Source organism: Pelodiscus sinensis, chromosome 1, assembly GCF_052426305.1.
Source record: "Pelodiscus sinensis isolate ZL-2025 chromosome 1, ASM5242630v1, whole genome shotgun sequence".
In the NCBI taxonomy this organism is placed as follows: domain Eukaryota; kingdom Metazoa; phylum Chordata; order Testudines; family Trionychidae; genus Pelodiscus; species Pelodiscus sinensis.
Window position 1 is genome coordinate 160,822,844 of NC_143052.1, and position 144,179 is coordinate 160,967,022.

Genomic DNA, 144,179 nt, shown 5'->3' on the forward strand with positions numbered 1-144,179 from the left:
TGCCACATTAGTGGTGGTGGTGGCAGCAGCTGGGAGCCCCGAGCCCCTTAGAATCACCAGGCCCCAAGGAAACCAAGGAAATTGCCCCCTTCGCCCCCTCTCTGTCAGCAGGCCTGTTGGGGGCCATGAATCAGAATTCACATCATAGTCCCAGTCAATGCCTGGCCTGAGCCATGGAAGCTAATGATCCAACCGAGGAACAAATTTGGTGCTGAATTCTAGTCACGTGCCCTGAGTCACATTGCACTTACACTAAGAAGAAGAAGTAGTTAGTAAATAAGGGCATGTGTACACAGCAGGGCTAATGTCGAATTAAGCTACTCAACTTGAGCTACGTCGATTGCGTAGCTGAAGTCGAAATAGCTTAATTTGGCTTTTGGCGCTGTCTGCACAGCAGGAAGTCGAAGGAAGAACACTCTTCCTTCAACTTCCCTTAGTCCTTGTAAAATGAAGGTAACAGGAGTTGGAGTAAGAAATCCTCCAGCTCAACATTATTTTAAAACAAGGTCTTGCTGTATAAACACGCTCTTTCTTATTTCATAATGACATCAGTTATTCCAAAATAACACGACTGTGTAGACATAGCCTAAATGTGTAGAGGAAAACATCATAAATAAAATTAATATTTGACAGTATTAGTGAAACCAAAGTAACTGATTCTCATCTCACACAAGGTTTACACTGTGGCAACTTAATTGACTTACACTGCAGTGGCTGAAAATGAGTAAGACCACATGATTCACAAAGGGTGTGTCTAGACTACAGGGTTTTTTTGAAAAAAGTAGTCTTTTTTCAGAAAAACTTTACCAGCATCTAGCCTACCGCCGTGTTCTGCCGACAGTAAATCAAAAGAACGCGGCAGTTTTGTCGATGGCGGTAAACCTCGTTCTACGAGGAATAATGCCATTTTTCAAGTCATCTTTTGAAAAAAGGCGCTATTACATGAAAACAGGACTTTTTCGAAAGAGAGCGTCAAGGCGATCTTTCAAAAAAGCAAGCAGCTTTTTCAAAAAATCTTCTTGTCTAGATGCTCTTTTTCAAAAGAGGCTTTTTCGAACAATACTTTAGAAAAAGCCTCTTTCGAAAGAGGCTTGTAGTCTAGATGTACCCAAAGCAAATATTCAGAACCCTAATTCAGGCACTAAGTATTGAAATTAGTGGTTTGAATATTACTTATTATTATTGAATATTACTGAATAGTGACCATACCCAGTTCTTCTATTTCCAAGAAGACAAGAGAATACACTGTAAAAAGAAAAGCAACCCATTTTATGTACTTCCCTTACTTATATTTGGCGCTTCAGTTCTGCTTTGTTTCTGTTTTAAATTGAACACCTTAAATGTCATTGATCTTAATAAAGATAAAGCTGCATGTGAAAAAACAGTCCCCATGGCTTGTGAGCCAAATGCAATTTTGTCTTATGAATTCAGTTCCTCTGTTCATTTCATCTCAGAGCTTCTATTTGTGAGGTGTACTTTTAAAGAGGACTGCCAATTCCTTTTTTTTTCAATCAGACATCACAAAGAAGCTCCTGCCATCTGTTAAAATGGAGTTAAGATTTACAAATCTACAATAACATTAGCATCAAATTCTTAAACAGGCAACACTACTGAGACAATAAAACTTGATTTCTCAGTATACAGCAAAACCAATAACAGTAGTGTTTATCAGAGCATTAATTAGGGAAGTTAAATTTAGTTTAATTGGCTAATCGAATAGTTGATGAAATTTGTGTTGACTATTCGATTACTTGATAAGGGCGCCTTTGCCTTTGAAGTGTAGCAACAGCCCCAGGGCTGGTCCCGGGCTCCATGCAATGCTGATGCTTTGAAGCACCCCCTTTTCTTTTCCCCCTCCCCTGCTGCCTCTTTCTAATAGAGGCAGCAGGAGAGGTAGGGGGACACAACTAGTCAACTAGTGTGTCGACTTGTTGTTCACATCCTTAGCACTAATGTGGTCTGAATGATTAATGCAGCACTATGTAAAAGGTCCCAAAATACAAACTATATCCTGTTTTCCATTGCTATATCTTAGACACAAAAAGACATTCATAGATTACTTAGACTCTGGATAGAAACTGTTTCGGAATCTCTTCAGATTCTTGTGGTGTTTGACTTAAATCCCTGGTTCTTTACCCACTCTTAACTCTTTGGTTCTAGATTGGCTCCAAAACCAGAAGGGTTCTGATTTTGGCTTAGTTGTAGCAAAAGTATTGTGAGAACAGCCATTCTTAAAAGTGTGAAACCTCAAATGTAAGAAAAAAAGTTTTATTAAGTGAATGTTTGAAACAAATTGGAAGCAAAGACAAATTTAACAAATTAAGATATAATGAATCCGGGGGGTAATAGTGGGTTACATAGAAAACAAGGAAGCAACCACAGTTTAAAAGGCTCTAGATATGAGGGCATTTAACAGCTTAGACTATAATTATCCTTGGGGGCACCACCCACAAAGTAAGACAAAGTTTTTGTCTCTGGTATAGTTCATAAATCCATAGGTGGAGGGGACCCTGTGGTGTGGTCCTGTCTTGTGTCATCTTCTTACTTGTGCTCTACCTAAGACAACAACAGCATAAAATCAACCCATCCTAAGCTTTTCACTAATTGAGAATATCATCCATTTCTAATCCCTTCAGTTCATTTCAAGCTTTCATGGCCACATTATGGAAGTTTTCCATTTCCTAATAGCTTTGAATGACTCAATTTCTGACTCTTTCTGTTGCCACTGGGTTTCTAGCGAGTCACCAATGCTGTCTCTGGAATAACAGATTTCAATACCACAGAATTGATATTCTTTTTAGCATATGCACATAGTGCCTCAGCTCACCAAATTTCAAGCACAAGAGCCAGCTCAGTAGCTGAAAAAGTAGTTATCTGCAACTTGATTTCATTTCAAACAGGATTTTTCACTCTAAGCCCATGATTTGACAGCTAGTTCTTTCAGAGTCAGAGAGTGTAAGGCAAAGTATGGATTAAGCCTTCAAAGAGCACTCACTTTTGCACCAAGATGGGACATGTGTGCGCACAGAGGAAAGAAGAGCATAAATATAGCTGTATGACCTCTCTTTTTATCCACTTAATCAAAAGTGTGTTTAAAGATTATTCACTTGTATATAGAGGCATTCCAAAATATCATGTGGTGCTGGAGGTCTAGTACCTAGATTTGATTGTATTTTAGTCTTTGTATGCACTAGTACACCCATGTTTTTAAGAATCCAACTTTCCCTTTTCCTATGGTCAACTAGAAACGAACATTGTAACAACAATCCTCCAGTGGAGAGGATTCAGAATAATCATTGGAGGACAAGTCCTAATGGTGTGTATGTGTGTGCATGTGTGTGTGAGAGTGACTGTCAGTTACTTCAAAATGTAAACAAATCAACCATCCTTGCAATTTGAACACGGTAGTCTCTGGCAGAAACCTGCAGTACTGCTAGACTCAAACAGATATTATGAGCAACATATTTATTAATTACTTTGAAAAAAAGTTTGGAATGAAGAGATACTTTTTATAGCATGGGTTTTCATAATAGTGCCTATCAAGCATAAAACATTTGCATGCTGATGACAGTTCAATATATGTTAGTAAAGCTGCTGAGTGAACAATACATGTGACAATTACAAATTACACTTGTAAGTGACAAGAGTCCTGCAAAATCTCAGACTAAATGGAGTCTTTTGCAGACTCTCTCACTCACCCTACAGTAATTCAAACTTCATTTCTGATTTCTCTGTTTGAAACGGGCAGGAGTCTGCTAGGTTCTAGTGTGGCAAAACTAAAACCATAGACGTTCAGATGAGGTATCTTTTTCCTTATATTGAAAGTTTTGAGAATTCCAGATAAAAGGTTTTGTTTGTTTCCCATCTCTGCTATTACCAACAGGAAGTAGCTTCGCTTTTGCAGTTCTGGGTTGTGGGGGGAGGTGTTTGTTTTTTACTAGGGCAGTGTTTATCACAATCTTAGAATGTATTTGAAACATTGGTATTTTAAACTCTGTCATTCCTGAAATGTCCATGAGGATTCTAAGTTCATTGCTATGACTGTCTTTAAACCAGCAATTTGTCTCCCTTTTCACAATATTTATAAGGAATTTTTTTACACTTCCTGGCTGGTATAGCAAAGATTTGTCTGATTACTTTCATTTCTAAGAATGCGGAACAACCAAGTTACCCTCTAAAAGGAGAGAAAGTATTTATTACCTGCAAAGAAAGTTATATTGCAGTAGTTCCTGCAAGAAACACTCAAGACATAGTTCTCAGAAATGATTTAAAAGAGGCTGTGAGCTGACAAGTCCTGCCCTGCCTCCCAAATTGTTACTTCAGAAATAAAGATGAGAAGTTGTTTTAGGACCTGATCTTACTCTGAGTCCAATAGAAATGGAGGTGCCTTTGGGTGAGTAGTGTAACATCCTGGCACCCTAATATTTACCACTGTCATGTAATTAAGATATATTTTGTATGAACTATGCCTAGTGAGATGATATTCTGAAAGAGTTGATTTGCTAAACATTAATATCTTGTTGGATTGTATGAGTTATCATTGTATGTGAAGTTATGAAGTTTGGCTCTTTATGTGCTACCGAAGCATGTTGTGAAGTTCAAAGCACCCACAAGCAGCCTTTCAGGTACAACGGTAAAAAGGCCAAACAGTATCAATGGCTTATTGAGGAAATGTACACAAACACAAAGATTACCCCAGGAACTGTGGGCAATAGAAACCTCTTAGAGACAGCACTCCACAGTGGGAACCACTTGACCCAGATCACAGCAGAAGAGCTTTCCAGCAAGTGGACAGAAGATATGAAAAAGAGGAAATCACATCATCAGGGTTCCTCACTCTCTCTACAACAACACACCTGGAAACATCTGGAGGAACAAAAGATTGAACTGTGGGAAGTGCTGGTCCCAGAGTAAAAGGATTTTTAGCCTGTGTATGAAAACCTGGGAAAGCCAAAGCAAAGTGTGCCCTGAGAATCTGCCAGCCTGTTTATCACCCAGAGAATTACTAAATGACATTTTACCTATCTAGTGTGTTAAGCTCAGTTTGCATTTTTTGTTTATTTACTACAGTATTCTGCTTGCATGTATTTACCAATCCCTTATAATCACTTACAATTTATGTTTTGTAGTTAATGCAATTATTTCTTGTGTATAACAGAACCCAGTGTATGTTATTTCTAACTGGGGGAGACGGTAGGAAGTTGTTTGTACTTTCCTCCCCATTGAGGGAGGAGGTGTATTTCATATAATTTTGGAGTTGAACTCCAAGGGAAGTGGACACTTGGATGCTGAGGCAAGTTCCTTAAGATGAGCTTTCCCAGAGCTGATTTCAGTGTCTGTATCATTCTGTAGATGGGCATGGCCTTATTTGTGTGTGTACTAAAGGAGGCTTGAGAGCCTAGCTCAGCAAGACAAAGTAAAAGGGTGCCTGGGCTGGCAGAAAAGGTGGTCTCAGTGATATCTTCAGCATCAGCTGGCATCCCAGGAGGTCCATCTCATCACAGATATTTTTGTCTTATTCAGGGCCAGCCACATCACTTAACAACTTGTTTGGAGCCGTATTAAAGCTGAATTTAGAAACCAGCTGATGCTTCAAATAAAAAAAAATCCACCATTGCCACTTACAGCTGCTTAAAATCTATGTCTCTGCTACTCCACATCCCACCTTTCCCTCATTTCTCAGTGCTGTTGAATAAAACTGTCTAACAAGGACCAAGGTGAAAATTGCTATGTGGTTCTTAATTCATGTTTTGACCTCACCTATGTCCTAAGCAGATGAGGAAGTCTCAAGAGAGAGATGGTATTCCACTCAAGCCTCTGAGTTTGCTCACTCATTCTATTTTAGGATACCTGATTTTTAAGCATCTAATTTTTCAGGTTAAGTTTAAATTAAATTATCTTTCATTTTACTAACTTAATCTTCCCTTGGCACGACCTTTCAGTTTCCGTCATCCATAGGGCTGAAATTCGCAGAATAAATACTGAGTGACAACAAAAATCAGACATTTTTCCTGGAACCCAGATCTTAGATCTAAAGACTTTTTTTCCCCTTTTTTGGGAGTTTAATTTAGATCCAAACTAACCATGTGGCAGCTGGAAGGTGTAATCCACCACTTGAGTAGACAGATGCACACTAGCTGTGCTTGAGCCAGTGTGCTAAAGCTACCAGTCTGATTGTAATGCCAATGGTGGTAGCTTAGGCTCATGCATATATGCCTATACCTGCTGGCAGCCACTCATACTAACTGATGTACAGCATGCCTTAAATCAAGAGCCAAGACTGAAGGAGTATTCATCTTTTTAGTGGACCTATATTACGTGTCACCAAACCAAGCCCGTCACTATGATTTTCTCCCATCATATTCTTGTTAATTGAGAGAACTATTCTGTGTTACGTGTTGGCAGACACTCTTCCGTAGCTAACAGAAGACAGACTTGGCAAATAAAAGCAACATATTTTAAGTATTTTAAGTAAAATTTGCGACACCTTTTAGCATTTTAAGTAAAATTCCCAACAAGCCATCTGTGAGAGACAGAGTGAGAGTTCTTCTTATAATGCATAAGAACAAAGTGGGTACACAATGGTTGGAGCCATTTCAAATAACTGGTGCCTCGGCATGGGAAAGAAAGATATTTTTTGCCAAATGTTTCCAGGTACCTAAGAAACAGATTGAAAGTACCGTTCCTTTCTTTCCTGTGCAGACTGTCTAGAATTACAGCAGTAGGGTTCTTCATTGTCATAATTACTCCAGTTATTCCCCTATTTTGCAGGCAGTTCTCTTATAGCTACAGCCTTATGGACTGCATCAGCAAAGCATGGAGAACATGACGTGGGCGGAGTCACCCATACAAAAAAAACCTTCCCAATGTTGATGGCAGATGGTTTTAGTTTGGTGTGAAAAGTATTCGACTTTGCAAATGCATTTAATTCTGACTTAAGATAAGTAATTTTCACAGTTGCAATCTGTTCCTTCATATGTATAATGTGTATTCCCTGGAACCTCTGAAAACAGTTATGCACAGAGGTGGCCATGTACATGTTTCTGGACATACACAAAGTCTTCTGGAGCCATCCTACATGGGGTAGAGAATGGTTCATCTCTTTATACATCCTATCTTTGTTACTCTGTCTGTTCCTTCATTCCCTTGGCCCACAAACACACATCTTAGCAAGCAAAAGAGTTGTCTTGGGTTACATAGGTCCCTCCCTAGATTTAATTTTTTAAACGGCTGTGAAGGTATCAGTCTTCATATGACTGGAGTCTCTGATTGAATCTGGATCATTCTGTTATCATCCAGTCAAAAAAATAATCTGCATGTAAAGAAAGGATTCTAATGCAGACCAAGGATAGAAAGCTAATGATTCAAGTACTTTTCATTTTTTTCTGGAATTGTTATTCTAGACATGGTTTCAACTGAATGCCAGTAAATATATAGATCAGTGAAAGGAATGGGTTGTAAGACAGAAGCTAGAGCCTTTGAAAAGGAATTCACTCTCTCACTGTAGATTCAACAAAATACAGGACTATGTAGCACTTTAAAGACTAACAAGATGGTTTATTAGATGATGAGCTTTCGTGGGCCAGACCCACTTCCTCAGATCAAATAGTGGAAGAAAATAGTCACAACCATATATACCAAAGGATACAATTAAAAAAATGAACACATATGAAAAGGACAAATCAAATTTCAGAACAGAAGGGGGATGTGGCGGGTGAGGGGGAAGGTAAATGTCTGTGAGCTAATGATATTAGAGGTGATAATTGGGGAAGCTATCTTTGTAATGGGTAAGATAACTAGAGTCTTTGTTAAGTGTCGAATTTTAGCATGAATAACAGTTCAGAGGATTCTCTTTCAAGTGCAGTTTTAAAAGGCTTTCAAAGCAGGATGCAGGTAATTAAGTCGTTGAGACAATGTCCTTTCTGGTTAAAATGGCAAGAAACTGTTTTTTCTTTGTGATCCTGTCTAATATCTGTTTTGTGGGCATTGATCCTTTGGCGAAGTGTCTGAGATGTTTGTCCAATGTCCATAGCAGACGGACACTTTCAGCACATGATAGCATAAATTATATTTCTGGATGCGCAGGAATATGTGTACTTGATCTTATAACTCACTTGGTTAGGTCCAATAATGGTATCAGCAGAGTGAATATGTGGACAAAGCTGGCAACGAGGTTTGTTGCAAGGGAAGGTAACAGGGTTGGTATTAGTGTGGTATGTCCTGTGGTTGTTGGTAAGAATCATCTTGAGGTTAGGTGGTTGAGACAACTCTCCAACACGACATTTTACAAACCTCTCTCCTCTGATCCCACCTCGGAATACCAAAAGAAACTACACTGTCTCCTTAAAAGCCTCTCTACAGCTACTCGGGAACAAATCCACACAGAAACACCTTCTGACCCCCAATCAGGATTGTTCTATCTGCTTCCCAAGATCCATAAACCTGGACACCCCGGACGTCTCATCATCTCTGGTATTGGCACGCTCACTACTGGTCTATCCAGCTATGTAGACTCTATTCTCAAACCCTACGCAACTAACACCCCCAGCTATCTCCAAGACACTACTGACTTCCTAAGGAAACTACAAAACATCGATAACCTCCCCAATAACACCATCCTTGCCACGATAGATGTAGAAGCTCTATACACCAACATCCCACATGAAGACGGATTACAAGCAATTAGAAACACTATCCCAGAGGACACCACTGCCAACCTGATAGCAGACCTATGTAACTTTGTTCTCACCCACAATTATTTCCAGTTTGAGAACAACTTATACCTCCAGATCAGCGGCACAGCCATGGGTACACGCATGGCCCCACAGTATGCTAATATCTTTATGGCTGACCTAGAACAACGTTTCCTGAACTCCCGTCCCCTTTTACCCCTTCTCTACTTACGCTACATCGATGACATTTTTATGATCTGGACGCATGGCCAAGAAACACTGAAGACATTCCACAGAGATTTCAACAACCTACACCCCACCATCAACCTCAGCCTGGACCATTCTACACGAGAGATCCATTTCCTGGACACCACAGTACAAATCAGCAATGGAAAATTAGACACCATCCTCTACAGAAAACCCACTGACTCATACAGTTACCTACATGCTTCCAGCTCCCATCCAGAACACACCATACGATCCATCATCTATAGCCAAGCCCTTCAATACAACCGCATCTGCTCTAATCCCACTGACAGAGACAAGAAACTTCAGGATCTCTATCAAGCATTTATAAACCTCAACTACCCACCCGGAGAAATAAAAAAGCAAATTGAAAGAGCCAGACGAATACCTAGAAACCATCTACTTCAAGACAGACCCAAGAAAACCAACAATAGAACACCAATTGTCGTCACCTACAGCCCCCAACTTAAACCTGTCCAACACATTATCAATAAACTACAGCCTATACTGGAACAGGATACTAAACTCCAAGAGGCTCTGGGAGACAGACCCATAGTCTCCTATAGACATCATCTCATCATCTAATAGAAAAGCTCATCATCTAATAAACCATCTTGTTAGTCTTTAAAGTGCTACATAGTCCTGTGTTTTGTTTCAGCTACCCTAGACTAACACGGCTACATTTCTATCAGTGTAGATTCAGTTATCTTTATTCTCACCTTTCCTTCCTGGTATTGTTTTATGCTAAAGGGCAAAGGTCTACCCTCATTTGCACCAATAATATGAGTGGTGATAATCCAACTGCTCATATCAAAATTTGGCCTGAAGTTGTATGGTTAGACCTCAAATGGGGCTTTAATGAACCACTGCTGACATAGATTACAGAAAGGGTGGTGGCTTCCCTGCAGCTTTATTCATGTTACATATAGCAGTGACTTCCCCAAAGTGAACCTTCCTTGGGCAGCAGTCAGCTAATCTTGTTGCTAATAATAATCTGAAACAGCATCCCTGATTATTTGAATCTGCAGCTGACAGGATCTGTACCATGCAGCTCCAGATTAAATAACATGTTCTGACAACGAAGAGTGTAATTGACTAGCAGAGTCAGGAAAAAGTTGGAATGAAATCTGAAACTTCAAATATTGAAGAGAAGGGCTGGTGTTGAACTTGATGCATGAATAGTTAAGCTTGCATTAGCAGCTGCGGGTAAAGTGCAATAATAGGGAAGCTGATGAAAAGCTCATGAGAAGAAGAAAACTCCTGAATTACAATATTGTTCTATGTTAAGGGAATGACTCAAGGCAAGACAGGGGTTATATAAAGTCACTTTGCCCAAGAAACATCCTGAAATTCTGAGGCTGCTGTGTAGTGATAGATGGAATGTATATCCCTCTCTTGGCACCAGACCCCTTGCCAAAGAGCACATAAACCACAGGAGGTACTTCTTGATGGTGTTGCAGATGCCAGTGGATCATAAGAGCCATTTCACCAACATCCAAGTGGGAGGGTCAGGAAAGGCGCACGATGTGTGCATCTTTAGGAACTCCAGTCTCTTCAGAAAGCTGCAAGAGGCAACTTTCTTCCCAGACTGGAAGATTACTGTTGGGGATGTTGACATGCCAATAGTTATCCTTGGAGACCTCAGCCTACTTCTTGTTCCCATGTCTCATGAAGCCGTACACAGATAGCCTGGACATTCCCTTGTTGTGGCTGCTTGCTGTGTGCTCCATAATATTTGTGAAAGTAAAAGGGCTGGAGGGGTGGGAGGTTGAGGCAGATTGACTACTCACTCATTATGAGCAGCCAAACACCAGGGCAATAAGGAGAACACTGCAAATCAGAGAGACTTTGAAAACCAGTTTTGTGAATCCCCAGACAGTGATGTGACAGTTATGTATGTTACTCTTAAGAAGGAGCCACCTGCAGTATGTGTACTGGTCTGTACAAGCTTCAGGATCTGATCCTGCATCTTTCACTTGCATTCCCACATGCTCTCCTCTCATGTTCCACATTTTCCTCCATGCATTCAGTTGTGTTCTGTCGTAGTGGGCTGATTGCATTTGCTCATTAAACATGTCATCTCTTGTACTTTTTTTTTAACCTTCTGATCTGTGAAAGCAGAAGTGCTGAAGAACCGAGGGAATAACAGACTTACTGTTGTGGCTGCATTGGGGGAAAATATCAAGGGTAGCCTTCAGAGAAGATACATTCTAAGACACAGAAGGTTAATTTTTTTTACCACGAATGAAGCACTGTGCTGCACAAAAGGCTTGTGTTATGTATGAGGCCAAAGTTACCATTTTAAGCACCTACCAGGCAGGTGCAATATGCTTCACAGCAGGGACTCAGGGTATGTCTACACTACCCTCCTAGTTCGAACTAGGAGGGTAATGTAGGCATACCGCACTTGCAAATGAAGCCCGGGATTTGAATTTCCCGGGCTTCATTTGCATAAGCGGGGAGCCGCCATTTTTAAAATCCCGCTGGTTCGAACCCCATGCAGCGCGGCTACACGGGGCTCGAATTAGATAGTTCGGACTAGGCTTCCTATTCCAAACTACCGGTACACCTCGTGGAACTAGCCTAGTCCAAACTACCTAGTTTGAGCCCCGTGTAGCTGCGCTGCACGGGGTTCGAACCAGCGGGGTTTTAAAAATGGCGGCTCCCCGCTTATGCAAATGAAGCCCGGGAAATTCAAATCCCGGGCTTCATTTGCAAGTGCGGTATGCCTACATTACCCCGCTAGTTCGAACTAGCGGGGTAGTGTAGACATACCCTCAGTTTGGTGGTAAGCATGGTAAGCAACAGGTTGGGATTCTTGAAAGAATGTGCTTGCAAAGTATGGCCTTCATGGCTACCTAGGCCTCTGTGTATACAAATGGAAGCCACGTTCATGAAGGGCCCTGCAAGGGGGCACCTGGGTGGGGTTTTAGGTGCTCATGCAGTCAGCTCATGCCTGTAGAGTGCAATTCTCCCTTTCCACAGTGACTTGTGAGGGAAGAGTAGGAATCAAGTGAGTTTGTAGGAGCTCATGCAGTCAGCAAGTGTTCATCATCTCCCGTATGCCTCTTCCCACAGTGACCTTCAAGGGGTGGGGAAGAGCTGAGCAAGTTTGGAACAGCTCACGTTGTCAGGGAATCTGTTCCAGGAAGCCCCTGCTATGTAGGCCCAGTGGCCGCTACAGCTGTGGTCAGAGCTGTCCACATCGCCAACCCCTGGCCACAACCCCTCCCCCACCCTCTGGTCCTTGGCCACAGCACTGGATAGAGGGAGAGAGTCCCACTGAACTCCAGACAAACCGCTGTGGCTGTTGTGGCCCCCTCAGAACCATCCCTGGCGCAGGCAGCACAGACCTATCCCCTCACCATGAGGAGATACTGGAGGGGGGGTAACCCAGACCCACATCTCCCCCCTTGACAGCAAGCAGGCTGGGCAGCACAGTCCCCTGGGAGGAGTCACTGGTGCCCCCCCCATGAGGAATCAGTGGCAAGGGCTGAGCAGCCTAGCCTCATCCCCCTCCTTACAAAGAATGTGCACCGCCAGCTGAAGGAGTTGGGCAGTGCAGCCTTAGCCCCCCAGGTGGAACCACTGGCCATCTCCCCTGTCCCTCCAGGAGAAACCGCCATGGAAGCACAACTTCGGCCCCCCCAGGAGGAGCTGCTCCACAAGGACCACCCTGGAAAGACACACCAACATCCCAGCTCCCCTGCTTTCATCCCCTGGCTGGAGCCCACCCTGCACTGAATCCTGCATACCTCACTCCTCTCAGCACCCCCATCCCCAACCCTGGGTCCTGCAACTGCCATCCTCTACCCTGACTGCTGCACATACACACCCACCATCTAAGCCGAGCCCCCCCAAGAACCTGGCCAACACCGAATAAATCCTCTACTTTTTTATAAAATTGACCTAATGCGGCTAAATTCAACCCAACCTCCTAATGTGGACTGGGTCTTAGATCAAGAAAAGAGCGAGGATATGTCTATACTAGCTCGTTAATTCGAGGTAGGTAGGCAAATGAGGGCAACCGGAGTTGCAAATGAAGCCCGGGATTTAAATATCCCGGGCTTCATTTGCATGTTCCCGGGTCCTGCCATTTTTAAATCTCCCTTAGTCCGAACTAACTGCCCACGGCTAGATGTTAAACATTAATTCGAACTAACTCTTTAGTTTGAATTAACTGTTACTCATTCAGAGTTAGTTCGAATTAACGTTTAACTGTTGCGTCTAGCCGCAGAACTAACGAGCTAGTGTAGACATACCCTGAGCTACCACAAGCAAAAGGCTTAACATATAATAGTACCTATGAATCTCTTGGGAGTACAGATCACACAGAAAAGAAAATTACAAGCATGATGGTAACTTAACCTATGAAATAATAACCCATTCCATTAGTTGGGAGACACATACTTAACAGCTTGATAAACTACTGCATCAACTACATATTGTGTACATAAAGCTCAATGCTGCATAATAAGAGTACTCTAACAAAGTATTTACTCGTATTTAAATTTAAACACACACTGAAGTACACTTAGCATCTTGCAGAGTGAAGCCTACAGCTATTAGTTTCATCCAGCAATGACCTGCCCTTCAGTAAGATATATTACCACAGGCCGGCACACAGTAAAATAACTATTTTTGTAACACTGCAGGATATTTCACACATATAGTAATTGAAGACTAATGGTGTACATGTTTGAGATCAGCTGTTGTATGTCTAAATTAAGTAATTGCTATTACCGGGTGTTTAGGGAATAGCACCTTTTATTAAATAACAACAATTCAAATTTTAGTTATTTTTCCTGTTGCCCATTTCAAGCTCTAAGCATTTCATTTTAATTAAAAACATTTTTTATACAAAGCTTGCAAGCCTATCATGTAATGATCTACCCATTCAATTAGCGATACAATTGTTTCCCTCCATAAAAACCTGTCAGACACAGCGTGGCAGGCCAATCAGAGCTTGGAGCGGGGGAGCTCAAAGTGCTCTGTGCTCCTGGCAGGGTTGAGGAAACTCGTGCACTTCCTCCACCCCCAGGTCCTAATTGGCCTGGGGGTGGGTGATCGTGCGAAGCCTCTTCCCACCGTGCTAGGGGCATATGTGTTTAGTGGAGGAGGGGCAAAGGGGCTCCCTCCATCCCCAGATCAATCATAGTCTGTGGGTGGGTAAGTGGAAGTTCCTGGCCCTACCCCTTCTGTTTTAGGCCCCGCCACTTCTGGGGTGGCCCCCAGCCAAAAATGATTGCCCACCCCTGGTGTATAGGTGGACCCAGGCTGGTGGATCACATGGGCTCAGTGGTTACTCCAGTTCCAGGTGGCATTCCAGGGAGCGGAACCTGTCATATTCATGTTTGGAAAAACAGGAAATACTGAATGAATACTACAGATTAGTGAATTTTAGAATTGGAAAATATTGAGCATTAGGGAAAGCTAATATAGAACTCACAGAGTTGTCCTGAAAAACTGGAGGAGATAAGAACAGCAGAATGTCCGTACTGGGTCTGATGAATGATAGATCTAGCCCAGTATCTTGTCTTCTGGTAGTGACTAGTGACCAATGTTTCATAAGAAATGAGCAGAACAAGACAATATTGAGTTCTCCATCTGGCGTTATGCAGTTCCACCTTCTGATAGTCAGAGGTTTAGAGACATCAACAACATAGTGTTGCATCTTTGACCATCTTGCCTAGTGGCTAGATTTTAGTGAAAAACATTGTTAAACCATCAAAACGTAGGTTTGCTTTCTTAAGATAATAGCAGCTTTTGAAGCTTGCATATGCTCGGTCTTCTGTATTTGGGAAACAAGCTACTCACATATTACTGCTTCAAACTCTCATCAAATGCTCGGTGCTGTATTTAAAGGGATGGCTCCCACAAACCAAATTGCTAATACTAAAACAAATATAAAATGAACTTTCGTGAGCTGAGCTATACAAACCCCACACTGTGGGACAAGGGTTTAAAGAACTACTCTGAGTCCCGCCGGCCCCATGCTGCCCCACCTGTAGCAAGTGTGCCAACTGGAGATGGAATTAAAGGGCTGGGGAACAGACCATGGAGGACAGCAGTCCTTCAGCTCTCGGAGCGTCTGAGAGAGAAACTCTTTGTCTCTCTCGCATACAAACTCTGGACTTGGTTAATTCCCTTTATTTTTGTTTGGAGTACAGCAAGGGAAAGCTCTAGGCCAGGCCAGGACGGTAGACCATTTCCACAGTCTTAATCTGGATGGTGGCCTAGGGACAATCATGGGGAAGGGGCGGAGAAGGTTCAGAAAGTGGCCTAGGGAGGGCAGCCTGAAGCATCCCCGGCTGTCAGATCACCGATAGCACTCAAAGGGCCCTGAGTTGGATCCTGGTGGAGTGGGAGAGCCTGGGCTTCCCTACCAACAACCCTCTGAAATTCACAGGCCTCTTGGCAGTGCTCCCTCACCTACTGTGTACTCTCATGATCCCAGTCGACCAGTTCTAAAGGCAATTGTTGCCAAACACATTTTTATGTCAAAGTACTCTCAATAAAGTTTTTAGGTTATTTTAAAAAATCCTAAAGGATTTTCTCAGAGACTCAACCATACCGTGAGATTCTTAGTATCAGATCTCTTAGCCACTAGTTTTCTCTTCCCATCCAGGCAACACAGGTCATTCCAAAGTACAGCAAAATAAAGTGTGACTTCTTCACATTACCAGAACAAACAGACCCTATGTCTAGTGTTGCTTACTCCCTTTCTATTACTAATTCCAGACACTCTGAAGAAAGGAGGTATGTGTGTACAAGAGAAGTTTTACAGTACATATTAATAGGGAGAACATAGATAAGGTATTCTGGTAAAAAAATAATTGAAGACAAATAAGGCTTGTGTGCTGGGATTTTCAAATTTAATACTTGCTATTTCCATCAACCATTCATATGATTAATTGACAAATGTGTATAGTCATAAAAGGGGGTCTGTTAAGCAAACAAGTGAATGTGAGCCAAATAAATTAATTCTCAAACATGAAAAATTACATGGAGTCTGTGCTGTTGTATCATATACAAGGGGTGCACAAATAATGCAGATGCAGTAGTTATCCATAAATATTCAGAAATTTAAAAGAATCCATTTCAGATGCTCCATAGCCCTTCTGTTTTCATAAAGCAAGCTTTCAAGTGATCAAGTCTTCCTGGGAAGGTGATTAATAGAAATGTATCTGAGTCACATGTGCAAGTGCTTGTGGAAACCATATTTTGAAAGTAACACATAGGTTTTCATGGTGCAAAATGTAGTCATCCAAGGAATAGAAACAAGACCATTTCTAACTTGCCACAAGTAAAAAAAGGTTTAAATTCAGATTAATAATTGATCCATGCAGTTCATTATTCAAGGTTTGTCCATTAAATTCCCAAAACTGGTAAGAATACAAGTTTTTTGTGTGTGTATTTTCTTTTATCAGAAGGGAACCAATAAAAAAATAACAACTTAGCTCTATTACATACTGAAATGTAAGACAACTATGCACATGGCTGACAGAACTAATATTCAGATCTTTATCCTTCTACTAAGAGTAGCATAGATCAATACCATGGGATTTAAAAGTAGGATAGCGTTTTTTGGAATTATGGAGATCTAAAAAAATCAAGATGGTAACATTTGGTGTTAGAAGAGGCTTGATATGAAAAGATGCATGTGAAGAGTTAGCTTCATATTGCCACGAACATTTCCTAATGTGCAGTTTTGAAGAGTTGAAGAGGCAAAAGAGAACCCCCAAACTAAAACCTACATACCATTAATTGTATTATAGCATAAAAGAAGTCAAAAGGAGAAAAATGGGAAAAAAACCTAACGTTTTTAAAGTTTTGAAAGTACAAGGATAAAGTGAATGGAAACCTAGTGTCAGTCATTTTTTGATATATGATTGCACTAGGTTTGCACACTGTTGAGATTAGTGTGGGCAATCTTTTTTTATGTTTGGTGGATGAACAGAGAACTTGATCCTGCCATGAGCAGATATTAATTCACATAACACCACCCCTCCACTCAAAGAATCTCCAATCGTAGGCTGAATTGAAGTAATAACACTTTTCATGCAATTTCTAAAAAAAGAGTAATTTCCAAGTATGAACACTAACTTACAGCCCTGCTTCAGAAAATCTTAAAATTCTGTTCTAGGTCTGTGCTTTGTATTCGGTTACATAAAGGCTAATTTCATCTTTGGTGTGATTCAGAAAATGCTGGTGACTCATCAAGTTACAGCAACAAAAATCAAATAATTCACCAGTACCAAAAATAACCATGCTATTGTGTCTGCTATATAGTTCTCTTTCAATCTGTAATTGATGATTTGCTCAAGAAGTTTACTTAACTACATTCTCCTGCTTCCTTTAAACTTTGAAGCCATTTCTAAACTTAGCTGTTTTCAGCTATTGAAACTCTTTTCCCTTTCAGGAGCCACTCAGATGGCTCATCAGGTTGATAAGTGACAGCACTGTAGAGCAATTTCTGAATCGTGACTACAAACACTGATACACACACACAATGTGAGGTCTAAGGATTCTTCCCACTGGTAAGTCAATATATATGATACGAAGGTATAGAAGAAAAGTGAATGATACTGCATTCTGGAGCTTTGATATCTATTTGTCGGTAGCTCTCTGTCAACAGGGGGCAATATCTTGCCATTTGAATGCAGTAGTACCTAGAGAGCCCAGCCAAGATCTCCATTATGCTAGGCAGCATGCACAAGTAAGAGAGTCCCTGCCCCAAAAACCTTACAATTCTGGACAAGACAGCAAGTGCTATCCCCTGTATATGGATAAGCAACAGATAAAGCAGAACCAGATTCATGGAGAGACCATCTACTTGGTGGCTAGACTAACCAAGCCTCTGTTATGTATATTACTGTAGTGTGACTCATTATAATCTCTAGACAGCAGTTCTATGAGAAGCAAAACACAGCCACCCCCGGCTGAGCCACTGGATCAATACTAACTTTGTCTCACTATGAAGTTTCTTTTGACATGTCTTATGCATAAGGGAAAAGTACATAACATACTTAGTGATAGAAATGTAGCCGTGTTAGTCTGGGGTAGCTGAAGCAAAATGCAGGACAATGTAGCACTTTAAAGACTAACAAGATGGTTTATTAGATGATGAGCTTTCGTGGGCCAGACCCACTTCCTCAGATCAAAAAAAGATTTTTTTGATCTGAGGAAGTGGGTCTGGCCCACGAAAGCTCATCATCTAATAAACCATCTTGTTAGTCTTTAAAGTGCTATATTGTCCTGCATTTTGCTTTAACATACTTAATACTCCCAGGAAAAAGATTTTTGCTTATTATGTTATGTTTTGCCATGAGTGGCCATTTAGCGGCAAAACTAGCCTTGCACTATATGACTGGAAGCATGACTACTGGATGCTAAATAACTTAGGGATGTTGCTGAGCATTAGCTAGGCCACCTTTACTATTCCTCCCTCATGTATGTGGGAATTCACACCTTGGGTGTCCTTGAGAACAGTTAGGGAGGTTGCTTTTGATATGCAACAGAGGACACAATACGTGCTGGTCACTGTTTCTTGTTACTTGGCAACAGTCTTTTTTCTCTTAGCAACAGAATGGAATAGCTTTGGAAGAGCGAAAAAAAGACAGAACATGAAAAGTGAAACCTTCATTTCATTGTGGACATGATCTTGAAGCCAAAATTGGTTTAATTTTTAGGTTTGAAGGAAAAGGATGTGTATAAACTAAACTTATAAAACCAGGCAAACTTTTAGACGATAGGCTTTTTGGGGGCTGCGGCTGTCAGTTTATGTTGTGACTCTAGATACAAACAAGTTAAAAAGCATTAACTACATGATTCTTTAATTTCACATGTGAATTCCTTTGTCATGAACATCTATTTATGAAATTTACAGGGCATCAGAATATATAAATACATTTCATTTATGAATTATGTTTTGTCTCCTCACCATCTGTATCATGAAATAATCTAGCTGTTGTCTGCAAATTCAGCGGTTGCTCACAAACAAAAACAAAACACCCGCTCCCCAAAAGAAACCCAAGCAAATGACTAGGGTTATTTATTTCAGGACAGAACACAGCCTTATACCTATTCCTGGCCTATTAAGATGTTTCTCGTTCATCAGAGCTAGGTTCTGGTTTTGTCCTGGGCTGTTCATCTCCTGTCTTCTCTGTTTCTGGTTTGGAACTCATTTTCCTATAACATCTTAATGTTATCTTACTGTTGCTGCTTCATTTAGGTGATTTGAACCAGGCTCACCACTGCAGCTGGTGGAATGCTCGTTTGTACAATTGTCCTTCTCACCCTGTTCTGGAGCTCATTCCAGCTTCTCCTGGGAGCAGACACAGAGATAAGGTTTTTGACAGACCCTGACAAAGAAGCAGTACAAAGAATTCAAGAAATGTCTGTGGCTGATGGATTTGGCTGAAGCAAAGCAAGTAAGAAATATCAATGAGCCACTGATTTAGTTACTTCCTCAAACATCTAAATCAGTAAGGGTCAGCAATGATAATCAACAAATATCCAAATATTTTAGCAATATTTTATGGAAAAGACTCTTTCTCCCCCAAATGCCTTGTAAAAGTAAACTGCAAAATTAAGGTTAGAGCTCAGGATGAACTACATATGAAGGTTAGGCAAAGGAGATATTTTATTTTTAGAGTAAAGGACAAAAAAACTTCTGTACACGAGGAAGCAGAGACTGGTATTCAGGCATGTTCCAATCCATTCCAAGCTATGCCACCTTTGCAAGTGGGAATGGGATACATGGCACAGCTATTTCCTATGGCTTTGTTCCTCTCTGCCCAGGAAATCAAGGTGTAAGTCCACATTAATAGAATAAATGGAATCGTCAGCTGGAAACTGACTGGGAACTTGTTTTCCTATGCAGAGAACTAGAAACTCACTCATGTAAGGTGGCTCAAGTTTTTACATGACATTTTAACACTCTACCATCTCTTTTCAAATTTATTTTTATTATCTGTTTTGCCATTGGAGCACTTTCCCACTCAAGAAGCATTTATATTTGAGAGTAAAATACATCTTTTCTTCATCCCAGTTGCATGCCCTATAAATCACAACTGCTGATTTAACCAAACAGAGCTTTCATCTTTAAGATCAAAACACCCAAATAGAGTCATCTTCCTCATAGATATCCAGTCTTAGAGGTATGGCCATGTTAGTTTGTAACTGAAAAAACTTAAAAAACAAAGAATGGTCCTGCAGCACCTTAAAAACTAACAAAACATGTAGATGGTATAATGTGTTTTTGTGAGCACAACCCACTTCTTCAGATGAATGGAGCAAGGGGTCCAGAGTCACAAATAAATAGCAAAGAAAGAGGGGATGGGGAGAGAAAGAGAAGAGCAATAAAGAAGAGAAAAGCAATGAAGCATGTGTGTAGGACAATGTAGCTGGAGAGTAGATAAATAGTGTCACTTACCTTACTATGCCATTTTTAGCACCTCCAGAACCCATGGTAGCAGATAGCCAGAAGATGCCCTGCTGTGACACAAGTAACAAGACGGAAGTTACTGGTGTATAGAATACAGAAAGTAATCAAGTCCCTTTAAAACAAAATTAAACTGTTTAAAAAACTCCTATTTTCTATGTTGCAAGCAGTGGTTAGAGATTAAATAATCATAATACTGTTTTTCAAAATCTGATACTGGAACAAAGATTATGGATAACATTATCAATTTTTCTCTAACAAGTTAGGAATTATCTTTCTCTGTTAGGCAAAGTCAAAGGGGCAAAAAAGGCAAATTAAAAATAAGATATACAACAGAAAACAGACAAATACAAATTTGTATCTTAATGGTTTTGTGATAGGTAGCTCAAGGTTACTATTTGCATTATTTATTCGGTGTATCTTTGTTTAATGTCCCTTAGTCACTTATATAAAGTATATTCTGTGATCTGAAAGATATGATTGTGAGAATGATTTTTCTTTAGAACCTGAAATTCAGCTGAAAGTATGTGAAAACTTGTCATAGAATCATAGAACACTAGAACTGGAAGGGACCTCGAGAGGTCCAGTCCCCTGCCCTCGTGGCAGGACCCATCTAGACTATCCCTGATAGATGTCTATCTAACCTGCTCTTAGGGTACGTCTAGCCCTGGGATGAGGCATACCTGGGAGGTTGACAAATGCCTTTGATGTCGAACGCGGAACGTCAAGACTACTGCGCTGAGCCAACAAACAGCTGATCAGCTCAGCGCGGCAGCCATGTAAATTTAAACGAAGCGGTGATTATTTAAATCTCCGCTTCACTTTCCTATGCTGGGTAGTCTAATCTACATGCCTCTGTCGCCAGAGGCATGTAGTCTAGATGTACCCTTAAATATCTCCAGAGATGGAAATTCCATAACCTCCCTAGACAACTTATTCCAGTATTTAACCACCCTGATAGTTAGGAAGTTTTTTCTAATGTCCAACCTAAACTTCCCTTGCTTCAGTTTAAGCCCATTGCTTCTTGTCCTATCCTCAGAGGCTAAGGAGAACAATTTTTCTCCCTCCTTCTTGTGACACCCTTTTAGATACCTGAAAACCGCTATCATGTCACCTCTTAGTCTTCTCTTTTTCAAACTAAACAAGCCCAATTCTTTCAGTCTTCCTTCATAGGTCATGTTCTCTAGACCTTTAATCATTCTTGTTACTCTTCTCTGGACTTTCTCCAATTTCTCCACATCTTTCTTGAAATGTGGTACCCAGAACCACTTTATGCGGTTATAAAGTTTTTAGTTTAATTCACCAATGGTGGCATTGTACTGATGCTGGACATAGGTTTTCAATTGCACCACATAGCAAAAAGCCACTGAGACCTTTGGTTTGTATATGCAGATAGTAGTTCAAAGGTTGTTTTTCTCTAGACACCTTTGGTGAGATTATGTGCAGTCTACTATGCCCATTTTTCAGCACCTCAATATTGAAAAAATAAGGCTAGACTAATTCATTCAAGCACAAATAAAATTACCCAAGGGCTATGCTAGAGAGCAGTAGATTTTAGAATGAAATTTGATTAACCCGTGGGCCTAGTGGGTTAACTTAAATGCATTTAAGAATGTGAATGTTAAGCCATAGCAAGAAGAATTATTTAGGACCATGCAAGATATAAACTATGGCCTGAATTTTCTGCTTGCTGCTGTAGAGATGATAGTCAATTTAGCAGATAAAATGATTGTGTGTGGAAGGGCTATTTTTCCTATTTTTTCCTTCACAGAGAAAATTTCGCTTTTCAAATAGTTGCATTTCATCATTTGCATGATGAAAAGGTGTGTAGATTATTGAAAATTATATATATTTGCTCCCAAAGAGATCCATGGACATGATGGGTGACCTTGTGCAAGCAACCTCATGCTGTGTCTCAATCATTCCATCAGCAAAATGAGGAGAATGATACTTACCTTCTTTGCAGAGCACCAAGATAAATGTGTGAAGAGCAATTTAAGAAGTGGGCATTCGTATGGCTATGTTAATCTCAGTTTTTGCATGTAAATATTCACAAAAGGTGAAGAGTTTAAGAGGCTAGAAGAGCTATTCAGAAGTCATCTCTGAGTTCTGTTTTTACTTAGCTGCTGGACTGAAAAACAGACTCATATGCAGATGTTATCTGCTGTCATTCTGTTGCCTTTCATCAAATGAGCTGCTAAATCTGTCTCTGTTTCCTTTATCTGGTCTAGGAACCACATGACATTTTCAATCTTAACTGTTGTGATAAAGGAAGATTAAAGGCCAATATCAACTAGATTTGGCTTAAAATTGGGGATGTTATACCTAAAGTTGTAGGACTCTAGTGGAAACTTTTTCACATTACAAAGAGCTAAACTACATATTTTATATATGCACATTACACATCATGCATATTTCAATACATATCATATTATGGCTGAGATTTCTCTGGTATATTTCTCCCATTAACATGATCAGTGAAAATCCCCCAAATATCACTCATTTTAATGTATCACTCACATCCATACTCTTTGTTATAAAAGCTGTACTTTGAAATTTTAACCGATCAACATACTATGCTCAAATCAGTAGGTATTTGTGTCATGAATTGTAAGTTATTTTTGTTGCATTTCTAATGTATGGGTGGCCAAGAAATTGTGACAGCAATTTTAAACAAGTAAAAAAGTATCACTCTTAGCACTTGCTACTTAACTATTTTTTCTTGTAGACTGAAAGCGTCGAAATTGTTTACCTGCCTTATAAGATCATAACAATATTCAGAGGAATACCTCCTTATTATGAAAAGCTAGGGGATAGTCAAAGTTTATCCTAAAATGGAACTTTCTAGTCCCAAATCAAAACTAGACTAGAACTAGAAAACTATAATCAACACTACCATTATATTTTTATATGCAACATACGGAAAGCGTTGGCAATATTTACATAAGCCATGTCTGGCAAATTAATAACAGAACTGAAAGAAATATGTATTTCCCCTAAGCTGCTACTGCCAACAGCAGAGAATAAGAACAAAAATGAGAGCTCAGTTTAAAAAACAAAAAGTTCTGATCTTATTCTTGGCACTAATCCTTTGAAATTTTATCAAATTACTTAATATTTTCTTACAGTGCATTTCCCTGTTTATACCCATTGCATGGAGAATAAAAATATATTCCATCTGTTTTACTATGTACCATTATGAAAAGTGGGAATAAAGTAGATGGAAGCTGATATTTAAGTGCAAATTTCTTATTAATACTAGAAGCTTTTATCAGTCTAGTAACAAATATTCTTGCAATTTACCACCCAGAGGGAAGAGCAAGAAGTAGTCAGGAATTCAAGAGATGCTGTCTGTTGCCACTATTTTAAAAAAGGGGGTTGCATTTACCTAAAATCTTTTATATAGGGGAACTATAAAAACTTTATGGCAATTCATCAGTTAGCTTTATAAAATCAGTCAGATAGTTATCCTCTTTATGCAAATAAGACCACAGTGAAGAGGTTAAGATCATTTCAAAGAATGACTATTAATTTGGGATGCACAATGAGAAGCACCAATGTAGCTTAATTTTTGAAACTATTGTCTTCTTACAGTCCCTATAAGAATGAGTTCTGGGAGCCTGTCACTTTTATAAATCAGGCTCAAGTTTCTCAACCAAAAGTAGAAGCACCTAAAATCAGTGCCAATATTCCCCACAGTGGAACAGTAAGTCAATATTCAAGGAGCAGTACCCTGAAATGCAGATACTCTTGAAAAATAAGTTAAAATTTGAGGACCCCTGATCTGTTTATAAAATAAAATAAAATAAAATAAAATAAAATAAAATAAAATAAAATAAAAAGATCTGAAAAGCATTTGATTAGGATTTAAAGCTATATGGCAATTTATCTTCTTCAGGATTAGCAAACCAGTACGTCATTGACACTGCAGGGCTTCCAGCAACAAAAAGTTTTACTAATTCTTATACTGTACTGAAGACACTACCCATTTTCCATACTGAATAAAAGAAAGGAACTAAAGTGGTTATATTATACAAAATAGAAACCTGAAAGGTATTTTAGTGTATTTTGGTGAGAGTCTGGAGATTACAAAGCAGGCAGAGTCTACAGGTGACTGGAGCAGGAACTTGGAAAATCATGAAAAGAAGAGTTAAAATTCCAGCAAGGGATGCTTGGGTTGGACATTTGGAAAAAAACTAACCTTTCTAACTGCCAAGGGTAAATGAATTACCTTGGGAGGTTGTGAAATCTCCACCACTGGAGATTTGTAAAAGTAGATTAGACAAAAACCTGTCAGGGATGATTTAGACAAGGGGTGGGTAAATACTGGCTTGCAATCTGAATCCAGTCCACCGGGGTTAGCCCTTGGTGGGCCCCCACTCCACTGTATTTACCTGCATCTCCAAAGTTACAGAGGATCACAGATAACCATTCCCAGCCAATGGGAGCTGTGATCACCCATACGTGCAGAGGTGCAGGTAAATATAGTGGCAGCAGCCAACCAGGGGCTAACCTGGTGAACTGCCACTGTTTTATTGCCCACACAAGGTCGAGATGGTACTTGGTCTTTCCAGGAGTGCAGGAGACTGGTCTCTATGACCTCACCAAGCTCCTTCCAGTTCTTTGACTCTATGAAAACAGAGAAAGCTGGCAACCATGAAAGTGGCTGTGGCAGTCAAGCCGACATCCATATTTTAATTGTTCAAGTTAATTTAGGTTTTAAATGCACCAAGAAGACTAATACAAGTAAGAATGAAAAACATACAGCAAAATTTAAGATGAAGTGGCACATGTGTCACACAGCCTTAACAAAACTGAGAAAAGTTTCATCTACTTAAGTCTCCACACTAATGCAGAAATAGTCCCTTATGTATAATTCATTGTCAGTGGAAAGATATTCCAAAAGGGAAACAAAAACAAGGATTGAATTTCTGAGGTTTGTGGTCAAAGGAGCGTGAGTTGTTGTTGATAAAAATAAGAAGGGTTTTTGCTATAACTTAATACAAACATTGCTAGTAGAGATTAGCAAATAACTAGCAACAAATACACCTAGTTTCCCTATTTAAGTGTGAGGACAGCCCAAACATATTTCACAGGCCCGCCAATGGGGGGAGAGGTGCAAATGGACAACTGTCCTTGGCCACAACTGTGGCCGTAGCCCCAGACCCTTTAAATAGCTGCTGGAGCACTGAATCAGTGCTCTGAAGGTTTTTGGGGCTGCTGTGGTCTGTGCAGTGCTGAGGGTTGGCTGACCCCAGCCCTGTCTCTTCTGCCCAAGGCATCATCCTTCCTGGAGGCCTGGAGCCAGTCTCTCTTCACTCCCCCAGACCTTACCCAGGGATCCAGACATTATTGGTTCACCTGGTCTTTCATCATCCATGTCACTGTAAATAATTCCCTAATTTGTTTAGTAAATAATTCTTAGTCTCCAGCTACAGGGGGCAAATGGTTCGTTCTAAAAATTTGCAATACACACCAGTCACATAAAAATGTTTCTGTTCCCTGATATGGTGACTTCTTGAACTATCACAGTGTTGTAAATACTAACTTCTAAGAAATTCTCTATGGTAAATTCACTTGAGTGATGAAACCACATAAAGGTGTATCCACTTTTTAAAAATCTCAAAAAATTAAGTGGGTTGCAAGTAATGCATAGGCCTAGACTAGGCACTATGTTGCAGGGACTATTTCCCACTTGACAAATTTTCCAATGTAAAGCCATGTTCCATGAGTCTGATTGTTAGTAAAAAGTTTATACATTTGACTCTTCAATGAAAGGAACAATGGAGTTACAAATGTTGTAAAAATCAAAAATTCCAATTCAAATGTATTTTTTGCAGAAAAGGATTTCACTAGTTTCTCAGCAAAAGATATACTCAGGAGGAACTGGAAATTTTATGGTTAGCAGAACAAAAATCCTTAGCCAGGTTAAAACAAAGATCACCCTTTCACAAAGCTCGAGCTGATATGCTAACTATAGCATTCAGTCCTACAAACAGATGCCTCTGTTTTTGCAAGATTCAAATAGGTTTGCCAGGTGTCCGGTCTTGGACCGGACAGTCCGGTATTCACAGCTTCTGTCTGGTAAAAAAAAACCAGAAATTACTGGACATATAAAATGTCTGGTATTTTCTGTTTTTTGTTGGATGGAAAGCTGCTTGGGACATTCTTCCCCTGCCATGTCTGGAGCGGGTGGTGGGAGTGGGGGCATGTAAAGGCACCATGACTTTTTTTTTTTTGGTGCAGGGTTTTTTTGGGGGGGCTCAACAACTTTGGTCCCCGGTTTTTTTTTATGTGAAACTATCTGGCAACCCTAGATGCAAAATATCCTTAGTCCTCACTGACTAAGAGTTAGGGGCTGTTGATTTTTGTCAGTGCCAATATCTAGACTATTATATAAAGCACCAATTATTTAACTTAGGATCTTATGAAATAGTATCTTTTTGCTATAAGCTCAAAGACCTTAGCTAACATAATTAGCAAGAGGATTTTAACAGCTATGTATTTATACCTCTGAACTTGCACCAGCATCATTGACGAAATCCTCAAAAGTAAATCAAATATTGTGGACTTGTGTACACGGTGCATTCGTCTGACCTACAAAGGTGTACATTAAGGGTGAGGAATCTTTCTCATGCCAGCCACATGCGGTTCATCCAGGTTAGCTCCTAACAGGCCAAGAGATAGTTTGTTTTCCTGAGCGTCTGCAGGTACAGACCCCTGCATCTCCCAGTGATGACAGTTCACCATTCCCAGCCAATGGGAGCTGTGGAAAGTGGCGTAGGAATGTAGAGAAACATTATATCTTACAATCATTTTGATGGGTCACTGGTAGATTTTCCACTTCCCTAACAGCTCCTTAAATCCAAAATACAGCTCCGTTTTTTGTTAGTCTTGACTGATATATGCAGAAGTGATAAATTAACAATAATAAGGCCAACATTTTCAGATCTGAGTACCGAAAGCTAACAGTTGAAACAAATTGGTGTCACTGTCTAAAAAGCTGACCACCCATAGTTCAGCAATAGCAATAGTTGTTGTGGAAACTGAAAAGTTAGGCCATATCTATTTAGGTGCTTAACACTGGGTCGTAAAATTATAACTTAGTGACATTTGAAGATAGCATCTTGATCTATGAATAGGAATATATATATATCAAGACATTCAATGCCATTTTTTATAAATCAGTGTCACTGAGTTTCAGAGCAATAGCCATGTTAGTCTGTAACTTTAAAAACAGCGAGTAGTCCTGTGGCACCTTAGAGACGTGTTATCTACCATATAATCAATCATAAAGCTATTAATACAGAGGAGAAACAACTGGATAAAACTTATTTAAGGATTACAACCTAGAATGAATGCCATGAATAGTTCTATCATTAGGGTACTCACTTTGTGCATTGTGTTAATGGTGACTGAAATTATAAGATATTGTTTCTGATTCCTGAAAGGATGATTTCCAAACTCTCAGTATTTCCAGAATAGCCAGGCAGAATCCTCTGGTTTGAAATGTGATGCTCATGTGGTTGCATGAATATTCACTGTGTACCTCTTCTTTGTATGATACACTTTCCAATGAAATCTCATACACATCTTCTGAGTTGCAGATACAATTAAGTGAATCTGTGGTACATTCTTCTAGTGAGCATTCACAACTTATATTGTGTAGCATTCACTTAGCTCTAAATCACAGTAACTGAGTAGTGATAAATTCAGTATTTCAAGCCAATTCCAAGAGAACTCTAAGCACAATTAGAACGACAACATCCAAGAGTGCCCAAATGTTGGCAGTATGTCTTATTGGGTTCCTGTAAGTAAACCTAAAGCCACTTTCTGGAGGCTGACATTTTAAAAGGCAATTATTGAAGTAATTACTTGGGTTTTTTTTAAGTGCAGACAGTGGTTTTTCTGTTACTGAAATGAGCAACTGTGTTTGTCAATGTTATTTGCCACAGCACTGAATGACTTTCAAGTCCAATTAAAGGCCACATTATTGATGATCTATGACTCAAAGCTCCCTTTGAGACAAAATTATTAAGTGATCAACACCTAATTCCAGAAATTGTTTGCTAGGAATTAACTTCTATATGTTCTCTCCTGCTTGTGTTCTAAATAGAAAATATGGAATGGAATATGTGATGGATAATTAACTGTGGTACATGCAATCATGGTTCTTAAGCAGTAAAATGTCGTCATTAAGGAAATTACAATTACAGATGCTAAATGGCTTCCCACTAGCTCCAATTACAGCCATTGAATTGAAAAGTCTTCCTTGATGATTAAATTCTGTGTGAAGTTCTGTTCAACAAACATACACATCTAGTTTCTCAATAATACACTGTGGCTACGTCTAGACTGGCCCCTTCTCCGGAACAGTCATGCAAAGCAGGTAAGTCAGAATAGGGAAATCCACGGGGGATTTAAATATCCCCCGCGGGATTTAAATAAAGATGTCTGCCGCTTTTTTTCCGGCTTGGGGAAAAGCCGGAAAAAAGCGTCTAGACTGGCGCGATCCTCCGGAATAAAGCCCTTTTCCGGAGGATCTCTTATTCCTTCTCTTATTCCTACTTTAAAGTAGGAATAAGAGATCCTCCGGAAAAGGGCTTTATTCCGGAGGATCACGCCAGTCTAGACGCTTTTTTCCGGCTTTTCCCCAAGCCGGAAAAAAAGCGGCGGCCATGTTTATTTAAATCCCACGGGGGATATTTAAATCCCCCGCGGATTTCCCTATTCTGACTTGCCTACTTTGCATGACTGTTCCGGAGAAGGGGCCAGTCTAATCGTAGCCTGTAAGTGTGCATACCGAAGAAAAATATTTACTCTCTGTCAGATGAGCTCAGAAACTTAACCACTACTATTTGGCTTTGACCCATTCCTCTTAGAAATTCCTGCAGGCATCAAACCAGAGTAAGTACTATATTTCCAATGCATAGAAACTTTTTTTTTAATTAAACCCAATTGTCAGTTTGGAATGAACACTGCTTTCTGTAGGAAAGAGAATGTACTCAAGTATATACTCCACAAAGTGGTTGAAGTGGACTATTTCTGACTGTTCCTTCAATTCCTCTCAGGTTGTTTTGACTACCTTGTCAACACAAACACTATGCAAACATTAGCTTATTCCTTGTAAGAGCTCAGGGTATTGGGCTCTTGATCCTTCCGCAAAGGAACAAAGAACTGGGATAGATCAGACACAAAAGGTCATTCCTTTGATATGCAATACCACTGGATTTAGTGGAGTCTGCTAATTAGCATGCTAAAAGCTCTCTGGAAGCAACATGGATCCCTGCAGTAGAACTTCAAAGTCATTTGACTTGTAGATGAATATTACAGAGGAAATTGTGGTTTTATAAATCAAGTTGTCTTTTTTTTTTCTATTTTATCATTCTGACAGTGCGCTTCTCAAACTCCATTGCTTCATTAGTGTATTTTGATTTTCCTCAGTACTACTCCCATCCTGTTCACTCTAATTTTACTGTTACTCATTGTTTTGAATCATGTCTGTCTAGCCAGTGTTTTACATTTTTAGTAACATAGTCATAGGCCCTTACTATTCTCAAGGAATCAAGGAAGAACATTACTATTTAGGGCAACTACGTCTGTATTTCCCCCTGGTCATCCTGCAGGGGCACTCATACTAAGCTCCAAGCTCCTTGGATGTCACTGCTTTTTGGGTGAGGACCAGATTTTTTTCAGGCTGTGCAGTTCCCTGCCCACACTGTGAATTCTCCAGCAAGGCAGACTACCTAGCCACACCTTCATTGGTGCTGTGCTTCTCCTCAAAGGCTATGAAAAGTTTAATTTCCACAGTTATGTTATCACACTGCCCAACACATTTAATCTTAAAATGAAAATATGACAGAGAAAACATAGTAAGACTCTCACCTAGGACAATGAGTGTAGAGATCAGCCTACCTGCAACAAAGGCGCTGATAGGAGATCAGTCCGTAAAGTCCAACCAATGGGCTTTTCTGTGGCTGTAAATACATTATCGAATTTTAATCAGAAGAAGCATCGATATCTATAGGATAGTCTTTCCTTCATACAGGTTGGTTCACAGACTAAGAATATGTACTCAGTCGTACAATGATTCTCTCTTTACGGCATAGCTTCAAAAGGCTGGATTCAGAGGTGGGAATTTGCACTCACTTCTGTGGGGTTATTTCTGAGGAAACCCACTTAAGTTGGTCTGTCATGACAGTACATTCTTGCCTGACAGACTGTTTAAAACAATCTTTTCATGCTCAGAAACTTTCCAGGGTTTGCATGGGCCATCTTTTCATCTACCTGAAAAATCATATACAATTCCACACTAATATGTGAACTTTACATTTATCTCCATTGCAAAGTGTTTGTCACAGATCAATTCAGATTACTATGCTATGAAGCATATTTGATTAAAAAAGACTTCACATTTTCTAATCTTTTGCCCATATCCAGAATCATCTCCATTGAATAGTATCAGAAGGGGTAGCCATGTCAGCGTGAATCTGAATGAACAACAAGAAGTCCTGTGGCACCTTATAGACTAACAGATTTATTGGAGCATAAGCTTTCATGGGCAAAGATACATCTGACAATGTGGGTCTTTACCCACAAAAGCTTATGCTCCAATAAATCTGTTAGTCTATGAGGGTATGTCTACACTACCACCCTAGTTCGAACTAGGGTGGTTAATGTAGGCAACCGAAGTTGCAAATGAAGCCCGGGATTTAAATATCCCGGGCTTCATTTGCATTTTACCGGGCGCCGCCATTTTTAAAGCCCCGGTAGTTCGGACTCCGGCACAGAGTAGGTAGTTCGGATTAGGCTCTCTAATCCGAACTACCGATACACCTCGGTTCCATGAGTAGTAAAGAAAGTTTGCCTTGGACTGTCTTGTTTCTTGTTCCATGAGGTGTACCGGTAGTTCGGATTAGAAAGCCTAATCTGAACTACCTACTCCGTGCCGCGTGTAGCCGCGGGCACGGAGTCCGAACTACCGGGACTTTAAAAATGGCGGCTCCTGGTAAGATGCAAATGAAGCCCGGGATATTTAAATCCACAGGACTTCTCATTGTTGCCACAGGACTTCTCATTGTTTATCTCCATTGAATGTGTCTCGCCATTTCAGTATACATTTAGCAAGAAACAAGACAGTCCAAGGCAAACTTTCTTTACTACTGGAACTTCATGAGTTAGTCTGTACAGAATAAACTTAAAAAACACAAAAGCTCATGATACCATCTACATGTTTTGTTAGTCTATACAGTGCTACCAGACCATCTGTTGTTTTTAAAGTTTTTCTTAATCACTGTTTCGCACACTTCTCAGTAATAAATATAGCACTTTCGAATGACGGCCTGTATTGTTTAAATTTTTTTTGTTCTCTCAATAGAAGAAAATATCGGGTCTGTGTCTCATAAGGAATATCACTGTCTCTTTGAAGTTTACATCCAGGATCTTTCAAATGAGAAGTAATTTTAGTTTATGTTCAACAAGCCCTTTATTGCATAATGACAGTTTCTTCAGTGTCTTCTACTAGTCTTCCATTTCTGGGGAACTCTTCTGATTACTCTGTTCCAGCATTATGGCAAATCCCTGGGTCAGACATTTTTCAATGAGCATTTACTCTCAGACTTGGTATGGATATTTTCTCGGTGACATAGTTTTCCTGAGGCAAGATGCATTTTTTTGTGTTTTCACCACTAATTAAACCATTTGTCACTACAGATGATAGTTACAGTCTTTGCTCTTGGCTATTATAATTTGTCTGAGATTAACAGGGGTTTTCTTTAAGCCAGCACTCACTGCTCCAACCTTCTTCCCCATCAGAGAATTAGATACCTACATATTATTTCATATGATCTGAGTAAATTTTAGGAACTCGTGTTGAAGCTCAGAGAAATACATATTCATTCATATTGTCTACCAAAGACAAGGTCACCTGTGCCAGTTGAGTTTGAGACAAGCACATTCCCAAGGAATAAAGACATAATATTAGATGTCCTTTTTCTGTTCTCACAATGCTCCAGGCAAGGACACTTAGAAAGAAGGAGGAAAATAATTAAACATCCATCACACAAGAGCTTACTGACAGTGGGACAAGGACTTGTCTCAGGAGGAAGCGAGTCTTGTTCTCAAGGTCTTCCTAGCACCATGTACAGTCAAAATGAGATAAGTTATCCACACCTGCCCCAGGACTGAAGGTCAATTGGTATAGTGAGAAACCTTTGATACACACCATAAAACTGAAGTCTCCTCAGGGTAATTGCAGTAAAATAAAGTTATGGCACATCCAGTTTTGTTTTTTATATGTACCTCAGAACTGAATCCTTCTCTACAACTAGTCACTTGAACGCAGAACATTAAAACTTCCCTCTTCTCCTTTCTCACCTCCAGCTCTTAATTTCAGAATGGAAGTGTCACTGCTGATCACTACTGTCAATAGTCTCACCTCCACTTATTTTCCAACTGCTGTGGTCTCATGATTAACTCAAGTGCTTATACACAAAGGCCTTATCTCCAATATGAAAAGGTATGTTTTTAAAATGACTTAATCAACTCCATTTAATTAAATAGAGGTAAACCCTATTGAATATAAGGCAGTTGTAGTTTGGACATGAGTTAGCATGTCCAGTACAAGCCTCTGGAGGAACCTAGGGTATGTCTACACTACCACCCTAGTTCAAAGTAGGGTGGTAATGTAGTCAACTGGAGTTGCAAATGAAGCCCGGGATTTGAATTTCCCGGGCATCATTTGCATGTTGCCAGGCGCCGCCATTTTTAAATGTCCGCTAGTTCGGATTCCGTGCCCTGCGGCTACATGCGGCACAAACTAGGTAGTTCGGACTAGGCTTCCTATTCCGAACTACCTGTACTCCTCGTTCCACGAGTACAGGTAGTTCGGAATAGGAAGCCTAGTCCGAACTACCTAGTTTGTGCCGCATATAGCCGCGGGGCACGGAGTCCGAACTAGTGGACATTTAAAAATGGCGGCGCCCGGCAACATGCAAAAGAAGCCCGGGAAATTCAAATCCCGGGCTTCATTTGCAACTCCGGTTGACTACATTACCACCCTAGTTCAAACTAGGGTGGTAGTGTAGACATACCCCTAGAGTTTATGTGAATATCCTGCCTCATGGAAAGTCCTGCCTCATGCTGTGAGCCTTCATGAGCATTTCACCTTGCATTAGTTAACTCAAATGAACTAGCTCAAGTTAAGAACACACCTTTTTTGTCTGCCTCTAATGAAGACAAGATTTAGGTTTAGTGCCTTCAAGGCTTAGTGATAGAAATGTAGCCGTGTTAGTCTGGTACATACATAGTCCTGTATTTTGTTTTAAGGCATAGCATTTCCTGAATGGCCATCCACGCTGGCTGCCTCTGATGCAGATTCCTCCTTAACAGCATCTTTCTTTGTTAAAGGAAAGACTTTTTTTGATGAAAGCTAGTGTGAATATCCTCTGATGAGATTTTTTGCTACAATTTTAACTTGAACCTAAATGCGCAAGCACCATTTAAAAAAAACATGCCTTTTTTTTTCAAACAGCATATATTTAAACTCAGATTTATCAAACCTCAAACTCTAATGCCCCTGCTGACTTCTGAATACTCTTCAAGGAAGGAGAATGAAAGCATTCTGAACACCATGGAGCAAAAAAACTACTCTGGAAAAAATATTGACACAGCTGAAAATTGCTCTGCCACAACCACATATTGTGTGTCAGGTTAACATTTCAAAGTTTTTAAGTGACCGAGGAATGTAAGTTCCATTTTCAAAAAGTGACTTTGAGTATGTCAACATAGCAACATTAATTCAAAATAACTAGTGTTATTTTGAAATAACTTAGTCTATGTCTACACAGCAGGCAGTTATTTCGAAATAATGTTGAAATACTGTCAAGCTAGAGGACTTTTTACTCCGAATCCTGTAACCCTCATTGTATTGAGACGTAAAGGAAGTTGGAGGAAGAGTGCTCTGTTTTGAAATAAGTGCTGTGTAGATGCTCCCAATTTTGAAATAAGCTATTTTGAAATAAGCTACACAATTGACATAGCTCAATTTGCATATCTTATTTTCAGTTAAGTCCTGCTGTGTAGATGCACCCTTCGACAAATATGGCCTTCAACACTGTGGAGATGTAATGAGCTTTCAAAAATCATGAGAGTTGGACCTTCAAGAGAGTTTGGCTTACAAATATTAAACTTTAAAAGCTAAGCAAGTTTTGGTGCTTTTTATTTGCCTTAAAGATCCACTTTTTTTAGGATACAGTGAGGTTATATTTCCTAAAGAGTCTCTGTAGCTATAATTGAAATCAAAGGTAAGTACTTGCCTACCTACTTTTTTCCTTCTCTGAAGTAGGCACCTGGTTGGTTGTGATCCATTACAGTTGTGGGTATTCCTAGTCCTCCTCTTTTTCAGAACATAAAAGCTCTTAAGATAAAACAAACAGAAAATCAAGCTACTTTCATTTAATAATGTACTGCCAATAGGTGGAGCTGTTTGAGAACTGACTGTCATCTTTGTTTGGGCAGTTGATTGTGAAGAGACGAATAAATTTTGGTGAATTAATCTTAAAAAAGACAAACCAACTCCACGTGGCAGAAGGATTGCATTAGAATTGGAAAAGGTACAGGGAAGGGCAACAAACAGGATTAGGAAATGGAACAGATTCTATATGAGGAGAGTTTAATAAATGTGGGATGAGAAAATTTTGAAAAGTTGATTGAAGGAGGGAGGTATGATACAGGTCTATAAAATCACAAATGATGTGCAGAAAGTGAATAAACGTGTTATTTACCTCCTCACATTTGAAAAACAGGGGACTAGATAGAGGGGATCAGTCACTTGATAATTTGTTTAGTCTGTTCATTCCCACTGAAGCCTCTGGCAGGGGCAGATGATTGTTTTGCGGGGCCCCGGGCAGCATAACTCCACGGGGCCCCCCTTTGCCACGGCGCATGTGCCATGACGCCATGTGCATGCGCGGTGGTGCCATGGCGTATGCGCGGGGCTTTTTTAAGCGCGGGGCCCAGGGCAGCCGCCCCGTTCGCCCTGCCCTATATCCGCCCCTGGCCTCTGGTATTAGCCACTGTCAGTCAATGGGATATTTCACTAGGTGGACCATTGGTCAGACCCAATATGGTGAATCCTTTTGTATTCTCCTTGGATTTGGTTGCTATTTTTGTGAAAAGTAAGAGTGGAACTTCCGTTGCCCACTAGCATTTCCAGGCTGGAATAATTCAGTCCACAATAAAAAGCCCGAATGAAGCTATGTAATTGTCTTGCTCCTGAAGAAGAATGCTAAAATGATTACTAGTGCTCTGTAAGGAACCCTTCCCGACCACAAATTTTGTATAATATTTCATGTAGAAGAGAGAGATTTTACTCCTTCCTTTTTCCCCTTACAGAGAGATGAAGAAACCTTGGGATTTCCCTTCATATTTGGTATTTGCCAAACATTTTTGTCTCATAAACATGGAGCTCAAGTGTCATGCCTAGTGGCACTCACAATTACTTTCTCTCCCCATTGTGAAAACTAACTACTTACTCCAACCCTGTGTCCTGTCTTTTAGCCAATTAAGAGGACTTTCCTTCTTATTCCATGCATGCTTTCATTGCTTAAGAGCCTTTAATGAGGGACCTTGTAAAAGTCTTTCTGACAGATCTGGTGAACTATATCTACTGGATCACCCTTGTCAAGATGCATGTTGACACCCTCAGAGAATTCTAATACATAGGTGTGAGGCATGGTTTCCCTCTACCAAAGCTGTGTCAACTCTTCACAAATCATATTCAACTGTGTGTCTGATAATTCTGTCCCTTAATAATGTGTCAATCAATTTCTCCCTAGTACTGAAGTTAGGCTTACTGGCCTGTAATTGTTAGGCATGCCTATGGAACAGATGCAGCTGGAGGTGGAGTGGGAGGTGCCCTCTCCCCCAGTCCCAGCATGGAGCTGCCATAGCTGGGGTAGGGAAGGCACAGCCCCCACCAGCCCATAATGGAGCTGCTGCAGAAGCTCTGTGCTGCAGCCACCTGACAGAAGTGGCACTCTGCGTACCCAGCCTGTGCCCCTGCCCTCCCTCAGCCCTCTTTCAATTTCACTCAGACTTCGTCTACACTGCTAGTTCTTCTGAAAGAAAATATGCTAATGAGAGACTCATTAGCATAAATCACAATCTCATTAGCATATTTTCTGCGGTTTCTTTTTGCACAAAGAAGCAGTGTGGATGGGGAGGAGGGCTGTGCAAAAATCCCCCATCCATACTGCTGCTTTTTACACAAAAACCCCTTGTGAAAAAACAAACTCTAGAAAATATGCTAATGAGATCACAACTTATGCTAATGAATCCCTCATTAGCATATTTTCTGCCGGAAGAACTGACAGTGAAGATGTAGCCTCAGGGTACGTCTACACTGCAACGCTATTTTGAAATAACCGGCACTATTCCAAAATAACTTAGTCCGTGTCTATACAGTAGGCAGTTATTTCGAAATTCAGGCAGTCCCCGGGTTACGTACAAGATAGGGACTGTAGGTTTGTTCTTAAGTTGAATTTGTATGTAAGTCGGAACTGGTACATATTGTAGGGGAAACTCTAGCCAAACATTTCTCCAGAGCTCAGTTTTATTCTCCCACACCTCACTTCCCTTAGTCCTTTATTCTCAAGCTGAGGTGTCTGCTGAGAAAAGCTGCTCCGCATCTCCCTGGTCTGCTGGGGGGGTGGGAGGAAGGCGCTAGCTTCGTGTCTCCCTGGTCTGCTGGGGGGAAGCAGCTAGTGCGGGGTTGCCTCACCCCGTTTGTAAGTAGGGATCCGATGTAAGTCGGATCCTTGTAACCCGGGGACTGCCTGTAGTGTCAAAATACTGTCAAGCTAAAGGACTTTTTACTCCAACTCCTGTAACCCTCATTGTACGAGAAGTAAGGGAAGTCAAAGAAAGATTGCTCTATTTAAATATAAGTGCAGTGTAGACACTCCCTGTAGCTCAATTTGCATAGCTTATTTCAAGTTAAGCCCTGCTGTGTACACACACCTTCAGTTATGGCAGCTTTGAGGACTTCACTTGATTTGAAATTTAGGACTATGTAGCACTTTTTCAGCTACACCAGACTAAAACGGCTACATTTCTAGCACTTGATTTGGTCAGTCTGTCTCTTTTCGGGGTTTTTTTTTTTTTTTATGAGAAGCAATCCAATTCAGGCACATCCTGGTTACCTGATTCATCCAAACCCTCATGTTGCTTAAAGTTAGGATAAGAGGATGCTGTATACTAAATTTGGTGGTCCTAGTTCTTACAGTTTAGGAGGACTTCTTGCACAAACAGACAAACACACAGACACAAACTCTCTCAAATATATAGTAGTTATATCACATGCCGAGATGTGTTGGGGCTTTAAGAAAAATAACAAATATGAGACTTTTGTTAAAATGGTGAGAATAAGCAACATTGCAGTATTAAGTCTACCTTGTCATTTGATGCTGACATCTCCTGGCAGTGTATTAAAGGTTTCAGCTTGATAGCACTTTTAAAAATAGATCTTAAGAAAAGGTTCATTCTGCTTTCATGTTTCAGGAAAAGATCAGACTAAAACGTGGTCTCCTGTTTTAAGATGCTCTATGTGTCTGTCAGACATTTCTTCTCTTCAGATTCCAGTCTATGACCAAATTAGTCTTCCCACAGCTCTCTGTAAGATGACATTATTTCATCTGAAACATATTTCTTGACAATTGTCATGCTGTGGTATCCGCATCAGAAAGACTTTTTTATAATAGCCAAGCTAACTCAGCAATAGCTTATCTTTCCAGTCTACAACAAAGAGGACAAAGGGCAAAATTCACTCTTATCTAACATCTCAGTTCTGGCTGTCAGCTATCTATGGTGGAATATGGATACAAAACATTTTTGCTTCTAACAAGTTAATGGCTATTATTGTCTTTAGCAGCTCAGTTGTCTGAAAATGTACAATCAATAAGGTTAGATTCCTGGTAAGTCCTGCCACACACACTGTGGACTCTTGCCAAATTTTTCGGTAGCTGGGCATTGAAAGATATGAAAAATGTAGTAAGAGTGCTTGAAATGCCATTTTTCTAAGGACCAAAATTAAGACCAATCAGTTAGGAACATTTTAAAAAACATTTCACAAAGAAGTTTATTTCCATGCTATAATTGTTTTAAACAGATGAAATGGCCAAGGCAGAAAACATTTTTTTATAATAAGGAATTTCCCTGTTCTATCATATTCCAACTATTCTCCTTATCAAAAAGTAATTAATTCTTGTTTAAATTTACATCCTGAGTTTTTTCCTCAGGAAGAGAAGGTTGGAAGATTTTCATGCAAAATAAGGAAGTTTCAACAAGTTATCAGTGGCTAGATATAGAGTTACAATGGAAAAGCCATTATGTAACTTTAATTATATTGCCCACTAGTATTAGTCTTCGAAATAAATGCAAAAATGACATCAATGACAATGCTAACATTTCACAATTAAAAGTAAAAAATGTTTGGAAAGGATGATATTAAAATTTATTTTGAAATCATACATCAATGTTGTTGCACATCTTGTAACTTTCATGTGCTATAATATCTAGTACCGTAATAAGATACACATTCAACCATAAAATAAAATAGGAATTGAGAGTACTGCCCATGCAAAATGGCTAAGTCAAAATATATTTAAAGTGCAAAGGTTTTTCTTAATGCTGCGTTAAAATTTGTGAGGTCAGAGTATCTTGAGATATTTATTTGTCGGGAGGTTAGTTAAAAATATTATTAAAATCTGTCTTAGGTAAAGAAGCAAATCTCCTGTTAATATTTGTGTACTTAATGATCAGTTTTGCATTTAAGAAGTACCAGTGTTGGCACAAGTTTTAAAAAGTTAACCAGTGCATTCACAAAGCCACCACAGCAGTGGGCTTGTTCTAGCCCTGTTACAATCATGGAGCAGTGTGGAAGAGCTTGGTGAAAATTTGATATTTTAGTTGCTGGCTGTTCCAAAAAATTGAACCTAAATTCAGTTCAGGTAGAGGCCCAAAATCTCCCTCCACCCTTAAAAACTGCAGCAAATCAAAGAAGTTGACCAAAAAATCATTTTATTTCAAACCAAGTGTGTAGTACAGCCTAAAGTGCATCATCTCATTTTTTCTATAGGCTTTTTTGCGGGGTAAATTAATTTTAAAAAACAGCAGAAGAAGGCATGTATTGGCACCACCCACATCATAACTTTTAGTGCAGTAGAAAAGGTAATCATCAATTATGTGGGAGACCAGGCTCCAATTGCTCCATTTGCCTGCAGAGAAGGCAAACCCTCCTGTGGAAACTGTTCCACTGGATATGATTAAATCACTGGAGCAGGGATTTTAACTCACATCTCCAACATCCCAGGAAAGCAGCCCAACGAAGGGCCAGGGAAGCTCATTCCCTTTACCTGGCCTGCCACCTAGTCAATTATTTAATACAACATTTAACAGTTTCAGTACAAGTGACTGAGAGAGACCTATTCCACAATAGCCTGCAACCCAAGGGCACTCTTTAACCCTAATGAGGGCAAGACAAATCCCTATTTATTCCATGCCCCACATAAGAAGAATTAAAATCCTGGTCTCCAATAGCCAGGTGAGTGTCCTAATCACTAGTCTAAGGTAATAAGATGAGCACTGCCAGCACTACCACCTCCTCATGAATTAATGTCAGGTTCACAGATGGGTTTCAGGACAACTAAAATAGGATTTTGGGGGCGGGGAAGACTTTTTCATGCGGGGGAGGGAGAGGAACTACTCAGTCCAAAAATTCCAGGAATAGATAGGAAAGGCCAGAGAATAACTTTACATTGGGACACAGATTCTGGAAATGTATTCGCAACCTACAATGGCATCGGAAAGGAATGGATTAAGAGTGCCTTTTCTGTCCTTAATTTCAAGTTTTTATGGCCATGACAGTCCTGGTGCATTTCAGGTGTTACACAACTCCTTAGGAAATCTGAATTCATTTTGTGATTTAATAAGTATACATCCCTGTTCCAGGTGAAAATAAGGCAGCTAGAGTTCTGGTAATATCACGGTTGAAAAACAGCAGTCAGACTCAGAGTGCTTTATGTAAAAATACATGCTTCCTGAGTTATTTACCAAAGCACAACACATCCCTTCTGAAATGAATATCTGAGAGCTTAAAGCTTTGCCCTGCTTATGTGTTGTACATAATTCCCTGACTGGCAAAGTTCTCCTAACTCTGATGACAGATATAAAAAACTAGCATCACCATATCAGTTTAGAATACTTTGCCTCTTTCTGACACCTGTACTGAGTTCAGACATGCATGCAGTCCTGCTACTAAGCACCAACAAAAAGCAAAAGACAGAACTTCTCAAGAAACAAAAACAAAACACACCTCCATAATTTCAGAGGAAATACACAATATCTAATTGAAGATCAACTCTAAGCCAGTAAATAACATAGACTGCTTTTTATTTTAAATGAGAAGGAAGGCATCAGTAAATATATTTGAATCTCAGATGTAAAGAATGAAGAGTTATCTAGGCAACCTGTAACAATGTACACTGTGGCATAGACACACAACAAAGATATAAAGGCCCACACCCTTACTCACTGGAATAGGTCAACTCAGAGCTAAAAACATATGTGATAGTGATTGCATAAGATATGAAGTGCCACAGAAATAGCACCCTGAGAAACTGAAAAAAAGGTCTTTTTCCTGGGTAAATGATAAAATTCAATCCCTTTTGAATATGTTCTTTTTAAAAGCCTATTACTTATGAAAAATTATTTGCACATGTTCAGACTCTTAGTTCCTCATGTGTAGTCAGTGGATAAAATCACTGGCAAATATCTTTCACAAATTACCCAGGGGAGACAAAGGAAGAAGCCAACTTTCTATCCAAGGGTATGTCTACACTACAGCGCTAATTCGAACTAACTTAGTTCGAATTAGTTAATTCGAACTAAGCTAATTCGAATTAGCGCAGCTAGACTTAAAAACTAGTTCGAATTAGTGTTTTGCTAATTCGAACTGGCATGTCCACACAGAGTGGACCCTGAGCAGAGTTTAAGGATGGCCGGAAGCAGTGCCAGCAGGGCATCATATGAGAACTTAGAGCGTGGAGCTGCTGTCTCAGGCTAGCCGAGGGCTGTGCTTAAAGGGACCTGACCCCCACCCCGGACAGACAGTTCTCAGGGTTCCCCACTTGCAAAGCAGTCCTGGCTTGCAGTGCCCTGAGTGCCCACACGCAGAACATCACAGCACTTGGCCATCACCTCCGCTGCACTTGCCGCAGGCTGCCATCCGGGGGGAGGAGGCAATCGGGGGGCTGCAGGAGAACTTCCACCCCGAGGAGCCCGCAGAGCCAGCCCAGTCCTCCCCATCAGGGGCGCGTACCCCATTCCTCCCTCACCTCCTTCCACTTACCCTTCCCTAGCCCCCCGTTCCTGATGTACAAAATAAAGAAAACATGTGTTCAAAAATAGAATCTCTCTTTATTGAACAAAACTGGGGGAGACTGGGAAAAAGAGGTGAGAGAGGGGAAGAGAGAGGCTGGGAGAGGGGAGGGCAACTAAAATGATCAGGGGTTTGGAACAGGTCCCATATGAAGAGAGGCTAAAGAGACTGGGACTTTTCAGCTTAGAGAAGAGGAGACGGAGGGGGATATGATAGAGGTCTATAAAAGCAAGAGTGGTGTGGAGAGGGTGCATAAAGAAAAGTTCTCCATTAGTTCCCATAATAGAAGGACTAGAGGACACCAAAGGAAAGGAATGGGTAGCAGGCTTCAAACTAGTAACAGTAGTTATATTGCAATTAAGTGTAAATAAGAGCCCTTCTTTTCTCTTTCTAACCCATACATAGAACTGTATATCTTTATGACATTGCTCTGACCACCCCAGCTTTGTCTTTCTAAACTCCATCAAAAGCTTGACACACAGATGTCCCTCCATGCCGTACATCACGCGTGCTACCTGCTTTTTTATATTGTTCTGCTGTATTGCACCTTAAGAGATAGGAACTGTACATGGCATTCAAGGTGACGGTATACATATAGTTATAAAATAATAAGTTTGTGGGGGAGATGAGAAGGAGTTTTGATCAAAGGAACCTGTGTATATAAGAAAACAAAAAGCTAACCTTTTTCCATGGAAAGAGTTACTTGTACATAAATTGTGATTTGCTTTTTTCCATTGGTGCTGTTTTCCATTCTATAACAAAGTGACAATGGTTCACTTTCATACCCATTTCACCTGCAGCCACTGAAAGGATTTATGAGGCATAATCATCTTTACAGGGGAAAATGCACACCATGTGATACAAAGCAAGACAATGTCATGACTGATTGAGATGTATGCAGTGCTGGGGTTCATGCAGGGGGCATGGCTGTGTATTTCCACTTTAAAGGTGAAAAACCTCTATTAAATCTAATAATAAAAGGCAAAACAGTATGTTGCAGCAACAGACAAAAATAAGATATAGCATTTCATCAGTGCTCTCTCAACCCAGAGTGCCTCACACCTAATTCTAGCAAGTATGAAGATAATTAGTCAGGAAGTAGTTTCCCCTCTTGCAGTTCTGGAGTATCAGTGTGGTTTTCATGCTTATGTAAAGTTGTTATATTTGTAGAAATGAAGTCAGTGAGATGCCTCATTTGCCCTCAATCCACTCGTGTACCTCCTTCCGAGCTACTTCTAAAGTCCCACATCTAGGGTTGCCAACTTTCCTGACCAGATTGACTGGATACAATTGCTGCAAATCCAGACAAGGGAGCTGGCAACCCTACCACATCTCTGAGGATTGTCACACCAAATGTTATTTTTTAAAAAAGCCACTTTGACAGGGAGTGTAGGGAGATTGATAAGATTTTGAGTTTCTTTCTCTTGTCCAGAGGAGACTGTACTCTAACCTGCAAACTGTACAGAACTAAGATCTGGAACACTGCATTTAGGGCACGTCAGTTCTATGCAGAAGATGGACACTACCGTGGTTGATCTTCCAGGGTTTGATTTAATGGGTGTAGTATAGACTTGCTAGATTGAACTCAAGGGTGCACCTGTCAGTGCCAGTATTCTTGCTTTTCATGAGGAGTAAGGGAAGCCACTCTCATTGGCCTCCCACTGTTCGGATGGCACGGAAACATGATGTAAGATATGTCGACTCCAGGGCTGGAGTTGTGTATCTTACTTTGACCTGCCAATGTAGTGCAGACCAGGCCTTAGAGTTATAGAGAATAAGGCCAGAAGGAACCACTAGTTCATCTAGTCTGACATTCTGCACAGTCTCCCATACTGACCCAACAACTGAAGTTGAACCAAAGTATTACGGCACACAGGAGACTAGACTATTATGAGCAACAGGTGGAGAATTACTAATGTCATTGTACAAGGCACAGTCCCAGGTCCATCAGAACCATTGTTCCCTGTAAGCCGAGTGCTTGGGTGGCCACCTACAAGTGGTTCAAATGTCAACCAGCTGATTAGCAGAGTGTGCACAGCACCTATGGCCAGTGGCATGTGTTTCATCTGCACATGCCTCAGTGCACATAACATATTTTATTCCACACATGGTTGGAAAAAAAAAAGTAGAGGGAACACTGACCGGAACCCAACCCAAAATGTCAAGAATATTATTAAATGGGATATACCCTCATAATCCTGAAAAGTGCTCCACAGTCACATGTTAGGGAGAAAAAACACAAAATTCCCATGTCATTGCCAATCTAACTTTCAGGAGAATTGTCCCATTACTAGTTGTGGCCATCTCCTAATACTTCAGAGCAAGGAGATCATGGGATACGGCTGAATTTAGGGCAGAGGAGATTTCAATCCTGCCAGGCTGATGAGCAGAGCATACACAGTTTTTCTGTTTCTACTGTTGGTGCAAATTTGCACATGCCTCGGTGTGCATAAAAATTTATTCTGCAGATGGATGGGAAAGATGAGCGGGAACATAGGCTGGGCCATGTGCTGCCTGCCATTCTCAGCCCTGGTGGGAGCAAGTGAGAGAGGGAAGGTAGGTGTCACTTGGCCTCACTCTTCCCTGGAGCATGGGGAGGGCATGCCCCCATCCTTGGAAGACAGGCAGGCCTGCTGCCCCTAAAGCATAGGTGGCAACCAGCCCCAGCCTCCCAACCCTGGGTGAGCAAGTGGTACAACCCCAGCTTACACAGGGCTGAAACCCAGACAGCCCTGGTAGAATGGAGGAGACGCACAGAAGGGGGTGAGGGCTAGGAGTGCAATGTGGATGTGGCTGGGCTGGTAGTTTGGGAAGGCATTGCCCTGCCTTTTATACCTACTGCCTATGAAGATTTAAAAAAAAAAAAAAAAACTTTCCCAGATGACATTGAAGAGTGGAGGAAGAATATTTCTCTGACCTCCGCCTGAAGCCAGCTGAAACACTTGAAGCATGAGCTTTATGAACATAGGACATAAATTGAAGTCAGCCCCTGGGCTGTTGACGTCTGCCTGCTCCCATCACAAAGAACTCTGTCATACAATTTCAATCAAATATTTGCTCTGCTCACTCTTAAAAGAAATTATGTTGTTTGCCCCCTACAATTCCTACTCTTTTGTTACAGAACCTCACCCCTCTGATGGCTTGAAAACTTCTAATTTTTAACCTGAATTTATTTATTGCCAATTTATATTGGTTTGGTTTTGTGCCACCACTGCCTTTAAGCTTATATAGCTCTTCACCTCCCCCTGCATTTACCCTCATAATGTATTTATAGAAATTAAACATCCTCCCCACCGTCCCAGATTTCATTTTGCAAAATTAACAAGCCATGTCCTTTCAGTCTTCTCTCATAACACAGGGCTTTCATTGTCCTGATCTTCCAAGTGGTTCATCTCTGCATCTGGGGCAGTTTAAATTCAATTTTTTCTGGCATGGATGATCAGAACAGTATATGGTATTCCAAGTGAGGATTTACAATGCCTTGTACAATGACATTAATACTTCTCTCTCTATCAGAAATGCTTTGCCTAATGCACTAAAATCACATTTGCCTTTTTCCTAGCCACATCACCCCATTCATAGTCTTCCTGTAATTGAAGCACACTTCCAGGTCACTTTTCTCCATTGCTTCCAATTGTTGAGTCCCTAGCCTGGAACACAAATTCTTATTATTAAGTGCATGACCTTGCACTTTGTACTATTTAATTGCATCTCATTCTGTCACGCCAGTCTTCAAGGTCATCCAGATCTTTCTATATAAGTCTTATCCTCTTCTGCATGGATGATGTCTCCAGATTTAGTATCATCAGTAAAATTCATTAGCAAAACTCCTACTTATTGTACCAAGATTAATAGCAAAAATTATTGAGTAAGTCTGGTCCCAAAACAGCCTTGAGGAACTCTACTAGTAACCTCCATCCTGTCCAAAAATTCACCCTCCACATAAATCATTGCCTTCTGCTCTTTAGACTGTTCCTTATACACCTTACAATGCTTATACGGATCTCCTTCTTCCCTAATAATTACTCACGGCTCACCATGTTCAATGGCTTACTGGCATCCGAGTGCATTCACTCTATTGCATTTCTTTTATTTTAAAAAATCAGTTATTTTCTCAAAGAAGGAAAACATGATCTTCATTTGGTAAGCTAATAATTCAGTGCATCTCTTTACTTCTATGAATTTAAATTGTCTTTCCTTCACAATTTGTTCTAAACCCTCGGTCAGAGTAACTGGTCTCTAATTGCCCTTTTCTCATTCTTAAACACATATACAATCAGGCCTGCCTCTGTGTGTGTGTGTGTGTGTGTGTGTGTGTGTGTGTGTGCGGTGGGGGATGGGGGGAGTAAAAGAGGTGGGGGGTTGAGGGAAGTAAAAGAGGCAACTGCCTCAGGGACTGGCCATTCAAAAGAGCCTGGGGCTCCTGGCCAGTGCTTCAGTAGGAGCAGTGGAGGTGGCTGGAGCCCTGGGCTCCTTAAATCATTGCTGGAGCCTCAGGCAGTGCACTCCTGGCAGTTCTGAGGGCTGGCAGGGGGAGCTAACCCCAGCCCCAGCCCTTTTGTCTGAGGTCCTGACCCTTCTGGGAGGATGGAGGGACCCCATCTTGCCCAGGTCCCTCCCCCCCCCCCCCCGTATATGATGTTAATATTCTGTAACTATATTATACTACCCCAGAGTAAGCAGAGTTAGTAAAAATACTTGCTACCACACCAGCAATCTTATGTGTCATTTCTTTTGGGGTACGTCTACACAGCAGCACTATTTCGGGATAACGTCCGTTATCCCATAATAGCATTCTGTGCACTCTACACAAGAAGCCTGTTATTTCGAAATCCATTCAAAATAACAGGCTGTCTCTACATTGGCACCCCTTTCCGGAAAAGGGACGCTAATGAGACACTTCGGAATTGCAAATTCCACGGGGGGGATTTAAATATCCCCGCGGCTTTTGCATGAACATGGCTGCTGCTTTTTTCCGGCTCGGGGTTTTGCCGGAGAAAAGCGCCAGTCTAGACGGGATCTTGCAGAAAATAAGCCCTTTTCCGGAAAAGGGCTTATTTTCAAGTAGGAATAAGGGATCTTCCGGAAAAGGGCTTATTTTCCGCAAGATCCCGTCTAGACTGGTACTTTTCTCCGGCAAAACTCCGAGCCGGAAAAAAGCGGCAGCCATGTTTATGCAAATGCTGCGGGGGATATTTAAATCCCCCGCAGAATTTGCAATTCCGAAGTGTCTCATTAGCATCCCTTTTCCGGAAAGGGGTGCCAATGTAGACACAGCCACAGGCTTCTTATTCCGGCTTCCTGTAAACCTCATTGCACAAGGCTTAAGGAAGATGCCAGAATAGCGATTTATTTCTAAATTTAACACTGTGTAGACTGTAACAAATTTCAAATAAGCTATTTTGAAATAAGCTATGCAATTTGCGTAGCTCAAATTGTCGCTTTTTTGAGGTAAGCGCTACTGTGTAGACATCCTGTTAGTATTCTGAGGTGGACGTTACTGATTCTCCAATTTGAGCACATTAAGCTCTTCAACCTCAGATGTGGGTTATTTCCATGACTAGACAGTCATTTCCATCAGCAGTACTGCCTTCGTGCACATGTTTCATATCTTTGTCATAACTGAAAACCAAGGCAAAATATTCACTTAATCTAGCTATGGACCCAAAACAATCTTTAATTTCCTTTTCATCCAGACTGCATAGAGGCTCAACCTCGTCCTTTCTCAATCTCTTTATAGTTATATAACTAAAAAACCTCTGAATAGTTATTTTAATGTCCTTGGAAAGAATTAATTCAGTTTGACTTTCAGCAATTCTCACTTTACATCTGCATTTTCTTACCTCCAAAATGTAGCCTAATTTGCTGATCAGACCCTTTCCCCATTCCCTACAGGCTCTCTGCTTATTCCTAATAATCTAATCCTAGCTTGCAGGATGGTTCCTAGGCACCAAGCCCACAGTTGCTATGCTAATATGTATATAGTGAAGCTATTTTAGGATTGAGCGGTTTTTAAAATTTGGAAGCTATTTATTCCCCATCCAAGATCTGTAAAGTTTCATGTACAGTTGCTAAGGGGAGTTTTGCCCTATAATTGAAAAGTTATGGAAACATTATTTGAAGTGCTAAACTCTGTAAAACATACTCAAAATCCATTCTGTTAGATGTGTGATATTTGCAGAATTCATATGGTATGCTAGTGAAATGTTTTACTATCTCTTGTATGGGATGACCTGTAATTCAGACCTTCAACGCTTATACTGAAAAAAATGTATGCTTTTTCTCTTTCTAAGTTATATAACATCAGTTTAACAGGTATGTAATATTAAAGCCAGCATAGCAATACACTGGGAAAAAATTAACACAAATCAGATTAACCCCCAAAACTCTAAAATCCACGAAACAAACACTCACTTTGAAGTATACCCTGAATGTCAAATCACACAGAACTATCACAGCATATGAGCACATTTACATATTGCTAACATATTGCTACATCCAATTCCAGCATCTCAAATACATGCAAGTGTTCTATGGGTGGGTGGAAAATGAAAAGATTTCCCTGCACCCATGGAATTTATCCATCTACTTAATTTAAGATAAAGCATCATGGTGAAGCATGAAATTCTCCCTACCTCATAAATTGTATGAAAAAGCAGTGTTGACTTTAGGATTCAAATGTCAGTTTCTTAGAGTTCTTTGTTTTTATTTTAAATTTTCCCAGAGGTGAAATTTATCCTACAACTCCTGCAGATTACTCAAATCTAACAGTAATCTAAGAATGTTTGTAATCATGTGGACCCCACTCAATAAAGTTATGTGCTTTATGATTTTGACACTCTGACCCTTTATTATACTACCTGGATGTATGAGCTGTTAAGAAAACTTGTATTATTACTCCTTCTGAAATCACACTCTTGTCTGGTTTGTGGGAATTTCTGATATAAAATATTTATCATGCTCCAGTCCTTGCACAAGGTTTAAACTTCTAGCAAGCTATTTGCCCTGGGCTGTTCATATATCTTTACATTCATTATATATAGGGACAAAAATCTATGTTTACTTACACTCCAGAAATTGAAATAAGAAGTATCATATAGTATATAAATTGGAACATTTGGCCCTTGGTTCGCTTCTATTAAAATGATGTTGTTCTCCATTATAAGATATTCCTGCACACATGTAATCTATTTTTACCCATCAATAACAAATGCAGTAATCAGAAAGTCTAATTGAGTTTTCCATCACACTCACCTAATCTTAATTATAAATCTTAACAGTTACTACTAGAAAACATTTTGGTCAACATTTTTGTTGAGCGAATCACAACTGCATTATCTCTACAATGTAAAGCAGTAGCCAACTGACTTATCTTTTGATGAAGATACTTACAGGCTTCCTATCATTTACACAATCAATCCTGTGCATGGTGGATCTAGCATGTTTTCACTAGATTTAAGTAGCTTCAAATTACAAGTTACCCCATCAGTTATGTGGGAATGGTGGACACAATCCATTTTAAGATAAGCTTTCTGTTCACCACAGTTGATCCTGTGGGTCAATTCCTGGACTTTGTCAAGCATGAATTGCCAAATCAGCAACCGGAACATGTGAAATAGTGAATCAGCATTCAAACTCTGCATATATAATGGCAATTCCATATACCAGCTATTAAGATGGATAAATGATAAATCACTGTATGGGCATATTTAAAGTGTATTTGGACTCATTGTGTTTAACACTTCAAGAAAGAGTCATGTGTCTGTAGCACCAAATATTATAAACAGTAGGCAGAGACAAGACATTTCAAGGGTTGATTAGTGATTTTCTTTAGAAATTAATGGAGATTGCCTATCTTCTAGAACTGAAAGGGACCTTGGAAGGTCATCTACTCCAGTCCCCTGCCTTCACAGCAGGACCAAGTACCATACCTGACAAATTTTTGCCCCAAATCCTTTCTGCAGGGATTAAACTCATAACCTTGGATTTAGCAGGCCAATGCTCAAACCACTGAGCTATCCCCCCCGGAGGATTGTCTGGAAATCTAAGTCCACTAGATCCCCCTTGTCGACCTCTGCAGAGAACTCTAGTAGGGGAGGGAGGCAGTATTTCTCTATCTAACCCTCTCTGGCCTCACCAGCACACTGCAGTTCTGAGCCTCTCTCTAGCTCTGTCTTCCACCATCCCCATGCTGCTCACCCAGCCCTGCTGCTCCAAAGGTTTCCAAAAGCCCAAATTCAGGGCTTGTTTTTCTTTCTTTCTTTCTTTCTTTCTTTCTTTCTTTCTTTCTTTCTTTCGTGAAACCTAATGTTGGCCTTTTTCAATGCCATGGAAAATGGCTGCACATTTATCAAGATGGAAGGATTTGGGAGAGCTACTGGAAAGTTATATATAGTTTGCTGCTGAACTTCATCAGTTGCCGTCCTTTTACATTTTTTCTTCATTAATCTACAGAAATTTAATTTTTCCAACAACTGTTTATTTTACAGTAGTGCCCAGAGCTCCTAATCATGACCAGGTCGTATTGTAGTAGATTGGGGCAGACAATAAACCAGACGTGACTTGCCAGGGTTAGCCCCAGGTGGGCCACTGGTGCTTTATTTACCTGCACCTTCAATGGCAAAGCCACTTGAAGCTCGCATTGGTTGTGAACCACAGTTTGCAGCGAACAGGAGCATCAAACGACTGTATCTGTGGAGATGCAGGTAAATAAAGCACTATTGGCCCACTAGGGGATAACTCTGGTGAACCGTGTCTGGGTCATAGGCCATTTATTGCCCCCTGCTGTATTAGACACTGTACAAACCCAGTCCCTGCTTGAAAGAGTTCACAAGGAAAATGTAAGATGAAAGATAACAGGTAGATACTCACAGTCAGGGAAGCACAAGGAAAGAATATGAATTTTAAAGAGATTCTTTAGAGTTATTAATTTTTAACATTCCATTTTGATATTAAGGACAGCTTCAAGTATTTTTGTGTTAGGTACCCTCTTACTCTCAAGCAGACAATTTTCATTAACCTCATCTAAATCACAAAGCCTCAAAGCCAAAATACATAACATATTCTGTCTTTCAACTGTAACAGACTTAACTTTGATCCTTCTAGGCTACAGTTAGGAACTTTATGCTATTAGAAAGGGGTGCGCTCCAGCTGTCTGATAGGACACACCGAAATTGCAACTATTTCCTTAGTATATGTCAACGTTGCATTGTAACCCTAGTCTGTGGAACCCAGAATTGTGGACTTAGTGTTTCCACTTGAATGTCCATGCTGCACTATAAACCTAAGTTTACAATTGCTGAATCAGAATGTCTCACAGCCATGCTGATGCATCTATATTGCATTACACAGACCTCCTGACTCAGGTCTACTAGTAGAGTTGAAAGCACACTGCAAAACGACAGGCTTAGACTCAAGCCAAGATGGCACTTGGGCTCCAGCCCTCCTCCCTAGCAAGGTTCGAGGACAGGGTCCTGAGTGCTTGCTAACTTAAATCAAACTCACTCTTCCGTGTGGATGGAAGGCGAGGCTTGGTCTCTCAAAGCTGAGTCGCAGCCCAAGCATAATGTGCAATATAGATATACACTTAGGCTACGTCTACACTGGCCCCTTTTCCGGAAGGGGCATGTAAATTTCACCAGTCGTCGTAGGGAAATCCGCGGGGGATTTAAATATCCCCCGCGGCATTTAAATAAAAATGTCCGCCGCTTTTTTCCGGCTTTTAAAAAAGCCGGAAAAGAGCGTCTACACTGGCCCCGATCCTCCGGAAAAAGTGCCCTTTTCTGGAGGGTCTTATTCCTTTGAAGTAGGAATAAGACCCTCCGGAAAAGGGCACTTTTTCCGGAGGATCGGGGCCAGTGTAGACGCTCTTTTCCGGCTTTTTTAAAAGCCGGAAAAAAGCGGCGGACATTTTTATTTAAATGCCGCGGGGGATATTTAAATCCCCCGCGGATTTCCCTACGACGACTGGTGAAATTTACATGCCCCTTCCGGAAAAGGGGCCAGTGTAGACGTAGCCTTAAGGTCCTGAGATAATGGACTCCAAAGTTGTGATGCTAGAAATGCTACTTTGAAAGTTATTTCCATATTATTTGTAACACATATTTTCTGAATTCAGAGATCTATATATTTTGATTCATGACAAATAAGAAACATCTTTGCAGATGGAGGAAAGTGAATATAAACATTTTTAACAAAATATGAAGTCAATTTAAGATGGTTTCCTGTTCAGTATTCAGAGTGAGTTTCCAGAATAAATGTTTCACTGGTACTTGTTTGGAACAACCTATATAGGTAATTTATGGCTGTTGTCACTTGTAAGTAATGCAGCTATTCAGAACTCATGAAAAACACTTTATACAACTCAACACACAAAACACGATTTATATTTTCTATCCAATAGTCCGAAAACTGGTATGTAAAATATGCCAAATTCTGCTTAATGTAACCCCCCGATATACTGTGTAGTATCTTTTATCCAACTATATTAGGATGATTCCATTGAAATTAGGGCACAGGATTTTGTCCATCCTCCAATTTAAGTAGAAAGAATAAAAAAAGTTAGCTTATAGGTGTGGTATTTACTCCTTGAACTTTATTATAAAAAATACAATTTAATCATTTAGAAAGTATTTGTTCGCCAGCCCCCATTTTTCCTCTTAACCCTGTAATTTTCTACTTTTACTGTTACAAATGATCTTCCTTTTTTTTTCTACCAAAAATATACCAATAGGTGTTGATACTAATGTAATCCCCTTCCTATGTTTAGAGTAGTGGTATTTAGGTTGAAATAGAGCATAGTACTGAATCTCCATTAATCCACTCTTTGTGAAATCATTAACATCAATGCAAAGTAATTTGGTAATCTACTCTCTGGTCACTTAATTGACTACACAAAGTGCAGGATACCTGGAAATCCATCATCAGGACTCCAACTCTGCCACAGACTGGCTGCGGACAAGGAAGCATTCTGTATCCCTGATTTCTCTGTTGAAAGTGGGAATGAGGGTGTTAAGCCTCCTTGATGCAAATATTATGAGATTTAAATTAGGTCTTCTGGATCTAACTTGTTACTCTTATGTGACCAAAGGTGAAAGTAAGTTGGTGAATACTGGTACAGTACACTGGCAAGTGACGGGCCAGCGAGGGTGAGGCTCTGGATGCTGCCGGAAGTTTGGCCAGCACGGCTGCCGTGTACCCAAGCTCCAACCCCAGTGTGCAGGCAGCCAGGCAGCGTGGTCCCTACATCCTTGCCAGCCTCAATGGTCCAGCAGCCGGGCAGTGTGGTGGTTGCACTCCCAACCCCGAGCTCTCCCCACTTCTCACAATGCCCTGCCCTGACTTCTGCACCTGCACATCCTCCTCACCCATGCTCTGAGCTCCCTAAACCTCCCAAACTCCTGCCTGACTCCTGCTCTCCCTATAGACCCCAATCCCATGCCTTGAGCCCCCCACACTCTATCCCTCACTTACATTTCTTACAGCTACTTTCCTATCGCAACCTCCCTCCCTGACCCACCCTCCCAAAGGCGGGGTGCAGTACAACAGTACCTGTAAAAAACTAAAGTTACTTTCACCCCGGCATATGATTAACACAACTTCAGTAGAAGCCATACTGTAGCTTTATCATTTGTAAAAAAGCTTGAGCTCCTTGCATAGAAGGGCCTACAAACTTGAAACTTTTGTGGTGGTGTACTACATAAGCCCTCAAAATGGGACCTTTCACTTGGTGCCAACAATACACTAGGTTACGCTCTTTAAGGGAAGGGCCATGTCTTTCAGACAATTTAAGAATGGTCACAACAAAAAGGAGTATTCCCCACTCTCACTTGAAAACAAAGGTTAGCATCCAGAACTATGATTATTTCTTCCTGAGGTAACGTGACCCAGTCACACTTCGGAATGTTACACCTTCTCTTTCCACTGAATATTTTCTTAACCCTTATGCTATTTGTATCTTTGATAAATTCATATTTAATATTTCTGTTTTCCATTAAAAATATAACACTATTAGGCCCCCTCCCTGGACTTCTCATACATTTTTTTTGCATTTCACACACCAGTTCAAGTGAGCCATCACCTACACCCTGAGTGATACCAGAGCAGTCTTCCAGATTCTGTCTCACGCCTCCCCACTGAACATAGCTCAGCCGGAAGTCCTGTCCAGTTGGTTCCAAGAATTTCCTGCAGTGGTCCAACCCTTCCCTTTCCCTCTGTGTAAATCCCATAATCACAAATATTACTATTGCCTATGCACTCAGCTAAGACTGGTAGATCTGTTAAAGAATGAAACAGTGCAGCTGTAATGGATCTAGAGTCCCCAAGAGAATCTCTTGTTAAGTTAATTGCTGCTATTTCAACTCTGATTCATGGGGCTTAGTAAAGGATATATCATGTCACTAATATCCTCCTCCTCCACCAGAGATATTGACTGTTGAATACTCTGAGGCTATGTCTACACTACAGAGTTTTTCTGAAAAAACTTCAGTTACATCCACATTGCAATCGTGTTCTTTAGGGGGGTGGAAAAATCAAAAGAACAGAGGGAATTTTCCGACATTGGTAAACCTCATTCTATTAGGAAGAACACTTTTTCTGAAAGAGCTCTTTTGAAAAAAGGCGTGTGTGTGAACAGGGAAGAGGGAGTTTTTTAGAAAGAAGAGGAAAGAGGAAAAAGCACAGGTACCCTGGTGGCCACTCCATCCATAGTAATCACAGCTTATATGCAAGGTATGCAAGATATAAGCATATATCTTATAATCAGTGTGGATGCTATCTTTAAAAAAAAAACATTGCTTTTTTTATGTGCTTTGGCAGTGTGGACGCTGTTTTTCGGAAGATCTGAAAAAAGCGAAAGAAAGAAGCCTCCAGTCTAGACATATTCCTCCCCTGACTTAGGTATAACATAGCCTAGCCTGAGTATTATTCTAGGAAATATGCCACTGGAGGGATCACTTGTCAGATGTGCTGAACAGAAAGGTCCTCCCCATTAATCATTGTCTAAGATCCCATGGCACTTCTGCAAGACAGCAGCATGTTAATTAGTGTGTATAGTGCAGCTGGAGATGTAATTTCCCATTTGGGTACGTGTGCTGATGCACAACAAAAACTACAAGAACAAAAAAGCCAAACATCTGCCCCTCCACACAACACATAACTGCCATGGTGGCACAGGCTAGTCATCCAAGTATGATGCCATCTGAGACTCTATGTAAGGACTCAGGCAACTGGCCAAGGCCAATTCCACCACCTGTGTTGCTGGCCCATGCTGCCACCTGGACCGCTGCTATTTTTGGCAGAATGAGTGTGTTCCTATCTGCCTGAACTGGAAATAACACCTCCAGCTAGTGTAGATGTACCCTTAATGTCCTGGCCAAATTTCAGTGTAGGTCAAAATATATTCCTCCAGAAGTTTCCATTGGCAAATCATTCTTCACTTCCTCCTGTAAGTATTGTTACATTACGAGAGCAAAATAGCAGCCATGTTTCATCCTGACGATAGTTGCCTGTCAGCATTAGATCAAATGGTTTCTATTATCTCTATTGTGGAGCACTATATATTCATCTCTCTTTAAGTATTTTGAAGAAACACCTGCACCTTCATATTTCAGTGTTGGTCACTAGAAAGATAAAAGAGGCTATAAAACTGTTGTGCACTAAATGGTTGCTAGGATTTGCTTCCACATAGAAATTTTAGAAATAAATATTGACACACATAAGGAACAGGAGCATTTCATCACAGAAAGCATCCAGCTATTTGCATCACCCATTATTCTAGACAGTTGAGACTTAAAGAAAGAATCTAACAAGGAAATTAAAACATATATAAAAAGTAATTAGTGGTAATTATTACCTTAGCTCATCAGCTCTTTGTAGAATTTCAGAAACTCTCTCATTATAAAAGAAGATAAATTTAGTTGCTTCCTTTCAAAGCAAACTCTATGTAAAAATTTTACCTGCATACTCAGATATGCTTCTATATGTATTCAAAACCATACTTCTTATTCTACTGGCTAAAAGCAAGTGATTACTATTATTCCCACTGGACCTGCAAAATCGTCTCAAGTAAGGAGGAGTGAGCTGCATTCTGTTTCTTGTGTATTGGCAAGGTTGTTTACCAAATTTCAGTTATATCTTTATAAACCCCACAGCAGACAATGGGACTGGATAGATGTCACTAAAGGCATGATTTGGGCTATTGGAGCTATATACTGGTGAGGCTGGATAAGTTGGAAAGAACCCAGTTTGACTTTCAGTACAAGGAGAGTTTCAGGGCTTCCAACTGGAGAAGCATTTTTGATTGTGAAGTGTGAATATTTGATAATGGTATCTGAGACGGAAATTACACTTTTATATATCTGGCCATGAAGTCACTTAAAGGATTAACAGCTGTATTTCTATTACACTGAGATCCATACTACACTTAAAATGTAGGCTGACATAGGCATAGCACTCAGGAGTTTGAAAATCCACACTACTGAGCATTGTAGCTCTACAGACTTTATCCCTGATGTAAAAAAACCGAAGTCAATGTGTGACGGGACGCCCATGTCCCGCACTGAAGCCCCTGCCGTGCATGCCCTGTTTGGGGGGCAAGGCACGGGGTGCCGGCCGTGTGCCGGATGTTCATGGGCCGCGGAACAGCTGGCAGCCCTGAGCACTGTGGCAGAGCCGCCTCCCAGATTCTACGAGGGGGGGGGCTGAGCTTCCCCCGTGGCATCAGGACGTTGCCCCGGCCGACGCTGGAAGTGGCGGGGGACTTAAAATGCCGGGTGCGCCAGGGTCAAAGCAGAGAGAGAGGGAGAGGAAATTGATGCAGCCTCAGGAAGCCGGTCCTCCTCCAACTAACCCCCTCCGGACACGGACACAGCGGGGAGGGAGATAAGCCCAATGGGTGGACTAGAGGCGTACGCCCGGGGAACCATGTGTGTTAAAGCCCCGGCTCGGGAAGAGAGAATCACAGAACCCTCATGACCGGGGCTGGCCCTGAAGGTAGGTGGCCCATTGGATAGCGGGGAGAGAAGGGGGAGAGGAAGCAGCCCAGGGCAGAACTGCTTGAGGTTGGTGGGCTGACGCATTGCGATGGGAAGCCCCGTCAGCTGGACTTGTCTATGAAGGGTCCAAGTCCTTAGGGCCCTGGGCTGGGGCCCGGGCTCCCCTCTCCCTCTCCTACCCAGAAAACAAGGAATTCATCCTACAGACACTAGAGATTGGCGGGCAAGATACTCCGACCGTGGACAGAACTGGCGTGAGGTGATGGGGACATTGGTAAACGGAAGGGACCTGAGCTGGGGGAGGGCTGATAGCCAGAGAACCCCTCCCCGGCTCGGTCACACAATGGGAGAATGCTTCTGTTGACCTTGCTACCACGGTAGGGAGATTTCTCTCAGATTCATAGATTCCAAAATCAGAAGAGAGTTCTGCAATCTAGTTTGACTTCCTTTGTAACACATACTATAAAACGTTCCCAAAGTAATTCCTAAAATATATTTTTAGCAAAATTCACCAATCTTGATTTCAGAATTGCCAGAGATGTAGAATCCATTGAGTCTCTTTGTAACTCACTACACTGGCTAATTATACTTGCTCTCAAAAATGCACACCAGTTTCCAATCTGAATTTGTCTAGCTTCTACATCCAACCATTGGATAATGTTATACCTTTCTTTCATTCATAGATTGAGAAGATTATTAAATATTTGTTCCCATTGTTGCTTTGCTTTATTGAATAATCAGTTACTTAACCACAATTTGGTTTGTTATTAAATATAACCAAGAGGCCAAATAACCAATGTCAGTCAGGTTTACTAATATGGTATGACAAAAAGATTCTATATGATACCTGTCTGCAAAGAAAAGTCCTGTGAGATGATGTTACAGTTACCTTAAACAGCTGCTATTATTTATATGATAATTTTACAAGTTACACATTTCATCATGTCTCTAAAATCAAACCCATCATTTTGTTCCAGTTCTCTAACTTATCGGATAGCTACTCTAACAAATCTTAACCTAATGCAGATAAGGTGATATAAAAATATTAGCATTTACAATGTAAACAAAAAGAGAGACGTGACTGCATTGAATCAAATCAAAATGAAGCAGCTGAAGCACATGCGACGATCATTCAGGGACCTAGGTGAAGTTGAGCTATCGTTACACAAAAGTTTAGTGGATAAATAATTTGTATAATTCAAGTGGCAGGCAAGTATTTCATAGCTGGCATCTCACCATCAAACCTTTAGAACAATAATACAATGTTATTTTCATTTTCCTTAGGACTAGATCTTTCTACTACTGTACATATTTAGGTCAGTTTGTCTGTCTCTGTTTGTTCAAGAACTCCTCCTAAATGGTAAGAGTTAGGCCCACCAACTCAGTATACAGCTTCCTTTTATTATAATTTTAAGCAAGGTAAGGGGTTGGTTGTGGCAGGGAAATGGAATGTGCCTAGAGTGGGATTGCTTTTCATAAAACCATGCAGAAAAAAAGAGACAGATGCAACAAGTAAGTGAAAAGGGCTGGCTGGGGGTGTGCCCATACCTGAGCCTCCCATCCCCCAGATGCCCTTTAGATGGGGGGGCTGAAGCTCCCCCTTCAGTTCATATGGGAAAATTGCTGGCTGTTCCCCTTCATCAGGTAGCAAGGAGAAAGTGTACAGCTTGCTGCATTCCGCACTCTGGCTGGGGAGAGCAGGAGGCAGATGAACATGGTAAGGTTGCCAGGTGTCCAGTTTTGAACCGGACAGTTATCAGCCAATGGTCAGGGAAGTGTGTGTGTCTGTGTGTGTCATACCCAAGTCTTTCACTGCTGAGACACAAGGTCCCATCGCAGCGGGCAGCCTATAAGGCTGAAGGGCTCCCCGAGAGGTTTACCGCTAGGACCAGGGTCCTGTCATGGAGGGCAGCCAACAGGCTGACAGACACCCCAGAGTTTATAGGAAGAGCTTATTACATCTCAGATTTCAACTGCTAGGATACAGGATCCTTTTGCAGTGGGCAGCCAGGGAGGCTGAGAGATGCCCCAATGGATCTGTCCTCTGGAAGTGACATGATCCAAAACACCCAAGCTCTCCCCTATACCTGTCTCTTACGACTGGCTGACGTTCTTTTAAATTGTGCTTGGTTCTGTTACAGCAACTGAAGGAGTCAGGTTAAAGCTTAACCAGTTACAGGTTTATTAAAAAGGCTTATAAAGCATGTGGTTACAATGGCTATTGCTCTACTTCTTAACTTCTAGCAGAGTAAAAAATGAATTGGACTATGCCATTCCTGTCTCCCAATACTATGACTAATTCACTAGTTCATGCCTTCTGAGTACTCCTTACTTTCCCCTTCACAAAACAAAGAAACTTTTTGGGTAGCACACATATTGGAAGTTAATTTGAAAGCATTGTTAAAATGTTGTATTCTGACCAAAAGAAGAAGTGTAACATGGAACCCCGTCAAGATGTCTCAGAAGTGAAAGTAGATGGACCCTTATTCATGAGGTCTCACATTCCAACACAGATGCTCTTCCCATAAATTCTCCCATGGGTCATTCTCTCTCAGAACTAATTTTTCTCATACCTGGTATTGGTCCCTATGGCCTTTTCCTTCTCAGCACATTCTTTTGTCTGGCTAAGTTTCCAATACATGCTACATCTTAATTTAGAGTTCTGGACATGTCCTTAATTTGTAAAAGAGTCTACAATTGCTGACTACTCTGTGTAAGCAATTTCTGTCTCTGAAGAAAAAGAAATCAGCCTCTTACTCACTGCTTCATCAAGGATGTTACAGGAAGAACAGAAAGCGCTAATAAATAAGTACAATTATGACATTGTTGGCATCACAGAAACTTGGTGGGATAATACACATGATTGGAATGTTTCTATAGAAGGGTACAGCTTGCTCAGGAAGGATAGACAGGGAAAAAAGGGAGGAGGTATTGCCTTATACATTAAAAATGAACACACTTGGAGTGAGGTGGAGATGGACATAGGAGACGGAAGTGTTGAGAGTCTCTGGGTTAGGCTAAAAGGGATTAAAAACAAAGGTGATGTCATGCTAGGAGTCTACTACTGGCCACCTACCCAGGTGGAAGAAGTGGATGAGGCTTTTTTTAAACAACTAACAAAATCATCCAAAGCCCAAGATTTGGTGGTGATGGGGGACTTCAACTATCCAGATATATGTTGGGAAAATAACACAGTGGGGCACAGACTATCCAATAGGTTCTTGGACTGCATTGGAGACAACTTTTTATTTCAGAAGGTTGAAAAAGCTACTGGGGGAAAGCTGTTCTAGATTTGATCCAGACAAATAAGGAGGAACTAGTTGAAAATTTGAAAGTGGAAGACAGCTTGCGTGAAAGTGATCATGAAGTCATAGAGTTCACAATTCTAAGGAAAGGTAGAAGGGAGAACAGCAAAATAGAGACAATGGATTTCAGGAAGGCGGATTTTGGTAACCTCAGAGAGCTGATAGGTAAGGTCTCATGGGAATCTAGGCTGAGGGGAAAAACAACTGAGGAGAGTTGGAAGTTTTTCAAAGGGACATTGTTAAGGGCCCAAAAGCAAGCTATTCCAATGCATCAGAAAGATAGAAAATATGGCAAAAGACCGCCTTGGCTTAACCACGAGATCTTGCATGATCTAAAAATAAAAAAGGAGTCATATAAAAAATGGAAAGTAGGACAAATTACAAAGGATGAATATAGGCAAACAGCCAGGAATGCAGGGGCAAGATTAGAAAGGCAAAGGCACAGAATGAGCTCAAACTAGCTACGGGAATAAAGGGAAACAAGAAGACTTTTTATAAATACATTAGAAGCAAGAGGAAGACCAAGGAGATGGTAGGCCCACTGGTCAGTGAGGAGGGAGAAAGAGTAACAGGAAACTTGGAAATGGCAGAGATGCTCAATGACTTTTGTTTCGGTCTTCACCGAGAAGTCTGAAGGAACCCCTAACATAGTGAATGCTAGTGGGAAGGGAGTAGTTTTAGAAGGTAAAATAAAAAAAGAACAAGTTAAAAATCACCTAGAAAAGTTAGATGCCTGCAAGTTACCAGAGCATGATGAAATGCATCCTAGAATACTCAAGGAGCTGATAGAGGAGGTATCCGAGCAAAGGCTAAATAGCTAGAGAGCTATCATCTTTGGAAAATCATGGGAGACAGGAGAGATTCCAGAGGACTGGAAAAGGGCAAATATAGTGCCCATCTATAAAAAGGGAATAAACTAACTGGTCTGTAGTTTCCTGGGTTGTTCTTAACGTCTGTGCCAGGGAAGATAATGGAGCAAGTAATTAAGGAAATCATCTGTAAACACTTAGTGGCAAGGTGATAGGGAACAGCCAGCAAGGATTTGTAAAGAACAAATCATGTCAAACCAATCTGATAGCTTTCTTTAATAGGATAACAAGACTTGTAGATAAGGGAGAAGTGGTGGATGTGGTATACCTAGACTTTAGTAAGGCGTTTGATACGGTCTCGCATGATATTCTTATCAATAAACTAGGTAAATACAACTTAGCTGGGTCTACTATAAGGTGGGTGCATAACTGGCTGGAAAACCGTACTCAGAGAGTAGTTATTAATGGTCCACAATCCTGCTGGAAATGCATAACAAGTGGGGTTCCGGAGGGGTCTGTTTTGGGACCATCTCTGTTCAATATCTTCATCAACGATTTAGATATTGGTATGGAAAGTACGCTTATTAAGTTTGCGGATGATACCAAGCTGGGAGCGGTTGTGACTAATCTGGAGGATAGGGTCATAATTCAAAATGACCTGGACAAATTGGAGAAATGGTCTGAGATAAATAGGATGAAGTTTAATAAAGACAAATGTAAAGTGCTCCACTTAGGAAGGAACAATCAGTTTCATACATACAGAATGGGAAGAGACAGTCTGGGAAGGAGTACGGCAGAAAGGCATCTAGGGGTCATAGTGGACCACAAGTTGAATATGAGTCAGCAGTGTGATGCTATTGCAAAGAAAGCAAACATGATTCTGGGATGCATTAACAGGTGTGTTGTGAACAAGACACCAGAAGTCATTTTTCCACTCTACTCTGCGCTGGTTAGGCCTCAATTGGAGTATTGTGTTCAGTTCTGGGCACCGCCTTTCAAGAAAGATGTGGAGAAATCGGAGAGGGTCCAGAGAAGAGCAACAAGAATGATTAAAGGTCTAGAGAACATGACCTATGAGGGAAGGCTGAAGGAATTGGGTTTGTTTAGTTTAGGAAAGAGAAGATTGAGGGGGGACATTATAGCAGTTTTCAGATATCTAAAAGGGTGTCATAAGGAAGAGGGAGAAAGCTTGTTCATCTTGGCTTCTGGGGATAGAACAAGAAGCAATGGGCTTAAACTGCAGCAAGAGAGGTTTAGGTTGGACATTAGGAAAAAGTTCCTATCTGTCCGGGTAGTCAAACACTGGAATAAATTGCCCAGTGAGGTTGTGGAATCTCCATCTCTGGAGATATTTAAGAGTAGGCTAGATAAATGTCTATCAGGGATGGTCTAGACAGTATTTGGTCCTGCCATGAGGGCAGGGGACTGGACTCGATGACCTCTCAAGGTCCCTTCCAGTCCTAGTAGTCTATGATTCTATGATAACAAGCATTTTGGTTTCCAGGGCTGCATCTATAGGAAGCAACTATATTTAATAGTGGGTTTTTTTTAATTTTACTTCATCTTCACATTTCTTAGCAGTCTTCCTCTCTGTCCAAGCAGATGACATTCCGTGAAGCAGAGCTAACTAGGAGTATTAGAGGTCAGTTTGTGCTTTATTTATTTCCTTTCAGCTAAACTAAAATCATTTAGATAGTCAGTAAAGGCTTCCACTTTTCATTTATGATTAAAAGCAGCCTGCAATATAATGGACTGTTTCACTAAACTTGTGGTCTGGAATGTATTTTCCTTTATCCCAAGATTCATCCGTCTTTCTTACTCAGCTTCTCTTTGTGTATAGTGTTTCCTATACTAAATGGTAGCATTAAAATGTCTTTCCGTATTATGTGTGGCTTGCCTTTTCTTATTACCTGTTTTTGTCTCCACTTCATACCTCTCCTCTGGCTTTTCTGGGGGTTTTACATATTGCTGCAAGGTGGAAATTCTAGCTCATTCTAGCCAGAATGTGTAGTGAAACAGTAACTGCTATCTCCAGTCAGTTAACGGAAACAATAGTGTATTTTATATAATTTATATTTCATTGATGATAATGTATGAGATTATTTCTAGATTTTAAGAAACATTTTATTCGGCAGGAAAAAATGTCTGGCCATTTTTACAATGTTTTACGCTTGACTTAAGTTGAAAGTGATGCTACTTAAGAGTTCAAAACAAGCCATGTTGTTCTCTTACCTGGCTTAATTGTTACAGTTGTTCACTGGGAAGAAAATAAAATGCTGTTGACATTTTCTCTGTATAGATGAGCTGGCTGGTTCCCATGAGACCCATAGATGCTTGCGGTGCTTTTGAAGGACTCTGGCTCAGTTTCCCTTTTTCTCAGAAACCCCAATGAGATCCACAAAGGCTTGTTTTCAATAACCATGCTTATCTTGTGGTCTGATTTATTAACATAAAATAAATTCCGAAATAAAACCTCATTCTCCCAAGTTTCAAGCTATGAACAGCTCTTTCTCCACTCCAAGGGTTTTTGTCTTCATGATCTCTCAGCATCTTAGCCCAGAGTTTCGTCTTCTCTACCTTAACCAAACGCCTCCTTTGCTGCTGCTGTTTTCTCTCCTACTGACTTATGGAGTTGTAGAAGCCTTCTGACTCTCTGCAGTGTCGGCAGGCATCTTTAACCATTCACTTGCAGTCCCTTCTTTTTCAAGTTCTGATTAAGCTATTTGACCCACTGGTCAGACAATCTTCTTTCTCCCTGGCTGAGGACATAAATTAACCTGCTCACAGGTAGACAGAGGCTCCATCTCTCCTGAAGAGCCAGCCACGCTGATAAGGTAAAAGTCACATTTATCAACATTTGTATTGTCATTTTAAATGTATGGTCTGCTTACATATACACAAAAATTTAGGAAGAAGACATTACTTAGAACACAGAAGGAGCAAACATCCTTAAGGATATGGTGTGAATGTAATTTGCAATCTCACTGCATGAGTGTATCATGATTCTATCAACTGAAAAATTGAATTGAAAAGTTATTTTTAAAATACTGACTTCTAGGGATCTCCAACAGAACGTATGCACAGACTTGTGCCAACATGTTTGTAATACAGTAGCACTTGAAACAAAATATACTGGATCTTTGTGGAGGGTTTCAAACATAACCTAGATCTGGATCCTAATTACTGAAGTCGGTAAGAGCAAATAACCTTGAATTTTCTAGCACTTAAAGTTCAGACGGTAAATTATGAGGCTGAAGCCCCCAAGCTTTAGAAATAGAAATGTTAAAAATTCCAACCTTCCCTCAATTACCAAGACTTAAATGTAGAAAAATAAGAAGTTCCCTTTGCATATCATAGGCCTGGAAGGGTAAGTCTACACTAGGAAATTATTTGGAAATAACTTATTTTGAAATAATGACTCCCAAAATAATTTTGAAATAGCATGTCCTCACTACAGGGAAGCCTCAAAATTAGACTAAGGCACGCTCTGTTAATAGGGTTGCCCTAACTCGACTTACAACCTCAGGAAATACTAGGGTATGTTTACACTACAGAGTTAGTTCGAACTAACTTTCATAGGCGCTACACTAGTGCTCCGCTAGTTCGAACTTAATTCGAACTAGCGGAGCGCTTAGTTCGAACTAGGAAAACCTCATTTTACGAGGATTAAACCTAGTTCGAACTAGTTAGTTTGAATTAAGGGGTGTGGCCCTCCCCAGCTTTCCCTGGTGGCCACTCTGGCCAACACCAGGGAAACTCGTCTGCCCCCCCTCCCGGCCCCGGACCCCTTAAAGGGGCACGGCCTGGCTACGGTGCCCATGCCAGGTGCAAGCCTGTCAGCACCCAGCCAGCAGACCCTGCACCTGGCACGGATCGAGCCAGCCACCCGATGCCCCCCAGCCCTCCCCCTCTTCCTGGGACCAGGCTGGCAGCTCCCGGGAGCTTGCCCAGGACTGCAAGAGGCGGGCACCCTCCTGGTCTAGTGCAGACATTGTGGACCTCGTCCACGATCTCCGCACTAGGCACAGGAAAGCGGCCGTCTAGGGCAGGAGAGCTGCCAGCCTGGCCACCCAGGAGCAGGTGTGCAAGAGAATCAAGGGGGTCCACTGAGACCCCCCCACCCTGAGCCCACAATGGCCGTCCCGGGTCAGACCAAAAGTCCATCTAGCCCAGTAGCCTGTCTGCCGACAATGGCCAACCCTAGGGACCCTGGAAGGGATGGACCAAAGACAGTGACCAAGCCATTTGTCTCGTGCCATCCATCACCAGTCTTCCACAAACCTTGGGCAGGGACACCACTCCTACCCCCTGGCTAATAGCACTCCGTGGACCCAACCTCCATGACTTGATCTCACTTCCCTTTAAACTCTGTTCTAGTTCTAGCCTTCACAGGCTCCTGCAGCAAGGAGTTCCACAGGTTGACTCTTTGCTTTGTGAAGAACAACTTTCTGTTACTAGTTTGAAGCCTGCTACCCATTCCTTTCCTTTGGTGTCCTCTAGTCCTTCTTTATGGGAACTAATGGAGAACTTTTCTGTATGCACCCTCTCCACCCAACTCCTGCTTTTAGAGACCTCTATCCTGTCCCCCTTCCGTCTCCTCTTTTCTAAGCTGAAAAGTCCCAGTCTCTTTAGCCTCTCTTCATATGGGACCTGTTCCCAATCCCTGATCATTTTAGTTGCCCTCCCCTCTCCTAGCCTCTCTCTTCCCCTCTCCCACCTCCTTTTCCCAGTCTCCCCCAGTTTTGTTCAATAAAGACAGATTCCATTTTGGAAGACATGTTATCTTTATTTTGTACATCAAGAAGAGGGGCTAGGGAAGGGTAAGTGGAAGGAGGTGAGGGAGGAATGGGGCACGAACCCCCGATGGGGAGGACTGGGCTGGCTCTGCGGGCTTCTGGGGGTGGAAGCTCTCCTGCAGCCCCCCAATTGCCCCCTCTCCCCAGATGGCAGCCTGCGGCAAGTGCAGCCGGGCTGATGACCGAGTGGTGTGATGTGCCCAGTGTGGGTACTCCGGGCAATCCAAGCCAGGACTGCTTTGCAAGCAGAGCACCCCTGAGAACTGTCTGTCCGGGGTGGGGGTTGGGACCCTTTAAGCACAGCCCTTGGCTAGCCTGAGACAGCATCTCCACGCTCTAAGTCCTCATCTGATGCCCTGCCGGCACTGCTTCCGGCCATCCTTAACCCCGGTTCAGGGTCCACTTAATGTGGACATGCTAGTTCGAATTAGCAAAACGCTAATTCGAACTAGTTTTTTAATCTGGATCCGTTAGTTTGAATTAGCTTAGTTCGAATTAACGTTGTAGTGTAGACATACCCCTAGGGAGTAATTACTTTGAATTATTCTGGGGAGTCGTTATTTTCAAAATAGCATCAATGGAGCATCCACACTACTGCTATTCTAAAATAACTCTTTCAAAATCAGCATGATTGCTCATGAAACCCAGGAGTTATTTTGAAATAACAGGCTTGGTAGTGAAGATATTCTGCTTATTATTTTGAAATAAGGGGTGTTATGTAGTCCAGGGCATAGAGCGCTAATGCTTGATTCTTCAGTATGTAGAACACAAGCACAGCAGCACACTACTGTGTTACCAGCACGATGCAACTGTATTTACATTTTGGACATGAAAAGTAGTAGTAACTCAAACCAGCCATAAGCAAACCTCAGAATGTGAGGAGATTTGCTTTCCATCAAGAATTCAGGGAATGGCTGGACCCCAGAGGAATAGCTGCAGCCAGGAGTGTAGGGCCCTTTAAAATTGCCAGGCCCTGGGGCAATTGTTCCCTTCCCATCAGTGGGCCTGGCTATAGGTTGACAACTTTTTGCCTAAAAGTGTAAATTTGTTAAGATGGGGCTATGTCAAACCAGCCATAAGCAAACCTCAGAATGTTAGGAGATTCATTTCCCATCAAGAGTCCAGATTCTTCTCTTCTCTGGGGGTGTGTCTAGACTACATGCCTCCTTCGACGGAGGCATGTAGATTAGCCAGATCGGAAGAGGGAAATGAAGCCGCGATTAAAATAATCGCGGCTTCATTTAAATTTAAATGGCTGCCCCGATCTGCCGATCAGCTGTTTGTCGGCAGATCGGGGGAGTCTGGACGCGATGCCCCGACAAAGAAGCCTTTCTTCATCGACACAGGTAAGCCTCGTGAAACCAGGCTTACCTGTGTCGATGAAGAAAGGCTTCTTTGTCGGGGCATCGCGTCCAGACTCCCCCGATCTGCCGACAAACAGCTGATCGGCAGATCGGGGCAGCCATTTAAATTTAAATGAAGCCGCAATTATTTTAATCGCGGCTTCATTTCCCTCTTCCGATCTGGCTAATCTACATGCCTCCGTCGAAGGAGGCATGTAGTCTAGACACACCCTAACATTGCTTGTGTGCATAGCAGCTGAAAGTTAACTACAAGTTGTTGCGACGTGGAACCCGAAAATTGACCCTTTACTTGTAACAGAGGCCTAAATGTGAATAATTTGGATTTTGTTTCTATGTATATTTTAAAAGTCCTATGGTTCACCTTCAAAATGTTTTGGCAAATAGGAATCACGTTATTCCATTCTTCCTATTCCACTGCATATAGCCATAGTTATACTTTAAGGCACATATGTTTTCCAGAGACACGTAGCGTCAGTCAGCTGGTAATGGAGAAGTCCCCCATTATTATCTTTTTCAGTGTTTCCTCACACCAGCCATGCTATCATAATCTCCTGTAGACAGAATACAATGACCTTCATGTCTGAAATATTTCAGGATAGATTTATAAGGTACTGTAAAAGTTCTACTGAAGATAAGCTTATTTAAATTAGGGATAATATTTTGCCCTTAATGTGCATTCTAGCCGAAGTTTACCAGTTTTCATAAATACTGTTAGATTGAAGGACACATTTTCAAAACTTTGAATAGGGACTTTATGTGCTTTGGAAACTTTCACTTTTTCTCATAATGAAGTATAGTAGCTAAATATCATCCCCACTTGTCTGAGTTAGCATACCAAATCAACATCAGAGAACTCAAAACAATGGAGTATGCCATCTCTCTGGGCCAGGATTTTATGGAATCCAAACTAACTGGCTCAGAGTTTTATCTTGAAACTGGAACTAAAATCAAATATGGTTTTAAAGTAGTAAAACAATTAGTTTGATCACCTTTATTTTTCATTCATTTTTCACACAAAGTAGCATTTTAAGGTTCTATCTGGGTCCAAAGTTGAAGCACCAGAGTATTATGAGAAAAAACTCCTTGTGGTGCAATGCTCTGAAAGCAAGCAGGTAGTACCAGAAATTGTATCAGGAAGCTTCTTCTTGCAAGATTTCATGTGGATTTGTGCCTAAAGGGGCTTGGATATCTCAGATGATTATCTGCATTCTTGATGGGAAGTGAATCTACTCACATTCTGAGGTTAGCTTTTGTCTGGTTTGAGTAAATATTACTTTTCATGTTCAAAATGTAAGCACAATTGCAGCACAATTGGTGAATCCAGGCTTTTAAAATAATTTCCATCCTCAGTGTAAGATTTGTCATTTGCATTTATAAATGCTGACATATTAAACACCACATCTTCTCCTGTAAGCTATTCCAGAATGAAGGACTACAAAGGGAACACTTGGAAAGTAAAGAGTTGGAAGACTATTCCTGTCCATCACATACTAACTCTGCTGTAGCCCCAAAGTAAAAACTAATCTGGCTGGGTACTGGAGGAAAATGGATAAATGTTCTAGCAGATTTTTAGTTTCACAGAACCTCCAAAACTAGAAACAGGATTTTTTTTTAATTGATCCAGTACAATATCTATCCGGCAGCCAAGGGGACTGATTATTGTACATAAGAGGAATAGAGACTAGCTCAGTAATATGTATGTCAATGTCTGATAGCTGATTACTCTTCAAGCACCAGTTTTGGAATATGAAACCAAATCAAAAGAACGGCCAAAAGAAAGGAACTATAATAATCCATCTCCAAACCCTCATTACCGTGTTCAAGCGTCCGCCTGTGGCTATGTTCTTCACCTTATTTCTCAACTGATATTACTCTGTAAGACACTGAACACAATTCTCAAGACAGCTCTGCATCAGAAGAACATTTCCTCTCCGTTTCAAGCACGCACTGTGATTCAATGTACTAAAGAAAATGTATTGTAACTGGAATAATAGAAAAATTGACCAGACATACAAAGCAATCAAAGTGATTGCTCTTGCCTGTGAAATTGGTTGTAAGTTCACTGATGAAGCCTGGATGACACAATTGAGTGTATCAGACCTGTATTCCATTTAGGACAGTTTCCTGTCTGACAGTGGCCTACATCGGATGTTTTAGAGAAAGATAATCGTGATGGGGTGTGCATATCCCTCACTAGAACAGGAGGAGTGAAAACCCTGTGGGTGGAGGAAGTCCCGCCCCTTCAACCAGACTAGACATGCTCCAAGTGCTGGGGCAGTATAAAAGGCCAGAGAGCAGTTCAGTCTGGGCTGGCCAGCAAAGGGGAAGGTTCTGTAGACAGAGTTCCAGTGCTGCTACAGCCCACATCCCAGAGAGAGGAAGATGAAGTGCCAAGAGGCTGCCATGACTCAGCACCTACAGAGACCTGGGAAGAAACCACAGCCGGGGAGATGAGAGACCCAACTGCTACGTGGGACGATGCCCAGCTGGACCGGTAGGAAGCTACCTAGGTAGGGTGCAGGACCTGCCTCTCCCATCCAGGTGTTCTCGGTGTATTTTGGCCAGATTCCCCACTGAGCAGAAGCAGTAAGCAGCCCCACCACACACAGGGCCTGGGTCGGTGCCCGGTGGAACAGGGTGGGCCCAGGTCCCCCTATCAGGGGCTAAACCCTGTCATATTGACTTTGGCTATTAAGCCAAACTGCCCTGAGGCCAGGAGGGCTTATTGTCTCTTCCTATAAGGCCCTACTGCCCTGACACAAGGACATTCATTGACTCTGGTTATTAGGCCCTACTGCCCTGAAATAAGAGGTGTTCACTGATTCTGACTATTAAGCCCTACAGCACTGAAGAAAGGGCACCCACTGACTTTGGCTATTAGACCATACTGCCAAGGAGCCAGGAAGACTTATTGACTTTGGCCAGTAGGCCATTTTGCCTGGTGCGTGGGACTGTTCACAGACTTGGAGTTGTGTAGGAATCAAGAGACTTATGGACCAGTGAGAGGGCCGCTGATCCGGCGACCAATCAGTGGTGACTGCACCTTGGAATAACCCCATTCCTGTGATGGGCAAACACCAGGCAGGTGAAAGGGGTTGGCTGGGGGTGCCCCTCATCCATCCAGGACTGTCTCAGCCCCAAACCTTCCTACCCCAGACTCCCTTGGGACAGGGGGAAGGAGGGCTGAAGCTCTCCCCCAATTTGCTTTGTACAAAATAGGGCAAGTAACTCATGGTTTAAGAGCTTGTGATCCTCTGAATGTGAATATTCTGTTTGTATGCATGCATCTTTATTGTTTGTGAAGTTAGAAATATGAAGTGAAAACAGTTTAACCTGTCTTCTAGAAAAATAGGGGTCTCCATGTTAGTCTGTAACTTTAAAAACAATGACCAGTCCTACAGCACTTTAGAGACTGACACATATGTTATCATGAGCTTTTGTGGGTAAAACCCAAATTAGGTTTTACCCATGAAAGCTCATGATGTAAAGTAATCAAAATCATTAGTGGTACATAAGGAACTTAATGGCCTGGTGAATTTTGTATTCCTCTAGAACCCCAGGTTGGTGGGAGAATTGAACAAAGGAAATTATATTTAAGAAATGGGGAGCAAACAATGGTAGTCTTCAGCAGGCTTCACAAACTTTTCCCCTCTACAAAAGGGCACACAAAGGGTACGTCTAGACTACAAGGTTTTGTCGACGGAAGTTTTGTCGACAGATACTGTCGACAAAACTTCTGTCGACATAGAGCGTCTAGACACATTCAGTTCTGTCGACAAAGCAAGCTGCTTTGTCGACAAAACCCTGTAGTCTAGACGCAACCCTACAGGCAATAACACCTTCTGTTGACAGAACTCTGTCGACAGAAGGCGTTATGCCTCGTAAAATGAGGTTTACCAGCGTCGACAAAACTGCTGAGACTCAGCGGTAGTGTAGATGCAGGTATAGTTTTGTCGACAAAAGTCCACTTTTGTCGACAAAACTCAGTAGTCTAGACACACCCAAAGAGACCTGGAAACAAAGAACACTACCAAGGGAAGAAGCTGTTAGACTCAGGTCTGAGAAAAAAAATCAGCTCTGGCTTGATGAATTTTACCTGAAATAAGGAATAGGGTGAGGAATTATGTTCTGTAACAACTTCTCTTAGTTTATGTCTACACTGCATGCTTATTTTGAAATAACTCACATTATTTCAAAATAACATAGGGTGCATCTACACGGCAGGGCTTAACTCGAAATAAGCTACAAAAATTGAGTTATGTCAATTGCATAGCTTATTTTGAAATAGCATCTACGCAGCACTTATTTAGAAATAGAGCACTTTTCCTCCCACTTCCCTTACTCCTTGTACAGTGAAAGTTACAGAAGTTGGAGTAAGAAGTTCTCCAGCTTGACAGTATTTTGACATTATTTCAAAGTAACTGCCTGCTGTGTAGATGTGCACTAACTTATTACAAAATAACGCTAGTTATTTCAAAATAATGTTGCCGTGTAGATGTATCTATAGTGTGTATCTATACAGCAAGCCCATTATTTCAAAATAATTTCAAAATATCGAACTTCTTACTCTGACTTCTGCAACTTTCATTTCATAAGGATTAAAGGAAGTTGAAGGAAGAGTGTTCTTCCTTTGACTTCCTGCTGTGTAGACAGCACCTAAAGCCGAGTTAAGCTATTTCAGCTACTTAAGTTCCACAATAGACATAGCTGAAGTTGAGTAGCTTAATTCAACTTTAGCTCTGCTGTGTAGACATACTTTTGTATATTAGTCATATCTGGCATATATTTTGTTTATTTTAGAACAATAATTTACTTTGATTTGTCTGTCATCACCAGCAACCACTTAAAATTCTACTTTTTATGCTTAATAGCATTACTTTTGTTAATTATCAAACACTGTGTAAATAATTGTTATCTGGGGGGATCAACAGCTGTACATATCTCTTTCATTGATAAAAAGAGCAACTTTATGAGCTTGCTCAGTGTAATATTTTATATAGAGTAAGACAGATTTATTGCAGATTTTGGTTACTCTTTATGGCTGGGCTCTTGGGTACTCTCAAGTCCCTGTAAACTGAGCTCCCCCAAGGGCTGAGCTGTTCTCAGGGCACACCAGAGGGCAAGTATGTGGGTTCAGTGGTATGATCAGTACATTGAGTAACAGACTCAAGGGAATATCTGTCATCTAATCCAACACACTACGATGAGTTTATTTTTGTTAATTAAAGATCTGGTAGAAGTAAATTCTAGAGAAAGGGAGCTATATGACAACAGGAGAGCTGCCTATCTGCTGTGGTCTTTAATTAAAGTCAGGTCTTGAGATGAAGCTGTGTCTTGAGTATTGGGTGTTCCAGTTGGGTTAAGATTATTGAAAGAAGGGATTGCCTACATGTTGTTAGCCTACTCTGTTCCAAGACTGATTTGTGTGTCAGGGAAAAGAAAGCACACTCAGAATATATCCATATTTCACATCACTGATTTTTTCCATGGGGAAGCCCAACTTTAAAGGGTTTAAACATCTCTCAATTCTTATCATAAAATCATAGAATACTAGGACTGGAAGGGACCTCGAGAGGTCATCAAGTCTAGTCCCCTGCCCTCGTGGCAGGACCAAATACTGTGTAGACCATCCCTGATAGACATTTATCTAACCTACTCTTAAATATCTCCACAGATGGAGATTCCACAACCTCCCTGGGCAATTTATTCCAGTGTTTGACTACCCTGACAGTTAGGAACTTTTTCCTAATGTCCAACCTAAACCTCCCTTGCTGCAGTTTAAGCCCATTGCTTCTTGTTCTATCCCCAGAGGCCAAGATGAATAAGTTTTCTCCCTCCTCCTTATGACACCCTTTTAGATATCTGAAATCTGCTATCATGTCCTCCCTCAATCTTCTCTTTTCTAAACTAAACAAACCTAATTCTTCATAGGTCATGTTCTCTAGACCTTTAATCCTTCTTGTTGCTCTTCTCTGGACCCACTCCAATTTCTCCACATCTTTCTTGAAATGTGGTGCCCAGAACTGGACACAATATTCCAACTGAGGCCTAACCAGCGCAGAGTAGAGCAGAAGAATGACTTCTTGTGTCTTGCTCGCAACATACCTGTTAATGCATCCCAGAATCATGTTTGCTTTCTTTGCAATAGCATCACACTGCTGACTCATATTCAACTTGTGGTCCACTATAACCCCTAGATCCCTTTCTGCTGTACTCCTTCCCAGACAGTCGCTTCCCATTTTGTATGTATGAAACTGATTGTTCCTTCCTAAGTGGAGCACTTTGCATTTGTCTTTATTAAACTTCATCCTATTTACCTCAGACCATTTCTCAATTTGTCTAGGTCATTTTGAATTATGACCCTATCCTCCAGATCAGTCACAACCCAGCTTGGTATCATCTGCAAACTTAATAAGCGTACTTTCCATACCAATATCTAAATCATTGATGAAGATATTGAACAGAGACGGTCCCAAAACATACCCCTACGAAACACCACTTGTTATGCATTTCCAGGAGGATTGTGAACCATTAATAACTACTCTCTGAGTATGGTTATCCAGCCAGATATGCACCCACCTTATAGTAGCCCCATCTAAGTTGTAGTTACCTAGTTTACCGAGACCGTATCAAACGCCTTACTAAAGTCTAGGTATACCACATTCACCGCTTCTCCCTTATCCACAAGACTCGTTATCCTATTAAAGAAAGCTATCAGATTGGTTTGACATGATTTGTTCTTTACAAATGCTGGCTGTTCCCTATCACCTTGCCACTGTCCAAGTGTTTACAGACGATTTCCTTAATTATTTGGGATAGCCCAACAGATGGAGTTTGAAGAATTCACTAATGTGGTTCCCAAACCATCTTTTTTATTTTAAAATAGGCTAAACTATCACTCTAGTTCTCATGAAGATATTGTTTAGATCATACAAATTCAATATGATCAATATTGTATTTTAGCACATCTCTTTTCTAGCATTAGTCTTTATCCCAAGCCACCTCTTCATAAATTTTAAAATATAAAGCAAATTAATGAGGGTTTTGAGAGCTATGTTAATTTATTTTGATTTTTCAGGTGTAATATAAATTAAATACTTGGATTGCATGGTTTAGGTCAAACAAAATATGTGATTCCAAAAATTCCTTTAGTAAATTCTCTTATTAATGCTGATAATATGTCTTGTTGTGTTAGTAAAATAGGCAGATGCTTGTTTAGGGAGAAAGGATTACTCAGTTTAGGACAGTCAATATTGATTTGATAAAGTATCTTGGTACCATTTTATTTTAATTGTGTTCGATGGAGCAACTAGGATCTAAGGCATTCATTGATTGTAAATAGAATGAAGTATCTTTTTTAACACACTAGATTAAACCATTCCTTCATCCTCTCTAAGCATCCCGTTCACTGTTTTTTTCCAGAATGCCTAACCTTTCCCCCCGTCAGCCAAGAGAGCAGCATAACTCTGTTTTTAAGGTAATTATGAATCTATAATTTCAGAAAATAGTGTGTCTAATCTCTGACACTATGAAACTAACTCGGAATGTTGGTTTTATACCTTTGTAAGATTTTAATATACAAATGGAGTTACTGCTGCCTCATACCTCTGATGGCACATCAAACTCTATGCTTTCTGTTAGTAGAGATTTTAGTTTTACAGATTCAGTTCAGTGTAAGATTGTGTCTTCTTTGTCAAACTCTGAATGAGTTTTAAGAGTCTGAAAATTTTTGTCTCTAGTGGCCTTTAGGAAAACCTTTATCTTTTTTTAAAAAGGAGCCTGGTTGTTATGAACTACACTGAAGCAGTCTCCTAGAGTTGTCAGCTTTAGACTGCGGTTTCATTTAGACAAATACTTTCAGCTGTTTGCCAACCTCCTTGAGGTTCACTTTTTTGCCTGCAACTTCCATTGTGCTTCTCCTACTAACAAATCAATGCCCCTCCCTGACAAGTCTGCAAAAGATCATTTCTTTACACCTCTGACATATGCAGGCAAGAACCTTTCTGCAACATAGCATTAGCTATACAAGGCTTTTATAACAATGTGGAAAATAGCACGACTGCTCAATCACTTTGAAAATTACTACCAATGTAAGAATTGGCAATGATATGGAAACAATAATTATGAGTCAATGTTCAGGGCTGATACAATTAAATCATAAGAACTTATTTAATAAACTTGATTATTTCTGTGATTGTTCTCAAGACAATGGAACCTTACCTTTTTGTGTAGAAAATTGTATGTATACATTTCTTGTCAAGCCTGCTCAAATGTATAGATGCCCCATATAATTTCAATATTAAAAGCTAATCTTCTGCTTATTAAGTCACATTAAGGAAAGTGTTCCCCCTTTGTGTCTGAGGTATACCTGACTGTGGCAGCCTAAGCACTCCCTGTCACTAGGGTGACCTCATTCTGGGATGCGCATGCTGCTTCTTTGGCCACAATGAGTAGGCCATCTCTATTATCGGCAAAACTTCACTGGTCTCTGGGTAACCCTGAGTCTATAAGTGGCCCTGCTCACCAGGCAGCATGATCCAATGGTCAGAGTCAATATATATATATCCCTCGGTCCAGGGCAATATGGCTCACTAGCCCGAGTACATGAATAGCCCTCAATTCGGGGTAGTATGGCCTACCAGCCAGAGTCAGTAAATAATAGCCCATGATTCAGGGCAGTACGGCTTACTTGCCATAGTCAGTAAATGGCTGCTAGTCCTGGGCAGAATGGCCCATTAGCCAGAGTCAGTAAATGACAGTCCACAGTCTAGGGCAGTACGGCTTACTAGCCACAGTCAGTGTGATTGGGAGCTAACGCCCTGGTAGAGGGACCCGGGTCTTTCCCGCTCCACAGGGTCCCAACCCAGGGCCCTGTGAGCAGCAGCACGGTCTGCCACTCCTTTGGCGGGGAATCCGGCCGAAACACGCCGAGGACACCAGGGTGTTGGAGAGGCTACTCCTGCACCCTCTTTGCGTCACTTCCTACCGTATGGTTAGAATCAACGTTCCACATGATAGTTGGGTCTTCCAGCCCTTCAGTAGCTGCTTCTCTCTGGAATCCCACAGGGGTTGTGTTGAGGCTATCTGCTGGGCCTCCGGTTCTCACCCCTGGCCGTTGAGCAGCTCTGATGAGAGGTCCTTCTCCTTCACTGGTCAGCCCAGACTGAGCTGCTATGCTGCCTTTTATACTGCTCCAGCACTTGGAACATGCCCAGTCTGGGTCAAGGGGCGGGACTTCCTCCACCCACAGAGTCTTAGCCCCCCCCCCTTCAGTGCGGGGTATGCTCTTCTCAATACGCTGATCCAAAAATACATTTCACTTTGACACCAGAATTCAGTCTGAAATTCTTTTTGTGCTGCTCATGGGAGAGATGAGATTGAATGACAAACAGAGGCGATTCCTCTGAGTCTGCCCACACTTTTGGAAGGAGAAAGCTGTGGTGAGGATGGTGTCAAAATCAGACAGGACTCACAAATTTGTCAGACCGCTCTGTTTATTAGCAAAGCCTCTCTGCTAATTCACCCAGAAAATGTGAGTCCCATACAAGGTTCAAACTCCTTGATTTATACAATCAAAAGAAAGCCAAGTTAACAAGATTAAAAGAGAAGCAAAACTTCACATGATTAGTATGAGGCTAGTCAAGTATCTTCATTTCCACATCAAGCACACAGCAATCTCCTATCCATATCTCCCTGGTTATCTCAAATGCTTTCTGCCCAACACCTAATGTTCCTTTTCCTGTTATCCCAGGCCCACCTGGCTAGCACTCTGATCTGCATACCTACAAACAACATTAACATACTTTTCTCCTTCCTGTTCAGAGACAAACAGGATTCCTTCAACTTATTCAATTATTACAGCATAATTCATTTTTCTTTTACAGTATAATTCTTTTTACTTTCACAATGGTGACAACCCACCCAGTGTGAGGTGAGTGCACCTGTCTCACTTCTTCTGCTCCCATTAATTCTCTAATTTATCTCCCCAATCCGTGTCTATAGCTCTACCCACAGTTCATGACTGAATGGCCTACCCACCAAAGTCAGTAAACCCCCCTCCTTAGTCCACAGAGCAGGGTGGCAGAATGAATTTTTCCCCACTCATGGGGTAGTGCACCCCAATGGTCAAAGTCAATAAGTTCCACCCAACTCATAGTGTTGTATAGTGCTATCTCAAGGGACAGGAGATAGGGGAGAGAGTTACATCCCCCAATAGAGGGTCCAGGTCCTTCCACTCCACTGGACCCCAACCCAGGACCCTGTTAGTGTCTACAGTTGTAGTCACTAAGGCTACGTCTACACTGCCAGTTTTGCCAGCAGTGAGTAGGCAACTGAGGCGTGGATTAGCATATCATCTTGCCTCATTTGCGTAATTCATGCAAGCTGTTTTTGCAGGAAAAAAGCAGTGTGGATGTTTTCTTTTTGCACAAAAACCCCTTTTCCCACCAGATCCTTATGCCCCCAAAAAAGGAGGTTTACCAATCTGGTGGGAAAAGGGGTTTTTGCGTAAAAAGAAAATGTCCGCACTACTTTTTTTCCCCACAAAAACCCTTTGCACAAAAATGGCTTGCATAAATTATGCAAATGAGGCTGTGATATACTAATCCATACCTCATTTGCATAATCACTGCCAGCAAAACCGGCAGTAAAGACATAGCTGCAGGGTTCATCTACACAGCAGCATTATTTCAGAATAACTGTTGTTATTCTGAAATAACAATGCGAGTGTCTACATAGCAATTCTGTTATTTCAAAACAACTGATGGCTTATTCTGACTTCTGCAAACTTCATTCCACGACGAATAACACCTATTCCAAAATAGCAGTGGTGTGGACACTGCACTGCTGCTATCTTGAAATAGCTCTTCTCCAGGCCATTCAAACTAATTACTCCCTAGTGCCTCCTGAGGCTTTAAATCAAGGTAGCATGTCCACATTACAGAAGCCTGTCTTGGACTAATTTTGAGGCTTCCTTGTTGTGTAGACATGCCATTTTGAAATAAGCTATTTCAGAGTATTTCTTCCAGAATAGTTTATTTCAAAATAAGCATGCAGTGTAGATGTACTCTGAGTCAGCAGGGAAAAGCTCTGACCAAAACACACTTTCCCTCTGTCTTCAGCTCACTCACCAGGTAGCAGTCACCTTCCCCTAGTCTGCTTTCTGCTACAGTTGCCTCAGTTCTAGTGCAAATCTCCAACTCCCCTCCTTTGTCTGGGATCTGTCTGTGCCTGTTTGCCTCCAGAACCCATAAGGTCTCTGGGCATTTTTGGTTTCCAGCCTGTGTTGTAGCCCCTGGGAATTTGGATGGTCACTGTGGCTTACCTGGAGCAAGCAATTCATGTCCTCTCCCTCCGGCCATCAGCCCCAACTGATCTGAGCTGCTCCCTTTGATAGCTGTTCTGCATGAGAATGTCCAATAGGGCAAAAGGGATTTGACTTTCTCATCCATCAGAGAGAGCCAAAGATTTGGCTTTCTCATCCATCACAGTTCACCCTCTCCTGCCCAGTGTGGGGTGAGTGCACCCTGTCACAGAAGCACAGCCACTTAAATTATGTGTGGGTATGTTGTTTCCTTTTGAACCCATCCCCCTTCCAAGATCCTTTTCTCTTTCAGTTATACTATTTAGAACTTGTCCATGTAGGATGGTTATGCTCTAGAGAGCTGTAGACAAGGCAATAGAACTTTGAAAATGATGCCACTATGAGGCCAGGGAAGCAGCCTAGAATCCACAAAACACTTTCTAAGCTTTTAGTTGACTTTGTAAGAATTAACAATTGAGTCCAATACAATATGGAGCAAGAATAAAACTAAACTTCTTTAAGGTATGTATATTCTAGTCCCCTAGTTCGAACTAGGGAGGCTAATGTAGGCATTCGAACTTGCAAATGAAGCCCAGAATTTAAATATCCTGGGCTTTATTTGCATGTTCCCATCCGGTCGCCATTTTTAAATGCCACTAGTCCAGACTAACTGTCCGCAGCTACACGCGACAGTTAAATGGTAATTCAAACTAAGTCCTTAATTAGAATTACCTGTTACACCTCATTCCAGGAGGAGTAACAGGTAATTCGAACTAAGGACTTAGTTCGAATTACCATTTAACTGCCGCCTGTAGCCTCAGGCAGTTAGTCCAGACTAGTGGCATTTAAAAATGGCGACCGGATGGGAACATGCAAATAAAGCCTGGGATATTTAAATTCTGGGCTTCATTTGCAAGTTCGCATGCCTACATTAGCCACCCTAGTTCGAACTAGGGGGCTAGTGTAGACATATCCTTAGTGGGACAAAACTGCACCTGATCCAGTAAACCAAAAGAGGGGGAAAAACATAACAAAGAAACCACTGGATTAATTTAGATGCTAGCATTAATTTAGTAGCATTTAATAATACAGTTTGTGGAGTAGAATCAATCAAACCTAGGTGTAAACGTGTCTGACACAGTTCGCCACCAACACGGTCGATGGCCCCCGGTTTATTGGTCGTGCGGGCCAGTCCCGCAGTAACCGGTACAAACCGCCACCGAGGCCCGCCCTGTGTCCGTTCCTCCGCTCCCTTTGTTATGCAAGCCCGAGGTTGATTCGTTGGCCAGCGGAGTAGGGGGGTTCGGGCCCACCCACTCTCCGAACCCTGGCCCAGGGCCCTGAAGGCAGGGACTCGCGGTCCCTCCCTAGTGGATGGGGGAAATGCCCCAAAACACACCCGCTCACGGGCTACGCGACTCCGCCCTGGGCTGCTTCCTACTCCGCCGTTCCTTAAGGGCCGGCCCCTGCCGCGTTTCCCAGCCTCACCTCTCCAGCCTCCTTCCTCCCTGCCTCTCCGTTTCGCCCTCTCCCCTCCACAGTGCTGGTCCCGGGTTTAAATCCCCTGCCGGCTCTGCTCCCTTCGTGCGTCACTTCCCCCGCATCGCCCCGGAGCCTCCCTTCCCCCATAACGTCATCCGCCCGCGCCTCTCTGGCCCCTCCCTTCTGGGCCTTACCTAGAGGCTCCCCTTGCCTCCCGGCGTTCCCCTCGCCGAGTCCTGGCTCGGTAGGGCGGCCCGCCATATCGGGGCCATGCGGGCTCCCCACCACCCGGCGTGTCTGCCCGTCGTCCCCCCGAGCACCCCGAGTGCGGGGCGGGAGCGCCCCGTCACACTAGGGAAGAAAATGGTATCTCCATAAATATGTGTTCAGTGCAACTTGAAAATTTCTTTTCATCTTCTACATATTTACCAGTAAATCTCAAATGCTTTCCACTCACGTTCTAACCAACATACAAGCTTACAATGGAAACATGTGCGTTGCCATAGTTACTTCAAATGTAAATTTGGATGGGACTCATTGGTGAAGAGATAAACACTAGCATAAGGTTAGCGTAGGAAGGAGTCGTAAAAATGGACTTCAAAGACAGATTTGAAGGAGGAGGGGCTGCTTATCACAAGTATTGGTATCTGTTTCAAGCATGTTATATTTTAAGCAGAAACATAGAACGGGGAAATATGCTAACGTGAAAGATAATGAAAAGGGAGTGTTAGCAAAGAGATCTTCATGTCTTGTTCTCTGACCATAGGCTGTAACATCATTAAAAGTTGCAAGGATGTTGACTTCTGCTTCCTAGCCTCACCTCTAGGATGGCAATTTAAGAAAAGCAACAAATGATTTTACATTAACATATATTAATTGGCCAAGCTAATTTTTAATTTAACATTAATAGGTTAAAAGACACGCAAAAATGTAACTGGTTCCATGCATTTCTTTGTAGTATCTGGAAAAGTATGTCATTGAAGGTAACAAGACTTAGTGCCCACCTAGTCTTGTTACAAGCCAAAGATTGGGGCAGGGCACTGTCTGTGAAAATGCTGTGAAGTATTTTAGGGCTTGTCCAGCATACAGCAAGCTGAGATGAAAGTCTAGCTCACTACATTGACCTGTTTCTGTGTGGACCCTTTTACCGTGCACCAGAACTTCTCAACTGTGCTTTCATCTACCAGTGTTTGAAATCTATCGCAGTGCATCAAAACACAATAGGGAACTTTTAATGGCAGGTTAGCATGCTCTACATGTACACCCCACCTTGTTGCTCACTAAGGGAATGTGCACACTGCAGTGGTTTTTCAGGATATTGGAGGTCTATTCCGCGTCTTTTGAGCCCACCAGTTATTTCAAAATATAACTGCCTCACTGTTCCAACTTTCCTGTAAACCTCATTCCGCAAGGAGTAAGGGGTGTTTCGGAATGGCAATTTATTTCAAAATAAGTGCTGTGTAGACAACACCAAATTTCAAAATGAGCCATTTTGAAATAAGATACACGATTTGTGTAGCTCAAATTGTGTAGCTTATTTCTAGCTACTGGTGCAGTGTAGATGCACCCTAACTCTCTGAGTAGATACGGCCCTTGTCTTTCTGCCCAGAGTGAGGGAGCTGCTCTTAATGTAGTCCAAGTACCCCAGGGTACAGCTGGACTATGAACAACAATTTGGTCCTGTCACCTTTTCCTGTTCTGGTACCAAAATGGCTAGTACTAGGCAGATCGGAGTGTCACTAAGCATTTCCAATAAATTAATTACTGATGTGATGCCACCACAGCCAATTAATGCAGACCAATATTGTCTGTTTCTTTGTATGCTCCTGTCTATGATCATGATCCATCGGCTCTGCCCATCTATTGTCCTTGTGTAAACACCATCTTTTTGTCCTGTGTTTGTACAGCACCTACCCCAATGGGGGACGTGGCCCATGGATGGGATTCCCAGGCACTGCTATAGTACCAATAGAAACAATTATCTATTATGAATTTGCACCAGTATCAGTGAAAGCATTTATTTTCCCTTCACTGATGACCTCAAAATCAATACGCATTCCTGGAAAAATGGATAGTGAATTGCTGAAATTTTTCTTCACTCAAACTCCCTTGTGATTTCTTCTTTCTTTAAAACTTTTTAAGCAAACTAATCCAACTCATGAAAAATCATCTCTCTAAATACTTAGGCTTAATCACATAACTTGACTATTCATAAGACTCGTCCTGCAAAAAAATGAGAACAAATCAACATACATCAAAGGCAAAAGTTTCTGATAGGAGCATTTGATATAAAACTCTTTTACATAAACTTAACCTCAGCTCCACAGTTTAAAATAAACACAACACAATGCACACTTATCAGAATCCTTCCAGTTTAGCACATTTTATATATCTTTGAATTCAAAGCTTTGCTACTCTTATCCCAGACTCAATGGGAAGACTTTATGGAACAGAAACAGCTTCTCCATTTTCAGACTTTTCTTGCTCCAGATAAAATGGCATAGGGATCACCCATAAAATTTCAATACTCAGTTGGGAACCATCATAACAAATGAATCTAAACCCTTTCAAGGACTGAAAAATGGTAGATGGGGGCTAGGATTAATTGTGGATTACTGTAGAATATTGTCTTAAAAGAAGGTAAGAGGAGGATTCTATCTCTGGATGTATCTACTGTATCACTCATCTTGTACAGTGCGCTGGTACTGGGTAATGAAGTGAGGAGGAGTAAGTCAGGACTGCAACATAGTTGGGGTTAAGTTGCACGTGAGGTCTTCAAACCAAAAGCAACAGGTTTTTACTTGGTAAAGGCAACAGTATTCAGACTCAACAGCATTGGTTATGTTCCAATATATTTCTCTATATTTCTGCTAGATTTTTATTTTTGCTATTGCTTTTGGAGCAAGATTTGTATTCAAAGAAATATAAATATCCCAGTTTCATATAGGTATGCATTCAAGCTAGGCTGTTTATCAGGTTTACATTACTTCGGGCAAAATTAGACTCATGCCTCCATTGCTATCTTTGATATAGAAAGAAAGACAATCATGGACTATTTGGGGGAAGGGTTAGTGAACATACACGCACCAATATTTGAATTGGTTTATTTAATAGCATCTGTAACTACTGGTGGTGTAACTTATCCATCCATCTTGGATAACCAATATTAAATGCTAACATGTAGAATCTATTGCACTCTGCTTGTTGGTGCTCAAATACTGATTTTATTAGTTAGATTTCCCAACATTCCACCACAAAATCTCTTTATATAAAAAAACCAGCTCCACTAAAAAAGTCATAAAACTGAAATGTACTATACCTTGTCTGAAAGATGTTGGATGACGGAGGGTGTATCTACACTGCAGGGCTTAACTCGAAATAAGCTATGCAAATTGAGCTATTTCATTTGCGTATCTTATTTCAAAATAACTTATTTCAAAATAGGGAGCATCCACACAGCACTTATTTTGAAACAGAGCACTCTTCCTCCAACTTCCCTTACTCCTCGTACAATGAGGGTTACAGGAGTCGGAGTAAGAAGTCCTCCAGCTTGACAGTATTTTAACAGCTTCAGGGGGTAGCTTAGTTAATCTGTATAGTCCACGAAAACTCATGATACCAGCTACCTGATTTGTTAGTCTATAAAATGCTATCAGACCATTTGTTGTTTTTTAAGTTTGTAGTACTTTAACGCTATTTCAAAATAACTGCCTGCTACGTAGATGTAGAATAAGTTATTTCAGAATAGCGCTAATTATTTCAAAATAGTGCTGCAGTGTAGACATACTCTGAGTCTCACACCATGAACTGCTTTTGGAAACATTTGTCAATAAACCAATATGAAAACAACTTAAACTGTTACTCAAAGACTGAAGTTACTGAAAGAGGCTTTTGTGTTTGTTTTTAGCAACGCTCAAATACTCTTTTCAGTACTGCCTGTGTGTTTTTAATATTAAGATGGCAAAGCTCAGCCACAGTTAACCAGTTTCACTCCCCCGGGAGAGAGAAAAAGAAATCAACAGACAGGTATCTTTGAAGCAGTGCAATTTTAAATACGCTTTTGTTTGCTCAAAACCTTTTGTGTAAAACTGACAACCTTGACCTGCTAACCCCAAGGACATCAAGTCCTCCGCAATAAATCACATGACCATCTCCCACTGAGCCCTGGCATGATACTGTTGCCATAGTAGTGAAAGGCAAACCTAGCAACAGAAACTTCAACCCCTAAAGTATACAACTCCAAATGACATTTTTTAAATAAATAAAATTACTTACCCAAGCTTGCCCATTTTCAAAAGGGATGTCAAGTTCTTTTTGTTCATACATATAAGAGAGGGAGTATAATTACTACCAAAATCAGTAGATGAACACTGTTCAATGGGTAATAAAATACTTTCCAATTAGAGGCCTTTTGATATCTGTTTTGTATAGTCAACACAGTTATATCCGGCAACAGTTTCGTTTTGATTTTAACCAGGGTTGATACAAGTGCTTTGCTGAACTGGGAATAAGAAGCACTGTAGTCATTTCAGATGCAAATATTGTTCTGGAATACAAAAAGTATGACATTTGTATTTTTTGTTTATGCTAATTAAAAACAAAACCGGTGACTTTAATATGCGTGTATGTGTATATATACATATGTAAAAAATGGGAAAGCTTCTTTTTCTGCTATTTTTGTGCGTGTGGCCTCTGTTTGATTATTCACTGTGCCTTGTAACTGTTTGCATAGCTATGGGGAGGGGAAAGCTATTACTAACTCCATATCTGAAGTCGTCTACATGAAGCTCCTCAACATCAATGCAACTACATTCAAATAAATTTGTGTTGAAGGGTACATCTACACAGCAACATTATTTCAAAATAACGTAGTCTGCGTCTACACAGAAGGCAGTTATTTCAAAATAATGTTGAAATACTGTCAAGCTGGAGGACTTCTTAGTCCAACTCGTATAACCCTCATTGTACGAGGAGTAAAGGAAGTTGGAGGAAGAGTGCTCTATTTAGAAATAAGTGCTGAGTAGACCCTCCCATTTTTGAAATAAGCTATTTTGAAATAAGTTACGCCAGTGTTTCTTAAACTTTTTAAGATGGAGGAATACCAAACAATAATTTTTTTTATGAGGCACACCAAGGACTTTTTGTGGAGCAAAGCAAAGAAAAGCAAAGAAAAGAAAAACAGGGTAGGAAAAAAAAAGTCACCTTTTTGGTAACTTTAAGGGTGGCCATTTTGAACTCCGTTGTTCTCCAGGGCACACCTGCGACTGCCTCGCGGCACACCAGTGTACCATGGAACAAAGTTTAAGAAACACTGAGCTACGCAATTGACATAGCTCAGTTTGTGTAGCTTATTTTGAGTTAAACACTGCTGTGTAGATACACCCTACCAGAATTCAGATCATGCTCCAATCAGGCCTAACACATTGTTATAGAATATTGTTTTATGTAGTTCTGAAGGACTGAGTCGACTGCAATAGTATTTAATAAAAGCAGAGTTTCCTGTAAAAGTGTTACACCATTCTGCAGGTAGGCTGAAAATGGTGTAAGATGTAAGCAGACAAGAAATTTTTAATAATTTTAAAGATAAAGAATTACTATTCTCCTTTCCTTGTGTGTGGTTTTAGTTTCTCCCCTCTAATTCTTCTGAGCTAAACATTATTCCATAAGCAAAACTCTGAGTATGCATTTTTCCCTCTAAAAGCAGACATTCCAGTTAGGTAAATTATATTTTGTAAGAAGATTTGAAGCAATAATTCCTATGGTGCTTCACCATTGTACCTTATAACTAGCACCTATCAAGTTGAAGTCACCCCAAGCACTATCACATTAAAATAATCTTTATGGCTGATTAGACTTGGGTACCTATTATAACAAATTACCCAGACAAAAAAGGAAAGACAACTTGAACAAGCTCTCCAAGAAAGGAGAGTAACCTCCCCCTTCCTCCCTTACCTATTCTTTCCTTGGCTGGGAAACTAATAAATTCTAGCTAAAGCAAACAGATGTCCCTTCTCATTATTCACACAAGAAAAGTACATTTTCAGAAAGCAGAACCATATCAAACTCCAAAGCAGAGGTTTGGTTCATGTAACAATACTCCATGTGCAAGTGGCCACAATTGGGGAAAAGTTGTTTGTTCTTTTGCAGTTTGGTTAAAAATAGCAAGATGGCATTTTCTCAGAAAGTTTAGGCAATCTTTTGGTAAGTATTAGCCTTCTGAAGTTCTTCATTACAAACTACATTATATGATGACGCTGCATGAGGAGAATGTTTTAATGAAGAAAGATATCATAATGCTAAGTGCATTGACAAAGTGACATTCTATTGAACATCTCCGAATTCATCTTGGCTTATATTTAAGCTTTTTTTGAAGTTCATCCCATTATACCTGTTCAGAGGCATGCAAAAATGCCTGTGAACAAAGTAAAGCACAAGAAGATTCTCTCATGAATGCTGGCTGTTCACATGTGTGTCGATATACCTAGATACACAACTCTTACACTGTTTTAATCTTCAGCTAATCTCTTCAGAGGAGTTGCCTATAAATCAGAAAGCATTTCTTTACTTCTTGCAGATAAATATCAGAATCAAGAGAGTAATATTCATGGCAAGTCAAGTATACACAAAAATTATACCATCTGGCACAATTAGTCAGCCTTAGGGGTGGTTAATGAACTGTAAGATACACAATCAAACATGAATGCCAGAGGTGCAACAGTTTATGATACAACTGAAAATCTAAGTTAGGAAGCTTTATATAAGAAGGCTCCAATATTTCTATTACACAAATAGATTAACACTTCAAACTTATTTGCCAACCTATTTCTGTCTCTCTAGTTGTCTCAGTAATAGCACATGCACCACAGAATGATTTTTATCAAGCTAAAAATTAAGTTTGGTACAGATGTCGAAAAAGCATTAAAAATAAACTGCCATCTAATTCAAATGCTGTCTGTGGTAATTTCTGTGTATTTATAACAAGCAGTGATAAGGCAAAATAGAAAAACCCTTATTAAAATTCCCCAATATAACTCTAATATGAATGTAGAAATTCTCTGCTGTGCATCAAGAATGACAGATGCCACCATCCTCTGTTCCTCATTCTTTTTCATACACTCATTAGTAGTGCCGGAGGAATCAACCCTAATGTGTTCGTCCACCGAGGGAAGCCAGCAGCTGTTACCTTTCCTCCACAGATAGCATTCAAGCCTTCCAACTGCCACAGAGAAAATTAACATCTTAAACGTGTCATTTTATAGTCATTCCTGCTAGCTCTGCTGCACCAACATTTCCATTAACACACCTCCTTTTCTTCCAGGTTCAGTACTTGTCCACACACAGAAATAAAGCTCATAAATGGCATTCCGAGATACTAAGTACGTACAAAAAAAAAGGTAAAATTGGTTGATTTTATCTGCTTATCGAGAATATACACAGTGTATTGCATTATGGCACTGATTCAGTAAGGCACTTGAGAGTAAGTGTTCTGCTGAATTGGACCTTGTATTTCCTTCAGAATCAGTGACTCTGAAGGATTGGAATCTGTGTTACCTCCAGAATCAGTGACTCACAGTAATTGTATGAAAAGACACGGCTGCACATCAGGGCCGGATTAAGACTTTTAGAGGCCCTAAGCACTGAAAAGATTATGGTGCCCCTCAAATGTAATTCAAAATAAAAACAATACTATACCGTAAAATATAATTGTATTTTTTGAAATGACACAAAACTGATATGTCATCTGAAATTAAAATAGCTTCTTTCTAGATTTTCTGATTGCAAAATTTTGGATACGTTCATCGAAGCTGACTTGATGAAGCACGTCCACTTCTGTACACAATAGGGAAAGTGAATCGAGTCTGTCCTGACATGTTGTTGTTCTCTGAGGGTTTTATATTCTTTTCAGCTGAGAAAAAGAACGTTCTGCGGAGTTCTGACTTTTCCCATGACAACAACTTCAATGCTTTTTTTGAAATATCAAATTTTTTCAAAAAAAAATCTTTTTTTTTTGGTGCCCCTGCTTTGCTGGTGCCCTAAGCACGTGCTTAGTCTGCTTATTGGATAATCCAGCCCTGCTGCACATATATGAAGCGTGAAGTCAGACCTTTGCTTGGCTTGCTTGTATTTTTTCAGGCCTGATTCAGATGAAGGGTGGGAATGGGGAAATCAGCTTCGGTTTGTGTCAGACAGTGTCACATTGCATATAGGGACTAAGAAATCTGTGAGTACTGTACATCTATGCAATTTTAACTCCCTTCTGCAAACAAAATGCCATTTGAATATTTGCAGAGAGCAAACACAAAAGGGACAGAGCAATTTGTTGAAGAAATACTTGTTCATTCACTCAATCATTCATTCAGAGCTTGTATTTATCTCCTTTATATAGAAAGGATGAAAGACATAACTGGATCTATGTTAAGAGCTATGTATATGGAGGGCATGTAGATAGAATATGACAACAAAAGTTCACCTAATAATTCTATACTCTTTCTTTTATAGTATAGTAGGCTGCCCTCTGAAATCCATGTCAACAGTGTTTTGGAGGTGTCAGCCTTTTTTTTCATACCCTCCATGAACGAGTCAGAAAAACTGGGGCATTTTTGAAAGGTTTTGTTCTTTTCAGGCAGCAAGAAAAGAGCTCTACATATGTCCAATGAGTTTCACAACACCTCTTCCCTGCTAGAGTGAGATTCAGCATAAAATATAGATGCTTTGGCTCATATGAAAGTCCAGCACCGCTTTAGGGATGAACTCAGAATGCAGGCTTGTAGAAAGTTTATCCTAGTGGAACACTATATGGGGGGGGGGGGGGGGAGGAGGATGAAGGGAATTATTCATGATAGCAACCTTCAACTTCCTGAAGGGAGGTTCCAAAGAGGATGGAGAAAGGGTGTTCACAGTAGTGACAGATGGCAGAACAAGGAGCAATGGTCTCAAGTTGCGGTGGGAGAGGTCTAGGTTGGATATTAGGAAAAATTATTTCACTAGGAGGGTGGTGAAGCACTGGAATGGGTTACCTAGGGAAGTAGTGGAGTCTCCATCCCTAGAGGTGTTTAAGTCTTGGCTTGACAAAGCCCTGGCTGGGTTGATTTAATTGGGATTGGTCCTGCCTTGGGCAGGGGGCTGGACTTGATGGCCTTCTAAGGTCTCTTCCAGCTCTATGGTTCTATGAAATCTGACCTTTTGTGTGCTTTTACCCTCCACTATACAGATTTAATGTTTCTCAAATTGGTGATCCCAAAAGAGTTGCATTGGGGTCACAAGTTTAATTCAGGAGGATCACAGTGTTGCCACCCTTACTTCAGAGCAGAGCAACAGCAGAGTGGTGGTTGTAATGTTGGCTAGGTGCCCAGCTCTGAAAGCAGCACCCTAGGCAGTCAGAGAATGATGGCTACTGACTAAAAGCCTGGCTCTGCAGGTAGCAACACAGAAGTATGGGTGGCAATACTGAATTGTGCCATCCTTCCTTTTGCACTGCTGCTGATGGTAGCTCTGCCTTCAGAGCTGGATTCCTGGCCAGCAGCTGCTGTTCTCCAGCTGCCCAGCTCTAAAAGCAATGCTGCTGCCAGCACCTACTCAGATGTATGGGTAGCAATACTGCAACAATCACCATATCTCACACATGCATGCGCCTCCTTTTTGAGCCTGGCCCCCCAAAATTACAAAACTATGAAATTTCAGATTTAAAATATCTAAAATCATGAAATTTGGTAAGGCATTACATGTGAGACACCACAGCTAGAATACCAATGGTTAATTTTTACGTTTTCATGTGAAAAGTTTTACTTGGTTTTTTTGTTTGTTTTTTTTTTTTACTGAAAGGTGAAGTTTAACAGAATGCAAATGCTTTTCAGGAAAAAACTTTGTTTAGCTGCAAATCCATTTTCCTGTAAAAACATTTAGATCTACAAAGCAAAAGAGGTGATTATGCACTCATCTTAGTTGTTGCAGACAGATTTTTCTGCTTCTAATTTGTGAATCTTTGTCAGTCTGTAGAGTGCTTAAATGGAATTTCCTGATAACTAAATAGTAGGTCATTATATTTAGAGGGACAATTTTTTACTACTTGCAACTTCATTTGCAAAAGGCTTAAATAAATCTTATGTATTTGGGATCCAATTGCATGGAAGGAGCTAATAGTTTCTTCTCTCACATTGTTAAAGTCTTCAGAAGCACACACTGCATCAATCATACTTTCATGAGAAACAACACATCTCTCCTGCTGCTTCCCATTTTTTATGACATGGGAAATTATTCAGCTTCCCTACTCTGAGACTTGCTGAAAGATGGGGAGATGGAGAGGTATTTGGCAGCAGCTGTTAACCCACCTGCAGAGACAACTTCTGTCTCATTTCATCTGTTGAATTGCGTGAGTCACCAGACTAATGTTTACTTGTTCACAATTAAACTCACCACATAGTCCCCTGAGATTCTTCGTGAAAGAAATGTCAGAGCTTTTAGAACCTGCATTCCAATCTATTCTCCCTGTTTAAATATTGGATGACCATTTAGAGTGAGCGTATCCAGGGATGCTGAATGGTAATGGCAGGACAGAAATAAATCCTTTGTGAGGGAATATACACAACCACTCAATAATAACATTTCTTCTCTGCTGGGAGTACTAAATTGCATGTTTATTTGTATTCCGCATTATGATTATGTTCACAGGTTACTATCATTTATCAGTTACACTCAGTATTAAGCATATGTTTTAGGGCATTAATTTGTCTAAAATATAGTTGACCATAATAGCAGCAGTGTAAGCAGAAAGCTATGTGTTAGAAAATGCAGAAATTTGTTTTTGTTAAACAAGTACGTCTTCACAACTATTTTGTTCCAGCAGTAGTTTGAGGCCTTCTGGACTAATAATGGTGAAAATGACTCCTGTAGAAGAAAACTGACATATTCCACATTGCCACCCAACAAGTTTACACAAAGCTAGGCTGTACAGGTGACTGTTGTTTTAGCTGAATAGCATATTGGAATATTGAACATTAACTATTTTATCCTCCATTGTAAATTAGCTAAAAACAAATGTAGCCCAAGGTCCAGTGTGTTTCAGCAGCAGCCCTGGGAACTACAAGTTGTGGACTACAAACTGCAGCATGTTGGGAGAACTTCCTGATTCCTGCCAGGATGTGCCCTCTGCCCTCAGCAGGGTCTCAGCAAGGACTGTGCTAGAAGCAGCATACAGGCTGCTTGCTGAGAGAAGGGGCTGCTGAACTGTTTTCCTGTTCTATGTTTTTTACAGAATAAAGCCTGTTCCTGGTGGTTTGTCGGAGTGGGTCTGGTCTGAGGTGCACTCACACATACACAACACAGAGCACACCAAGCAGCCTCAGGCCTAGCCCTCCCCCCACAGTGGTGTAAGAAGTCACAAGCTTCCCCTATGCTGAATAACCTCACACTGGGCTAGCCAACAGGAGGGGTTACACAAATTTAACACAAATACATGTATCAAGGGAATTGGGGTTAGCTCTTAATCCAGTTGAGAAGATTCAGAAAATCCAGCAAGTGATGAGCAATGTTTCTCTCAACCCAGGGTTTAGTAAAAACAACATAAAAAAATAAGATACAATGGTATGGTAATGAGCTAAGTGGGGGGGGAGGGGGAATCTTGTCATGAAGCCTAGAAGTAATGAATTATTTAAAATAAAACTGTTTTTAAAGTGCGCGTGAACTAAATGATATTACAGTAACATATGCAGGTATCTGTATTAAGCCAGAATCTGTCTTAGGTTTTTCTCCCTCTAGAGTTGTGGCCTGTCTAACTTTCAGATCACTTAAGTCTTTTAAACGTGGAAGTTACCCATTTTTATGCTGAGCTGCCTTGGATGACTGGGGCTGGATATAAAATAATCCATCATATCTTCTTTAATATGCCTTTTCCTAGCTTCAGTGATAAACAAAACCCTCACTTGCTTTTGAGAATAACTTCTTTGCTTGTGACAGCTGTTTCACTCTCTTGATAAATGTCCATCTGATGCATATTTTCAGCACAAGCTGGGGCAGAATTTCCTCCTTTTGAAGTCAGTGGAAAATGTGACTTAAACAGGTGCAGAGTCTGTCCCATTTAGGTACTTCAGGTTTCCCGTGTCTCAGGTGAGATAGGGGAGCTTATTTGAAAACATGATTTATGGACTTTGTAAAAGTTTGTGTCAACCATGAAACCATGGTACAAGGTGACTGGTTGTCTTTCAGTGGGCCTAGACTGAGTATGTTATGAGAGCTTCACAAAACTGGATTGGTTGAGGGCAATCAACCTGTTTATCATTGTGGGCTGCATGTGTTACTTGGGCTGCAGAGATAGAACCATAGCTCTCCCTACCAAAATGGCCACCAGTCCCACCCCTCCCAATTAAAACTGCCCACAGTCCTCCCACCCCTAGCAGGGCCAGGAGCAGAGCCCTGAGGACAAGACAGGAAGCAGCTGATAGCCAAAGCCCAGACCTTGCTATGTGGAGCTGGGCAGCAACCAGCATTTACAGCTACACCCCTACCTGGGCAGCCAGGATCTGAGTGCTGTCTTCGGGAGATGGGCATCTAGTACCCCTGGCAGTGGGCCAGAATTGGTGTGTACAATGTGGGATCAGGAGTGGAGTCCTACCTAAAACCTTGGAATGCGGCAGCCCTCTGGCAAACCCCTAGTTTCTAGCACCCTCCTCTCCCTCGCTTCCCAGAGTCCTTCCCCTGCAACCTACCCACAGATGCACTCTCCTGCCCCTACCATCTGGTGACACTCAGCAGCCCCCAGTTGGTGCAGGCTGCAAGACACTTTCCCCCACCTCATCCAGCCCCAACCCCTGCCAGACGAGAGTGGCAAATTTTGAAATCTTTGTAGTTCACAGCGGGGCTGCCACGGTATGCTAATTCAGGCCCCAAAGTGGACAGAAATCAGTGATGTAGGGATTTCCATTGGAACTGTACAGTCGCCCCCGAGTAGACACTTCTCTGCATAGCTTTCAACATCACTACTGGTTAGGGTGCCATTAGAATCTGAAAACTGAAGAGAAGTTTCCCACAGTGTATGTGCAAATGAGTGTTCTATCACTCTGGTCTTTGCAGAGAACTGGACAGTCACCTCCTGCTGCTGCTGCTGCTGCTGCTATCTTCACCCTCTCTTGTGCAGTGCATGAAGCTGACACTAAGGCTATGTCTAGACTGCAGGCTTCTTTCGAAAGAGCCTCTTTCGAAAGCATCTTTCGAAAGAGCCTCTTTCGAAAGATCGCGTCTAGACTGCAGGCGGATCTTTCGAAAGAGCAATCCACTTTTTCGAAAGAGAGCACCCAGCGAGTCTGGATGCTCTCTTTCGAGGAAGCCCTATTTACATTGAAGAACGCCTTCTTTCGAAAGAGGAACTTTCGAAAGAAGGCGTTCTTCCTCGTGAAACGAGGTTTACCGCCATCGAAAGAAAAGCCGCGTTCTTTCGAAATAATTTCGAAAGAACGCGGCTTGAGTCTGGACGCAGGGGAAGTTTTTTCGGGAAAAGGCTACTTTTCCCGAAAAAACCCCTGAGTCTGGACACAGCCTAAGACCTGCTGTAAAGGCTGCTCCATTAAACATGCTCCCTGCCCTGTCCAGCGTCACTGACTTCTATGCAAACATCTCGTCGGAGGCCAAAGCAGTGCTCAGTTTAATCATGTTTTTCCCTTATCGGCCCCATAATTTCTTAAAGGTTGGTGGGTGGAGAACTGCACTCTCCAAAGCCTAGAAACGTTTAATAAAATTGGATCATGACAGTGGGTGCCCAACACAAGCTGGTAAAGTTGTGTGATTAATGAACCATCAGTGTGAAGCCATTTAGTCCTATCAAAGTTATTAAGGCTAAGTGATCCCATATAGGAACTATCAAAGTTACGGGTGTCCTTTAAAAAAAAATAAAGAAGGTATTTTATTTGTTAACCTAACTTCAATTTCAAGGCAACACTAATAGAGAAACAGGAAGAATTAACGAGGACAATAATTTTTTTGCATTGTTCTTAGTTTATCCTCTTGTTCCTTCATTTTTACTTCCTAAACCTGAAGGTATATGGCAGTGGTCCCCAACCTTTTGGCGCTGCCGGGCGCCCGGAGGTGGGGCCACTCATGCGCCATACATCCGGGGGCAGGGTCGCGCATGCACCATGAGCCTGGAGACAGGGCTGCGCATGCGCCCCACACAGGGCGGATTAAGGGGGAGGCTAGCTGGGCAGCTTCCCGGGGCACCAACCTATGGGCGGTGCCTGATGGCAGCTGTAAGGGGCACCACACGCCTGGCCACGCGGTGCCCCTTAGAGCTGCCATCAGGTGCCGTACGCCCAGGACTGGGGGCTGCGCGGCACCCCTTAGAGCTACAATTGGGCACTGCATGCCCAATTGCAGCTGTAAGGTGCGCAGCGCGCCGGGGCGCATGGCCACACATGCACCGTGCGCCCGGGGGCGGAGCCGCACATGTGTTGCGCGCCCGCTGCCCAGGGTGCAGGCCTGGCTCGAGCCATCCCTGGCCGCGCACCCGGGTCTCGGGGTGCAGGAATGGCTTGGGTCAGCCTTGGTCACTCAGTGGGTGCACATAAATGCCCTGGCGGGCACCATGGCACCCACAGGCACCGCGTTGGGGACCACTGGTATATGTCATACAACAGCTTCCTGCACAATCTGTTTTCAGGCCTATTATTGCTCATCTTATCATTCTGTGATACCCCTGTGAGTGTCTACCAGGCAGGAAGCCCCTTTGTCCTAATACTGCCCAAACCATTACCGTCCTTACCCAAAGAGCTAGAATCTGAAGTGGCCACATCAACGCAGACCGCAGAAACACAGCAATGCCATTTAAAATGGAGTCCCTTTTTCCAAGTTCACAGGCCAATAGGTTTCCTACTGGATGCCAAACCAAGTTCTCAGCTGAATATCATAGCCAAGGTTGGGAGCTGCTGGATCCCGCTCCACCCACATCTTCTGGCTGCCCAGAGGAGGTGCCAGAACATCAGGCAGCTGGGCCCCGCAGCACCCATGCCCTGCACAGCTGGGGTGGGGAACCTGCTGATATCCATTTTGTCCCAGATATTTGTAATAAAACTCATGGACAGGTTAGGGCTTCTGTGAGTTTTTCTTTATTGCCAGTGACCGGTACATGATTTTTACTGACAAAATCTTTGCCTTATTCATAACCCCTCTACTGCTTGCTACTTAGGCAGATTTTTCCCTTAGCTCAATTTATGGGTGTGCCTGCACTTTTGGAGCTTGAGGTTCTGTTTTTGTCCTTCTGGCACAGTGCAGTTCCTCCTGGCTCTTGCGCACAAAACAGTTCTAATTCCAGTTCCTAACTGTGTTTGGATTTTCCTAAATCGTAGAATAAAATCATAGAATCCTAGGGCTGGAAGAGATCTCAGGAAGTCATCAAGTCCACCCCCCCTGCCCAAAACCAAGAACTCATGTTATTGCCGTAATATAGTGCCCCTGTATGTGAACTAGAACAAGAGCGGCACTGGTGAGCTGAAGAATAACAGCAGTATTCCTAACAAACTATCAATCACAGTCCTTCCCCTTCATCTTAACATGGCAGAAAAAGATGGATAGTGACAAATGCTGAAAAGCATTATTACTTGGTTGTAACTATTTGTTCTCTTAACTCGTCAGTGGGGAAACAAAACACCATCCCATCAGGGGGATTTATCTCAAGAAAATGGGCCAGCTAGTACCATATCTACATGCCCTTTCCCCCCCACCCCCCAAGAACTTAGCATAGCTTTAATGAAGCATCCATGTTGATTTGGGCACATTTTACCAGTCTTTGTTAATTTCTTCCCAACAGGATGGGGTAATATATCTGTGTTATCAGACAATGTCTTTCAGAATGCAAACAAAGCCATTCCTAATAGGATCCAGACTCAGGCCTACCAAGTCTCAACTGTTTGCTAGGTAACATAAGGCACCAGTGAAGAATTTCTAGTCATACAGTGAAACCCTAATTATTCCTTTTAGTTTGCACTGTTCCCTCATGTTCCAGCAAATTGATTGCTCAAGTTGCTCTTTCTTTGCCCGCATATGACTTGAGGCTTAACTGTCTGATGCAAGTGGGGATGGGGATGCATGACAAGAATGAACAAGCATATAAAAGGGCATTTTGTGTCTCTGATGCTTAATCAGCATTTCTAAAATAAACCCTTACTGCTAGCAAGAGGTGAATATTGAGAAAGCATGCCTCTGTGAATAAGGTTTATGACTTTTGTTTTGGTAACCTGAGGTGGATATTAAATCTTTTCGAAAAAAATCTGTAGTGTTTTCTATTTTATGCTTTATAATTAATAAATAAAATGAATTAAATTATCTTTTAACAGATGGTTGGGAACTAAGCAAAGTTCCCTCTAATTTTCTCCATCCCTGGATGGAATAAATTTTGTTTTGTGCATCGAGACATCTGCAGAACTGCACCATCAATAAAAACACAGGCTGCCAGTTGTGGGCACTGTGGGTGCTCTGCTAATCAGCCAGGTGGCATCTGAATCTCTCCTGGGCTGCCGCCCAAGCACTCAGCTTACAGGGAACTCTGGTACTAAGCCTCCTATGACTTGATTTGATCTCCTCAGTCAAAGTACACCATATAATGGTAAATGTTTGCTTGTTAAGAGCTCCATAGGCTCCATAATTCCCTAGGCTACACCTTTTGAGTGTGCCCGTCATTTCAAAATATAACAGGTTTGCTATTCTGACTTCCCTGTAAACCTCATTCCACGAGGAGTAAGAAAGATTTCAGAATAGCAATTTATCTTGAAATAAGTGCTGTGTAAACAGTGCCAAATTTTGAAATGAGCTATTTTGAAATAAAATTGAAATAAAATACACAATTTGCATAGCTCCAATTGCGTATCTTATTTTGACTTATGGTGCAGTGTAGGCACACCCTTAGGCTATGTCTACACAGCAGCATTATTTTGGAATAACTGACTTTATTCCTTTATTCCAAAATAACATAGTCCACGTCTACACACAAGCAGTTATTTCGACATAATGTCAAAATAATGTTGAGCTGGAGGACTATAAGTCCCTCCTTCTGAGGGAGTTTGAAGGAGTGGCTCTCAAACCATTTTTTTTCCTGTGTATGCATTGGTGGTTACAGCAAATTGCATAGTGGCTGTAATTAGAACAGTTAAAATATTTTACTAGTGATAATTTAGTCCCATCGTGTTAATAAAAATAATTTATCATTCCAATGTAAAGAATAATATGTCATTAATAATAACACAAAGTTATACAGTTATTACTAACCATCAGTTTCATTTGCTCTAGATTGGATGAATTCATCATCTGAAAAAGGGCTGCAAAGCTGCCCAATATAAAAACTCACATTGGTGTCACCAGACTTAATTTGTCATTTTGGGAATGAAAAGTCCTTTAGCCTCTTTTGTTGTGAAACTATTCCCCTATTGGTTTTTTCTAAAAGCTTTTTAGGGAGAAAATCACTACCATTCTTCCTGCTTGGCTGATTCATGAGTTTTATAATGACGTTGCATGGCACACAATATCATCTGATGAATTTCTGTCTTACATATTGCAAACATGCCAGTTATTTCAGATACATTTGTTTCCAACACTACTATATGCTTCTCTTCCCACTTAACTGTTAAATCAAACTATATATTTGAGAGATGTTTTTGTCTGATTGTTCAAGAACCCTTGAACACTTTTGAGCTTCCTTTTTAACAAAACAGTCTCCTACAGACATAGTATGTCCGTAGTATCACACAAAAAATCTGCGGTGGGGCCTGCCCTAGCCAATGGGTTCTGCCCAAAGGGAACCCTTTGGCAGGATTATGGCAACCACACACTCAGGTTGCTCCTAGGACCTGTCCCTGGCCTCTGTTCTCCAGCTATGAGAGGCCATGTCATGATCTCTGACTTCTAGTGACTGCAGCGACCATCCAACACCTCTGCTCTGTGGCCACTGTTGCCAGCCCCCGAGCTGGTTTTGAGATTCAGCCTCCCCATCAATACCACATAGCCTCTTCTAGCCAGCAAGCACCAGCTTCGTCCTGGCTTCTCCCCCACAAGCTGATTAGCTCAGAATCTTGCCAAGGCCAAGGCGGTGGAGAGAGAGGGGAGTGTTTGGTTCCTTCCACAAAGACAGCCACCCTACTGTACTGTAATGAAACACTGCCAGGCCCACCATGGGCTCGGGCTGCTGCAAAGAGCAGCGCTTGTGGCCACAGCAGGATTCTTGGGGAAGAAGCTCCACGACCCCACAAGTCATGGTGGCTGAACATGAAGGCCCTGGTGGCCACACACAGCCCCCATGGCTGCATTGGGTAGCCACTAGCCCTAGATTGTGCCGCACATGCAGCATTTCTTCTGGATTTTCTCCATTTTCCCTCTAGCTTTCTCAGTGTTGATTTTACTCATCTTTGTAAGAGGTCTGATAGATTTGCAATGGACATGTTCTATCTGACATCTTTCTGCCTGATTTCTAGTGGGGAAATTTTCATGCTGTTTTGCGTTTTAAGACTTTAATTGAAATTATCACTGCACTTTACATATATTAACCCCCACCCCAGATGTAGATAAGCATTGCACCCATTTTACAGCTAGGGAATTGAGGCAAAGCAACCTGCTCAGGGTGATACAGTAGCGCAGTATCAGAGCCAGGAAACGTAACATGCCGGGCTTGCAATTTCATGCCAGGCTTGCTAACCACAGTCTTCTGCCCTAACCACTGAACAATGCAGTTTTAGTGTTCGGCCCATGAAAACAATTGTGGGAGCAGTAAATACAAGGGTAAGGTGTTTCTCAAAAGCTGATTCAGCAAAATAATGTGTGGCTTGATGCTATAATGAGAAACCATGCCAGGAATGATCTGAGTCTAGTGAATTTGATTGTATGTTCAAAAAATGGCTCATTGTAAATATGTGTATATTTTAATAGTCTATGTTCATTGTATTTATCAAATTAAACCTACATAGCTCTCATGTAAAGGCTCATACACTAGAAAATCTCAGCATAAATACTCAACATTTTGAAAGGAGGATTTTTGTACACCTACTCTGTAGTCACTAAATCACACTGGGAAAACCTGAGGAGATGAATCACAAAAGATTGATACTCTCTATCTTAAGAGTCACTTTCATGGGATTTTAGCTTGAAACATTGATGTATATGATCATTTAGCTTTACATGAAAGTTTCATCTTGTTTATTTTTCATCTAATTTAAAGATGTTTTAGAACTTTTAGAGTCAGAGAGAAAGAAGGTGCTGCTAAGTGTTAACATTAGGCGGTCTTAATGAAGATGGCAGAAGCACATGTCACATTTTATCCATATTCATAAACTGTCAGAAAGACACATGAGTGCCAGTTTTGTACAGACAAGTTCAATCTAATAGTGTCATTCGATTGCATGAAGTAAAATTCTGTACATTTCTATGCATGAGAATAAAGTAAAGGGGTCCAAGTCTCTTCATGATCCATAGTGCATCTATAAAGTGGCTTTTTTAAAATTCACAGAGTGTAGACAGCAGCAATCCTTATTTTAAGGATACACCATAACCATGCTAGCAACACTTTCAGGCAGGCCTGCTCTGGCTGAGAGAGGAATTTACAATCCCTGTGAATTCAGTCCAGGGTTCAATGGCCACGTTGTTTGTGATATTGTTTGTTTGGTAATATGGAGGCATCTCTAATAGAACCTGGAGTCAGTTAACCCATATTTCATGTGACACTCAATAGCTGTTATTAACAGCATGGGAAGACTTCAGTTGTGTAGCCTACAGGCTTAAGACAGCTTTGATTAAGTTAAATATAGAGGTTGATAGAGCTAAGCAATGGCTCAGAGTATGTCTACACTCCACTGTGGCCAAGGAACATATTTACTCTTCCACTTTTTTTTGCGAAAGAGCAAACGTGCTCTTTCAGGGAGCCACATATTCCTCGTTCTACAGGGGATAAGGGCTCCATCAAAAGAGGAGGCTTTTCCGCCATTTGGCCCCGTCTAGACTGGGCCACATGTCAGAAAAGCCTCTTGTGGAAAAGCGATCGGAAAAAGCTAAGCAAATTGAGGAGTGCAATTTGTGTAGCTTTTTCTAGCAAACAAACAAACAAAAACTATAGTGTAGACCTCGCCTCAGATATGGTTAATAAAAAGAATGGAGAGCTGGTAATAACCTAGAATTAGGGCAGATAATATTCTTCCTACACGTTATATTTTAAATCTAAACAATTTTGTTTCAGCTACATTTCATAGCATTTTCTATTTATGGTTTTCTTGTTGCTTATACAGTTTGGTGTCTATTTTTATTGTTCAGTGTATACAAAAATAGTAGGGTATATAAAATAGACTTAAGATTGCTGAAGGAAACTACATTTCCTTTCCCATTTTTTAAAATAACTTCTATTCAGTTTCCTTTGTTTAAAAAAAAATTACACTATACTTCCTTAGCATTTAAATTGTCTGCCAGCAAGGCTTTGACACTGTTTCTGTTTTTAACTACTGGGGAGTCCCTTAGGCCCCAGAGCAATGGTACTATGTAAGAATTTAAATTTTAAAAATAACCTGCCATACAAATTACAATTTCACTGAGATGATGGGGGTAGAATTGAGACAAGTGTCATCCTATCTGTTGATTCATTTGTCTGGAGAGAATTTTCTGCAGTATTGGGCCTCTTACTGCTTTTTTATGGTGCATTAAATATCTGTCATATGTTTTCTGTTTGCATTTAAACATAAGCAGTTATCAAGTTTTGGCTTCCCTCTTTTATGGGGCATACAGGACCTGTCGAGAATACTGTGCAACACATCATGAAAAGTGAGATACAGACTTAGATAGATCAAGTACGATACATTAAATGATAAATAAATGATCACTGCCCTCAGATGGATTCAAGGAGAGCTCTGGCTCAGGTTTCACCCTTTTCTGTGTCACTATGCAGGAATGTTTTGGAAGGTGGATGTCATATATGTATATAGCATAATCTCCCCTATGGAACCTCTTCCGGCAGCAGCTCCTGTATTTTTTTGAAGCAGACTGACGTTGGGGCCAGTTCTATCCTTTCTGTAATGAAACAAAAAACTGGTTGAAGTTCTTCAGTTCTTCTTTTCTTTATAACTTTTCTCTGGTTTTAGAAAGTTTTGCCAAGTCCAGATGTTCAGAAGGAAATTTCCTCTAAATCCTCTCCTACTGCTGACAAATATTTTAAATCCTTGTGTTAAGATTTAACTCTGCAAGTTTAAACTAGAAAGTGGGAAGGAAGAGCTTTCAAGAGGTTATTAAATTCTGGAAACAGGATGTTTTAACATTCATTTTAGTGCATTTCTTGTTAAGTTGCAAGAGACATGTATATTAACACTCACAAAATTGTCTACGGAAAGTGTTCCATTGTGGGAAATAAGTGGGACAGAAATTATAGATGAAAATATTTTTATCTGGAGGCTCCAAATTTCAGAAATCCACAAAGTTGACCCTAGTTTTCCTTAAGCTAAATATTATTTTCTACATGAGCAGTTTAGGGTAGTAAGTTGAATCTCTTAAATCCAAGACTCTCTTGTCTGGCAACATAACGGATGTTGCCGGGCCAGAGAACCCCAGCACCTGGAAATCCAAGCCAGTCAGGGAGACCAGCAGTGGGGAACCCCACCATCAGAGCAGTGAGTCCCGTTCCTGGAGAGCCCCGGCCAGGGAGGGCAGCAGTGGGATCAGCGAGTCCTATCCCTGCGGAGCCCTGTCCTGACACGGCAGCAGCGGGGCAGCTGCAGGACTGCTGCGGCAGCTGGAGAGCTCTGTCCCTGGAGACAGCCCAAGCCCTGTAGCAGCAGGGCTAGAGCCCAGTGGCAGTGGGGCTGGAGCAGAGCCAGCCATAGGGAGAGGCAGTGTCCTGGGAAGCTGGTGGTAGGGGATCTCCTCTGAGCCAGCAAATTCCCTCATTCGGACTGGTCAGGCCCTGAGGGTGCCAGACTAGGGAGGTCCAACCTGTAGTGCCATCTCTACTGGGGTAATTGCAAAGCATTACAAAACTCTTCAGAACTAATGCGCACTGATGGAACACTTCCTAATATCTTCTGCAACAGAGGCTCTCTCATGTTCTCTCAATATACGCAGAATCACTATTTGGTCATGAATTTCACCATTTGCTGTGGATGTGGGAACACATTCACCATGACTGGTGAGGATTTTCAGTACTGTTTTACCTCCTTTTCACATGAACTTTTAATCCTTTGCCATTCTTTTTTTTTTTAAGAAAGGGGTTTACCTCATCCCCACATCATATAACATGGCATTCAGACAAAAATTATCTGATAAGTGTGGGGCATCAGACATTCCTTACGTGTTATGGCAGCAGACATCATGCCTGTGCACCTCTGTTTCTCTAATCCTACAATTCCACTGTAGCACTGATCAGGAAGCTAAAGAATACTCCAATTTTTCCCTAATAAATTAAATGACATTCATCTTTTATATATGCCTTACAAGTTCCCTGTAGTCAGATGATCTTGATGTCAAATGCTAATGAATTCTTCATACTTTTCCTAACTTGGTTTAAGATTTGGGAATTTGATGGAGTATCTTTCAAAGGCAAGTGGACACCAGTAGATTAGGTAATTCAGGACTCAGCTGGACAGTCAACGTAAGCTGTCATCCCCCTTCGTGTCCTGAACAATTTCAGCACAGGCTGTCAGCTTTTTTATGCTGTGACTAAAAGAGCTTTCAAGAGCAACTTTCTGACACCAAGACAAGAAAAACCCCCAAATCTCATCACAACTCTGACCTGTAGTTGACAGATTTATTGGGTATGAACAGAAAACACAGAGTAGTCCCTTTTAAGGGTATGGCTCTCATGTGTCTCATTGTCAGCCAGGATTCCAGCATGATGTACAATTACAAAAGACCCTTCCAAAGAAACAATCTCTCTGTCCAACTCAGATCTCTCTAATCTTATCCTATTAGAGGACAATCATCAAAGTCTAACAATTATTTAAATAAACAATTATGTAAAGCAGGATTAGCAAGTGGTTTTTAGTAGGAGCAGTGAGCTCGGTGCTTGATTTGTGCCAGTGCTGAGAACTAGCACCACCAGGCAATTCACTGGCACCCATGGGCTTGCTTGCAGTGTCAGTGATGAAAGTAAAACAATTATTTGAGCCCCAACACATCTTGCATTACAAAATGTGCACTGAATACACTTTAAAAGATCTGCCAACACCCCACAGATAAACCAAAATCAAGATAATTCTGCTAATCTACTAAATATTTGAGAGTGTTTGCATGTCTGTCTGTCTATTCAGCTGTGTGTGAGTCCATTTGTTCAAGAACCCCACCTAAGGGGTAAGACCTTGACCAACCGACTATACCATGCAGTTTCCTCTTACCATAACTTAAAGCAAGGTCAGGGTTGGTTGTGCCAAGGCAATGGGATATGAATGGAATGTGATTGTTTCTCATCAAAAGGAAAGAAAGGAGTGTGATAGCGGGGACAGTTATACTCTCAAAGGATCCCAGGGAGCAGCAAGCACCCCAGCTGCAGGGAGCAGCTGCTGGCCTCCCATTTCCTGCTCTGAATCCTGTACCCCTCACCTCCTGCAGTGATCCCCTGCTCTCCCCCTAACCCTGGCTTCTGTACACCCCCACATCCCCAGCCTCTTTCCCCAAGTCCCACCACATTCCCAAGTCCCTGCCCTGACTCAGGCAGCCCCACACCTACAGCTTCCTGCCCTGAAGAACCCGAGCAATGTCAGGTAAGTCCTCTAGTATATCAATATTCTATGCATTTCTTTTCCCACAGTCTTCATTCCGAGGTAGATTAGCATAGGAACAGGGTCTTTGTCAATTAGGAGACTTGTGTGCAACCTTTCTTCACAGGGTATTATGTACCTTTTTCTTTGGTTATATTCTGTTTATTCTGGTTCCCCTTCAATTTTGTTTTGACTGCCAGTTTCACAGAAAACTCACAAATGATTGCAAATATGATGAACACCCAACAGTTGAGTTTCACTGCTTTGCATCCAGGGTACGCAAGTTCACAAATTCCTCAAAAATTGCAGCATGTCATCCTTCAGCCTACAAGTTTTTACTTTGCCACATGATAAGCCCATTAAATTAATTAGTGCCCATAGGAAGCACCACTTTCCTGCAGAATATGTGGAATTTCAAGGATCTGATAATAGAATTTGGGGAGAGGGTGAACGTGGTTACTCAGTGAACCGTTGCTAATGTTTTGACAATATGGCCTGTAGTTTAACTCACAAGTAGCTACGGTTTCACATTTTGCTGCATTACTTAATGTAAAATTTGGCAATGTTGTTCGATTCTGAACCACTGAACACATAATAACCTAACAATCGCCTATCTGGAAGGGTGCATATCTTATTTCAAATCTATTTCGAAATAGCTTATTTTGAAATTTGGTGCATCTACACAGTGCCAAATTTCAAAACAATGTGCTATTTCGAGACATTCCTTAACCCTTGTGGAGCGAAGGTTACCAGCATACCCGTTATTTCAAAAAATATTTTGAAATAAGGGGTGGCTTATATAGACATGGGGTAGCTATTTCGGGATACCGTCAGTATCCTGAAATAGCTGTGCAGTGTAGATGTACCCAAAGTCAATACAGATCCCAATTTGCTGCTATCACACCACTATATTCATTTTCCCATTAGCATGGGTGATTATTTTATGCAAATAACAATAAACCCTGCCATATTGGAAAGTTCTTCATTCAGTTCTAGCATCTGTCTTGAGCAAGCTGCCTGCAGTGTAAAAAAATATAATCAAATGCAAATATTGAAGCTTAAAGTTTGGGAAACCCTCTTTGTCTTTTTAGTCTCAAACAAGGAGAGTCTGTAGGAAGTAAAAGACATTTTCATGTTTGATAATGTTTTGATAGTGTACTTTTAGAATCTCTTTTGGTAACTTGTAGATGAAAAATGTCAAACTGACAATACAGTAACTCAACAAAGACTCCTGTGGCACCTTATTTAGGAATAAGTTTTCATAGGCAACAACCTACTTGCACAAATAAATGTATTACTCTGTAAGGGTACATCTTTAGAGCAGTGTTATTTCAGAATAACGTCCATTATTCCAGAATAACTATGCGAGTAGCTACACAGCTAGCCTGTTATTTTGAAATAATGGCTTCTTTAGCATTTGTAAACTTGATTCCATGAGGAATAATGCCTCTTTCGAAATAGCTATTTCAGAATAGCAGTAGTGTGGACACTCCACTGCTGCTCTTTCAAAATAGCTCCTCCCCCAGGGCATTCCAAGTAATTACTCCTCAGTACTTCCGGGTGCTCTAAATCAAGGTAGCACATCCATTTAAGGGAGCCTGCTTTGGACTCATTTCTAGGCTTCCTTGTAGCGAAGACGCACTAAGAACATAAGAATAGCTGTACTGGGTAAAACCAAGGGTCCATCTAGCTCAGTAGCCTGTCTGCCAACAGTGGCCAGTGCCAGGTGCCCTGGAGGGGGTGGACCGAAGACAATGATCAAGCGATTTGTCTCCTGCCATCCATCTCCAGCCTCTGACAAACAGAGGCCAAGGACACCATTTCTATCCCCTGGCTAATAGCTTTTTATGGACTTAACTGCCATGAAATTATCTAACTTCTCTTTAAACTCTGTTATAGTCCTAGCCTTCACAGCCTCCTCTGGCAAGGAGTTCCACAGGTTGACTATGTGCTGTGTGAAGAACAACTTTCTTTTATTAGTTTTAAACCCGCTACCCATTAATTTCATTTGGTGTCCTCTAGTTCTTCTATTATGGGAACTAATAAATAACTTTTCTTTATTTGCCCTCTCCACACCACTCATGATTTTATATACCTCTAGCATATCCCCCCTCAGTCTCCTCTTTTCTAAACTGAAGAGTCCCAGTCACTTTAACCTCTCCTCATATGGGACCCGTTCCAAACCCCTAATCATTTTAGTTGCCCTTTTCTGAACGCTTTCCAAGGCCAAAATATATTTTTTGAGGTGAGGAGACCACATCTGTACATAATATTCCAGATGTGGGCGTACCATAGTTTTATACAGGGGCAGTAAGATATTCTGTGTCTTATTTTCTATCCCTTTCTTAATAAGTCCTAGCATCCTATTTGCCTTTTTGACCGCCGCTGCTCTCTGTGTGGAAGTTTTCAGAGAACTGTCCATAGAATCATAGAATCATAGAATAATAGGACTGGAAGGGACCTCGAGAGGTCATCGAGTCCAGCCCCGCCCTCAAGGCAGGACCAAACTCCGTCTACTCCATCCCTGACAGATGTCTATCTAACCTGTTCTTAAATATCTCCAGAGAGGGAGATTCCACCACCTCCCTTGGCAATTTATTCCAATATTTGACCACCCTGACAGTTAGGAATTTTTTCCTAATGTCCAATCTAAACCTCCCCTGCTGCACTTTAAGCCCATTACTCCTTGTCCTGTCCTCAGTAACCAAAGGGAACAAATTTTCTCCTTCCTCCTTGTGACACCCTTTTAGATATTTGAAAACCGCTATCATGTCCCCCCTTAATCTTCTTTTTTCCAAACTAAACAAGCCCAGTTCATGAAGCCTGGCTTCATAGGTCATGTTCTCTAAACCTTTAATCATTCTTGTCGCTCTTCTCTGTACCCTTTCCAATTTCTCCACATCTTTCTTGAAATGTGGCGCCCAGAACTGGACACAGTACTCCAGCTGAGGCCTAACTAGTGCAGAGTAGAGCGGCAGAATGACTTCACGAGTTTTGCTTACAACACACCTGTTGATACAACCTAGAATCATATTTGCTTTTTTTGCAACAGCATCACACTGTTGACTCATATTCAACTTGTGGTCCACTATGACCCCTAGATCCCTTTCTGCCATGCTCCTTCCTAGACAGTCGCTTCCCATCTTGTACGTATGGAACTGATTGTTCCTTCCTAAGTGGAGCACTTTGCAGTTCTCTTTATTAAACCTCATCCTGTTTACCTCTGACCATTTCTCTAACTTGCTAAGGTCATTTTGAATTATGTCCCTATCCTCCAAAGAAGTTGCAACCCCACCCAGTTTGGTATCATCTGCAAACTTAATAAGCGTACTCTCTATCCCAATATCTACATCATTGATGAAGATATTGAACAGTACGGGTCCCAAAACAGACCCTTGCGGAACTCCACTTGTTATCCCTTTCCAGCAGGATTTAGTACCGTTAACAACAACTCTCTGACTATGGTTATCCAGCCAATTATGCACCCACCTTATCATGGCCCTATCTAAGTTATATTTGCCTAGTTTATCAATAAGAATGATAACTCCAAGATCTATGATAACTCCAAGATCTCTTTCCTGATTTGTCGTAGCCAAATTAGCCCCCATAATACTGTACGTATAGTTGGGGTTATTTTTTCCAATGTGCATTACTTTCCATTTATCCATATTAAATTTCATTTGCCATTTTGTTGCCTCACTCAATTTGGTGAGATCTTTTTGAAGTTCTTCACAGTCTGCTTCTGTCTCGACTATCTTAAACAGTTTAGCATCATCCACAAACTTTACCACCTCACTGCTTATCCCTTTCTCCAGATCATTTATGAATACGTTGAACAGGACTGGCCCCAGGACTGACCCTTGGGGGACACCACTAGTTACCCCTCTCCATTCTGAAAATTTACCATTTATTCCTACCCTTTGTTTCCTGTCTTTTAACCAGTTCTCAATCCATGAAAGGACCTTCCCTCTTATCCCATGACAACGTAATTTACACAAGAGCCTTTGGTGAGGGACCTTGTCAAAGGCTTTCTGAAAAATCTAAGTATACTATATCTACTGGATCCCCCTTGTCCGCATATTTGTTAACCCCTTCAAAGAACTCTAATAGATTAGTAAGACATGATTTCCCTTTACAGAAACCATGTTGACTTTTGCCCAACAAATTATTTTCTTCTACGTGCCTGACACGTGCAAATTTCTTCCTCAATAGCTTATTCGGAAATAATCGGGCAGTGTAGACGTAGCCTAACGTGTTACAGGACTCTTTGTTGATTTTGCTGAATCAGACTAATATGGCTACCCCTCTGAAACTCAGTTTCTAACCAGTCCATTTTTTTTCAATCATGCATGCATGGAGGGACCAATAGTACTTCCTGTACCACTTGGAAGTACTTCCAGCCCTGTTGTTGTTGATTCTGAACCATCATCTCTCAGTGACTCAGTTCTTCATTTCTCAAACAGGCCATATTAAGTATATGCACGCAGCAAAGAAAACTCATGGCTGACTCACAGCTGATTTGGGCAGTGGGGCTTTTTCACTGTTGCTTGGGCTGGAGCTCCAGGACTTTCCCACCCCACGCAATAAACAGTTAAATAGTCAAATGGCATGAAAATACCTAAACAAGTTTTTCCTCTTGTGTCAGTTCACTTTGTTTGGTGAATTGCCTATGACGTATATTCCCTAGGCATTATATGAAAGAAAATGCCATTTCATTGTGGTGTCTTACCAACTTTTACATTGACCTCATAAAAGAATGACAGAGTAATTGAAGTACTATCTTTTATTTGACCAATGTCTGTTGGTGAGAGATACAAGCATTTGAGACACATAGAGCTCTTCTTCAGGTCTAGAAATGTACTCCCAGCATGGCAGGGAAATGCAAGTGGAACAGACTGTTTAGCATGAGTAGTTAGCACATGTTGTAAGGCATCATTCTAGTATAGTGGGCCTTAAGGAAAACCTGTACAATATTTCAAAAGACAAACCTGAGAGCTTAAATGAATTCCTCTTCTAGATACTAAAAATCATGGACTGAAGAGAGACACTGGGTTTACGGCTATTACAACATTCTGTAACCCACTGAAGCTTACTTTTGTCCTATGACTGCAGAGAGTTTAATGGGCCAGTCTACCTGGAATGGTTCCATACAATGCATGCTAGCTATTTAACACTAAACAATCTGCTCCCAAGTGCATTTTGTTGTGACATTGGAGGTTGCTATCAGCTCTTAATTTTATAAAGTGGTCCCTTATGTTATACGCTACAACGAGTGCACTCATTATATGATACAGGATTAGCTGCACAAAGCTATCAATAAAACATTAGATATTGCCAGAATAAACTAAGCAAGTTTGTCCTAGTTACAATGTAGGAAGATGAAGTTTTACCATCTGTATCATGTGATTACATAATTAAGCTTGCGATTTAGCCCAGCAATTTGGATCCCATAGAGTATTTTAATTATAAACTTCTTCAGACCTGGCCTTCTTAAAATTGGATGACAAATGATCAGATCGTGGTTCAAATTAATGCACATGTAATCAAAGGCACACAATCCAATTGTCTTCAAATGCTTCTTAGTATTCGGTCAGCTGACTCTTGCCCAAATGTCATGTATTATGATGAAAGCAAGAGCACAAACTTTGGGATATTAAATGAATTGAATTTATAAATGAACTAAGTTTAATGTGTTCTGAATTGCAAACTGCGCAATAATCTGTTTTAGGACATATATGGGAAGAAATGCATTAAATCAAACACAGTGGTATGCCCATTCAGTTACATTTATAGTAAGGTTTTTACTAATAAAATTCTTTATAGCCACCAGTTCCACTGTGTGTGAAATTAAATATATAATTTTTCTGTGTTCACTTTACTCCAGCCAAAACAACGACTAGGCCCAAATGCTATTCAAGGTTATACCTAGGGATGTTCTTTCTTGGTTATTCACCTTTTTTTTCTATTATAGTGAAGAAATGAACTCTTCGTGGTTGATTCACCATCAGTGAATTACTTCTACTAAGTCAACTCAACTCCATTGCAATTGAGTTGTATTTGGCAGTTTTACGTCTCTCTACACTGATTCCAATATTTTAAATTTGAAGCCATGTTCCTTAGTACCATAGACGTAGGTCAAATAGCGTATTCAGTTAGCTAATTCAATAGTTTCTACAATTTTCCCTGTGTGTGCACAGAGTCTGATAAATTCAGCATGCTTTGAAGGTTGTTTAATATTCACTTGAAATTCAGTATTTTGATCAGCTAGTCCTACCAGTAAACTCATTTACCAGGAAACTATTAGGAGAAAAAAGACATAGTTAAACCAAGTTCGTTCATAAAGCAAAAGCAATATTCACAGTAAGCGTTTTGCCATGTTTACACAGTTCTGGTAATTACATGTCAAAACCCTTAGCTAGGGAGCTGACCCTTACATTTTCACTTAAATGCCAATGATAAAGGTCTCAACATTATATTTTAAGATGTTGTATGGTCTGCATTGCTCAGTTGTAATTTCAGTTACATTCACTGGTTCAATTAATTAAAGAATAACACTGGACAATGCCTTAAACCCTGCTGGTATCCTGAAATAGCTATTCCTCATCTTGACAGCACACCCATTATATCAAAATATCTTTTGAAATAATGGGCCTGCTATTCTGATGTCCCTATAAACTTTGTTCCACACGGATTAAGGGACATTGTGGAATAGGGGTTTATTTCAAAATTTGGTGCTGTGTAGACAGCACCAAATTACGAAATAAGCTACTGCGACATACACTCAAAATAAGATATGCAATTTGCGTATTGCAAATTGCGGAGCTTATTTTGAATTAAGGGTACTGTGTAGACACACCTAGGCTGTGTCTAGACTGCAAGCCTCTTTTGAAAGAGGCTTTTTTGAAAGAATCTTTCCAAAAAGCCTCTTTCAAAAGAGAGCGTTTAGACTGCAACCACTTCTTTCGAAAAAGTGAGCCACTTTTTCAAAAGAGAGCACTCAGACAGTCTGGATGCTCTCTTTTGAAAAAGTCCTGTTTGCATTCAAAAATGCCTTTTTTCGAAAGAGCACTTTTGAAAAAAGGCGTTCTTCCTTGTAAAATGAGGTTTACCGCAGTCGAAAAAAATGCCGTGTTCTTTCGATTTAATTTAGAAAGAATGCAGCAGCAGTCTAGATGCAGAAGTTTTTTCAAAAAAAGGTCACTTTTTTTCGAAAAAGGCCAGTTAGGGCCTGGGGGTGGGGGAGCGCACAAAGCCTCTTCCATGGCATGGGTACCTCATGGGAAGGGGGGGAAAGGGGCTCCCCACCCCCAGACCAATCATGGTCTGGTAGTGGGGTAGCTCCGCCCCTTCCTGTTTAGGGTTCCACCCCTCCCGGGGTGGCCTGGGGCTACTTCAAAAAATTTTGAAGTGGCCCCATGGGCAAAAATGATTGTCCACCCCTGTACTAAATCATTAGTTGTCACTTTCTGGTGGGTAAGTTTGTAGACGTAGTATGGCCTGCAACTCCATCTTCTGATGTAAGGTTGATGGTAGCACTTAGTTGCAATCACTGGAGTACTCATGCTCAGTACAGCTGCTTTATATTTTGAACAGTGTATTTAATACTAGTTTTGTGGATTCATTTTGCTTGTGCAGCACTCATTCTGAATACTAGCCCCTGGTTTACATTGGTGTTTTTAGTAGTGAGCTGTAGTTGAAGATGACTGAAAAGGAATGTTGGTTTCCCCTCCCGTTTGTGTAATGTTTTGGTAAGCATTGCAGCACATAGAGCGTAATTCCATACAGACAACATGTGCAGTCAGATGTGCATGTGCCTTATGGGCTAGAACCATCTCCTCTTCAAGCCCATGGAACTATTACCTCAGATGTGGCGAAAATTGGCCCCAAGAAATAATCAGCCCCATTTGATGACACTCATCTTAATATCAATGCTGTAAATCCTATTCTGTAAAAAATAAAGTTTAAGTAAAGTGTAACTGCAAATTGAATATATCTCCTTAGGACTTGAGCAGAGATTGCTGTACATTGTAACTGAATAAGCAGCGGATAACACAGGCATTATATCAGGAAGAACTCCTATATCACATTACAAGACATGTCCAAGGAGAACACTGCTTCATGGAAAATTCCGCATCCACTCTGAAAAGGTAATAGCATATTTGGAAGAAAAATTTCTTCCAAGCAAAACATCTCTTTGCTTCTGAACACTATTTCTCCAAATAAAAAGGGGATTTCAATTCTTTGTTCTCTCTCGTTGGACAAGTAGAAAACCATAATTCTCCATTCTTGCTTCTTGAGAGAGCCTGGGTGTAGATCCTTAAACACGCCTGGCTTTAAAACAAATAAGCCTTACAACTATTGAATTACTCCTCCGTAAGACAACCAATCTATCCATAAGACCATAAATGGGCTAGCCATTCTCTTGCAGAACCTTCTAAATGGACTTTCATCATTTTAATTGATGCTTTTGAATAAGAACATTGTAGAACAGATTATTAAACCTGCCAAAGCACTAAGAAGATTTCAAAACATCCCATGTTGCAGGGATATGAGAACTAGAGCTGAATGAAATTTTTGACAAAACTTTTTTCCCCACAGTGAAAAAAATACAACTTTGATGACACCAAAGCCTTTACTAAATTAGTGTTTTGGTTTTTAAAAGAACTAAACAAAAGCCCCTCAAAATCTAAATCAAATGTTTCATTTTGAAAATTTTGAATTTTTTGTTATAGGCATCATTTCACATTTTCAAGTTTCCTTCAGTTTTCTTTTTAAACTATTCAGTGAAGGTTATATTTGTCAACATAGAAAAAAAAACACATTACATTTGACCTGAAAAAAAATTCTACTTTTGATTCACCTAAAACATTGTGTTTTCAATTTGACCCCAAACAAATTCTCTTCTATGTTTCACAATTGTCAGTGAACTGAAACATTGAGTATTTACTTAGCTGTAAATACTCCCCAGAACCACTCCCCATTAATAAAAAAGGTGAACAATACTCACATTTGTTTACTTAACTTTTTGAAACACACAATGCATTCATAAATCTTGATGACAAAATTGGGAAAACTGCCATTTCAATGTAACTCTTGTTTTCCGATGCTAGCCAAATAAGCAAAAATTCCTCTAAGGAGTCAGTCTTCAAAATATTCTAAACTGACTAATTCCTATGCTCTGATCTAACAGAACATGCACAGTGCACTAGGGAAAAATGTGCTCATGTAGGGACATCCTCTGAGGCACCAAACAGCAGCTCTCAGAGTCAGGCTTTAACTGTCACGACTGTGTCTTACACATATTACATATCCACCACTTAAATTGTCAAAAAAGGGCTAATTTAATCTCTCAAAGGAGGCTATTATGTTGCATGGAGAATGTTTTCCCAATGTTATGTTGCCATTTCTAGTAAAAAAAACAACCAAATATTTAATGGCTTACCGAGAGAATAAATTTACTAATTGACTACTTGGGAACTAATTCCCTCACATCCTTTGGTTCAACAGCACAGTGAAATAAGGAGAGAAAACAAGCTGCTTCGATGGCAAAGCCTTTCTTGAGAATTTTATGGGCATAAGCTTTGCGCTGACTTCAGCACATGGGTGAAATTCATATGAAGATAACTATGATCTTCAACACCTTCACATTGCTTCGCAGGCAACTGACTTAATTCTGGTTTCTACAACTCCTTCCATCATGCTAACCCTGAAATGATATAACTTTGGACTAATGGCAGGTGAACATGAAGGTGTACATTGCAAAGCTTAGTTGAAAAAATCCTTCAAGTGAAGTGCAATGTAATCCTTGTCAACTGAGCTATTATGTAACAGACATAGGTGAAAATTGTATATAACGTGAAACACTTTTTTGTAGCTCCTGCCATAACTCAGTGGCCTATGATCAGTTCAACAAGTGTGGTTCTGATGTACAGAGGGTAGGATAAGATTCCACCTTTTTTGAGGCTAATGTTTGAAGAATGATGGGTCCATGGGTTATGTGAACCCTCTCTGCTAATAGACTTGTGTGATGCAGCAACTACACTAATACCCCTAGAGTGTCTGGTTTCCGCTCATTGATTGAGAGGAAGAGCTCATCCTCCTGTTCCCTGAAGCTCACACCCCATTAAGTTAAGATGGATGCTGGGTCAATGCTGTTGTTTTAAGAACAGCATATTCTTGTGCTAAGCCCAAGAGAGCAGGCGACAATCAAAACTGCAGACATTGGGTTACAGCTTTAAAACAGCAGGTTTCACTGTGGTAATTTTTTAATCCAATGTAAACAGTACAAACAAAAAAACGGCTGTACGGTGATGCCATTAGTGCTCCCTCTCTCACATGATGTCACATCAGCCCTGGAGAAAATTATACATAAAGAAAATGATCTAGACTGATTTTTAGGAAAAAGCAAAAAGCACTAGAGGAGAAGTCCTTTACATGAAGGGCAGAAACACTGACTTAACATTAAAAATATTAAATGAGTAACATAGAATAGTTAACCAGGAAATGAACTTTCTGTATTGTCAGTTTTGTTTATGGCCAGTGTGACGGGGCAGAGGCGCCCCGCACTCCAGTTCCCCTGGAGGCCGCGTACTTGTTGGCTCTCGGGCCGGAGCCAGGCACCACGGAGCCGGCCGCTCCACGATCGGCGGCACTCAGGCTGAAGCTGGGCATCCCGGAGCTGGCCGCTCCGCAATCGGCGGGCCGAGCGGCCCCAGCGGTTGCCAGCCGGCAGTGCGCTGGATGCTCTTGGGCAGCCGCCACGGCGAGGCGCTTGGGCCAGCTGGGGATTCCGGGTGATGTCACCATGGGGGCAACATCACCACGAGGCCTCGCCGCCCGGCCGGAAGTGGGCCAACGCACGGGGGGCAGAGCCCCCTCCTGCGGCAAGCGGCGCGGAGATTTAAACCCGCGAGCAGCACCGCTGAGGGCGGAAGCTCGGAGAGAGCCCTCCAGCAATGCAGAGCAGCAGATGGGACCCAAGCTGAGGAGGTAAGCTGCCAGCGCGGACGCAGTGGCCTGGCGGGGAGAGGAAGTAGCCCAGGGTGGGCAGAGGGAGCCTGCGGGCTGGCGCATTACGGCAGACGCCCCGCCAGCCGGACCGGACGACGTACGCGTCTGAGTCCTTAGGGCCCTGGGCTGGGGTCCATGAGAGGGGGTGGGCCTGGACCCCCCTCTCCCTGCTACAGGAGGTCAAGCGGCCTCCAACCGCGAAGAGGCCCCCTGGGCCAACAGTGAAACTGACTGGGATGCCGGACAGCGATCACAGGGTCACAGGAACACGGGACTGGGGATGGAGAGCTAGGGGTGCCATCGGGGCCCCCGATAGACTCATTTACAGCCAGGATGAGTTCCAGTGCTCTGTTCAAATATTTACACCCCAGGGGCTAGATTCCCACCTCCATGAAGTTCTGACTAAATAGGTCGATGGGTTAGACATATATGTGAGATGAGAACAGGCCCAGTACGTGCCTGAATCAGTGCATACCTCATTTAAATACAACCTTGTTGCCAGGTATGAACAGCAGCAAGAAATGCCAGGTTCTGTTTTCAATGTTTTTTTTTTTTTTTTTTTGCTAAAGACTTATCACTGGCTCAACCCTGAGCGCTTAAGTACACCACCCTGAGCATTCTTGATGGACAATAGTTCATCACTGAATCCGGGGGCTGAAGCAAAGAACTTCACTGGAGGATAATGGGGAGGTAACAGGATGAATTTAGGAAAACCAACAATTAATGATCAACAAATTCAGTTGTCAGTCTCCCAGGGTACGTCTACACTTGCTCCCTAGTTAGAACTAGGGAGGCAAATGAAGGCGACCGAAGTTGCTAATGAAGCGCGGGATTTAAATATCCCTCGCTTGATTAGCATAGTCACGGCCGGTCACCATTTTGGAAATTGACTAGCCCTATTTAACTTGCCGCGTATAGACGTGATACTCCAAGAAAAAACCCTTAACTCGAATTAACTGGTACTCCTTGTATGAGAAGTACCAGTTAATTCGAGTTATGGGGTTTTTCTTGGGGTACTGCATCTATACGCGGCAAGTTAAATCGGGCTAGTAAATTTCTAAAATGGCAACTGGCTACGACTATGCTAATCAAGTGCGGGATATTTAAATCCCACGCTACATTAACAACTTTGGTCACCTTCATTTGCCTCCCTAGTTCGAACTAGGGGGCAAGTGTAGACGTACCCCTCAGGGTGTCTCAACAGCTATGACAACCTCATCCCTCCTTTGACCATTGTGTGTGATCCCTGAGAACCCTATTTGATATGGCTTTCCAGTTTAACAGCAATTCACTGATGCTACTCTAAAAACAGTCTTTCAAACACTTTGGAACACACCCCATAGTAATACATCTACACCATATTTCCTAAGTTTGCTTATGAATAGTGCCCTACACAAACATGAAAAAATGCATTGCGGACCATGAAATCTGATCTCCCTTGCTGTGAAATGTGTGGGTTTTATGTACTTTTACCCTGTACTATATAGGTATCATGCAGCAGACCAACATTTCTCAAATTGAGGGTCCTGACCCACAAGGGAGATGCAGCAGGAGAGGTTACAAGGTCATTTTATGAGGAGGCTGTAGTATTGCCACCCTTACTTTTGTGTTGCCTTCAGATCTAGGTGGCCAGAGGGTGATGGGTACTGACAGAGTGCACAGCTCTGAAGGTAGCATCCTGATTCAGCGGTGCAGAGGTAAAGGTGACAATATGACACCATACCATGCCATCCTTACTTCTGCACTGCTGTTGATGGAAGCTGGGCTCCTAACCAGCAACCATTGCTCTCCAGTTGCCCAGCTTTGAAGGCAACATTGCTATGAGCATCAGCACAGAAGCTCAGAGTAGCAATATTGCAAGCCTCCCTCCACACACACATACACACACACACATACCACATCATTGCCCATCCACAACTCCTGTTGGGATCAAGATTCCTGCACGTACAATAACATGAAAGTTCAGATTTAGATAGCTAAAATCATGAAATGTCTTAGTTTTAAAATCCTATAGCCCTAATATTGACCAAACTGGACCATAAATCTAGTAGGGCTTCTTAGCATCTACTGCTGCTCCCTATCCACTAGTCTGTTAGCCTGTAAAAGAAGGAAAGTAGGTTGGTTTGATATAATTGGTTCTTCACAAATCAATGGTAGCTATTGCTTGTCTTATTCCCTTGGTTTCAACCAATTGATTACAAATTATTAAACAAAAGCTTCTTTTCATTACAAATCCTGTGAGAAATCTAGCACGAGTTTAGTTTCATGCTGAAACCCTCCTACTAGCAAAAATGCTTATTAGTGTGTCATTTTTCCTAATGTGTTTGTTTGCATTTTATTTTATATTCTGAATACTCTTCTTACAAAAGAGAACAAATAGCACTTATGTAAAAGTCATCTTATTTTTAATCCATGTGCTCCCAACATTAGTTATCATGGGATCGCCATAATTATTTAAATATAAAACCAATCTACTTGTGGGTATGTCTGAATTAATAGACTCCCTGAGAAGAGCTTGTTCTATTTAAAAAAGCTTCTGGGGACAATTTGCTATAAGGGAGTCTTAGCTGTGAAGCCATGTTGCTAGTCAGAGGCATTAGCTAACACTACTTGTTGAGCACAGCATGAAAGTAATGGCAGCTTTCTGAAACATTATTGAAAGACCTTATTCAGTAAGATTATGTATTTTGGATTGCAAATAGACTCTTGAGAGAGGCAAGGCAGAATGTCACACATGAGACCTGGGAGTTCCAAAGACCGAATATCAAATATGCCAGAGGTTTGAGAAGTTTTGAGAAATAAATATCAATTATATTTCCTGGTGACAAGTTACAGAGGAGTAGCTGTGTGAGTCTGTTACTCTAGTGAAGTGGGTTCCAGCCCAAGAAAGCTTATATTCAAATAAATGTGTTGGTCTTTAAGCTCTGGTCAACACTAGGGAGTTATTTTGAAATAACAAGCAGAGCGTCCACATTACCTCACCCATTATTTTGAAATATCAGCTGGTTATTTTGAAATAATAAGTCCTGCCTTCCATAAGGAATAGTGCCTATTTTGAATAGTTATTTTGAAATAGTGGTAGTGTAGATGCTCCACTGATGCTATTTCACAATAACTACTCCCCAGAGTCAAAGTAATTACTGCCTAGTGCTTCTTCGGACTCTAAGTTGAGGTAGCATAAGCACATTAAAGGAGCCTGCTTCAGACTTATTTTGAGTCTTCCCTGTAGTGTGGACATGCTATTTCAAACGTTATTTCAGGAGTTATTATTTCATTTCAAAATAATTTCCTAGTGTAGACTTGCCCTAAGGTGATACAAGACTCATTGTATTTCCTGGGGAATTCCTGGGGAGATGTTATTGCACACTGATACTTTTGAAGCTATGTCCTGAGAAATGGGTCTACTGGTTACCTGTTACAGAACGTCAACAATCAAAGACCGACACTGTATATAAAAAGGACTGATTTGTCCAGTTGGGCTTCTGGTTCTGGATCTACGGCTATGTCTACACTACAAAGAAAAGTTGGAATAAGATAGGCAAATTGCGAACTGCAATTGGCCCGTCTACACGGGGCCAAATGTCAGGAAAAAATCTCTTTTGGAACATCCCTTCTTCCTCATGAAATGAGATTTACAGGGATGCTGACAAAATGCATCCACTTTTCCAACATTTTTTTCAGAAAAGCAGACACATTCTTTGGACGCAGCAGAGCTTTTCCAAGATAGTCTTTCCAAGACGTACCCTAAGATGGATGCATTTATAACTATAAGGAAAACCCATTTGTGGATTTTGAAGTATTAAAACCTATTAGTGCACTGAGCTGGAGTTGAGAGTGATCTCTGGTAAGCTTTTTACTATATATATAGGTTCTTTTACTGTTTTATTATGTTTTCTCAGGAATGCTTTCACCTACAGAATAAATGCGCTTGCTTAGAAGTAGGTGTCGAGTGATTTGTAACTGCTGGAAATACACTCGTCAAGGCCCTGCGAAAAAAAGCAACATGCAGTCATGGGCCTGTTAAGCTTAGTTAAGCTGTCAGGATTGCTAAGGATAGCACAGAGTAAATCAGGAAAGTGTTCAACCCTGCAGTCCGCAGAAAGGAGGCAGTGAGATTGAGGTCTCCCCTCAGGAGATATAAGGGTTGGGAGCTAGAAACCAAACCTACAATGAGTGCTTTTGTTGGGCCATGAAGGAGGAACAGAAGGCAGTTTCCCTGAAACTATGATACACAGAACTAACTGTTCCATTTAAGGTAAATTGAGCATTTCACCCACTATCGTGCACATCTTTTTAACGTTTCAAGACATCGGGTGTTATTTCTCCAAATAGATCCAAAGTGAGAATAAGTTTTTAAATGAAAGTACAAAAGTCACACTGAACTGCTCAGGGTTTGAAATGGACCTCGGATCCCTCTCTCCAATCAATTCTTGCACAGTGTGATCTTTTTAACCAACACTTACGTGTGGAACAGAGACAATGAGAAAGAACCTTAGTTAAGAATGGAATTTCATTTCTCCCTATATACTTTACATGACCTTTTCTATTTCATCATGAAAAATGTGAAAACCATCAGGTCAGCTTTGCAACACATGTGTGAGGGGGATTAATGATCAGTTTCCTATTTTATAGTTGAGTAAACTGAGGCACAGAGAATAAAGCCAAAAATATAAAACTTTGGTGAATAGTGTTTCCCAATTGGTGCGCCGTGAAACCATGGGGTTCCGCGAAGCAAAAGCAAGGGTTCTGCGATGAGTCAGCACTCTCCCGTCCCCTCTTAAAGAGACAGAGTGGCGGGAATTGCAGCGGTGGGGCTTTTTGGGGGCGGGGGTTGCTCAACGAAACACCACGGGGCTTTGTTTTTTAAGGCAACCCTAGGGGTTCCATGGCCAAATAAAATTGAAAAAAACCCTGGGTTAGGCAGTATAAAAGCATGTGAATCGGACCAAGGAATAGAACCTAGCATCAGTTGTCCCATGTCAGTGCTTGACTTCCAAGGTGTAGAGTATTTGCGTCTCTTAAAGTCCCCTGTCTGCAGCCCCCTGGTCTCTTTGCCTCAGGCTTTTGAAGCCTGCTCACCTAGGTCAGGCCTACCCCCTCCTTAGTCACAGAGGGGAAGGCTGATCCTGAGGCTGATCAAAGGCTATCAAGGGAACAAAAGATCAAACACTCCCAGACACACAATCCCAACTGCCACAGTAACTGAAACTGAAATCACCTGAAATCAGAATCAAATTCAAATAGTCGAGCAAACTTACTCACACCAAAAGCTAATACTCTCACCTGGCAGCCTGTTCAGTGGCAGGACCTCTTGCTTTCCCTCTTAAACTCTCCTGTCTGCAGCCCTCTGTCTACTTCACTTGTTCTGCTTCGTTTTATATAAGTAGTTTATTTATCTTAATTCTCCTAAAGAAGTTTTCTGTCTTAGCAATTTAATTTTAAAAAGTTGCCCTGGAAAATTCAAACCTTACTTCAGAAAATGTGCAATTTCTTGCAACACTTCTTCAGCTATTGCTTCTTAACACTGTTATTTGCACCAATTTCCCACCTCCTAGACGCTGTGTGTCACATTCTTGCTTTTTTCATTTCTCATCTCCAACACTTACTTTCACTTGTCTTCAATCCTTAAGCTAAGGGCTAGTTCAGTATTTCACCTGTTTCAATTTTTAAATGACAACTAAAAATAGCAGATCTATTACAGCATATAACCCATACATCTTACTTTCCAACAGAGGGTTGCTCTTTGTTTTCCATTGTCATTCACTTCCCATAGTGTTTCTGCTGTCCAGTTTTCAGTATGATTTTCCCTGAGATCTTGTCTTGCTTTTCAGCTGCCCCACATGCCAAGGGTGCTGAATAAAGTATTTTTCAATTTGAAAAGCAGGAGTTGTAGATTTCAGTAATCCCAACCATTCTAATTAGAAAAATGTGGGTGCTGTTCCAACATTTGCTAAAGTAGTACATGTGTAGGAACTGTGGAGAAAAGTATTAGCCTTTACTTTTAAAGTCCAAGTAAAATATTTACAGACACACAGACAAGAGCTCAACAGCAGGCATGTCATATCACTTAACTACAAGCATGTAACTCATTCCACTGTGGGCAAACACACACAAACAAAAAACCCACTCGCACTTACCAATGTGACATCCAATTAAATCTCCCAGCAGACACCTTGTGGAAAGAGATATCAGACAGTGCAAACATAGACAAAATCAGCTATATTTTTCCTTGCATCATAGCTGATAAAAAACAATAATGAGCTGAGGTTTTTTGTTAGTCTTTCATTTCTAAGCTTCATGGCACAGTCATGACTGTCAGTTGCAATGATTAAACACTGTCTGTGTTAGAGATCATTTCAAAAAGACATTTTTAAAGGGCAGAAAGTACAGTTGATGGGTCAGAGCCTGAAGAGCCTTTGCAACAGAGACAGTTCTTATTTCAATGAAAAATTGGCAGGCAGACTAGTCAAGAGAACTCCCTCTGCTCCAGGAAACTCTCCTGAGACTGAGATCACACTGGTTTCTAGTGAGATTCAAATGCGTTCAGCTTGTTTATTATTATTATTATTATTTTTGAAGAAGTGTTCACCTGCTTCTACACACCTCTTGCCCCCACTGGAAACAAAAGCCCCAAGTATTTCAGCCAATTTATTTTATTTTATTTTTTTTTATCCAATTTCAGAAAACTATGAGCTTTGCCCTCAGCAGCAGACATTGTGGAGGCTTTAGCTAAGCCGGAGCTCTTGTGTTACCCTCTCCTCCCGACATTCGTCATTAATGTGGTATCTTGTCATTATTTTAATTTGCATCCAATAGCTAATATCCATTACTGCAGGGGGGAAAAAGCTGGCAGCACATTAAGATCATATTTCCATCCTCTCAGTAGTGTGCAATAAAAAAGGAGGCCATCTTGTTAGGCACTTAATCTTACTACACATGTACAGCTATCCTTCATTCTGTCCACTCTAACCTCCCCTGCGTTCTCCCTATTACAAGTATAGTGACAAGTAAGAAGAAGAGAGACCCCAATATATATGTGCATGCACACAGTTTTTCCAGCTGCTTGATTTTTAACTGGAAAGACTGATCAGAATGAAATAGAACTAAACTGGATCTAAAATGTTGTCATCTTGCTTTTTTCTTCTTTAGAATCCTCTTCCAAAGAGCCTTGTTGATCTCGTCTCCATTTTCCCCTCCCACCCTCTTCCTGCCACACACAGGTTCTTTCTCCTTGTTCTCACTCACCCTAGACTTCTAAACCTGCCTCTGCCATCACCATTTTGTTTTCACTAGCTCATTGTGCCCAGAGACTAAGGATCCTCCTTGAATGTTCTCTGATGCTTACCTTGTAAGAGCTGATCTGAATATTTCATCTTCAGCTATTGGCTTTTCAGTCAAAGCTACCTCCTCCCTCTCTAGAAAATGCCTGATGTGAAATGCCTGATGTGTTTGACAAAGATTTTACTTCAAGGTGTAGGGATTGTGGGCATTTTATTTCCTTTGTTACGTTGCATGTGATTTCTATTGCCCCATATATCAACCTCAGTTTCCCTAGGCACTGCACCAATACCTAGATGATGATGGGAATTTCAGATATAGCCTGCCCCATGTATGCTTGACACTTTCTGTAGCCTGAGCCTGGGATGGGGGTGTGACCAGGTGACACATTTTGCCTAGGAAGCAGGACAAAGGCCAGAGGCAGGGCTGGGACACACTGCTGGGTCTGTGTTAGTCCCTCTGCCTTAGAGTACAGGGTGGGGTCAGGGCCCTTGGCTCTCAGTCCTCTCTCCCCAAGACAGATTGTACTGACTGCTTCTGGTTACTGTGCTGACAAGCCTGTGCTGTGCTGTCCCTGTTGACTAATAAACTTTCTGTTCTATCTGCTGGCTGAGAGTCACATCTCAATGCAGATGTGGGTGAAGAGCCTGGTGACTCCCCACATCTCGCAAGGTTTTTCACAGAGTTCTTTTCAAAGACAACTTATGACCTATACTCTCATTTCCATTCTGGCAGTATGGATTATATGTATACCCATATTTACACCCACTTTACACTCATTTAGCATTTTAAAGGGTTTGCAAGTGGCCTCAGCAGAAATGAGAAATCTATCCTGTTCCTTCCAGGCTTAAGAATTGAGGCACCTGAAAGAAGATTGATTCAGTGTTGTTGTATGGAGACTCGTGAAATTTTACATCATCGAGTATTTTAAATGTCTAACAGTAAGGTAGTGCCCTAAAGTGCTCATAAGCACTCATAATATTGATTTATGTTGCTTAGACAGAAGTACAGACTATAAACCATAAAGCGACAGGCACATAGACCCAGAATTCCACTGAGTTCTCCGTTCTCTCAAAAATAGCCAAAGAAAATCCTCTGATATGCATGCTTTTGTATCATAAGAAAGTGCAAAGTTTATTTGAGAAAGTTTGTCTGCCTGTCTGTTAAAGAACACCTCCAAATAGTAAGAGCTAAGAGCACCAAATTTGTTCTACATCTTTCTCTTACTGAAACTTAAAGCAAGGCAAGGATTTGGTTGTGCCAGGACAATGGGATGTGCATGGAATGGTATTGCTTCTCATAAAACCATTCAGGTTAGGATGTCATTAGATGTGTATTCACAAAGCCAATTTGCAACACTGTTAAACTGCAAAGGAGTATCTGGTGAGGTTGCACAATGGTTCGACCTGGTACTATTCAATATTTTCATTACATGACTTGGCTGATAGAACAGAGTATACTTATACAAATTTCAGATGACACCAACTTGGGAGAGATGACCATTATTTTGGGAGACAGGATTAGAACTCAAAACAACCTTGACAAACTGGAGAATTGGTCTGAATTCAACAAGATGAAAATCACTTACAACATGTGCAAAATATTCTACTTAGAAAAGAAAAAAAATCAAATGCATAATTATGAAATGGGGCAATAACTGACGAGGCAGTAGTACTGCAGTAAAGGATGTGAGGGTTATAGCGAATTGCAAACTGAATGAGTTAATAACATGATGCAGTTGCAAAAAACCCTAATATCACTCTGCGGTGTATTAACAGAACTGCCATATGTAAGATATGTAAGGTAATTAACCCACTCTACTTGGCACCGGTGAGGTCTCAACTAGAGTGCAGTGTCCATTTCTGGGCTCCACGCTTTAAGGAAGTTGTGGAGAAACTGTAGCATCCCAAGGAAAACATCAAAAATTATACAAGTTTAGAAAACCTGACTTCTGAGAAAAAGCTAAAAAAATGGGGTCATTTTGTCTTGAGAAACGACAATCTGATTAATCTTCAAATGTATTAAGAAGTGTTATAAAGATGGTGACAAACTGTTTTCCATGTCCATTAAAACTAGGGCAAGAAATAATGGGCTTAATTTGCAGCAAGGGAAAAATAGAAAGTTTTTCTTGATATATAAACCTAAATATAAGGGTAGTTAAGCTCTGGAATAGGCTTCTGAGGAATCAATATCATTGCAAGTTTAAAAAAAAAAAAGTGGGACAGATACCTGTAGGTGCTGTAGGTTTACTTGGCTGTGCCACAACACAGGGGTTTGGACTTAGTGAGTTTGAGCTCCTTTCAGCCGTACATTTTTTATGTTTATATAATTGTTTTCCTCAGCTGCTGGGAAGTTTTTGTTAAATTAAGAGTCCACACATATTTGTATTATTTCATCGATACACTATCCAACTCTCCGACCATATGCTGCACTCCTTTCATTTAACAAACTGTCTCTGAATACAGAAAATATATATTCCACGGCATTTGGATTCCAACTACATTCTTCATTAAATAGTCAACTCCTGCTCCATGGGGAAAAGCTTGATCTTATCTTCTACTTTCGATGATTGTGCCAGCAGACAAAACTGCATTTAAAAGTGAAGTCATGTAGAACTAACTGAATGGTATTCTGTTACAGTTATATGTCGTATCCCAGACTACTGGGAGCTCCTTAAATGAAACTGCTGATTCGAGAGATTGAGGTACAAATCAAGGAGATTGATTTGAGAGGCAAACAATCGCCCATTACCCACATGGCACTAAGCACACTATTTTTAAAGCTGTGATCCATCATGAAACAGAGTTCATTGCAAAACATGGGGTGGATACTATGGAGCAACTGAAGAAACAAACATCCTCTACAGTTCAGATGACTTTGGAGAGATGTTTTCCAAGAGTTTACTAATATATGTTTAGTCTATTAAAGATTGTGTCACAATCAAGTGATTTTTTTCCCTCTGGGAGTGCTTGTGATGAGTGTAAAGAAACATTTAATATGTCAATCAACTCAACTCAACAAACATCACTAAAAGGGTGACCCAAAGGAAAATACAACCCTCTGAAAACCCAAATCCCTCCAACTACCAGCTTCAACAAAGCCTGGCTGTAGCATGGTCTGAGGGTTTAAAAACTTGGACTCTGTTTGACACTAGAAAGAACTGCAGAAGTGGAGACCTTTTAACAATTCTTCCTAAAGCCCTCGGATGAGACTCACGTCAGCCATCCCAGCGAATCAGTTATTTAATTTAAACTGAAAGGAAGAATCTGTCTTGAAAAGACACATAATGTTTTGATTATTAACCAAACCCTCAAACTGTATCTAAAATCAAATTAGGAATCACTGCAGCCTTTGGTTTAGTTCTAACTCTATCTGAGGGTTATGTCTACACTGCACGCTTATTTCAAAATATGCTATTCTGGAATAGTTATTGCAGGAAAGACTGCAGGGAAGCCTCAAAATGAGTCTGAGGCTGGCTTCCCTAATGTAGATGTGCTATATGGATTTAGAGCCCCAGGAGGCACTGGAGAGGAATAACTTAGCCCCTCATGAGGACCATTCTATTTCAAAATAGCAGAAGTGGAGCATCTTCACATGCCTTATTTTGAAATAGCTATTTTGGAATAGGCATTATTCCTCATAGAATGAAGTTTACAGATTTCAGAATAAGCCGTCCATTATTTTCAATTTATGGAATGGCTGTGTAGATGCTCACATTGTTATTTCGAAATAATGATGTAGTGTAGATGCACCCAGGGAGAAGAAACAGTAACTAACTAGTCACCACATTCTACATCAACATTTTCAAACAATCTTTGACTTCAGGGTTTTTAATAGCTGTAATGCAACCTAGAGGAGAAAGTCACAGAATCCTACTCAATCCTAGTTTGTACTATTCTGATATACACATGTAACCCACACACCATCTAGTAGCACTGAGACCACTTACAGGGAGAATAGTGAATCTGTTCTACAGCCTTAGTTAATAGCTGACTGGCTTCTAGCTCATTCAGGACACATTTCCTCAGCTAGGAGAAATATGTAACCCATATCCTAGTTGAAACCACAGATAAGTCTCCACTTGTAACACCGACTATCAGAATCGAACCTGGGAACTCTGGACAGTACACCATACCCAGAAGGTGTGTGGGTTACAAACAAGTCAAAAATCCAGCAGGACCCCTATTTTGGATTTCAATTTACTTCAGGTTTTAAATTTTGTCCATCAACAGGCTCCAATACATACAGTAAAGATCAAAAGCCAATATACCATTAATTACAATCATTAAGATTATTTAAGGTTTCAGTTACATTTATGGGTGATAATTAGCAGAAATTCCCTGGTTAAAGCCCCAATTAGTATGATCCTTTTGGCATAACTGAAGATCAGGTTCTGAGTCAGTAATTGAATAGGCTGTGGGTGTAAACTAGAAAGGTTCTTCACCTGAAAACAGCACGTTTTAGAAACAGATGGGGAAGTGAGAGATAAATGTGGCCAATTGACAGATGTAGAGTTGCTTGGGCATCTTAACTCAGTTCTGTTTTCTTAGTTACAACCTTGCTTTTTTTTCACTTTTACTTCATATATGAATTATGGCTTCATTTAAAAAAAAAAAGAACTACAAGCTTTTTATACCAATTTTTACTTTTAACTACTTAGATGTATTGTCAGTTTCAATGTAGGTAACAGTTTCATGTCTGGCAATGAATATTAAATATATTTCATGTTTATTGTATAGTAATGAGATTTGTATACAGGCATAAAAACATCAGTAGTGAGGTGTAACTATTTCACTAATGCTGAAGTATGTTAAAACATCCTGCCTACACAAACAGACTTCAAAGGGAGTCTTGCCAGTTCTATTTTAGAACTATAGAGCAGCGGATCTCAAACTGGGGTCCACAGAACTCGGGGTGGGGGTGTCTGAAAAAACTCCAGGGGGGGCTGTGATTCCACTACTCGACTTCTCTCCCAGTATCTCCTGTATGTCATGGAACAGCTGTTCAGTGACATGCAGGAGGAGTTGGGAGGGAGAGAGGAGTGGGGAGGAGCACAATCGGGGAGGGGGCAGAAAGAGGTGGGGAAGAAGAGAGGCAGAGAGGGGAAGAAGAGAGTGCCTTCCTCCCTCCCTATGCTCCAGGCCAGTCAGGCTGGGGCCACATGCAGTCCGAAGAGGCTGGAGCTGCCTGCCCTCCCTCATGCTCTGGGACCGGGGAGGCTGGGGACATGCCCCACCTGCCCGCAACCTCTTCATGGAGGGGGTGGGGGTGAGGAGGTGACTTGTCTCCTGTGGGGGCTGTGGCCTCAATAGAAGGGGCAGGGTTGGGGGTCGGGCTGTGGGCTTGCCTCCCCCAACCCTACCTTTACCCACTGCCTATGGTGTGGGTGGCTTGGGAAAAGAGATGAAGTAAGGAAGGAGGCTGGGATTGAGCAGGGTTGAGCATCCCTAGGGAAAGTTAGAAGCCAGTTCGGAGGAGGGCCCAACATTTTTAAATCAAAAAGGGGGTCCTTGGCTGGCTAAAGTTTGAAAAAAGCTGCTATCGAGTATTCACGCAGCAATGCTGCTGCAGCTCTCCTCATTTCAGCCTTCAAGGAAGCACGACTGAATACAAGATAATATTCAGGGATCGACATGTCAATTTGGGGGAATACTCTTCATTCCAGTTATATAGGCTATGACGGGAGGTAGCTAAAAGTCTTCTTCAGTTTCATTTTACAGTACTAGCCATAAGAATACAAATTCAAGCCCATTTTCTAATGTTATGTGTTACTGAAAATCAGTTCTAACTGAGAAGCTGTTTTAAGCTCTGAAGTTTTATCTGATTAGTTGTTAACATTTTCCCAGGCTCTCTGTAGTTTAACAAAATCAAAAGCCTTGACACTTTATTATAAGGAATATTAACAATACCCTTTTAGGCAAGCAGCAGCGCAGTTTTTCAATCTTTTGCATGAGTGGTAGGGACAAATAGTACTTCAGCATCTTAAGAATTTTGTGTTGGCCGGATGCTTTAATAATATAATTGCAATACTTAGATCCAGAGATTTTTAAGGTTAGAAGGATCATTATCATCATCTAGTTTGTCTTTTTGCATAACTCAGTCCAAAAAAAATATGTTTCACCCAATTTTCTCCATCAAGTCTACACCTTCACTACAATGTCTCTTTTAAAAAGATCTTGATTGAATATGTTTGATAAATTATTTCCACTTTTTAAATACCTTCATCATTAAAGTGCACCTTTACTTCTACTCTTGAGTTTTTCTAGTTTCACCTTTTAGCCATTTGCTTTCACTATGTCTTTTTCTTTCTAGATTAAAGAGCAATCTGCTCTCAGACATTTCTTCCCTGTGAAGATACTTACAGACAGATCAAGTCACTTAAAAATCTACTCTCCGTTTACCTAAATAGACTGAGCTTAGTTTTTTTTTCTCTCTCACTCTCTCTGAAAAGCACGTTTGGATCATTCTCATAGCCCTTCCATATCCCTTTCCAATTTTTCAACATCCTTTTTCAAGTGTGGATGCCACGTCTGAATATAAAATTCATGCACTCTTTCCGCTGATGTTCCCTTGTTTAGGGGTCGGAGGATCAGTTTCACTCTTGCAGCTACAATGCTACACAGGGAGCTCATGTTGAATTTGTTATCTCAATGATCCCTAAATCCTTTTCCAAGTTGTTGCTTTCCAGGATACCATCCATCTTGTAAGGCTGACCTACATTCTTTGTTCCTAGATGTATAACCTTGTGTTTAGCTGTGCTAAAAATGTAGCTTAGTTCAGATGAATCCACGTTATATCCAGATTGGTCTTATTTACCACTCTAATAATTTGTGTCTTGTCTGCTGTCTTCATCAGTTATTTCATACTGTCCTCCCAGTCACAAACAAAGATATTCAGTAGCATTGTACGGAATACATATCCCTGCAGGACTCAACTAGAAACAACGTTAGATGACGATTCTCCATTGAAAATTATGTTTTCACATTCTATGCAGTGAGCCAGTTCTTTTAACCCAGTATGGGCTGTTTTTCGTTGTCTATAGTTCTCCTACTTAAGAAAAATCACATGGGACTAACTGAAATGCCTTTCAGGAGTCCCAGTAAATTTATATGACAGTTAGAATATCTATCATCACTTGCAATCTTTAAACAATTATCTGTTTGACAAGAACTATTTTTTATAAAGCCATGTTGACCAGCAATTATGTTACCAGCTTAATCTTTCATTGATTATGTTCCATATCAGCCTTTCCATTATTTTTGCTCCAGACTGATTTCTAGTTAACCATGCGACAGTTTCCCAGGTCATCCTGTCAGCTCTTTTTAAAAACATTAGCTTTTTTCTTGACCTCTGGAATTTTGTATTGTCCCAAGGTTTGCTAAAAATCTGTACTGATGGTTCTGCAAGTTCCACAGCTAGTTCCTTCATAGAAATTATTTCATTACCACTCTAAGACATCAACCTGCTCATAAGTGCTTCGTATATACCTTTCATCTAAAGACCCCAAAGCAATCCAACTGATTAATAAACAGGGGCTCTTGTGTCTTTAAAGAGTTGCTTGGTGGGGATAGAGGTGCTGAAGAAGTAAGGCACCATAGCAGTAGCTCCTGGTGGCTTCGAAAATGTCTCCAGGAGTGGTACCCACCACCACATTGTTAAGGAAGCAATGTGTGCTGCTCTTTACATACTAGCTCTGATGACTCATGTTCCCTGCAAGCTGAGAGTTTGGGCAGCCACCCAGGAGAGATTTGAATGTCACCCACCTGATTAGTAGAATGCCCACAGAGGGCATCATGTGTTTCTATCAGTGGTGCACATCTGTGTGTGACTTGGTGCACATAAGAGAATTTATTCTGCACATGGATGGAAAAAATTAGAGCAAAATTTGCTGATGACTCATGTGCAATGAGTGGGACACTGGCTCAATCTTACTCAGAAGACTTCTTTGGTTTTCAAATCCTAACACTGGTATGTATCAGATATGCCCAGTCCTTACTCTCAGTGCACAAGGATAAGAATGTGCCAGGCCCAACATCTGGTGGACACACAAGGATGGGCAACTTAATCCAGTCGGGCTCTGCTACTTCCTATGTTCATGGATCTGCATGAGACCACCCACAAAGCCTGCAGACATCAGTTGAAAGATGTCAGTTCACTCATTACTGAATGGAACCCATGATATTAGTTATATTTGCAGCAAACTTAGTGAACTCTGTAGATAACTGAGAAATTAGTATGTTTACTTCTTTTATTTGCTGTTATATGAAGTCTAACACTGTGGCATTAGTAGAGCTATTCATACCTTATGAGACACTATATGCATAATTCACCGTGCAATGCTGAGAGAAATTGAGCATGCTTGACAGCTTATGGAAGAACAGGGAATCAGAGAGCAGGTCAGTTCAGTGATCAGGATCATGAAATACAAGATGATCTGGGAACAGGGACAGTCGAAAGATATAAACTGAACATCATCAGTGCTGAAAAAAGGTAAAAGGGGTCAGATACACTTGTTGTTGGAGCTGCCATAAAGTTGAGGTAGGCCAAAAGTGAAGCCAAGAAGAAAGCAACATTGTCAAATTCCAACAAGCACATGCTCCTGCCCCGAGGTATTACATCTGCTTTGCAGTGATGGACGTATGACTAGTGAATTGTTTTTTAATATTAAATAAAAAGATACCTTTGAAGTTTGTGCAGATCTTAGATATTAACTGCCCTGCCAGCTTATGGAGAGAGGCTGACACCTTTGGATTTTATGGAAAACACTATTGCTGCACACTGTCCATTTAGCACTAGTTATCCTGTAGAATAGACACAGATTTCTTAAGGGAATTAAGCTTTCCCGAAAGAGACTGGAAATTCTAATTAAAAGCCACAGAGGAATCCAAGGTGAGATTTCATCATACTGATTTAAATACTCTCATAGAAGTAGCAGTGTTAGCTCACTGATTTAAATACTGTATCAATAAAAAAACACTTTTAATTTAAAAAATATAAAACATAGGCATTGACTTTCCCCACTTTTTTGTGCTTTTGAGCAAGAGAGCGTCCACACTGCATGGACACTCTTGCGCAATAAAGCACCTGTACTTTTTCTGATAGGCTTTTTGTGCAAGACACCCCTGTGGAGCATCCACACCTGCCTTTTTGTGCAAGAGCTGTAGCACAAAAAGAAGTTATTCCTTGTGGGGAGAGAAATAACTCTACCAGCAAAAGCCCTCTATCCTGTTGATATACTGTATTATTTTTTTTTTTTGCACAAAAACGAGTTTGAGGTGTGGATGCTCCACTGGTTTTTGTGAAAAAACCTTGTAGTGTAGATATAGCCTTGGTGAGCAGGAGGCACTGGCAGGGAGAGGTCAAGGCACCACCAGAGGACAGGAGACACTAAGGAGAGAGCTGAATTTGACTGCCAATGGGACTTAAGCACCTGGTATTTTTTTCCTCTATGGGGGGGAAAAAGGGGAGAGGGCAACTCCTCTGAGCCAGGCGATTCAAAAGGACCGAGGCCCCCTGCCACTGCTACTGTGGCAGCAGCAGCGTCCGGAAGCCCCGGGCCATTTAAATTGCTGCCAGAGCCCCAGGTGATGCTAATGGTTGGCGGCCCCTATTCCCACCCCTTCTGTTTGTGGCCCCGCCTCTTTAAGGAGAATGGAGCTGACTCCCGCACACCTTAAATTGGGGTCTGGCAAGTCTGCCGGCTCATCTGCCTATGATATAAGGTGTCATCGCTGGCAAGAAGCTAAGTTTGTTTCCTGTTTAGCCAGGTTGAAGACAAAAATGAAATATATATGAAGTTTAGATGGATCTACTGTCTACTTCAATATAGAACCCTATACAAACATTCAGAACCATAATTTGCAAATAGCCTCATTCTCACTCAGTAGCAATGAATGATCCCTAAAGAGATGTGAGGTACCTCTCTAGGCATCACACCAATGCATAGCAGAAAACATCTGTTATTGGTAAACTGTGTAGCTAATTGCTTGACCATACCTTCGTTCCTTGTGAAATATACTTAGCCAGTATTAGTTAAGCTTATTGCTATAACTCAATAATAGTACAAGGAAAAGATTCCATATAATGCCAGTTTCTGTGAAGCCATTTTGCACAGCATTGCTACAGTTGTCTTACACCAAAAATATGCTTCCAAAGTTACACTGCTCAAATCCATCTTTTTATAACCTAGCTGTTTACAAGTAAAAGTTACTATGTACCTCATCTGAAACTAAATTTAATGAATCAGCTTTCGACCTGATTTTTCTAGTACCATAGGGTAACTCTTCTCTCTTTGTGCTGAACACATGGGCTGTGTCTAGATTGCACCCCTTTTCCATAAAAGGGATGCAAATTAGACACAGAGCAATTGCAAATGAAGCAGGGATTTAAATCTTCCCCGCTTCATTTGCATAAACATGGCTGCCGCTTTTTTCCGGCTCGGGGCTTTGCCGGCAAAAAGCGCCAGTCTAGACGGGGATCTTTCAGAAAATAAAGCCTTTTCCGAAAGATCCCTTATTCCTGATTTTAAGAGGAATAAGGGATCTTTCAGAAAAGGCTTTATTTTTCGAAAGATCCCTGTCTAGACTGGCACTTTTTGCCGGAAAAGCCCCGAGCCGGAAAAAAGCGGCAGCCATGTTTATGCAAATGAAGCAGGGAAGATTTAAATCCCCCCTTCATTTGCAATTGCGCTGTGTCTAATTTGCATCCCTTTACAGAAAAGGGGTGCAATCTAGACACAGCCATACAGTCTAGGTACCAAGGGGCATGAAGGCAAGTCCTTGTTCTGTACTAGCAGAGAACAATCATATGTCCTTTCTTTTGGGACATTCTAGTATAGGCTTGTGAGAATAATTCCCTTTCTGTTGCTATGGTAAAATAATCACATGTCCATTCAGATTTCTGGTTTCTTTAAGTCAAAGATTACTTCAGCTAATGCAAGGTATTATGGGCTGCTTAGCATAAGTGACCAAGATTATAGTGATTGTATAGGCCAATTTAGACTATATAACTGAAATAATATATGTGCTTAATAGTTGCACTTAATGCATAAAAATATATGTGGTATGGATTATACATATTATTAGTATATGTGTGTGTATCTGCTCCATATCTGAGATAGTTTGTCTCTCTATGAGCAAGCAAATCTTCTCTGTCTATTCGTTTGTTCAAGAACTCCTAAATGGTAAAGCTAGGAACACCAAATTCAGTATGCAGCAAGGTACGGAATTGGTTGTGTGTGGGAGTAGGAGGGGGGATGGGGACTGAAGCTCCCTGTGATGGGGTGAAGTCAGAGAAGACCCCTTGGGGTGCTTCCCAGGGTGCTGAAATGGCCACTTTCACTCACATTCCTGCTCTCTGGGCTCTGCACCACCCTGTCTTGCTGGGCCAGCTCCCTGGTCTCCCCCAGCCAAGACACGGAGGTGAGATCACTGCCTCCTTCCCCCCCAAGAAGCAGTAGACACTGAGCCTCTTCAGGTCCAAGGAGAGTGCAGTTTTGGGCCCAGCTTCCTGGGATACCACTCCCCAAATGGGATCAAATCCCCCAATGAATTACTTGGGTAAGCCCCCTTTAACAATGAAAGGGGGAATGTAGACACTCATTGCTCCCCCAGGTAACAATTATTTACCCTGGGCTTGATAGTAAGCAAAAGTTATTTTATTTAGTACAAACAGTAGGATTTAAGTGGGTGTAAGTGAGAACAGGCAGAGCAAAGTAGATTACAAATCAAAAGTAACAAAAAATTACTTAGCTATTTCTAACACTAAAATCCTCAGGGCAAACTTATTATAAACTTGCTGTGACAGGGCATTTGTCCTGCTCCGGCCCTTTAAGGGCAAAAACCCCAGCCTTGAGAGAGAACTGAGAGTGAAGCCCCAGCTGAGGCAGTTCTGGCTAATGAGGGCCCAGCTGGGGGCTATATAAAGAAGGACTCCTGGAGGAAGAGGGAGATCTGACTGCTGTTGTGGATAGAGAGCAGTAGGGCCCTAGAGTGCCAGGAAAGCAGGAGGTTTTCTGGAGGTAGAGTGGGGGGGAAGAAAGGCTGAGCTGAGCTGGGGAAGTCCTGGCCGGGGAAGCTCTGGCCAAGCAAGCTCCTGGGCTGCAGGGCCTGAAGCAAAGCCTGAGGCTACTAGGGCTGTAGAGAGGCAGCCATGATAGGCAGGGACAGCAGGTCCACACCCCTTTGCTAGTGATGAGTGGCCATTACAGACTGCAGTTTGCCCTTGAGGCAGGGGCAAGACGAAGACTGGCAGTGGGCCCCTGAGGCAAGGAACTGGGTGTTTGCTGGGAGGAGAACAGGGTGCCCTGGGGAAGGGAGGACCCTGGAGTGCAAGCAGGATAAACACCAACCCTTGGAAGGGGGATGCAGAGACTGGAGCAGGTAATGCTGGAGGCAGTGCACTGAAGAGGATGCTGCAGACAAAGAAATGGGGGGAAACACCAGCAAGAGGGAGGTATCCAGTGAGCTAATGGGGGTGCCAGGGTGGTCAATCTGACCCATGACACCCTAAAATGGTTTCTTTCCATCTGCCTTCCAAACCATGGAAATTTCCACTTCCTCTGGGGTCTCTGGTTCACCCATCTCAGGTGTGCCTAGCAAGTCCAAAGACAAAAGACTCCAGCCTCTCAATTCTTCTTAAAGAATTCCCTTACTGCGTGGGGAGTCACCTGGCTGCTCCCCAGAAACCACTGCTAAGACTTAAGGACAAAAGGCTATGTGCATATGACCGCCCAGACACTGAGGCTACAACTACACTGCAGACTTTCTGGGCAAGAACTTGCAGAGCATCTATACCGCACAGGTGTTCTCATGCAAGTAAATTTACAGTAAAGCATCAGAAAAGAGGGCTTCTTGCACAAAAGTTATTCTCCCCATAAGGAATAAGCCCTCTTGCACAAAAGCTCTTGCACAAGAAGGCAGTGTGGGTTCTTGCGCAATAAACCCCTATGGCTAAAATGGCCATCAGAGCTTTCTTGAACAAGAGAGCGTCCACAGTGCCATGGATGCTCTTGCGCAGAAGCACGTGGCAGGGTGGACGCACTCTTGTGCAAGGACTCTTGCACAAAACAGTTCTTGCACAAGAAGCCTGCAGTATAGACAGCCTGATTGCCCAGCCTTGGAATTACCCTTGATGGATTTCCATTTACACATTTAAACAAAGTATTCCTTATTCCATATGTCTAATTTTACACACAAGAATGATAAACATACCAAAATAAGATAAACAGAACTAGCAGATTAAGACCTGAAGATTGATAGGTTACATGATAATGTTCAAAGTACCTTTTTGTTATGTATATTTATGTCCATGAGTCCATTTCATAAAGCATAGGGGAGGGTGAACCATTACACTCCCTTCTTTCCCCTCATTTGTATAGGGATGCATCAAACCATACAGAAAAGAGGCAGAATCAGCAAAACCATTACCCAGGTCTTAGTCATTTGCTGGACTTTTCCTGTAAACTCCTCTGGCCTATAAACTGCATACTACTCTCCTCCTGTCCATCTAATTAAGAGCTACTAAAATGTTCTTGCTTCCCCCATCAGACCACATAATTACTTTTAAAAATCCTTCATTGGTTCTTAAGGTTTTTTTCATTTGTTTTTTGTTTTATGCTGTCCTCCCTCCTCCCCCCCACAAAAAAAAAGTCTTGGTACTGCAGTAGGATTACAGGGTGAAACAGGTGTTCAGAGTTGTGCATTAACTTCAAAATTCTAACTTGCTTTTGTGTGAAAGGTCTGCAAGATCTTACAAAACTGTCATTTAGCACTTGTTGATCAGGAAGAAGAATGCTATTTTCTAAGTGGTATTATTATATTCTTATCTGATCTTCTACCTATCTAGTGATTTTGCTTCCTGCATTCTTTAATTCTGTTTCTTTGATTGCTCGAAATAGAGCACATTCAGCCCTTTTCTGAGGAGGCCCTTCAAGATGCTATTGTATTTCCTTAAGCTACACATTTACCAACTTGTGTTGGTGAAATTTCATTCCAAGTGCTTGGGCTTAGTACACCTATTATGCACAATTTGTGAGAATAATAGGCAAACAAATATCTTACACCTTGAAATAAAAGCACTCCTGCAATTTGACCTTAATCTTCCAGTTCTACCTGTACATGATTGACATGTAACACATTTATTTAGATAGATTTTACTTGTATGAATGAAATTACTCAGCAGAGCATAGGATATGAAGATATGCTGATGCATACCAAGTTTTCACAACAGTATGTACACTGATAATATCACTACATGAAGAACATTTATGTCTTGAGTATCAAGTCATACTATCTTTCATGTCACCAATACATAACATCGCTTCAACAAATATTCCTGCTAGCAATGTATGCAACTTGACAGTGTACTTTGAATCTAACTGCGATCAAAATACACTGACTTATCAACAGTCTCTTACTTACGCATCTGCATTCATGCCTAACTTCTTACTTAATCTGGATTACAGCCCCAAGATTTGACAGAAGGGAAAACAGCAAGTAAAATGATAAAAGGAGACCTACTATGTAAATAAGTGGCATACCCTCACTTAGAATTCTGCTTTTAGCAAAAACAAGGGTTAAATTCATAACTGCATGCTACAACATGAGGTTTGTTAATTGCTAACATCATGCAAGAGTGAACAACACTTACCTGAAGAGAAGCCTGAAGTTTGCAATTCAATCAAGTTGTTTTTCAGTAGCATTTGTATTGGTGTCCTACAGTTAATGTAGTTGCTTTGATTGATTGTTTTCTGGCATATCTAAAATTAGCTTGCATCCTTTCTTGATTGATTATTGAAATTAAGAATGTGTTTGAATGCTAATTCTAAGTAGGCATGTTTCCATAGAATCATAAATATATTTTGTATAGAAAATAGTAGACTCTTCAGAGAAGGGTACCAGGAATCCCATAGCAGGTACTCAGAACCTGCCTAGCCATAGGGGAAATTTTCCCTGAACCAGGCTAGTTTGGGTGTGCTTTACATAGGATTGGATCTTAAGCTAAATATTTTAATATGGGGAGAAGATGATATAGGAAAGTAAAATCACTTTTAAATCTATTTAAAGAATTTGTTAACACTGAAGAGCCGCTTAGGCGGTAGAGTGTTAACTGCTGTGTAAACTGAGGGGCTACGTCTACACTGGCCCCTTTTCCGGAAGGGGCATGTAAATTTCATGAGTCGTAGTAGGGAAATGCGCGGGGGATTTAAATATCCCCCGCGGCATTTAAATAAAAATGTCCGCCGCTTTTTTCCGGCTTTTAAAAAAGCCGGAAAAGAGCGTCTACACTGACCCCGATCCTCCGGAAAAAGCGCCCTTTTCCGGAGGCTCTTATTCCTACTTATTCCTACTGCTTTTTCCGGAGGATCGGGGCCAGTGTAGATGCTCTTTTCCGGCTTTTTTAAAAAATGCCGTGGGGGATATTTAAATCCCCCGCGCATTTCCCTACTACGACTCATGAAATTTACATGCCCCTTCCGGAAAAGGGGCCAGTGTAGACGAGCCCAAGCATCATGAAGTTGCAGTCAATTATCTGTCTATTACTAAATTCAGAAAACCTCGAGTGTCTACATGTACATCTCAGGAGGCCAGAAACTGAGGAAGCATCCTCTGCACAGACCCCCAATTTTTAAAATAGTTTCCCAGATTTGCCATGAAAATAGAAATTTAGTTTCCAAAGCACATCCATTAAAATACCAACTTGTTGTTGTCATGACTTAAACACTGCACCAGTTGCCTTCAGTGCTGACCTGCTTTCTACTATTACTACTGTAAAAGCAACAAAATAGATGAGCTTTATATTTCTTTAAGCTTGTTGTTATCACGCCAGTGCAAGAGTTGATAATAGAGCAAATGAGGAAATTATATTAATCCCCAAACACTTATTTGCTGCAAAAATTTACATGTTTCTGAGGAACAAGAATCTATCTCATTTTAAAGGTGGATGCTTTATTAATTTATAACAATCAAAAAAGATTTCATATCTGAATAGCTCTAATTTAAGTAAATAGCAGATTATTGGCAGAGTGTAATACAAGGAAGCCTAGCAGGATTGCCACCCATCAGCCAGTTCTCGGACAGTCTGTAAAAAAGAGCTAAAATTGGATCTATTAATAAAATCTGTTAAAAAAATGTAGATATCAGTAAAAAACCACCGAGGTTTGCAGTAGAGTGGATGAGTCTCTCCTGGTTGGCCCTGGGGCTAGCAGCAGATGGTGGGACAGTTCCCGGGAGTCTACGGTTTCCAGAGCAGGGGCAGAGAGGGGAATTCTCATGAGGGCTCCCTCTGACTTGCTGCTGGCTGGTGCATTCTCTTTTCCACCTCTGGCTTAGTACTCTTCTTCAGCATCGCTAGAGTCTGCACAGTAGCAACTTTTGGTGGAAGCATGTGAAGCACAAACCCCTACCAGGCTTCCTGTGGTTAGAGGGTGCAGGGGACAGTGGGCCAGGCATAGCAGCCTCGAACAGACTCCCTGTCAGGAAGTCACAGTGGGGCTTTTATTTAAATATAAGAGATAAACTGTCCATTCCTATGCTGGAAGGATTATCGATTGTGCAAAGTGAAAAATTATTAAAGCTACAGTTGACAGTGAGGCGGCTCTGATGTGGCTAATACGCAGGTTAAACTAGCATAGCATTGCTGCTGTGATGTATGAATAAAAACACTGAATATTGTTCACTTTTGCCCTTTTGTGTCATCTTCATATTATATGCAAATGTGTCTATAAAAAAAGTGTCATTTTTTTTCTGTGCTGTCCATAAAAATCAGTTTCAGCAGTTGGCAACCCTGAAGTCTAGAGATGCAAGTGTAGTAGCTACTAGCAAATAATTTAATCGAAATTTTGACTACAGACCACTAAGAAAATATTTTTCAAAGAATAAGCAGAAAGCTACAATAATAAAACTAGACTTAAGTTTACAATCGGTTCAGCTAGCCCGCTATTTGATAACAGAAGGGATAAAATTAACTTGGTTAGATATATAGTAAAGCCTACCTGAGGTATCCCAAAGCACATTACAACAAAGAGATAGATACCAACACTGCAAAGATTGTACAGGGTCATCATTTATTCAGCAATAGGTCACAAAGAACCATAGACTTCACCAGCTGTTTTACTGAGACGGGGGATATTTATCATTACGCTGGGGAATATCACTTATTGTAATGGACATTGCAGCAAACTCATTTTTAAAATATTAGCTTGGATCAAAGTGCTGCATTCACTGTGCTTCACCCCCTACACTGACACACGTTCACACCTTCTCCTTCTTGTTTGGGCGCCTGCCAACAATTTGCCTACTTTAAGCAATTTCAAACACGCTGCTCTGCAGCCTTTCAGGTGACACCCAATCCTCTTGAAAAGTGTATGGGATTGGAACTTTGCATTTTATCAGATGTAGTCAACACAGTAGTGGCTGAAAGAGCTTTGACTCATGCTTCATCCAAGTTACAGAGGCACTTAAAATTCTCCCTGGAATCAATTACAGTCATATCAGAGAATCCTAGGCTACGTCTACACTGGCAGCTTCTTGTGCAAGAACTGTTTTGCGGAAGAGTTATTGCACAAAAAGTCTTGCACAAGAGCACGTCTACACTGGCATATGCTTTTGCTCAAGAGCATCTATGGCAGTGTGGATGCTCTTTTGCGCAAGATAGCTCTGATGGCCATTTTAGCCATAGGGGTTTCTTGTGCAAGAAATTCATGTTGCCTGTCTACACTGCCCTCTTGTGCAAGAGGTCTTGCACAAGAGGGCTTATCTCTCATGGGGAGAGGAATAACTCTTCCAGAAGAAGCCCTGTTTCCCAACGCTAGACTGTAAATTTACTTGCGCAAGAATGCGTGTGCAGTGTAGATACCCGGCAAGTTTTTGCACAAGAACAGCTGTTCTTGCACAAGAAACTGCCAGTGCAGATGTAGCCCCAAAGTACTGGCATGTGAATTGGCAATGGTTTTAACCTTGAAGGTAGGGAAGGTTTAGCCCGTGTGGTATCCCCACAACAAAAGCCTATTTCCATTACTATGTCTTCACCTTTGCAAGTGTCATGGGGCACATCCCATGGTGGAGTTTTTGTTTTTGTTTTGGTACTGAAACCCTCTTGAATTCTTTCCTCCTTAAATGTGTTAATTGTGGGAGAACTTTTGTCCTTTTGGGGAGAATTCTGGCAATAAAGATACCAGTGCTGCAGTGTTTTTTTCCACCCCTGCATTCTTACTCACAAGTGTGAGTTTGGGGTGAGAATCAGGAAATCAACAGCCCTATCTCAGTAAACTAGCCTGGACTAAAAAGTAGAAGTTTTCCTTTGTGGGTGATAGAAAGAGGGGAAGATTAAGACAAAATTTCACTGTGCAGTAAAGACATATCTCTAACATCAGCTTGTAATGTCAAGGCAGGCCAAGTTGCTATTCATAAGGCTTGTGCATGTGTCATGCTCCAGTATTTTATTTTATAAGGGTATGTCTACACTTGCACCCTAGTACGAACTAGGGATGCAAATGTAGGCATTCAAAATAGTCAATGAAGCGGGGATTTAAATATCTTGCGCTTCATTAGCATGATCTCGCCGGTGCGTTACTCCGAATGCCAGCTGTTTCAAAAGTGAACGTGTGCACCCTGTTGCGTTAGTTTGAATCAAACCTCTTGTTTCCAACTAACTAAAAATGAGGAGTAACGTTAATTCGAACCAAGGGGTTTATTTCGACCTACAGCTTCTAGCCTGGCCTGGGGGACTGAGCCTAGGGTACAGGAGGAGGTGAGGCAGGAGGCCAAGCCCTTAAAAGTGGATGGGCCATGGCAACTGGTACACCTGTTCTGACTCATATCTCTAGAAGGATTTTTTCTACAGGTAGGAAGGGAAGCAGATATAAAAATTGGCTACTTTTTTCAAGAAACTATACATTACACCTCACACTTTCCCTTATGTACATAGCCAGCAAATTATATTAAGGTTTAGCAAACTGCTTATGTGCCACTAAATGTAAGTCCCATCTTTAATAGTAAAAATGCTGGACTCAAATTGTTGGAAAGTCAGATGCTTCCAAATCCCCCTAAAACTAAGGCTTAGCTCCTCTCCTGAATCCAGCATACCCTTTCTGCTCTTTTTTCGCGCTCAGAGAGGGATTGGAACATTAAATGAGCCTTGAAGCCTCATCTCCAGTTCCACATTTGGGTGTTCTTGAACCAACAGCAGGAAGCAAGTTCTACATTCAGATAAACAAAAAACAGGACTATGTAGCACTTTAAAAGACTAACAAGATGGTTTATTAGGTGATGAGCTTTCGTGGGCCAGACCCTAATAAACCATCTTTTTAGTCTTTAAAGTGCTACATAGCTGAAACAAAAAACAGGACTAACCCAGACTAACACAGCTACATTTCTATCACTATATTCAGATTAGCTCTCACAGAAATCCCCCTAGCTGCAGCCATTCATAATGAGATTGCAGGCGACTTTAGTCAAACGTCCCTCCGATTGCTATGATGACAATGTAAAGGTGGTACGACAACCATCAAAATAGGCAGGACACAACCCATAGCAGCGCAAGAATACAACCCCCATAGGGCAATAGTGGAATAACTCTAATTAATAAACATAGTGGAACATCACTGCAGCATGCCTGAAATGTCTTTAAAAGCTTTCTGTAGACTGCCAAAGAAGTGAAAGTGTTTGACAGAGTAGGAGGAGGAAGATGCTAGTGGCATGGCTTAGCCTGAATTTTAAAAGGAAAAATAAGCATAGTACCATCGTTACGCCATTTACTTCTGCAAATTGATCGTTTTAACAAAATAATGTCGTCTTTGACCTTGTTCTCAAGGGAATGCAAGTCAGTCACTTTGCAAATCCAGTCAGCTATATAAAAAGTTATGTGTGTGTGTAAATATGTATATACGGAGAGAGAGAGTGCAATTTCTGAGGTGAACATGTATCACTAGCAGCTATACAGTTCTCTTATCTGAAGTACTTGCATTGAAGTTTGAAAAAGCACGCTATATATTAAAGAGCTTGGATTTCTGAGAGGAGTGTGGGTGAAAGCCGCCTGTTTCCTTTCTGTAACACTCTTTAGTCTGTCCTCAGGCTGAGGAAGGACTTGAATAATCCTGTATTTTTATTGGAATGGTATTATTCCAAAATAAAAGGTTGTTGAGAGCCAGATAAGGTTTGATCCATGAAATATGCAGTGCCAGCTCTCGTGTCTTCCCTCCCAATTCTAACCTACAGCTACACACAGTGAAGCAAGTTGGAATAGCTAGCATTTAAGTCCAACTGTAGTGGTGGGTAACCTTTCTGTGGACACATTGGTGGCAGATTCCAATGATGATTTATGAGGTTAGGGATTTTACAGTTCTGACAAACCAAATACATAAGATATAAGATGAAGTATTCTAAGTCACATTTTTCCCTCACAACAAATGTGAACTTAGATGAAATACCTCGATTTAAATAGTGATAGAAATGTAGCCGTGTTAGTCTGGGGTAGTTGAAGCAAAATGCAGGACAATGTAGCACTTTAAAGACTAACAAGATGGTTTATTAGATGATGAGCTTTCGTGGGCCAGACCCACTTCCTCAGATCAAATAGTGGAAGAAAGTAGTCACAACCATATATACCAAAGGATACAATTAAAAAAAAAGAACAAATATGAAAAGGACAAATCACATTGCAGAACAGAAGGGGGATGCGGGGGGGTGGGAAGGGGGAGGAAGGAAGGTAAGTGTCTGTGAATTGCTGATATTAAAGGTAGGGAGAGTGGGATGTTTGTGAGTTAATGGTATTACAGGTGATAATTGGGGAAACTGTCTTGGTAATGGGTGAGAAAGTTCAAAGTCTTGTTAAGTCCCTGGTGGTAAGTGTCGAATTTTAACATGAATGACAGTTCAGAGGATTCCCTTTCAAGTGCAGATGTAAAAGGTCTTTGTAGCAGAATGCAGGTGGCTAAGTCATTTAGAGAGTGTCCTTTCTGGTTAAAGTGGCAAGAAACTGTTTTCTCTTTGTGATCTTGTCTGATATCTGTTTTGTGGGCATTAATCCTTTGGCGAAGTGTCTGAGATGTTTGTCCAATGTACATAGCGGACGGACACTTTCGGCACATGATAGCATAGATTATATTTCTGGATGCGCAGGAATATGTGTTCTTGATCTTATAACTCACTTGGTTAGGTCCAATAATGGTATCAGCAGAATGAATATGTGGACAAAGCTGGCAACGGGGTTTGTTGCAAGGGAAGGTACCAGGGTTGGTATTAGTGTGGTATGTCCTGTGGTGGTTGGTAAGAATCATCTTGAGGTTAGGTGGTTGTCTATAGGAGACTATGGGTCTGTCTCCCAGAGCCTCTTTGAGTATGGTATCCTGTTCCAATATAGGCTGTAGTTTATTGATAATGTGTTGGACAGGTTTTAGTTGGGGGTTGTAGGTGATGACAAGTGGTGTTCTATTGTTGGTTTTCTTGGGTCTGTCTTGAAGTAGATGGTTTCTAGGTATTCGTCTGGCTCTTTCAATTTGCTTTTTTATTTCTCTGGGTGGGTAGTTGAGATTTATAAATGCTTGGTAGAGATCCTGAAGCTTCACACATGGCCAAGAAACACTGGAGATATTCCACAGAGATTTCAACAACCTACACCCCACCATCAACCTCAGCCTGGACCATTCTACACGAGAGATCCACTTCCTGGACACCACCGTACAAATCAACAATGGAAAATTAGACACCACTCTCTACAGAAAACCCACCGACTCATACAGTTACCTACATGCATCCAGCTCCCATCCAGAACACACCACACGATCCATCGTCTATAGCCAAGCCCTTCGATACAACCGCATCTGCTCTAACCCCACTGACAGAGACCAGAAGCTTCAGGATCTCTACCAAGCATTTATAAATCTCAACTACCCACCCAGAGAAATAAAAAAGCAAATTGAAAGAGCCAGACGAATACCTAGAAACCATCTACTTCAAGACAGACCCAAGAAAACCAACAATAGAACACCACTTGTCATCACCTACAACCCCCAACTAAAACCTGTCCAACACATTATCAATAAACTACAGCCTATATTGGAACAGGATACCATACTCAAAGAGGCTCTGGGAGACAGACCCATAGTCTCCTATAGACAACCACCTAACCTCAAGATGATTCTTACCAACCACCACAGGACATACCACACTAATACCAACCCTGGTACCTTCCCTTGCAACAAACCCCGTTGCCAGCTTTGTCCACATATTCATTCTGCTGATACCATTATTGGACCTAACCAAGTGAGTTATAAGATCAAGAACACATATTCCTGCGCATCCAGAAATATAATCTATGCTATCATGTGCCGAAAGTGTCCGTCCGCTATGT

The 144,179-nt window shown here is 41.2% G+C and overlaps 1 long non-coding RNA gene across 1 annotated transcript; it reads right to left on the reverse strand.

Moving 5' to 3' along the window:
- Positions 1 to 18,147: 18,147 nt before the first annotated feature.
- Positions 18,148 to 120,531, reverse strand: LOC112544762 (uncharacterized). Its single transcript, XR_003088091.3, has 4 exons — positions 120,274 to 120,531; positions 30,280 to 30,341; positions 20,356 to 20,417; positions 18,148 to 19,245 (listed from the first exon to the last, which is right to left on the reverse strand). It is a non-coding gene; the product is annotated as an uncharacterized LOC112544762 (long non-coding RNA).
- Between the last annotated feature and the right edge of the window lie 23,648 nt (positions 120,532 to 144,179).